The sequence below is a fragment of the Colossoma macropomum genome, unplaced genomic scaffold, assembly GCF_904425465.1.
Source record: "Colossoma macropomum unplaced genomic scaffold, Colossoma_macropomum, whole genome shotgun sequence".
NCBI lineage: Eukaryota > Metazoa > Chordata > Actinopteri > Characiformes > Serrasalmidae > Colossoma > Colossoma macropomum.
This window is the reverse complement of record NW_023494793.1, coordinates 32,166,246-32,310,424: the sequence shown is the minus strand read 5'-3', so window position 1 is coordinate 32,310,424 and position 144,179 is coordinate 32,166,246. Positions and strand designations below refer to the sequence as shown.

Sequence of the window (144,179 nt, the reverse complement as noted above, 5' to 3'; positions counted from 1 at the left end):
GTTATGAAAAGGTAGAAATGTATTGTTTTTGTGGAAAAAAAGTGTTTAGAGTACACAATTGGACCTTTCAAACCATTGTTGTACCTTTGAGGTACATTTATGTTGTTTGTACCTGATGAACAAAAATGTACCTGCATAGTGCCTTTTTCTGACAGTGTGACATTGCAGAAAACAGGCTGTTTTTGCAGTTTAGTTTCCATATATGGACTGTGTGGACTGGGGAGTGAATAATATGTTTTGAAACTTAGAAACGGTGTTAACAGACTACATCAAAGGAAAGTACAAATTTGTACTTTCCTGAATATTTTCAAATGATGATAGGCTACTTTTAAATTATGTTTACATTTGTGAGGAAATATACATTTTGCTCAGTTATATATTAATCATTCACATTTAGTTTCTATTTCCTTTTATGTAATTTCTAGTGCTATCAAATGATTAAATCAATTAGTTGTGATTATTTGCATTATTTTGTGTAGTTAATTGTGATTAACTACTCAGTGAATTTTTAAGGTCTGAATACTTAACTGTTTTTTTAATAGTTCTGTGGGCAGTTTGAACTGATTCAGTAGCATGGTCCACATACAGTGAATGGTTTTATCTCCTTTGCAGCTATAGTCCTGCCACTTTCATGATGCCAGGTTATGTCTTGTTTTGAGGGTAACTGTAGCTTTTGCTGTTGCTTTTGTTAGTTTGCTGCTCATTGATTTATCCATAGGGTTCCTGCATGCTGGACAGTGCTTCTCAATTTTCATATTCTATTTGTCAGTTTTATACAAGGAAGGAGTTTAGTTTGGTTCAGATTACCCTCAACATAGGGACAATTGTTCTGGAAAGGCACATTGCTGGTGAAATGTTTTGGCGCTACACTTTCAAAATAAGGTACTAAACTGTAACTGGGCAGGTACCTTTAGTTAATAAATACCATTTTCCTTTGAAATTATGTTTTCAATTTATTAACACTTTAATTTGACAGCACTAATAATTTCATCTAGTTACGCTAACAACAGCATCTTTACTGCTCTGCGATTGGTCACACCTCTGACTTATCTGAGATTTAGCATCTTATTTTATAACAAGAGTGCATCAAAAAGGAAAGAATAGCTTCTAATAAACTTCAGTTCCTGTGCTGACACATGCTGGATGTTTTCACCTGGTACTTTTACTTCTACTTGAGTTATTATTTCACCAAAGTAACAATATGTGAATATGGATGGGTTTAGGTATAACAACAACAACAACAACAATTATAATAATAATATATTTACTAACACCTTTCATTCTACTACTTTCTGCTGATTTGCTGTATATGCACTTTACAAACACAAATACAAATACTTGTATTTTTTATATCCCGATATTTTTATATATTCTTCTTCCCTTTTTTATATTCTTGTCTTATTTTTATTGTATATTCTGTTTTTTATGGCAATGGACATTTGTATAAGCAATTTACCGCATGTTATGCTATGTATGGCTGTGAATGTGACCCCTAAAGTTTGATTTGTTTTGATTCGTTTAGGGTGCTCTGCTCAGCTCTGGTTATGATTCACACAAAAGCTTTTCTAAACTTTCCCTCACTTCAAAAGTCACCAACTAGTTTTGACCCTGCACTCAGGAAAGGACAAAGCCAAGCAGAAATGTGCGGACTGAGCAGTGAAATTAAGGAGCTCTCCATATGGTGGGGCAGCCAGATGTGTTCCTTTCCACTCCTCAGTGCAGAACGCAGCCGCCGTCTCCTGCACGGGACATTTGGCACTGTGAGCCTCCCATAACTCATACGAGGAGCACTCCAATAACAAGGGCAGCTAGGGGACGGAGATTTCAACGCACCAGCCAGCCTGAAATGCATAATGTATGGCATCGCAGAAGAATGCGAGATGAGCCTCCCCTGGCCTGGGGGGCCAAGATTATAGGCAGAAAGATGGAAGGGAAAGATTGCATTAACCGGTGGAAAAATCTAAGCTACTACTGCTAGAGTTTTGCATCTTGTAGAATTCTAGTGGTTATTAAGTGAAATTATACTATACTATAGTCATAATTGTAACTGAGTAATCTACCAATTATTTTGTAGATGAATCAAGCAGTGAGTTTTAAACAAAAGTTTTAACTTTAATAAAAATAGACTTAATAAACTTTTATTTCAAAATACTAAAGATTCCAAAATACTTTATTGTGAAATTATTATGTCATTTATTTATAGTACTATAAACTGTTTTTTTTTACCTAAAAGTACTAAAATTAGAAACATATACTAACAACAATAAAAATACAAGTAACAGTACTACAATAAATGGTGATTATGTTAATATGTTCTTTTAGCCATTTTCAAAATCTTTAATTTGAATTTTTCTTTAATCAATTAACAAATCCATATGATGATGGGATGGGGGTGGGGAAGGTCATCGCAGAAAAATCAAGAACCCAACATGTTCCTCTGACTAGCTACTTTATACAATACTATACACAAGAATTAGAGAACACCTTTAATTTATCTAATTTCCAGTGAGAATGCCCATGAAGCATGTTATTCATTTTTCAGGAGATATTTCTGAGAAGAAAAGTTATAATATAATCCCTTTGCACAAGGAAAGTCAAAGGAAAATAATAAACAAATACAGAAGCCCACTAAGACCTGGTAGACCACCAAAACTGTCAGTATCAGACAAGCGGTACTTTCAAATAAACAAAATAAATTTCATCTTTGTTGATGGGAGGTAGGAGAAAGAAGGAGACAGGAGAAAATCAAACACTACACTTTGAAAAAATCCGCAGTTGTTTCTGTCCGTCCTTCCACTGTGAGAAGACGACTCAACACTATGAGTCTAAAAGGATGTACAGCTGTCAAGAAGCTGTTACTGAGAAAAGGAAATAGACAAAAAACAAGAAAACTTAACAAAGAAGCTGCTGATGTTCTCAGAACAGTGGACTGGCCACCCTAGAGTCCAGACCTCAACATCACTGAATGTGTTTAGGATTACTTGGATTGTGAGAAGCGGAAAATGCAACCAACTTCTAAGATTGAACTTTGGAGGTGTGGAAAAATATTCCTGCAGATTTCTTTGAAATACTGAAAGCAAGTTTCCTGAAATTAATGGAAGCTGTAATAAAAGCAGTATATATAAAGGCAGTATATATGTATGCACACTCACTGAGCACTTTAGAAACACTATACTAATACTGGGTAGGGCGTCCTTTTGCTCTCAAAACATAATTCTATAAGGCAGTTTAGGTGCCATGTCAGGTGCATGTTCATGCTCAGCACCTGTTCTACCACATCTCAAAGTTAGTTCTGTTGGATTCAGAGCAGTTGACTGAAAAGACCAATGAAGAACACTGAACTCATTGTCATGTTCATCAAACCAGTTTGCGATTACTTTTGCTTTGTGACATGATGCATTAATCATGCTGGAAGTAGCCATTTGAAGGTGGGTAAATAGCAGCCATGAAGGAACGCTTATGGTCAGCAACAATGTGCACTGCACTGCTGCCATGTCATTGGCTGATTAGATAGTTGCATGAATGAGTAGGTGTACAGGTGTTCCTAATAAAGTGCTCAGTGTGTGTCAGTGTGTGTGCTCAGTGTGTGTGTGTGCTCATGGTTGCTCAAAGACTCATGGTACATTTTTATCTGACAGCATGTAGGAAGAGGGTGACATAGTAGATGTGCGTCGTATTTTTCCTCCAGTCAAGAAATACAATACGTCATTTGAGACGGGTTTGAGACACATGGAAATGCCAAGTATAAAGGTCTATACAACTTGGCCATTTACAATCAAATCAGTGCAGACAGATGTTAATACCAAGTGTGAACAGGGCCTAGGAGAGACACATGCAATTGAATCGATTAAATTTTTAATCAAGTTATCAAGTAGGAGCAATCATGCCAGCCCATCATTACACAGAATAAAAGATAAAAGCTACTTAGGATGTTCTCTATCTCAAGCAATTTTAGACAACAAGGAGTAAAATATCCATTAGATACTTGATTCATACTTTAGTTGCGCATCATTATTTTTGCTTCATTGGCTATTGCGAAAAGAGTGAGAATTCTGGCATTTTTACAGCACAGCCTTTTTAAAATAAAGCCTTTTATTTCCAGAAAGCACTCAACTGAAGCATGCAAATGATTTTTTTAATCTTACATAACTTATTGCATTGTTGAATTTATTATCATCACTATCTAATTGTATTCATATTACTCCCTCGGTTATGATTCCCTGGCCTGTATGCAGGCTTTTCCATGCCTCCTCATTCCTTCATTAGCTCTGCCTCATGAGCAGGGCCACTCCAATCAGTCAAACATCACTTGGTCTGCTCATATAGATGATTTAAGGTGGAATTCCTTCATAATTTGCATGCATTGTTTCACTCTCTGCATTACCCAGACTACGACTACTCCAGAGAAACTTAAAAAGACACCTCATTAGCATAATGTTATATAATGTTCTTTTACATCCCACACACCACATGTAGCGAGCTTCCATATATCGTCTGTAATGACATTTGTTGGGGGGGAAAGTTCTCTCCTCTGACAAGAAGGCTGGCAAAAAACATATATGAGTCTCACAGATCATCAAAAAAAGCTATTAACAGCAAAAAAGACACAGCACAAACTGAAGTGAGACAGAAATTGTCAGCTACTTTCTGTGCAGTGTCTTCCCATGAGAATATAACTATCTATTCCTGAGCTGACAGTTTCTGTTGGAGTTTCGGCTTCTCTTTTAATGGACGTTGTCTGAGGGAGAGCACCATTAGTGGGAGTCGAATGAAAATACTAGAACTGTAATGGTATAGAATTGGAGTTCCAGTCCTTTTGCAAACACATGCCTCAACCAGATGACACATGTCAACACATTTATCACACACCCTCCCTTTGCTCCAGATGAATGCTTTCAGTGCTGTAACTGCTCCGGAAATGCTTTGTGGTTGTGAAATGCTGGCTGAGTGGGTGCGTGGATGACTAAGAGAAAGTGAACACACGTCAGCATGTACCTAGCTGATTCATTTTCTCTCTCGTTTTTGGTGTCACCCCCGTAGCAGACTAAGCACATGCAGAGAGAATTTTCACACTGTCACCGCTCCATCAGATCTGTAACACACCTGAAACCATACTGCAGCTAATGCCAATTTGGTTACCTACTGCTTATGTGCAGTTCTTTCATTTGAGTCTATTTTAGTCTTGAAGGAGGCCTTTTTTCCTCGAGATCACACGCATAGACACACTGTCCCCCATGCTAGCCAGAAACTATGAGACACGGCAAGAGTAAATGTAGGGTATTGTGGTGTGAAAATCCCCCCTTAAACAAAATGTGTTTTCTTTTGGTACTAAAATGTTGTGAGGATCCAAAGTTAACATGCTGAATTAACGCCTCTGTTTTTTTGCACCCCATTAATGCATTTTCTTTTTTTTTTCTTCTGGTTTCCTAGTCCTTCAAACTATCCATAGTTCCGCCCTGAAGCCTAGCTGCTTGAATGCTGTTGCTATGTCTCTGTGACTCTATCCCTCTCAAATGCAGATTTTAAATAGCAAGTTCCATTGCTCAGTTATTAATAGCTACTGCAATGCTGTGAATTTATCACCAATGTAATTGGAGTCCAAAACATCATTTACAAGCAAAAGACACTGGTGATGCCAGTAATATCAATGGTATCAGTGATGTTAGAACCAGAGGACTATGCTGGCCAGTGCTAGCGGGAGACCTATAGGTAAAACAACGAGAAAATTATAAACTGTGTTCATGCTATTTTCATGTTCACTCTGCATTCACATGATTTTATATTCAGATCCAAGTTGAATAACTGAAGGTAATAAAAACATTCTGATGAAGCTTATTTTGTCCACTCATCTAGCTATAACAAAATACACTGCTTTTTGAAAAAAAAAACTTATTTAGGGTCAATAATAAATGCAAATGCAATCAGTCGTGATTAACTACACATGATAATCATGATTATTTTGATTGTTTGACAGCCCTACTTATATGTATTGTAAATTGATGGAATGATGCAGTCCGTATCAAAAGAATAGATAAGGGAAATTGGTTTTGATTTAAAACCAAGAAATCATTACGAGGATGAGGTTATGGTGTAAAAAGCTCCATATCATAAAACAAAGAGATTAGAGTATATTTAGAGTATTTAGACCCTTTCCAACTTGACACCATGGATCCATTGTGATCTCTAATTCCATATAGCTAATAGGCTTTGCTACTTCTTGTTAGTTAAATAATTAAATTAATAAAATGATTTACATTGTTGCTGATCCCAATAAAACTTCCAAAGGTGCTAACGTTATCTAACTAGCTAGCTAGCAGAACCTTTAACACTGTTTACTAGCAAGCTTTTACATGTTGCTTGTCTGATTGGCTTGCTAGATATGTCAGTAAACTGTGAGAAATCTCAGCTATTACCTGTCAACAAACTGAATGAGAAAACTTGTGCTAGCTATACATAGCTGAACTGCTAGTTAGCTAGCTTGCAGGAGGTGCTTAGCTCAGTGGTTCTCAAACTTTTATGGTGAAAGGCCCATAGTACATAGTAGGTACCACTGTGTGCCCCTTTCCCCCCTTATTAATTTTAATTGATGGACTATCAGAAGCTTGTTTTCTCCACAGCTATTGCTGACCTACAAGAGATGTGGCACTTTTTTATGACTACAGATAACACAACAAGTGAGTACGGGATGGAGTTTTAATAATGTTTAGTAAAATCTACCATTTTTAAACAAGTTACATATTGCCGGTAAAGCAGATTTAATAAACTGACAAAATAAAAAATTAAGTTGAGATACAATCCCCCCCCCACACACACACACACTCTTAACGCCTCCTGTGGCCAATAAGGCCCCAGTTTGAGAGATGCTGGTTTAGGTCCTATATCTAGGAAGCCTTTTACCACAAATTCTAGACATTTCATCACTTTGAACACACTTGAACATATTATTCAAGGCTTTTTTTTAAAGCAATGTATAATCATTTCAAGACTTGCGGAGATAAATGTAAATTTATTCAATGAATATATGGACCAGCAATTTTTTTGTAGTGCGTAAGATGAAGCAAGAATTTTTCTGGGAGAAAATAAAATCGAATGAGTCTTTCACCGCAGGATAAAAGCCCCATGGTACCCTAACTTTGCCTATTATCCCCTTCAGGCCTTATAAACATCATGTTCTGTGTTCCAAGAGGAACCTGACCACTTAACCCCTTAAATGGCCAGGACCCACCAGTGGGCCCAAAGTTTTATTACACAAGAATAGCTCAACCAGTTTGCATTGAAGTCCCTGTAGTTCCTGAATAATAAGCCTGGGATTTTAAGGGGTTAACCCATACCCCGTAACACATTCTTTATAGGCTAAAGATACAACTAAGCTCACCTCAAATCCTGTCTCACCGTTTAGGTCTATAACAAAGATCATATACTCATCTGTAATACACACAATAACAGATATTAAAGATATTTTCAAAAGCAGAGACAAGCTACAGATCAGCTGAGACTTCTGAAAGCTTCTGCTCTCAGTTCAGCTCAGATTTGTTTTTTTTTTTTATAGTACACATCACAGGAGAGTCTTTAAGTAGAGGGAAATGGAGGGAAAATCAAAACTAGCTGAAAACAGTAAGTGAGCGTTAGACCTGTTCTTTACAGTATTTGAATGTTCTAATTAAGCTCTTTTTAGGCCTTCTGTCTTAAACTGTTAAACTGGTATTTCTCTATTAATTTCTCTTTTCTAAAGCTGAATATGAAAGTTAGGTACAGAAAAGTGTAAAATGCAGTAAATTAATTCTCCTGAAGCTAATTTGTTCAGTAAGGCAGAGGCTAAAAGTTTTCGCTTGGCCTCTCTGTGCGTCTCTTCGTCAGGTGAGATGAGAGCAGTCTTCCCATTTAGAGCCAGCCGTTCTACCATATTTCCTTACAAAGCGTTTTCATCCTCTGATTAATAGACCAGAGAAGAAAAAAATCAGTTTTAATTAGAGAAGAAAATCTATTATCAGCTCCTCAGGATAATTTGCTCCAACTGTGAAAGCTATTACGAGTAACAGGGGTGTGAGGGTGCAACTGTGGTTACCTACGATGCCAGGCTGTATTTTAATTAGTTGTTGTTTTACCAATCGCAAAGAGGGACCTGTCTTTTTTTTCATGGTCTGTGATTCCAAATGCTTTAAATGGGAAAACTGTCCTCTTAAATACGCATCCATATCAAAACACAAACAATGTAATGGAGGGCATGGAGTATTAATACTGGGCTGTTCAGTTTGAGCAAGACGAGCATGTAATTAGAGAGGATTTTTGAGAGTATGGTGCTCTTCTCTGAGTATATGAGTGTGCATGTGTATGTGTGTGTGTGTGAACTGCACTGTGGAGTTTGTGTGTAATGAAGACAATTTGCCCAGAAACAGATGGCGGCTGTTGATGCTCTCGTTGACAGGTAGCATGTTGTCAGCGCTTGGTGTTGTTATCATACAGAGAACAGCAGCTTTGAGTCTTAATTGGGACCCAGAAGGATTTTGCCTCAGAGCTGGGCGTTGAGAGAGAGAGAGAGAAAGAGAGAGAGAGAGAGAGAGAGAGAGAGAGAGAGAGATGGAGGCTCAAACAGGAGACAAGCCAGAGTCTGTATTAAAGCGAAACACACATCAAAAAACTCACCAGCTGGCCTAACGCATTCCTGAAAAGAGGAGAGGACAGAAACGAAGAGTTTTTTTTTTTCCTTTCCCTCCTCTCCCTCTCGAGTGCTGTGTGCACACATGAGGAGCCAGCAATGTGGAGATAAAAATAGATGGTGTGTATGTTTTTATTTATATATTTATTTACCGTGCAGTGGCACTGCATGACTAATGCCACATCAAAGTTCTCCCCAACTAATACCCAAAACCTCTCAATCTGCATGTGAATATTAAGAACACTTCTTGGCTGCTTTTCCTGCTCTTTTGCCTGGAGATACCTCGTGGAGGTAGAGGCTGTAATGGAGATGGAGCGATGAGGTGGTAGCACTTCAGAGAGCCTTGAGGAGAGCACTCCAGTCTCTCTCCATTACGGAGAACCTCATCGCCCATTCCTCATGTTCATTACACCCATTGGCATGGAGAGACGTAGCATTGAGCTGAACGTCCATGAGTGATGTGGACCACATGTATAAGCTCTTCTGGAAGAGCTCAGAAATATATTGCGGTGTCAAAACCTGTCAAATACTGTGCTTAACCTCAATAATCATTTTCGTGTGTATGTATTTACAGGAGGAGATATATACATATATGTACATACATATAATTGTTAATATTTTTCCAAGTAATATATATATATATATATATATATATATATATATATATACATATATATACATTACTTATAATTATGGTGTTAGCATATCAGGCTTATGTATGGTATCTCTCACATTAATTTGCAAATTGCAAAGTATGAACCAGGCATTTTTCCCTTTTTGCCTGTTATGTGGTGATACTTATACTCTTACTGTATGTATCTGGTAGTTTTAACATTAGTGCTGTACACAGTACTGTGCAAAAGTCTGAAATCCTCCTTTCAAGTCAAAAAGACCATTAATTACAAGTTATTCATTTTTCATCAACAGGAAAAAAAAAGCAGAGAACACATCTTTAACAGAACATAGATGCCCCAACAACTAAATATAATATCACATTTTTCAGTATTTAGTCTGTCTGCCCTTTGCCTTTATCACAGCTTCTGTTCTTTCTTTGAAAGAAATCTGCAGGGATATGTTTCCACACCTTCAAAGTTCAGTTTTAGAAGCTGGTTGCACTTTCTACTTGTCACAACTAATCTCAAACACCTTCCGTGATGTTAAGGTCTGGGCTCTGGGGTGGCCAGTCCCTTGTTTTGAGAACACCAGCAGCTTCTTTATAGGTCTTCTCAGCAGTGTGCTTGCTGTAGAATTATTTTCTTCCCAAATTAAATGTTTTCCAAAAGGTATTGCAATATACATTTTTTTTGTAATTATCAGGCTTAAACCCGCAGTAAGTAGGACTGAATAGAGTCTGAACTTGAAAATTTGAATGAGTACAACATCCAGGTCCCCAGGCGCTCCAGCCCTGCCTCCAAAGGCCCCACTCACCACACCCATAATGATTTGGTTGCATCAGATTCCTGCAAATGGCATTAGGAGCACTAGGTGGAGCCAGAGGAACCAGCTTTTTTTCACAGATTATCTGTCTCATGTACCACCACCAGAACATAGTGACAGTTTCAGCAAATATGCAAGTTATTTTTATACGGATTACCTACTGCTGTTCTAATGATGCTTTCAATAAAAAAAAAAATCACCAACTTCAGATGTTGTCACACATTCCCACTTAACTGATTCTCCACCATGCATGACTGATGGTTGTAGATAAGGTTCAAAAAGTCTTTCACTGCTTCTATGTACATATTAACTTCATTTACTCCCAAAAAGCTCAAATTCAAACTCCTTAGTTCATAAAAACTCACTCCACATCTCGCATGTCCACTGCAAATTTTAGTCCTTTTTTGTTCATTTTAAAATTCCTTCAGTTGCAGCTTCTTGCCAGCTACACATCGTTTGAAACCCATAATGTTATTGTCTTCTTACAGTGGAATGACAGACAAAAGCTGCTGTGGATTTTTTTCAGAACTGAAGTAAGAGTGGAGCTTGATTTTCTCCTATGTCTCAAAGAGGAGATCTGTTTATCTGATGGTGACAGTTTTGGTGGTCTGGTAGGTCTTGTGTGGTTGTTAGAAGTCCCATTTTCTCCATATCTTTTAAGTATCTTCTTTTAAGAGGCTTTTATATAATTTTTTATTTAAATATCTCATCACTGTCTAAACAAAACATTGTTTCTCCAAAATGACAACATTATTAACTTGTAAAGTAAGTTTTTGTAAAAATATTTTTTTCCCCAGGTAATTTTGAACCATTTGATTGGCCTGTTTATCATGAAATATCTCATGAAAGAGTTTTCAAATTATGCAATTTAAAAGTGAAAAACAACAAAAATGGAAATACAAGGTTTTTGCACAGCAGTGTTGATATGTTTCTTGCTTTTTTTTATAAGACTGACAAATTATGTCTGTTTTGATTGGAAATTGAATAAACAAACGTGTGGTTTGTTCACAGACTTTTGCACTGTACTGTACTTGCAAAATATGTGCCCAGATATTATGTGTTGTTCTACATATTTACATGTTAAATACTAAATATCTACCATACTGTAAAATGAAGTGTTACCAGTTACTTTGCCTCTATAGTCCCCTCAGGCCATATGAACATCATATTGTAGGGTTCCTTAAGAAGTCAATCAGCATGGCTCACTTCAGTATGATAAACAATCAGCCCACTTTTTTTGTAAAAGCCCATAACACATGCATTCATGGGCCAAAGAGTCTCTCACATTTCAAGCACTGTTAGGCGCTCAGAGAGTTCCAGGAGTGATATGTGGATCATATCTGTTACCTCTGAAAGAGTTCAGAAACACCTTACATTGTCAAAGCCTGTCAAATACAGCGTGTTTAAGAGGGAATTGCAATGTTTTGAAGGTCTCGATTGGCCTTCATTAAATTTTTAACTATAACATGAAGGTTAGCTTGTATAAGGTTTAATCCATGTACATTGCCCTTGGACAAGGCCTGTGTACAAGGCAGCTCAGAATAAAAGCATAAGTGTGAGGCCATGTAAGACCAAGAGGAAACTTCTTCCTGGATATTGGCTGTGGTTTAGCATCAGGGTCAGTCTGGCCACTGAGCAGTTTGGTGGATCAGCTTGTAATGTGTAAATACACATAAAGAAGTAAACCCAGTAAATCTTTTATATATCTAAAGTAATTGCGCTCAACACAGTATTTCGTTTTACAACAATGTGATACCACCCGAAATCAAGCACAATGTCAAATCAACCGCAGTCAAAAACCTCTATTAGTGGAGAGCAGCCTCTCCAGTAGTGGACTGGGCCAAATTGAAAATCACGTCAAGTGGTTATCGCAATTCAGAGTGGAACACAGACAGTCAGAATGATAAGAGCCAGCATCTAGCTAGAACAAGCATGAGAATGTTTATAAAAGAGAGGCCGTGCTGAGACACCAAGTGTGGAAAACAAAAAGTCCTTGAAGCCAAAGCAGCGATGTGCACAAAACCCAACAAATACTTTTTATTTGAAAGTCAACTGAAGCTACCAAAAGAGCTAGCAAAGTAACAATAATAGCATTATCAATAAAGCCAAAGAGGATTGGACTGCTAATGATGGTCAGAAACAGTCAGATCAAAGGCCTTGAGGTTGAGAGAGAAGCAGTCTATTAGGTGGAGACCACAGGCGCTGTGCGAATCACCACAAGCACTTTCTAGTCTGTACTACTGGGAAATCTGCAGCCGCTTGGTCCAATTTTAAAAGCAGCCATGTCCTAGCTTGTGTAGACTGTGACTCTGAATGTGCATACTGTAAACAGACATTGCCACCCACTTGTAACTTCTAACTTAAGCACAGCATTGTGCCAAAATCAGAGATCAGGCTTCATGTTTTGAATTTTCTATAAAAGTAGCCAATAAATAACAAGTTATTCATTTTTCAGCCAAAAGCAGAAAACATATGTTTAACAGAAAAACCTCATCTACTAAATATAATATCATTTTTTTAGTATTTTGTGTTTCCGCCCTTGATTCTTTTCAGAAGACTTGCTTTCAGTTTTTCAAAGAAATCTGCAGGGATTTGTTTCATTGGCAAATTTTCTTATTCCTTTACTCAGTAATGGCTTCTTCACAGCTACACATCCTTTCAGGCCTGTAGTGTTGAGTTCTCACATTGGAAGGATGGACAGAAATACCTGTGGATTTTTCAGATTTGAAGCAGGCATGGAGCTTAATTTTGCTGTGTTTTTATATATGAAAGCTTTACTGTTTATCTGATGGTGGTCCTGGAAAATTAATACCTTGTACTTAAAGGCTGTTTTGACTGGAATATGAAATAAATGAAGGGTGGTCCCTGACTGGGTGGCTGAGGGTGGCTCAGAACTGTATGTTTTGCCAGACAGAGAGCTAATTGATTTTCTTTAAGAAAATTGCAACACAAATCAGCCTTATGAACAGTGAACTAAACCTTGGTGATAAAGTATGAATTATGATTTGAAATGTGGCTGGCACAGACAAGAAATAGAAGTCTGTCACTGTTAAGGTCAGTGAATGGTAACTGAACGTGGCTAATGGGGGTCAGGACTGGCTGAGGTCATTCAGTATTAACCCTGTTGACCTCACAGTGCCACCATATGAGAGAACTTATGAGTGAGGACACTCAGTGAACTCTTCATAGCTGCGTAATGATGGCCATACGCCCAATCTAGCAACTAGGGACAAGGGCAGAAAACTTAGGAAAGCAAGGGAAAAAGCAAGCAAGCACCAGTTTTGCTGAATTATTATTATTTTTTCCCTTATAAGACTGTTGATATTAGTCATTGGTATTCATGTTATGACAGATTTTCCTTCTGGGTATGGCATTATGGTAGGCGTTCTTGGGAAAACAACATATCTCTGCTCTTTTGCTCTAGACTGCTGACAGACACATACTGTTTTTGAGCTTGTTTCATTTTGTGATCTCTCACTCCTAAAGGTGCAATGCCTAATGCTAAAATAAACAAGAAATCAACACCAAGACAAAGCTGTGGCACTGGAATTTGAGGCAACAATCATATTCATAGACACAATTCCTCATGGATGTGTTTGTAATGGGTAATATAACTAAATGGACAATGTTGAACACTTTGATGCTATTCGTACTAAAACAACCAGCACTGAAATTCTTTTATAATGTGAATTTAGAGCCAGTTTGTGACTTGGTGGTGGACGTCCCTTGTTTATCTTAATGCAGAAGGGAACAAAATAGCGTTATTTTGTAAATAAAGTCATGTTAGTTCTCCTCCATGAATGTATTAGTCATGTAACTTTTGCTAAGTGGTTTACTCCAAAACAACCTTATGAGTTTTGTGCCCTTAACGCCTCTCTTCTCCATTTACAAGCCATCATGACTAAACTGCTCTGCTGATCCATCATCCCTAAACACTGAGTGCGCTGCAATCTGCGGCAGTCCTCCCTGCTCCCCATCGCTCCGCAGGACTTAACTTTTGCCTTTGCCGAGGGCGCATCCTGCTAAATAAATCCATTTACCAACGGAAGACACCATGCTGAAGTGGCCACGTCTTTCTCGCAAACTTCCCGCTGGTATCAAGCCAAATAAGCAAAGGCATCGCATGACCTTATTATTGAGAGGGGGAGAAAAAAAGGGCTGTTTTCTGTTTGTTTTGCAGGCCATATGGCTCCATTAGTGGTGTAATGACCCTGAGTCCCCTGGAGCGCTCTGCGCTGCCCCCAGTGGCCACTCATCCTCACGGACTGCTGATGGTCTTTTTTCCACGCTCCAATTAGCAGCCGCGAAAACGCTCGTTCGCTCTTTAGAAGATCATTTGTGTCAGCGTGCGTACGTGTGTCCGTCTGCCCGCATACCTGTTGACTTCCATTTGAACGGCGCTCTCGCAGTGTAGTGTTTTGGCCTCAGCTTGTTATGCATCTGGGAAACTTCACCAATGGAGTAGGGTATATTTAAGTGAGTTTTAATGCATGTAATAGGTATTAGTGATGCTGTATTACTGCGGCCTTAAGGATTCGGAAAGGACACTTCTGACTCTGTAACAACCTCTCCAACCTCTTCAAGTGATTACAGCATGGCCACCAAACATAATCTGAAGTTAATCATTAATTAATTAGCGCATGTTTGATGAGGCCACATTACAGCAGTAATATATTCTGCTTGCCGTCGGCATTCTGGGAAGGTCAGTTCTGAAGCCTTGAAAGGTATATTTATAAAAATAAAAAAAGCTCAGGATTACTTTAGACAGGAACTGAGTGCATGCTAGAAAATGCATTTGGTTAAAAAAAAGGAAAGGATAGGCTCTGGTAGTTAAGTAGGAAAACATTTCTTTCAGAGCTGTAAGCTAAGCTAGTGTGTATATGTGTGCGCTGTATATGTGTGTGAATGTGTGTGTGAGTGTGACTCACCTGTGGGTTTGCTTTGTAAAGAGTCCTCTCTGGCACTCAGGTGTCGACTGCAGGTTAATGACTGGAAAGCCATGCACTCAAGAGTATAGCCTTAATGCCTGTTATTATAAAAGATCTCTCCACCAACTCGTGGAAAGTCAAACCAAACTTCTCATTAACAACTCCACAAAGCTGCCAATCTCTCAGCCTACTATTGTTAGGTGAACTTCAAAAAGCACAAAGGAGTTTATATTATAAAAAGAACTACTTTTTTTCACCACACAATGCATAAAAGAGTGCATTTTCGAGCCCGGTATTTCCATTAATTGAATCCTTGAATTGTAAATCATGAGTGACATTAATTTCCCATTGTTTTTAATACAAGAAAAGGAAAGTATAAAAACAAGTTAATATTTCATGCAGAGAATGAGCTATCAGTGATTTAAATGAAATAATCTGTGCCAAATGCAAGACAGCATAATTAAATCAGATATGATTTGAATATCATCTAAAGGGTTCCTTTTGTAATGAAGGCATAGGCAAAATTGTCAAACACTTGTAATTGCTGTAAATTAAGGACTTTGTTCAGGAATATATTACAGGAATTGAGGCGGTCAAAGACTAATGAAATTCATTCAAAACGAAAACCTTCACATTCTATTCTCACTTGGCTTAAAAGCTTAGTCATATGCTGCGTTAAAATAACACATTCTCTTCTGAGAGTTTAGAGGTGGTCGTGGTGTACACGGTTATTATTGTTTATAAGATGATTGATACAGTAGCAAATAATTAAATCATGTCTGTTACATGAATTTAAGCCGTGTTACATATATGCAATATTTACTTGCTTGCCCTTGATGTCAGCTTTACCTCATTTATTTCTTCCATTCATAAATTCAGCTGTTATAGCCTCTACCATGCAAAACTAAACATAGGGATGTATTTTGTCTTCAGTTACCAAATCCTTACATCATTTGATTACATCTTAAATGTTCAGGGTATTCTATTGAATTCTACTGAATTCTATGAGCTTAATTTTAGTTTCTGCAGTCAAAACTGTGTTAACTAGAGATGTTAATTTTACTTATAAATGTTATGGCAGGTGTTTCCATGCAACTGTGTTAAGAAGCTGCTAAGATACTTGATTGAGTAATGTGGACTCATAAATGTCACAGTCAGTGAATGCTATTTAATTGGACTGATAATTGTTATTGGTTACTCTTACATTCAATTTAATATGGTTATGTTCATGGTTATGTTCAAGTTGTTACACCCAGCTGTTGTAGAACCATGCTCAGCAGAAGGGAACATGGTAACTCACTCTTACAGCTAACAGCAATGATGCTAGGCAGTTAACCAAAGAGTAGAAGATGATAAAAAGAATGGTTCTTTAAGAGTTCTTTTGTAAAGGCAATGGTTCATAGAACCATGTGCATGCTTAAATGGTTCTTTGCATGGTGAAATCTTACTTCAGATGGATGGAGAATGTGTTGTATATTATTTAAATTGTTCTATTTAGCACCAAAAAGAGTTCTTCTATTGTTACAAGCTTGACATAAGTATATATGTAGAACCTTATGGCATATATAGACGGTTCTATAGTGCATGTTCTGGGTGATGTTTTTAATGATTCAGGTCTTCGGATATTCCAAGACTTACATGCATTTTATAGCATACCAGGTTTTTCGTTTTTTCTCTATCTTTGCCTTTGCTCTGCCATTAGGGCATACAGTGTTTCTTGGTGTCTCCACTTTAACCTTACACCCATTACATAAACTATTTTCAAATAGCACAGGGAACCAAAGCTTGTGTATCCAAAGTTTATCTTACTATGCTACGTGCTACCTTTAGGTCTACAAACTATATGGGAAAAAGAGCTCAGGGTCAGATCAGTTGACAAACTGTGTGGAATAACATCACTTTGGCCTCTAAAAATCCTATTCAACAGCTAATTCATTATAATTTTATACACAGATCCTATTTAACTCCCTGCAGACGCTACCATATGTGCCTTACTCCATCTCCTCTTTGTATTTTTTGTCCAGATAGTAGATTACATATGTACTGGGAGTGTTTGAATGTGTGTAAGTTAAACTATTCCAAATACAGAAAAATTCCAAACAGAATTCCAAACTTTGCCTCTAAAGGATAACTCTAAATTTAACTTAAATCGTGCTGAAAAGCGAAGCTGGTTGGCTGGTCTCACAGCCACCAAAAATATTAGCTTTACACTGGCAACTTCATATGTTCTCTGTGCTGGCGGCAATGGATCCTCACCTTTGTGCATAATATTAAAATGGAACATTCACCTGCAAGGGTCCATGGTGCTAGCTGGAGGACCTTGAACACTTTGGAAAGTGCAGCTAAGAGGATTGGTAACTTATTGTGAAACGTTTCATTTGTAGCAGCCTTATTGTATTATTACAGCTGGTGTTATATTCACTATACTGTATTGGTTTGTTCTGTATCATTTGATGTATCAAAGGGACTTTTTTCTTAATCAACGATAAATTAATGGGTGCCGTGTGGGTGGTGAATGGTGGGGAGGGGGGCTGGGTGCTCAATTTTGTTACTACTTTGTATTGTCTACTGTATTTGATATTACTTTGGAGCTTTATCTTAAAAATAAAAACATTTGATCACAAAAGGAGGTTCGATATAGAACCATATACAATATCAAGTAAATCAAGTAAATCTGACAGCTCACTGTATTTCATTGAACTGACTTAGTTTAACGCATTTGTTACCTTCAACGAGAGACAACAGATTAACACCAACAACAGAGTAATTAAATTTTTTTGCATAATGCTGGCTTTACACAGTGAAGCTTTCATGCAACTTTAGTTGCTCGAAACCTACATGAAACTAAATTGCACTTGAGTTGCATAATGTCTGACCTGCAACTCATCTGAAACTCAGTTGCAACAGTTGCAGGCAGCTCAACTATGTGAAACAAGTAAAAGAAAGTAAAATTAAAAATGATTTGTTGTGCGGTTGAAAATCAGACCACCCCCTCCTTCATTTTGTCAGTTTCCTGAGCCATGACAGCAAATATGAGTCTCTCATATCTAATGTTTCTGTAACCAGCTGCATTACCTTGCCAGATAATGCTAACAGCTGTTTAAACGGATGCTTGTGCCAGTGTTTATTCTTCTTTAGCCTGCTGTTGTCGTGATTTACGTAGCTATATTCATTTTCTCCTCTCTCAATGCACCCTTACATTACACAGAGCTCAGAATTATTTAGGATCCAAAGGATGAAAATGATTACAGAAGAGGAGACTGAGAGGCGCTCCTCGATGAACTTATTGTGCTTCTAGGACAGGATGAGGATGAGTAGACTATAACCATAATGGCTTCTTAAACATTAGTTTTCAAAGGGTTAATGTGCACAAACCAGATAAAAAAGTCAAATATATAGTAAAGAACCCTATACATAAAAATAAATAAAACAGATATATAGATTTAGAATAAAAGAATGGTAATGACAGCTGGAAAAAAATGCAAATATGATAAAATGCTGCAAATATGTAAATTACACCTTGTGGACGACTTTCTAGCGAGAATAATATGGTGCGTCAAAAAACAGAAGTTGCTGATTTAGTAACTAGTGGTTAGAACTAGTGGACTAATTGAATTTAATTGTTTTTGAATTGCCTTGCTGCATAGCAGGCAGCTCACAACATGCAGCTAATTTCACCGTGTAAAGCCAGCCTAAGGCTGCAGTGATTTCAGCACAGTATCGATAACAATACAGTACTGAAAAAAATGAATGATCAATACAGTGTATTGAAATGTAAAACTGTATTGTCTATATTTCCCTCTGTCTCATCCAAGGGTCTCCCACTTGCTGTCTCACATGGAAGCTATTGTCAGGGATCAGAACTAGGCATCTGGATCCATCCAATGTGTTGTCTTAGATACTTTTTTGCACTGAATGTCACTGGATCCTTTGATTTACGAGGTTGTTAAGGAGTCTAATTGTGAACATTGCTATATCCATGCTAGCAAGCTACCAGTCCTGTGGGCTGAAATGACATCACATGAAAGTAAGTCTACTATTAAACTTCAACACTATTATATTATACTATAATAACACCAGCTACTCCGAATGTACTTTACTACTGCCAAAGCTTCTTAACAACCACGCTTGACGAAGCTTGCTTATTTCTTTAGGGTATTTTTATGTGGTTGTTTTATGTCAATTCAGTGCACAACACTATTAGCAATGTAGCAATATTCATATTTCAACACCTTAACAGCCTCATAATAGCACAGGGCAGAATGGAGGCAATTTGCCTTAGAGAAATCTGGCTTAGACCTGAAGTCATGACACCAACTACAGAATGATGACCCAACATCAACAGACTCTTAGAACTTTTTTGAGTGTCAAAGGCAAAGTCAGAGTGTAAGGAGGTGTTTTAACATGCAGAAGATCAGACAGATAAGTTCCATGTTCCTGAATAAACCACCTCAGCATCTTAATAGACTTGAATATACAAGCAGCTAAGCTCATTTTCAAAACTATGCTATTTAAAACATAAAAAACAGTATATGTTTCAGTTAATTAATAAGCCTGTCATATCCATGTTCTAGATTGATCAATTATAATTTTCATCCTGATACTTGCATCTGTCTTGTATTCATGCACTCCCGTAGAGGGAAAAAGCTTGTTGATTAGAATTATATTGGTTTAATTAAGTGATATTGAAGTGCATGTAATGATACCCAAGTTTCTTTTGCTGAGGTTTATGAACAGTTTAATGTGAAAGCTAATGTTAATGAAGTTAATAAAGAAAGCAGTTACAATAACTGTGAATATTTCTAATGATAGGGAGAATGATAGTTTAGCATGTTTGTAATATAATAGTAATTTGGAGTGTTCAAGCGAGGTCAGAATGTTTTGCATATTGAGTAACTATTTAGCAGCACAGTCTTTAACACTAATAATCAGTGTGAAACACTTATCATGTAATGGTTCAGGTGGTGTGATCATTACACTCCTAGTGTTAACCCATTTAAGCCCGGTAGCAGCTTCTGTTGACACAATTGAAACCCCTCTTTTCTCTTTTATACAGCTTTTTTAAACATTCATGCATGAAAGAATACAGTTTTACAAAGGAATTGAATTGATTTTGGGACTATAAATATTGAAGCAGGATCGTGTTAATTATGTCACTGGTAGTATAGCAGTGTGCATAAAATCACAGGGAGGAATTTGGCTATAAATGGGTTAAGTATAATGTTCCTGTGCAAAGCCTTTAAATGCACGTTTGCGCCCTTCAGTGTGCTGGTCCTTAGAAGTCCTGCTAGTAGAGTAATTACTGCATATGTGAAGTTGAGTTGATAAGGCACAGAGAGGCAGCGTAATGCAGTTACAGTGGGCCCTTAATCGAGGTAATGGGAGGTTGATTGGGGTGCTTTGTTAGGCCATGGCGAGTGTGTGTGATGACCTGTGATTATCCAGGCAGTGTGTTGACTGGAAGGAGACCCCCTACCCAGCAGCGGCAGGCAGGGAAGCCCACCACATCATTACAGTGAGTTGTTTTGTCATGAAGGTAGAGCTAGGCTCTCATTAGAGCCAGTAGCTGTTCACAGCTCTCTTATGGCACGTTGATCAACCCCCCACCTCCCCTCTCTCCTGCCCACTCCATGAACTGCTGATCTGCGTGAGCTCTATAGCTCAGAGTGCAGCCCTTTGCTTCCTCTCTCTCTCTCTCTCTTTCTCACACACATAACCCTCCACTACCACTTTTTTTGTTCCAAATCTGTATCATTTGCAGTCTGCCCTGCAGCTTGCAACACTTGAGCTGATTTTAAGCACTGTTTGTCCTTGACTTAACCTCTCCCAGTCACTCAGATTCATGTCTCTTTCTTCTCCCAGGCCTATTCAGCTCACCCCCCCCCCTCTACCCCCCCCACCACCACCCCGCTACCCTACAGAGTCCGTCTGGGCACCAGACACCAGTCTGCCAGACAGATGCCTTCAGCATCATTAAGGTGTTCACGACGTCAGCCATCAATCAGAAGAACTGGGCACTGCTGTGCTCTCCACAGTTAGACTCAACAAACCTAGACCCGACTCCATCGCACATCAGGGCTCTGCCAGCTTCCACTTCCCAATGACACAAACTGCCATGTCAGACTGTCAGTCAAACAAACTTCCCACCACGAGAACATCCCATGCCCAGTTATGATGAGGCCGAATTTTTGTCCAGAAGGTAACAAATAAAATATGTTTCTTAATTCTTAATTCACTGTGCATTACATTCTGATGGCTCCTGTCCTGCCACTTCATCAGTTGTAGTACATTATCCATCAAGCATTAAAAGTGCAATACTTGCTTTTCCCATTGTAAACACTCTGCTTACTGTTAATGTGGCTAGTGCACTAGGGAGCTACTCAATTTGAGATACAACTCTAAAATACTGTAGAATTCAGGTTGATCAGGTGAGAATTCAAGCTTTACAAGATGACAGTTTTTTAAAAATATTTGTTTATGTTTATTTTGTATACATACGAAAGGCCACACTGTTAAGATTGTATCTAGTTTTTCTGCCATGTAATCGAACCAGACAGAAACCCTTCAACAAGGCCCAATGATTTCCAGGAACTATCAGATTTTTGTTCTCTATATCTGGATAGATACCGCCAAGCAAGCTCTCCATTTGTTAGGCCTTCTGGACCTGAATTGAAGGCCTTACATGTTAAAATATCTACATGTATAATTAGGGAATGATAATGGAACTAACCAATCACATTTTGAGTTACAATGATGAGGACAAATTCATGTGAAAAAACATTACCGACTTCAAATATGAACCATAGTCTAACCAGATTTCAGTTGTCAGTCAAATGTCAGCATAATGGCCAAGTTTTACGCTAACATACTATTAGAAGTCCCATAGGGGCCTAGTACTTAGCATTATCATTAGGGTGGGTTTTTCTTGTATTTTGATGATGTTTTGATATTTATGGTTAGATCTGAAGGCCTAGCTAACAGTCAAGGTTTACCACTGAGTGGGAGAAAGTTTGTTGATGTTTCTAAAACTGCCTAGTTTAGAACAGCTAAAACATCTACCTCAGTAGCATTGCATTTTAAACTGGAAACTGTAGTGAATCTGAATTCCATCCTAAATTTAAGCATCATTTAAAGCGTGGCTATGAAAGAACACATCTGTGGGTGAAGAATGGATAGGTCAGTTGCAGAAGGCCAGTGGTTTTGAAGCTAGATGGTCTGAGTGTGGATTTTGAGCACAGGCTTAAGGCTCAGTATGGCTCCTGATTAGGTGATCCTGCAGGGCCCCTTCTGGTGGCCTCCTGTAGGGCCTGCTAGCACGCTGGGGCAGCAGGGAGGGCCCGTCCCCCCTGACAGGCGCCCAGGCCTGGTCCGGCTCTGGCCCAGTGATGGAGAGTGGCCGGCCAGCTGCTGTTTCATGCTAGATTAGCCCTCCTGTGGTCAATTTGCTTTTCCTAATGTCAGCTCCCCTCTGCTGTCGCCTAGCAACTGCCGCTGCAGCCAAGAGGCCCAGCCATGCATACAGAATTCCACCTGCCGGTTGTGAGGGAAGGGGTGTGTGCGTGTGTGTGTGTGTGTGTAAAACAGGGGGATGCTGCGCTTGTGTGAACTGCCTCCAAATGATCCAAATGCCTGCCTTCTACAGGAATACCAAGGTAGCCTTCCAAAAAAAAAAGTGTAGAAAGAAAGAAAAGAAGAAAAGAAAGAAAAAGAAGTCACGTCCCTCTCCTTTCTCGAAGCGCACGCTTCTTTGTGGCTGCACTCTCCCCTGTGCTCTCGCTCTCCGTCTCCAAGTCTCTTATGAAGTGGCCTGCTGTATATGTTAGAGAGTAAGGCGATATATCTCTCCTGGATGTATGTGTGTGCCGTTGTGCTGAGCGCTGTGCGCGCGCAGGGAGAGGAGGAAAGGAGCGGCGCTTGATTACATTTGCAAGGCATGAGCAGGAGTGAAGGTCAGTGAATCAGATAGCAGCTCGATAACGGAGCGCTCGCAGCAGAGTCGCCTGACGCCTCTCTGAATGCAAAGGAAGCGTTTTCCTTTTGTGGCGGCGTTTAGAAAACGCCAGGCGTGTCGATTCGGACTCAGCCCCCAATCTCACACTGCCCGCAATTCTCCATGATTCAGCAGAGGGGTCACTTTGTTGCTAAGCAAATCATGGCAGCGTAGAGTGCAAAAAAGCAATACCTACTAAATGACAGCAAAAGCGTGTAATAAAAAATGAGAGTGCTGAAAATCTTTATGCTTCCAGTGTTCTAAAAACAAGTCAAATGAATCCATAATCCATAAATCCATGTCAGAGGGCCCATATAATGGAAACAACATATTCTAGTATTTTTTTTAATAAAAGAGTTTGATGTAGTATACGAAACTGTAAAAAATGTCATTCGCTTTCCCCAGTCCATACAGGTCATATGTGGAAACTATGTCGCAGCCCATTTTGAATTTACTGTTTTTTGATGTCACAAAAACCAACATATTTACATATGCCTATTCAGCCTACAGCAGTTTAGCTAATGTGCTGTTTTTGGTGCATAGACCTACACAAATGGCTTAAGTGGCCTGCAGAGGCGAAAAAAGTAAAGTGCATATATCATGGAGAACCTCGTCTCCTTGATTTTTTGATATTAAAGGGTTTGATGAGGTACACAAACACTGTATCTTTTATATGGTCCATATATGTAAACTAAGCTGCCAAAAAGGCTGTTTTAAATTTATTGTTTTTTTTATGATGTCACAAAAAAACACCACATTTACGCATATCCACTTATTCAGCCTACAACACTTTAGCCCTGCCCATTCACACTGATAATATAAGGAGTGTTTCAGCCCAGGCTGCTTTTTTTGAATGAGGCACAATACAGGGCAGCCCATCAGAACAGAGGTCATATACGTATATCAGTCTTAAAGGCCCAATAACAAAACAGCCTGTTCAGTTCATCGGTTAGATACATGGCTATTTTGATTATGACTGTTTTTGGCAAATAAAATCACACAGACCTCATAAACTGAATCCAGGGGAAAAAATTAAATACAAGAAAATTGTAGGATATGGGCCATTTTATAATACAAGAAAAGTGTAGCATGGGGGTCCTTTGTTTCACATTATGGTTCCAGTGTTCTAGAACCAGGGTGGCATTCTTAAATTCTCAGCCCATATCAGGATTCTGTGAAGTGCTTTCGGAGAGGTCAACATCTGAACTCTCTCTTAAGCCGCTTGTTCAATTTGATTATAATTGACCCGTGCACTGAGAGGCTGAGGAGGGCCGCTCTTGTGGAAAGGTAACGAGGGCTGATTGTAAATACTGCATTAGCAGAGCAGTTCACAGCCGTGGCCCTCTTCACCCAGCCTTGGCCAGGAGTGCTTTAAAAGCACTGCAGCCCCAGTATGCTGGCCTGTGGAGCTGGCCGAGGGCCTGACCGCTGCCTCGCACCACCACTCTCTCTCTCACGCTTTATCAGCACGAGTGGCTCGTTCACATCGCACCGCTGGCCTGATCATTTAAAATAGCCTCCACTTCAGACGCCACCCACCGCAGCAATTAGATCCATCCAGAGAGAGTCCGCGCTATACCGCTAACAGAGTCCTGGTGCAACTGAACATGTGCAGTGAATTTAGTCCCCTGCAATTACTCAGTCCGACCTGAAGGCTGCAGTAATGGTGAAAGCAGAAGGTGCTTACTACAGGTACACTGATTTCCATATTGCATGGAGAAACAGTGCCACAGCACAGCAGAGTGAATCTAATAACCACAGAATCGTGACAAGGAGAGATTTACAACCTTGTTCTATTGTGCATGGTGTGTGCAGCTAATCAGTATATGGCTCTGCTGAATCCTGCAGTGAAAGTGTACCAAATCTAGACAGTGTTACAGAAATTTAGACTAGAGATTAGCAGGCATAAAGCAATGTCAGTCAAACGTTTTGACACACCTGACTGCAGGGCTGGTGTGGGACTTGTTTTCAGACCGGGAGTGTGCAGACCAGCCCACCATAAACTCTAAATGTATTTTTCCTGCCACACACACACTTACACTTATTTATCATTCATAGGCCAAAGCTTTTTATCTTAAATATGACATTATCATGACAAGCAATATGCTACAAACTAATGCTAGCCAGGTCAGTTAAAGTCAACGATTCTGACTGCCCACCTGCTCGGATAGGTCCTCATCCTCGAAAAGTATCTTTTCGATTCTTGTCTTCCTTGTTTTTTTGCAGTTTTTACCACTACTATCCATCTTCACATGATTCCTGTATGAAAACTGCTACAAAGATATTGCAGAAAAGTAATGAACTGTTGTATCAGCCAGTACGAGATTCACATGATCATGCTGAATTTGATTCACTAATCTCTTAAGGCTGATGTTAACTTCTTGTTCGAATTTCTGTTCCCTCTTAAATAGTGCAGCAGTTACATGCCTGTACAGGCATCTGAATCTAGCTGCTACATCATTTAAGCTGGAACGGGAAATAAGAATAAGAAGCTTCTTACCTCTTCAGCAATGTATGCTTTTCACAACACTAAAACATTTTGATCCAAAAGCTTATGCATAAATGCTTGAAATTTGTTTTCTAAGACTAATATAACATTCATGGCATTTGGCAGATGCTCTTATTCAGAGCAACTTTCAGTTTAATCATGTTACTAAGGTAGGAAAATGTAGCATTAGGAATCCTAGATACTTTTATTACTATAGCGTGTTGTGTTTGCCCAGGCAGATCATGGAACCATGGGTCCCCACATGGGGGAACAGTGATGTTACCCACTGTGCTATACCTACAGTAGGAGTCAAAAGTTTGGAATCCTTTGGCTCAAAGAATTTTTTCAATTAAACACAAAATATAAATTGCAAATAAAAGTATTAAATGGTTTTGTTATGATGCTACTACTCTACAATTTCACAGATTTAAAGCTTTACATCTGAAGTAGTGGTAGAGTGGATTTTCTTGGATTTAAATCCTGAATAAGGTTTGGGTTTTGAAGTTTTATTATCAAATATTTGGTATTACCAGTGTTGTAGACTATGAAGGATTTAATTTCATCAGTATTATCAAATATGAATTATGTATGAGCATGTATTCCTTGTTATATGTTATCCCTTCTATATGATTTTATAGGTTAAACATCCAGCATATGTTTTTTTGCTCTTTCTCTTTACATTCCTGCCACTCCTTAAAGAGGAATTCAAAGTGGCTGCATAATTAAGTTGCTAAGATATAAACAAAGGCATTCAGAGTAGTTTGATTTGAATTGCTTAATTGTAGAGAAGCTTACAAACTCAGATTTCTTTATAGTGGTGGTGATAGGAACCAGGGGTCATGATGTTGACAAACAAGTATAGCCATTTTATTTACTATCCAAAACAACCGGTGAACCTACATGCGTCTTCTGAATTTTAATTTTTAATACTGATGATGGTAAAAAAGTGGTAAATCTGAAAAAATACATTTTCTTGAGGACTGTTTTGCCTTACAAAATGGATGTAAGAGAATACAATTTAGGCCAAAAACTTTTCATAAGCATCATAACACAGTGTCTAAGACACCATTCAGCGCTTTCATAACCATTTTGTGCTAACTTCCTGTGATGTAGTTAAAGTCTTGGTTCTGGTTACTGTCACCACCTCTATGAACAATCCTGGCTCTGTACAGTTCTCTAGAACTAAGCATTTCACAATAAACCACTCCGAATAACTTTGTTTGCATCCTGATGATTGAATTATGCAGAAATCTCACAAACAATCCTATATTTTTAGTGTGGCCTTTTATAGCAGCTATGCACAGCAAGTACCACCACATGCATTTGAAGTGCAATTATTATGTCACAAAAACAACAGTAGGGGCATGTGGTCGCCACGCTTAAAGCTTTGAGTATGTTTTTTGCTGCTGGCCGTGAGCTACTAGAAGCATGAACACAATATTCAAACTATGATCAACGTTGCTGCTGTATGGCCATGCTGGTATAAAAAAAAGCTTGCTATTTAATCAAAGGTGATCAGGGAACAGGACTGGGCGGCTACTAAACTAGTTGACAACATAGATCAGAACAAGTTTGATTAAGATATGTGTTGTACAACTAAATATTAATTGAATGTGTTAATGTGTTCATATTGTGTAATCCAGGGGTGGAAAACTGCAGTCCTGGAGGGCTTGGGTTCGGCAAGGTTTGGTGATATTCCTGCTCTTAACATGTCAAATAAACCCTGCAATTACCTGATGAGTTAAATCAGGTGTGTTTAAGCAGGAAAATCACCAAACTGTGCTAGTCTCCAGCTCTTCACTGGAGTTTGCCACCCCTGGTGTAATGGATTACAACTAAATAAAGAAAAAATAAGTGCTGTCATTATTTTCTTATTTTTCTGTTGTTTGCTTATGCAATATCTAAAAATGTGCACATACACACTCACTTATTTATTAAAAACAATTGTGTTTTGTTAAATGAAAGAACAGAATTGAAGGAAGAGTATAACGGAAAATGTAAGATATGGTCCTTAAGTTTAGGACTTATTTCACTTCACAAAATATTTGGTAGATCATGAGAAAAATGCTACCTCTCCATGAGGGCACAATAAGGTTAGGGAACCCCTGCTTTAACTCAAGTAGAAATATAAACAGAAAACTTCTACTTTTACTTTTTACAGGGTACTCAGATGTTGAAAATTCTTTCTGAGAGAAGCAGCCCAACCGACAAACTGCCTAGGTGAGAAATGCGAGTGTGTGTTTGCGTGCAGCAGGAGTGTGTGTGTGTGTGTGCATGCGTGTGTTTGATAAGAGGTGAACGTGAGGTGAGGTGGTGTTGACCCAGAAAGGAAGTGATGCGTACAGGACAGACAGCCATGACAGCAGGAGAAAACAGAATTCTCACCAGGTGAGAGAGTGTGTGCCCGTCCCCTCCCAACTGGCCTGCTGTTTGTACGGAGGTGTGTGTGTGTGTGTGCACGCTTGTGTGTGTGCGTGTGTGCGTATGTGAATGTGTGATAGATGCATTCTTTTGTGTATGTGAGGTTGTATGTATGCCTGTTTCTACACCTGCATGGTCTTATATAAAAGTGAAAGGTCTATCAGTGACCTTACTGTCTTTACCTGTGTGAAATCCATTCTAATCCTAAGAAAAATAAGCATCTACTCATTTCCATTATACTCTCCTACTCTGATCCCTAAAAATAAACCACCTTTTGCTGCAGAGTGGTTGTTGGTCTTCTATTTGCCTATTTCTAATTAGCTAATATGGCAAAATAGTGGTTGTGATTTGACAGGCATTTTCTAGGATTAGGGGGAAACTATTATTATTATTATTATTATTATTGTTGTTGTTATCATTATACAACAACAACAATAATAATAATAATACATAGGCCTGTCTTGTTTTATTGTCTTATTGTTACATAATTATCTGATAATTATTTTAATTGCAGTCGTTTTCAAAGGTTTTACTATCATATGTTTGTCACGGACCAAATGTGAATTGGATGAATTGTCTTCAGTTATTGAGACACATTTTAAGACTGATGAAAATAACAAAAGTTCTACCTTCCGACTGGGTTCTGTAACAGCTTCAGAGGCCAGTGATGAGTAATGTTTGTGTATATGAGCTTGATTTGTGTTTGTTGTCAGAGGGCTGCTACTAGAATAGACACTTATAAAGCAGGACAACTAATCAACCAGTTTGCCCATTTTAAGCTTATACTTTAATATTTACATGCAATCAAAACAAAGCAATTAAGTTGTTGAAGAAATGTTTTCCCACTTACCCCAGATGTAGTCAATCAGCCAAGACATGTTTGGTGTCCAAATTTTGCGTCTTTAGCTATGAGGCTAATGTTACTAACAAACACTAGAAGTCAGTAGTCACCCAAATCTTTTCCCCAAATACATACACAAAACATCTTTCAAGCTGCTCAACCCACAAGGTCTTCATTAAGGCTGTCAATGTGGTTTCAGGCACAGTGCAATGAAAAAAAAACATTCACGGTGTAGCCAAATACCGCAGTCATCCATTTTAGACAACAGTTTTGGGCCAAATTCCAACTCCCCTGCAGAATTCCCTTCCCCTTTACTTGCATGCATGTCACACATGCCTATGGACACTAGGTTATATTTGTTACAGTTATTTTTATTATTTAAATATATTGTGGCATTGGTGCAGAAGAAGACTTTATTGAACAGGCACTTCATCGGTGAGTCTTTAAAATGACTAGAAATGCCCAGCCCAGTGCTGCACCAACACAAAAAACTGCAAGGGGAAAACATGGGAGGACATGACTTACGAGGAGGGTACACACTTGTAACCACTGGTTACACTACAAAGCCCACCCTCTGCTGACACAATTACTCTAACAAACACAACTACACCTCAAAACAATGACCACAACAACTACTACTACAACAGTCCTTTCTTACCCAGGGGGTGTGGGGAATCCCGAGAGACACTTTGATGGCCTCACTTCCTAAGCTCCTCACAGGTGCGCGGCCCATATCGGACACCACAGTATGTCTTCTGTTAGAAAATGTAATATTTACAGTTATTTATAAAAAAAGTGCTAAAAAATTGCAAAAAGAAATTGCACACGCAATCTGCAGTATCCATATGTCTGTATAACAGTGACAGGCATTTGAATTTGGGTATAACAATACTTGTCCAAAGTGGCTTCCCATAGTGTTCAACTACACACGCTAAACCACTGACAAGTCTGCACTGCCTCAGTGAAGACCTGGATGCGGTTTGAATGAGCTGAGAGAGGTTTTAGGGATATATTTATGGTAATGATTTGGGTGACTATTGACTTTTAGTGTTTGTTAGCAACATTAGCCTTGTAGCTCCAGCACTAAACTAAAGGAGCCAAATTTGGAGACTGTAATGAAAACAGACCTGTCTCATCATCTGAACATTATGGAACACCACACTCAAGAATTGATAATATAATATAAGTAAATAAGAAAATTCAGAGAGAAGAAATTGAGGAAGAGAATCTTTCTTTCCAATAAGAATAGGCCACTTTCATTGTTGATGACCACCAGCCTTATACAGCATGTGGCACAACTGGGATTCGAGGTCAATGCTTTATTTAATCATCACCCCTGGGTTGCACTTGGATGTTGTTGCCTGCAGCAACATTAGACAGCTGACGCCATATTTGGCCCTCACCAACAGGTTGCCCATTTATAGTACTCTGTGTTGACAGGCATGAAAACCACAATCCAGAAGAGCACATGACTCTGTGTGTGTGTGTGTTACTATATGTGTATGTGTGTGTCCTCTCTCATATCATTCATACAGGACATTTCTGACCGGCATGTTCTGCCATCTGAAACAAAAATATCACATGGCATTGCTTGTTTTTAAAAAAATTCCCTTGAACCATAAACTAAATCTTATAAATAGAGCATGCTTCTGGTAAATAGCCTAAAATAAAAGCATGCTTGTGCACAGACAGAGGCTCAGCTTGAACATGAACATGAATAAAAGTATTTTAATTTTTATCAATAGAGATGAAATTCAAACATGGTGTTGGGTTTTTCCCAAAGCAGCCAAAAATACTAACTTCACTGCCTAAGCAGGGAATTGAACCTCCAGCATACTAGGCTACTAACATTATCCACTATGATGTCTAATGGCTAAAAATCATGGAGTTGCAGCTCTATTTATTCTTAAAGAGATTATAGGTGCTTTATTGGTGTGATTTCCAGCACTGTGGTCAGCCCCCCCGCCATCTTGCTAGCTGTTGTACTGAAAAATTAGAGGCTAATAATTAATAACAATAACTACCCCAAGCTGTCCAAATTATATAAAAGTATCACTTGCTAATTGTATATTGTGGCTAATTATGACTAATTATTGCTGATGATTGGATGCTCCTTTGGGGTTATAATAAATTACAATCTAAACTTCAAACAACCACCTCAGCATTCTCTCTCAAGGGGTCGGTGTTCAAGATCCAATAGTTGTTTTGTCCAACTACAAGCCAAAACAAAGGGCATAATATTAACACTACACTACACTAAAAAAAGAAAAATACTATTATCCTTAAGCTTTTTCTCCTTATCTTCTCTTTTTTCCCATATTTGGCTCCAGATGTAAACATTCTTTTTTGAAACATGATTAAACATTTGCTTTTTTACTCTTTCACTTGAACGTTTTAGACAACATAATGGTACAGTAAAAACCCAGAGGTTGTTAGGGCCCTCCCTGTGCTAAGCTGCTGCTTATGTCTCTTATTAGGTCGAGCCAGCGCAGGCTGTGGTGATGCACACATCTGTGACAGACCAGGGTTACGGAGGAGAAATCTCCATAGGTGCCAGTACTGCACCAGAGAGGGCGCCAAAGAGTGTTGAAGCTCATGGAACCTAAGAACACCTCAAGCGCTTCTCCCAGGCACGCTCAGCTGAGTCTTGCTGAAACAGATCTTGAAGAATGTCTATATGAAACACAATTATTATACACACCAACCAAAAGGGCATTTAAACATTCTGAGGACAAAAGGGCAGGGGCTCAAGCGCCTCTGGGTCTTTCTGTAGACATGGCTGCATAGAAGAAATGGCACATTATACCTTTAAGGTTTGTTAGACCTTAAATCATCTTTCAAAATATGCACTCAAACAAGAGCCTCATCAGCAATTCAGATTCTCCTCCAAGCTACAGAGCTACCTATTACAACCTTCCTTTAAAGTTCGGCATGCTTCAACAAAGCTGGTTAAGTCAAATGTAGGACAAGCTAATGCCGCATAGAAATCAGAACCTAAATTGGGTCGTTTTGACTTTGATATTTACTTATTAATTCCAGTTTGATCATAGGCGTCTCAGGGATCTCTTTTATTGAGCAGCAGCAGGCTACCATCAGTTGTCAAGGGCCAGCAGTCCTCCAATGTGTGCAAAGTCTATGATCACTTTTTTCCAGCCATAGAATATTGTCAACCAGCTTGTTGAGCTTGGCTGAGACAACTAAGCAGTTGACTTTGCCACATGACCATGCAGATGTGCATCATTGCTTAATGATGGAGATAGGGACCCCCTTGTCTTTTTTAATGAGAACGTGGCCCATTACATTCTCAGGCAAACCACCTACAGGCAGCACATGGTGCAGCTGGAATTCAAACCCGAATCCCTGCAGCAGAGCCCAGCTCTGTGTTGCTAAGAAGTGTTTTTGCCAGGAGTTGATTGGCATCCAAGTTTCTTGAGTTGATGAACTATTTGTATAATGGGTAGCATAGACCATGCCAGTGAAAAGCAGGTCTATGGCTGACGATTGTGCCAGTGGGCTCACAAAGTATAGTGACTGGCTTTGTGGGACAGAAGACTGAAGACCTGCCTGTTGGTCCAGCCTCAGTGTGTGTGTGTATTTGGAATGCAGAGCGAGGATTCTGGGGCCTTTGAATGAAGTTTTGGCTCGGAGACTTCACTGTCATCTGTGACAGATGGTGGAAAACAGCAAGTGCTGAGGAGAGATATTCAAATCTGATCTTGGAGAACCTGAAGAAGATTCCTGGCGAGAGAGCGGGAGAGAGGGAAGAGAGAGAGAGTATTTGCAAGATATTGATTTGATTGGCAGAACTAAAAATGGCTGTTCTTTGTTGTGTGCTTGTTTACCATTCTGCTGCTATACACACCGTATCTCCATGATAGCTTCATAGAAAAATTTTATTTTAAAATTTCCTTTACATTTAGTTAAGATGTTGCCAGCACCTCGGTGTAGAAATAGATGTCTCTGAAAAAATTGAACACATAGGAAATGTAGATACTGGAGGCATTCAGGCTCCAAAAGGTAACAGCTATTTCTTATCTGAACTGCTACTTTCTTTTTAGGGCTGGCGTGTATGAGAAAAACAGGCAGTGAAAGAGAAAGATACAATGAAGTCAATGATAAAGCATAATAAAGGCGAGAGAGAGAGTGTGAGAGAGAGATAGTGAGTATGTATAGAGTGAGTGCCAGTGGAGGAGCAGTGTTGGCACTGAAGAATAGGGCAAACGGAGCACATCCACTCCATCTGTGTGCACGCACACCCAGGCAGACCTGACTGGGCCCAGGTCCCCTCTCCCACGCCTCCCAGCACTGACAGAATGCACTGCCGGGCCAGATGGGGCATGGTTTGGGGCGGACAAAGCCGCACCTTGTTAAATTTGCAAATGTTTCACTCATTTCTCTAACAAGTTCTGCACTGTGCATTTTTTTGTTTCGACTGCATGGCCCATATGTAAGTTAAGGAACCAAAAAAAGTCATTATATTTAATGTGACCTTTTTAAGTTCTCTTTATCCCCCAGATTTGAACATGCTGCTGCTTCTGTGCCTCCTCTGATTCTCAGACTTTTAAGGACAATTCCATTGACTTTTCAAAACTTCTGCATAGTTCAATCATTGAAATGTAAACAGTCATTCATCATTCATTCAGTCAAGTTTATTGGTAAACTTACCAGCTTGGATTTCTTTACAGTGATGGTGATAGGAACCAGGCATTGGATGTCTACAACACAAATATAGACGTTTTATTTACTATCCATAACCACCAGTGAACCTACAGGTATCTTTTAAGTTTTATATTTAATGCTGTTAATGGTAAAGTAGTGGTAAATCTAAAAAAGAAGTTTTCTTTGTGTACGCTTTTGCCTTATTACACCTTTCATGTACCTCTCTGACAGTAATTAGTTTATGTATGTTTGTAAAAACAAAACATACCTTTACCATAACCATTTTATGTAATAACTTTCTGTGAGCTAACTTTGAGGCAATAAACTCTGAAAAATTTTGATTTGGTTAGTTTCTCCAGAATAGCACATTTCACATCAAACCATTCTGAATAACTTTGTTTACATCCTAACGACTGAATTATGCAAAGATTAAAAATAAATCAGTTGATTTGCCCTTTAAGACTAATATATGTTAATGGCCTCTGTTTTGTGCCTGATTTAAAAAGCATGATGTGCTGATACACTAAACTTTAGTGTGAATGTGTAGGGTTAAACTGCTGTGGGCTGAAGGGGGGGATAAATGTAAATGTGTTGGTTATTTCTGACATGAAAACAATGAACACAAAAAAAAACTGGCTGTTTTTGCAGCTTAATTTTCCAACTATGGACTGTATGGCCTAAATATGTGTGACTAAGTTGTTGGTTAGTCTAAGAAACTAGTCCAAACCAAAACATTTGTAAGAGCTGTATAAAAGACTAGTAAATTCATACTTCTGCTTACATGCATGTCAGCATTGTCAGCTTTACAAGGGTAAATGCCTATTTCATCACATCTCAGTATATCCATATATACATTTCTCATCATTTAACAAACATCTGCATTCCTTTTTCTCATTCTGCTTCAATGTTTAATTATGTCTATTTTTGAGAAAATGTCTGATGTGAGATATCTGATATGGACAGAAGTATGTGAACACCCCTCCTATTATTGAGTTCAGGTGTTTCAGCCACGCTGTTGCTAACAAGTATATAAAATCAAGCACATAGCCAATCTCCATAAACAAACATTGGCAGTAGAATGGGTCATACTGAAGAGCTCAGTGATGTGGCACTGTCATAACATGCCACATTTGCCACAAGTCAGTGAAATTTCTGCCCCACTAGATTTGCCCCAGTCAACTGTAAGTGCTATTACTGTGAAATGTAAATAGGAGCAGCAACAACTCAGCCATACAAACTCACAGAGCAGTGCTGCTGAGTGCTGAGATGTGAAGAATTGCCTTTGTTCTTATGTTCCAAGAGTTCCAAACTGCCTCTGGAAGCAACTTCAGTATAATATATGTGCCTCAGAAGCTGCATGAAATGGGTTTCCCCAGCTGCACACCAGCCTAAGATCATTATGCTCAATGCCAAGCGTCAGCTGGAGTGGTGTAAAACATGCTGCCACTGGATTCTCGAGCAGTGGAAACAGGTTCTCTAGAGAGATGAATCATGCTCAGTTCTCAGATGTCAGGAGAACACTACCTACCGGACTGCATAGCACCAACAGTAAAGTTTGGTGGAGGAGGGTCTCAGACTGTTTTTTAGGGTTTGGGCTAGGCCCTTTAGTTCAGTAAAAGACAATGTTAATGCTACAGCATACAAAGATATTTTAGATAACTTAGATAACTGCACAGGGCCCTGACTTCAAACCCACTAAACATCTTTGTTCCTCTTTGTGGATTGTGAGCCGGGCCTTCTTACCCAAGATCAGCATCTTAAATATGCTCTTTTGACTGAAAGGGTACAAATTCACACAGACACACTCCAAAATATTATAAAATATTCATGCTCATGTTTTTGGAATGGGATATCCAACATCCTGAAGGAGTGATGGTCAGGTGTCCACAAACATTTGGCCATATATGATGTTTGCTCTCCACAAAAGTCTAAACTCTTTTACCTTTTGTGACTCATGTTTGTTTTGGTGTCAAAACATCTGCTTCACTACCGAAAAAGCCAAAAAAGTTGCAGAAGCTACTTGTGTGAACCCATGGAGCGATCTAAGTGCTTACATGTTGAAATCTATCTGTAATAGTCTGGCTAATATTAGCCTGGACATCATGTTTTAATAAAAGTTAGCTTAGGTTAGTCCTACTATCACAGTCAAACCATCCTGTTTACATGATTACATCTTAGATTATCAGTCTTAAGCTAATATCGAACCATTGATGAGCATGTAAAAGTAGTTATTAAAAGCTTTTTTTTGTAACCAAAAGTGCTTCTACAGTGGAATTGCTCCACAGAATCATTTTGGAGGAAGAAGCTGAGAAAACAACAGGCAAAGTCATTACTGCCATTTTGAAACCTGAACATTGGATTTTGATGATGGGCATTGTTGACATTTCCAAACTATGTCATAACAGCAGGGCAGCAGCAATGTCACCTGTTCCAGTACTTATTGATTGGCCTTTAGAAAAAGAACTTTTAAATATTTCCACTGCGGAGGCATAACATCTCCCTCGATATTTCATGAGCTGATATTAAAGCTCATAATGACTGACATAAAATATGTTAATCTCTGAAGTAACAGAATGTCAGATGTGGGATGCGATTCTGAGTTACATAATAGCGTATGACATATGGCAACACAACAGATGTTTTTGGAAGACGGCGCTGAAGTGGTGGAAGCATACTTTTAGATATTTTTAATTCTGTTAACACTACACAGTGTTTTGTGTCCTAATTTGTGTCCTAATTGTATAATGTGGTTACCCAACAATGTTCCCGAAGACGTCCTGTAGAGTTTAGTTTCACAACAGTGTTAACTCGCCTTCCTCTAATATTCACAAACATCTGAAGACCTTCAATCTTAAAGGTGCCACAAAGGGTTCTTTGGAGGGATGTCCTAGAACAGTGGTCCTTACCCCAGTCCTCAGTGCCCTCTGGCCTGTCCACTGAGTAATGTAGTGCAGTATAGGGATGAATTATGTAAATGGTAATATACAGTATATGGAACCTAAATCTGTCCATCTTATTAATACATATCCTCCTGCAAATATGTGCATATATGTAATCAAAAAGCTCAGCTACAAAGAACTTATACTATTTCTAATTTGGCACACTTTCTTGCATGTGAAAGAGAGAAGTGATAAGAACATCTTGAACCATCGCCAAAACCTTACAAAATGGATTAGAACCTGAAGAAAACTGCTTTGGTAGAGAGTTATTACATACACACATGCACACATACAGACACACATACATGCAGTACAGTGCAAAAGTCTTTTACACCCAAGCGCATTATTTAAAACCAATCATCTTGGCAGTAAGTGTGTTTTTGCTTATAAAAAAAACCATATAATATTAATGCAAATAAACATAAATACAGTAAAAAGTAACAATAAATTCTTGTTTTCAAAAAAAGGGAGTTGATCTTAAGAGCTAGTTTGAAGAACAAAGTTTGTTTCCAGATTTCTCCTCAATGCCCCCAGCCATCACATACATTTGTGAAAGCACTCTTAGTCTAAGCAGGTATTGGATGATAACTACAATCAGTACTGGGCTGCACTGAGGAGATGTTTGGGAATAGTTAAATAAAAAACATACACAAAATCACTGTTTTTCTGAGCAAATACACACTTACTGACCAGCTTTTTAAATCTCTTTTTTTTTCAGGTGCCTAAAAATTGTACACAGTACTGTACACACATATGTCACCTGCATACCACTTTAAGATGTCTAACAGCATGCTAGTTGTGTGATAGAGATTTGATCCTGGAATTATCCAGGTCCACACTTCAAGTCTCATAATCACATAACTTTACTAGGGTCAGAGTAGTTACCAAATACTTAATAGTAGCTACTGAAAAATTAGCCTAAAATGACCCATATCCTACATATTTCTTGCATTTAACCTCCACCCCTACCCAAGACCACTTAAAATCTTTGTGTGGTTTTATTTAGCAAAAATGATCTGACCTCTGACCTCTGCTCTGATTGGGTGCCCTACATTGCACCTCATTTAAAAAACAGTTCAGTCTGAGACACTCCTTCTAACTTCACTGTGAATGGGCAGAATAAATGTGAATAAACTGCTGCAGGCTGAATGGACAGATATATAATTCATAGTTTATTTATTTGACATGGACATAACTGTAGCACTGGAGCTGCAGCATACAATTATGCACAAGCACCAAATGCACTGTTTGTAGTGTTTATAGCGAAACACTACTTTACAACACCTTTTTAAACGTAAAAAAATAAAGAGATACAATACAGGTACAAATACAAGTGTGTCAATACAAGAATACAGTGTGAGAACAATATTGTTTCTCTTTTAGCCATGATTTAACACCTCTAACACAGGTTGCGTTTTCAACTCAGTGGGTAAACAGTTCCAAATTGTTGCTCCTTTAACAGAGAAGGCTGATTGTCCAAATGAGGTTTTGCACTTTGCGCTACGATAATTACCGTTCGTTGAGGCCCGTGTGCTGACTCTGCTGTAGTGATGTGGTCTTGAAACATATTCACTACGCAGGGGGGAGCATGACCATGTCATATTTCTCCAAGATGTGCCAGTGGTTTTTTGTCCAGATTTTTTTATTATCTGGTTATGTAGGGATGTGATGGGTTTTAAAGTTGTTTGTGAGGCTTGTGACCGGAAGTGATGCAATATGATAGATGTGAGAATATCATATCATGAAGCAGCTGATTTTTGATTTAACTTTTTTTGCAGATATTAGTCTCTATTTCAGATGTGAATCTAAAATGATTCTTGACGTTGTCGACATCACTGATGACTTTAATTTTTTTATTACCTTTGAAGTTTCATTTTCGTGTCATTTACGTATAGAAAAACAGATTGAAACAGTTTTTTTTTACATTCAGTGTTAAGTGAGAGGTTTACGTTAATGCATTGTTTTTTTGTGAACCACAGCAGTCATATGCAAACGTTGGGACACCCCTGGTCAAATTACACTCTTCTGCACATTTTGATGCACAATTACTGTTTGTTTGCTGAACAAATTGGAAAAAGAAAAAACAGAAAATGTTCAAAAGTAATGGCACATTCTATATATGGTTTTATTATTTTTTTCCCTTATATGTTAAACTCAGAAAATAAACAGAAATTGTGCATCAAAATTTGCAGAAAAATGCATTATTTAAGTGTGTCCACTGTAGAGGATGTGTTAACTTTTTCATTTTCACTTCAACAAAACATGTCATTTGACCAGGGGTGTTCAAACTTTTGCATACGACTGTATATGGACTGTAAAGATGGAGGAGTCAACAGGACATTTTGAAAGTTTTTTAAACTCAGTGGTTACACAGTACATCAAGACTAGGGTTTAAAGGGTTAACACTCTAGGACTTAGCATAGACTTATGCAGAATACTGAAATTTGTAAGAATGTATGGCAGTAGTTCAATAGTATATCTGATCCAGCCCATGCCAGGGTTATTATAGTTTTGAAATTTCCATTAGTTTTAATTTTTATTTCATTTTTCTTTTTGGTTTTTGATTTCTGTTTAGTTTCATAAAGATTTAAGGGTGCATTTATTTTCTGAAAAGTAAGTTTTAGTTTAGGCTTTATTTCGTTGCAGTTTAAGGTTTAGTTTTAACATTATGATGAATGCTGTGATAGTAGGTATTTGATAAGGGTAGAATAAAATTCATACAACAGTAGCCTGAGCTCGGCTGGGCTCCAGCTTTCCTTAAAGACGGCTAAACACAGAAAAGTTCCACTTCTGAACTTTCATTTGAACACTGGAAGTTTTTATTATAGTTTTGATATCATGTTTTTGAAATTTGTGATTTGTTTTAGTGATAGTTTAAGTGAATTATATAATAACCCTGGCCCATGCCGGGCTTGATAACTAGCTGATAAGTTGGATCAGTGAGTTAAGGCAGGAAGAGCTGAATCTGTGCAGGCCAGTGGGTCCCCAGGACTGGAGCTGAGAAGCACTGATGTATGGAAACACAACTCTTAAAGTGTGGTCTGCTCTTGGTTAGCTGACAGCTGGTTGGAAGGGAATTTTAAAGGAGGTTGGGGGACAGAGTGACTCATGTTGTCACATCTCTCCCTTTATGAGCCTCTCACCTCATTAAGTCTCTAACAGTGTGGAGAGGCTCGGACAGACTGGAGGACTTTATCACACCACTGATCTCCCCCATCGTCCTCTCGCCCTTCAATCTCTCCTCACCCCCCGCACTCATCACATACTGAGGAAATGACTTCAGCCGCTAGTATCATTTACTTTTTCATTACTTTTTCATATTAATGAGACTTAATATCTTGGTAGGGGTGTTATAAATTAGCACACTCTTAAAAATAAAGATGCCATAAAGGGTTCTTTTGAGGGACCAAAGAACATTTGAATGGATAGTTCTTTAAAGAACCTCCACATACTATAAAGGTTCTGTATATCAATTATATTATATTGTACCGGACCACTTAGGAATAGTGTTTCTTCGATCAGTGGTGTGCGTGTATGTGTGTATTACATTACAAATAATATTGTCAGCAAGACAATTTAAGTGAAATGTAGAATCTCTGGAATATCTGAAGATTTTTTCATTATTTGACATGTTATTAATAACACCATGCACTTGAGATGGATGCATTTCTCATAACTTTTGTTTATTGTGTTTCATTTTGAAACTTTGTTTATTTCCAAGTTTTAAGTAAGCAAAAATTTTCATTCTGGTCTCACTTTTGGACCCCACTGTATAGTTGTATGCTAAGTCTTATGCAAAAGTTTGAACACCCCCTGTCAAGTTACATTTTGGTGATTTTCTAAGTGAAAATATGTTAAGCCAGACTTAAATAAGTAATTTATTATTTTCTGAGTTGAACAACATTGGGAAAAAATTAAAACTTGAAATATAAAATGCACCATAACTTGCACACAGGTTATCTGTTGAGGATGTGTTAATTTATTTTGACTCAGAAAATCAACAAAACTTAATTTGACCAGGGGTGCCCAAACTGTTGCATATGACTCTGCATATACATCATATGTCTCAAGTAAACAGATGTTTATTAAGATACATACATGTATAATTTGTGGAAAAGATCACTGTGTATCTTTAAACCTGAGAGCTCTGTGGTGTGTGAAATAATTCTCCAGTAGAAATGCAGGGGGCACTATGCTCACACTCTTGGTGTCTCCACGCTCAAACGGACAGCCGTGCATGATTGACTAAGGGAAGCATATTAATGTGATAATACAGTAGACATTTCGGTGCCTTCTTTGATTCTGACCCACACAGAGAGTAATGACCTTGGCATTTATACTCATTTTGATAAGTCATCAAATTCATATCAAAAGGAGTAGCTCAAGTGACATTTAGTTCCTCCGGGGTTGCAAGGAAAAGAAGTCTTCCATGAATACCTAAAAGGTCTAGATCTTCAAGTCGGTCAATTAAACGTAAGGCCAATTCAGCGGCTACTCGAGTAAAGTGGCAGAGCTTTAGTCGGGCTAAAACCTCAAAAACACCAGATGAGACCACACAGCTTTCAACACCTCATTTTATTGTCCCAACATTCAAAAGTACAAATAATTCAAACACAACAGTTTATGAAAAAGAAAAAAACATTTACAGCAAGATTTTTTTCATATTTTGTTTCCAGTTTCAGAAATGACCTAAACTAGCAAGGATAACATGAAGTCATTCATCGCAGTAATTTGATTAATAATAAGAATAAGGATAATAAGAATAATAGTAATCATAATAACAATAATCAATAATTGATAGTTAAGTAATAACATAAGTAGGAGAGACCAGCTTGGTCCAGTGAACATTTTTTCATCTTTTTTGTCTTTAAAGATTTATAGATTCTCAGATAGTAAACAAACACATCTTCAGGAGAAAATGAAAAATGACAAGAGCCTTGTTCCTCACTTGGCCTTCCCTCCTACACTACTGGCTGTTGGTTTCCTATTGGCAGGCTGCCACTATAAGGCGCTACAAGGGGAGAAAGTGAGCCACAGCGATTTGGGCACGTACCGTGGAGGCATGGCCCCATGTTCCACACACCCTCACCCCCCACCCCACGTGCCCCAAACACACACACACACACAAACACACATGCACACATGCACACACACGCTCTCAGTCACGCTCAGACTCGCGGAGGGTGATGTCATGAGCGAAGAGGAGGAAGTGATGTAGGAAATTAGTTCGTACATCAGAACAACATTCTACTGGGGTCGTTGCATAATTCAAACTGCCACCTGCGGTGGGGTTCGAGGAGGGCTGTGCTACCGCCCAGCAGACGGAGCAGAGGATGGACGGACGGCGGAGGTGCAGCTGAAGAGGTGGACGAGTGCGTATGAGTGCGTGTATCTAAGCAGTTAAAGATCTCCAACATTCACAGCAGGTCTATCTCAACGTGAGCTGATTCCCTACTCTCAAAGAGCCATTCACTAAATTTACCTCTCAAAATAGACTATATCTTAGAAAATATATAATGGGTGTCATCTATCAAATATCATCTTCTATAGCTATTTTATTTCAACCAGTACAATCAGCGTCAATGCTTTTTGGAGTTGTGTGATGTCACATATGCAAATGGTAGAATTTGTCGAAATCAAGGTAAAATGGTTACACTGAGTTCGCCACTGATAGGTCCAATGCAATGAGTCATACTAAAACAATGGACAAACAGTATAATAATCAAATCGAGGCAGCTGAGCCTAAAATGTTGGATGCCATAAAAATCCATGAGAAATTATGTCTCAGACCCACATTTTTGCATAAAGTTGGATCACAAAGCAACGGTAGTGTGTGGAGGGAGGGCGGGAAGCGGCTTTTAAAACTACACAAACTTATCACAGGTTATATTGAACCAGAACAACTGTTATAACATTCTATTAAGACTAAACTTTATTGAAAAAGATTTAAAGATTTATGTTTAACAAGACAAGAAAAAAGCAATAGCAAATTTAACTATCGACTAGGTTATGCATAGCGAGTAACTGTTTCTAGTAATAAGGGAAGAGCCTCACCAACCCTCTTGACATTTTTTTAGTTTTTGACTTTTAAACTTTTTTATATTGTAATTTTGATATATTGGTACAAAGCACAAACGTACTAAAATTTCTCAGTGCACAGGACTAATGGAAGAGCGTCTCCCCTAGTCGTTTGTTCCCTTTAGCTCAGAAACACCCCCCTCCCTGTACCAGAATCACACGAAAACACAGACAACATAACAACAAACAAACAAACAAATAAATAAATAAATAATCAAGATAAATAAATAATTTAATCAATGAAAACAATCAGTCGATCAATAAATAAATAAATAAATACATATTTTCAAGAAGCTTTTTTGTCCGGTTTCTTTTGCCGCGGCGGTAAACGTAAAAAAATAAACAAATAAATAAACGGAAAAAAGAAAAAAATCGAATCCAATTTTTCTTTTTTTTTTTTCACAAGCGACATGACAACATATTAAACAGGATTCCTCACGAGTTTTCTAAGTAACTGAACCATCACTTCATAAAGTTTTCATATGAAAAAAGACAAGCTTGAACAGAAAACAGTGACAACTCATAGATATAGATATCGTAAAACAAATGTAGACTATATATCATCTATTTGTACACAACAAAGAAAGACACATTTGTAATAGATCCTTTGAGGAAACAAATACTAGACTAACAAAACTAGCTAATTATCATTGAATTTTGACAAACGCTGTACACTCAGCAAGTAACCTATATGTCAGCAAGCCAAAGAAAACTCGTTAAGTGATTCTTACAAGGCCCGAATTTTGCTCATCTGGCTTTCTCGGCACAGAATTCTCTGGACCAGATGGGGGCCAACAATTAAAAGAAACAAAATGAAAACAGCAGCTCAATTTAATGCCAACACCGAAGTTTCGTTTTTTTTTCTCTAAATAACACACAGAACAACAAACTTGGATATTTAAGATATGTGAACCATGTAATATAGCACCTACGGTTGATCGCTAAAGGAAGTACATCTCAAATGCAATATCACCAAATCAGAGTGAAAGGAACTTATGCTTCCTACATGGAGAAGTGTATATGTATGCATTACCGATATCCCAAAGACTGATGATGGAAAGAAAATGAGTGGACAATGTGTGGCCTTTCTTTGGGCTCTTGACTACGAGGATGCGTTAGGCCTGGGAAGACCCCTATCCCTCTCCTATTGGGTATCGCTGTTGAACAATTACGTGCTATGAAAAATTACCTGCCTGAATTTGCATCTCTTGATAAAACCATCCGTCTACAAAACCATTGCCAATCTGGTTCTCCCCAAAAAACAAACAACCTTTGATCCTAAAAAGTACCACGGCAGAACGAACAAGACAAGGTGGCACCTGACCCCTCCCCCCAACCCCTAATTAGCCAGTCAAAATATTTTTCTCTTTTTTTTCAAATCCAGATTCTTGTAAAAATTCTTCAATAATTATTATTTTAATCATTATTTATAAAAATAGATCTTCTTTCTCTTTATTTTTTCATTTTTTCTAAACGCATTTTCAAGCAAAGAGATTTTCTCTTTGGCAACAGTGTGTGTGTGTGTGTCTGTCTTTTTTTTTTTTCGTCAACAGGAATGCTAACCCATCCCTTCCCTCTCCCTGTCTCCCGATCCCTCGTGAGGAAAGACATGTGTTCTGTTTGCAGTACAAAACAAAACAATGTTAGAAATTTCTTCTGCATTAGAGAAAAGGGATGGCATCATCCCTGTCAATTTACTTGGGGGGTTTAATAATATACACCAAAACAAATGAATGAATGATCACCGACTGTATTTTTAAAAAGAGCCCCCTCCCATTCTCTTCCCAGGGAGGCGTTATACTAACGACAGTGGATCCGGATTTCAAAAGAGAACAAAAGGAAAACCTGAATCAAGACCAAGAGAGTTCAATCTAAAGAAGGACATTCTCTTCTTTGAAATAAGGGCGGACTGGTTTTGCTACTGTTTTACAGAGAGAAGAGAAAACAAAGAAACAACCACAAGAACTCAAAGGATATACAACAGAATGCCTGTACCACTTACAGGTCTTCCAAATCATTAATATTTTCCGTTTTTCAATTTTTCTAATACTTAGGCAACATTGGCTTATAGGTCCAAAGGTATATTATAAGCCATATCCAGTTCTCTTTAGTTGGTTTGTTGGTTGGTTGTGTTCCTGTTTGGAGTAGGCTAGCTGTGTGGGCTGAGGTGGGTGTTTGTTAGTAGTGGTGTTTTTTTTACGGGGCTACACGAGAGTGGGGAGGGAGTTCAGGACTTGTGGGTCTTGTTGGTCTTGAAGGACACCTGCAATACGCGGTCGCCCAGCCGGTACCCATTCAGACTAGCGATGGCCATGGCCGCTTCATCGTAGTTTGTCATGGTGACAAAACCGAACCCCTTGCACTTGTTGGTGTTGAAGTCGCGGATCACTTTGACGTTGTTGACGGCGCCGAATGGCCCAAAGAGCTGCCACAGGACGCTCTCGTCTGAGTCTGGAGACAGGTTGTAGACGAAGATGCACCAGCCCGTGCCGGTGTGTCCGGGAATATTCATCCCTACTAGACTGGTCATGCTATCTATGGTGATGGGAGAGAACCTGAAAACAACAAGAGACAGAGAGAGAGACAGAGAGGGGTGTGGAGAGAAGGAGAGGGAGAAAGAGAGAGAGCTGTGTTTTAGAGAACTTGTTTTCGCAGTGTGGATGCAAACATCACTGGAAAGAAAGAGCCAGATGAGTGACCCTAGCTTTTCGCACCAGCTTAACACGTGAAGCTGCAGAACATCAGTGGCACATTAGAACATCACATTAGCTCTACAGTCTGCACCAACTCACCTACACTCCAACCTAATTGTGTGAGCTGTCTCTGACAGGGACCGGCCTCTCTGCAGCGTTAGCGTCTTTTGAATCTATTGCTCTTGATTTAAGATGATTTGAAGTTTCTGTTCAATATCTGCTCGGTGCTGAAAGGAAGGCGCCTGGTGGTTTTTTGTATGCAGTCTGAAAAGGCTGCACTGTAGACTGCGGGAGGGCTGCATGAAAATGCCATTCGCACAGGCGCCCGAGACACAGCGCTCCTTTCTTTCTTTCACTGTCTTCCTGAGTGGATCTATTGGAGAAACTAAATTGCAGGAACTCGTCACATTAATACCTCTCGAATTCATGGGAGATTTAGAATGCAACTGAGTAAATCTGCTCTCGTTCCTCTTGTAATCTTGCCTTTTTCTCCCCCACTCGCTTTTCTTTCTCTTGATACAGAGATTTGAATGCTCAGTTGACTTCAGTTAATTGCCTTTCCGCTTAAAGGAAATTTCCACTTTAAATAAAAGGTAAATTGGATAAAAGGTTCATTTCATATGCCAGTTCTTCAGGAATGACTATAGGCATTATTGGGGGGTGCTTTAATTGAGATTTCCGCTTTGCTGCAGACGAGACGGCTCTGGCGAAGCTGTTGTTAGTAGTGAGCAAAAGGGTCGTGCGAGTGTGCGTGTTTGTGTGCGGGGCGCAGGGTGGGGTATCGAGGGGGGAAAGCAGTAAGCAGGGGGTGGAAAATGGAAGCGGTGCTTTCGAGCTTGCCTGGCGTGGGGAACAGAGTGTATTCCACCCACACCCTCAGTGGCTCCGCAGTGTATGACTGTGATCGATAACGCTGCGCGGACCACAGGGCCGGCCAATTCCCTGCTTCTTGTTTTGCCAAGAATTACTCAGACGTTTCATCTGCGCTTTAGCTGCCGCGTCCTGGCAAAAGTCGACGCGTCTGTCTTTCCTACCCCCCACCCCCTCCGCTCCCCACCGTCTTTTGTGCCGCGTCGACCGCGTCTCATTATGCAAACGAGGAGTATAATTGCACATCGGCTCACTTTACGTTCGCTGACAAGCAACCATCTCATAACTTCAATTACGGCGTGTTTCTGTGTAAATAATGAATCCGGCACCATTACTCATCTTTGAGAAGAAGGGTGCGGGGAGAGAGAGGAAAAAATGGCTGCATGGTAATTTGGATGCCAGTCATCTGCGCGAGTGCGTGAGGGCCAGCGTAGCTTTAACGCACGCACTGGAGGAAAAGGCTCCTGTCGATTCGAGCAGAGGCCGCACGCGCGCTCCTGTCTGCTCGTCGTTTCGACCGAAGGGAAAACAGTTGGACAAAGGAGTTGCATAGCAACAAGCAGCTGACCTGCAGCCAGCCCACTGCCGTATACTGTCCACCTTCGCCCGTCGCCGCTCACTTCTTCCTTTGTTAATTACCTTTCACCACGTGCTCCGTAGTACACAAAGCATCCACCCTCCACCCCACCTCTTGCTTCCCTCTCGAGGAAGACCTGCTTGTGTGATTTGTGCGCACGGCCCTCTCCGCCACTTTGACAGCTAATCGCAGTCGGAGTAAATAATGAGAGCACTTTTGTCTCGCCGTTGTTGTTTCAGATGCTCTCTGCCTTGTTTGCATATCTTGCTTCATTGTCTAGGTTCATCGGATTCACCTCGTGGCTTCTGTAATTTGTAACTTCTATTTTCTCTTCCCTTCCCAAATGTAATGTCTGGATACGCTGAACATATTAGCTAGCTAGGTAGAGATCAGTGAAGCTGAAACCTGCCACATTTTACTTTCTGGATTTTCAAAAGGCAGTCAGTGTTGGTTTTCTAAAGAAAGTGAGAATATGTGGAAGAAACCTTGGACGTTTTGTGCTGTAAAAAGTAATGCCTTGAATTTACTTGATTGAAATGTGTACATCATTTCAGCATTAATAAAATATACCAGGGTTGGGCTCTAAGAGAATCCATGTTTGAACAGGCAGTGTCCAGAATAAAGTTACCTTTTACATTTTTAGGAGAACACTTCTAGAATGCTTACTCACTGAATTAAAATACATATATAATCTTTTAAAAAAACATCATCAGTGCTTGTTTATTAACTAAACTTAAAATTAGTGCATTGTGCATGAAGATGTATTCTAAAGAAGAACTTCAAAAACAGTATGTTTGCCAACACTGAAGTTCCTGCTAAAGCCTGAGTAGACAGATAAATCAACGTGATTATCAGTTATTAATCTGTGTTACTGAGCTCTGCTAAAGCCTGAGCAGACTGATAAATCAACATGATGATCAGTTATTAATCTGTTACTGAGCTCTGCTAAAGCCTGAGCAGACTGATAAATCAACATGATGATCAGTTATTAATCTGTTACTGAGCTCTGCTAAAGCCTGAGTATACTAATAAATCAACATGATGATCAGTTATTAATCTCAGTGTTACTGAGTTCTGCTAAAGCCTGAGTAGACTGATAAATCAACGAGATGATCAGTTATTAATCTCAGTGTTACTGAGCTTTGCTAAAGCCTGAGTAGATTGATAAATCAACAAGATGATCAGTTTTTAATTTGTGTTGCTGAGCTTTACTTAAGACTGAGTAGACTGATAAATCAAGGTGATCAGTTATTATAAAACTGCCAACCAGGAACAATGAGGAACAGTGGAAATTAAATAAAAAATACAACTGAATACATTTAGGACAGCGTATTCAGTATTCATCCATCACTAATTTTTCACTGTATTCTGCCCAACACTGTATATTACATCAGCACAATTTTGGCTTTCAGTTTTACTCACTTTTGGCAATAACTGTGTTAAAAAAAAGTTACACATTTGAAACAAGTAAGTTCAGTGATTTACTAGTTATTTTACTAGTTACTGACTAGGTATTCAAGCCAAGAAAAGAAATGATTGCACTGCATCAGTTTGACATCTTCCATCACTTTGCTACTAAAAAAGATGCTAAAATATGCAACAAAATGTCAGAAGCTCTATCACATAGACAAAAGACATCATTTCACTACTCTTCCACAAGGGCACAAAAGCAAACAGCACATGAGCAAAACCCAGGTGTTCAGAGGTTGCACTACCTGCAGTGAAACACAACGTTTCCTGCAGGGATCCAGGTAAACTCTCACCCCTCCTCCGCCTCACTCTTACCCTCCTCATCCAAAAATAGGACAGAGCATTTAAGGTGCAGTGGTAGGAGTTTATGGTAAAATAGCATGAATCATTTAATGAGACTCACTGGCCAACACTGGTCCCTGAAGCATTTTTGTTGTTTCTAACAGCTTTTCAGTTCCTACCCCCAGCCATATGTCTAATATTGCTATGAAAATAAAAGGAAGAAGCAGCCAGATTGTGACTGCAGTAACACCTAAGTCATTTTGGTGGGTTTTAGACCTGCAATTGGGTGTCCAGAGGCTTACAGGACTTCAAAACGGTGATGAATTGGATCATAGCAGTATGACTATAAAGATCCTAGGCGGAGTCTGGGCTCGAGCCCCTGAATCCTATGGCAGCCACACCTCCATACAAGGGCTACACATAATAAAACACAGAAAATACCAAACGTGATACAAAACTCAAAAATCTGCAGTCATCATCATCAAATAATGCATACTCAACACTAGAAAATATGAAGGATAATCTGGCTTTTTAAGCACTAGAGTGGTTGGTGGTTTGAAATCAAGCAGAATCAAGTAAAAAACAATCAAACTTATGCAACGGAAAAAACCTTGAACTGAACGGAATGCAAGTGACTTTTCAGAAAATGAAGAATCAAAAAAACGATAGAAATCATTTTGTCAACATGGACATCTGGCATTCGGTGAAGTTTAATTACCTCTTAACGCCATAGGCCATATTAAGCAAATTGTCCAGCCTGTGAAGAGAAGGAGGGTTCTGGGGTTAATGCCAGGCAGATGGTCTACTCACTCAATGGAACTAATGCTACAGCCCTGCGTCGCTGAAGGAAGACGCCCATCCAGCAATGGGCCATTACACTGTTCAGCCCCATCAGGCATCTCGCAGAGTCAGTCACTAAGCTAGCAAAGTACAAGGCTAGCAGCGGTGCTAACATTAATTTGGAAGGCCAGTCCACCGCCCACCCGGTGCCAAACAGACTCAGTGTCATTGCTAATGTAGCCTACGGCCACGCAGAGGAGCAGGAGTCTAGCAGTGTTATGACTTCAGACAGTTTTTGGTTGATATATTGGTGGATGGAGTCTCAGAGTTGAAATTCAATATAATACTGCAATTGAATGATGAACACATTATTTTCTTATCCTGAGTTCTGTCATTGTAATGGCTTTGTATTTGTGACAGATGATTTTCAGACTGATTTGAGGGACTGTGGCACACAGGGAATTCACCAATATCAAACAATTAGCTATCAAAGAATGAATTCATGTCATGTACAGGATCATGTAAAAATGATATGCTGGTGGTATGAATGAAACTGTCTCCAGGGTTCTGCACCTTTTAGTGCAAGCGAAAAGTTCAATAATTTAATATGACATTTGAATGAAGTTTGAGGCAGAATGTAATGGAACATTAAATAGAGGTGTCTCTTGCTCTCGTTCTCTCTCTCTCTTTTTCTCTTTCGCTAGTCTCTTCATTAGCCCTGGTGACCCGCTGGGCCGGTGCATTAAGCTCTCATCCTCATCAGTCACTCTCGTTTTGGGTTCCCGTCTGTTTGGCCACTCCACGACCTCCATCCTTCACATGGCCTGCCCCTGTCTAACGTCTTATTAAGCCTCGTCAAGATGGCCGACAGGGCTAATTAACGCTTTCTCACAATTTAGACCAAACTTTTTCTCACAAATAAACACACCCTCTCATAAACACACACATTCTTGCTGACTCTGTGAGCTCATGAGTTGGTGGCTCTACTCTGTCAACTTGACAAAAAAGGCTCTGCGATGAAACCAAAACCAGGGCATTCAATGTGCCGCATCATTAAGGCGCCAATTAGCCAATTAGCCAGGCAGGTTGCACCGTGGGTAAATGAGTTAATTGGAGAGGGGGCTTTGAGGTGCAAGAGTGGGCTTCTATGTACGAGACATCGGCAGGCCTATCTGAGCCCGGTCTGGCCGCGCCTACGGCTTTTCACACCATCTCCCCAAACAAACATAGCACAATAGCACCTTTGTGTGGCCACGAAATTCATGCAAATGTAAGACATCCTTTTCATTACTATTCAGTTATAATTGTTTGTGATGTATGAGGGATTAATTACTGATTACTATCATTAGCATTACAGTACAGTTATAATTGCCAAGCACGATTCATTTGTGTTAATGCATGATCCGGGGCACCTAGATTGTACAACTGAACAGATTATGTAGAAGAAATAAGTAAATGGTATTTTATCAAGTGGATGAGACTTAACATAACACTACTAATTGCAACTTGCTTTATAATATTTTGACATTAACAGGCTGGATATGTTGTTAGCCAATTGTTAATGGTGACTGGTGACATGGAATTGAGATGAAGGGGTGATGGTGTGTTAATGAAACAGAATCGTCATGGTGACATTGTGAACAACAGAACCCCACTGTCTCTTATAAACAGTCCTTCAGTCCTTTTTTGTCATGTTCATTCTTGTTTTTTTTTTTTTTTTTAAATTACAGGGGGGCAACTCGTTCTGAAAACTATCTAGTATCTTACAAGCTTCAATTGAACTCTACAGTCAACAATGACAAAAGTACAGTTGCTTTTTAATCTCATTTTGCATTTCTGATATTTGAGGAACCACCAATTTGGAATTCTATTGAATTACAGGTTAAATCAGACTCTGTAGACAACATTGTTCTGCTATCATAGTTTCTTTATGGAAGTTGCTGGTTTGCAGCCTGGCTGGCTGGCTTTACCTGAACCTCTGGGCTTGGTGGTGCAGGGGGCCGGGGTAGCGGCGGTTGGGGGACTGGTAGAGCTGGGAGAGGAGGGCCTGGCTGGTCTTCTGGCTGGGGTTGTTGGCAAACTTCACTGTGATGGGTTCTGCTGCTCCGGAGGGCTTCTGTCCATTCAGACCCTTGATGGCCTCCTCTGCTTCTATCCTCTTATCAAAGCGAATGAAGCCCACCCCGCGTGAGCCACCTGCAGGGCCAGCACATCACAAACACAACAGATGTTACATTTACAGGCTTTATCTTATGCTAGCAGGTTGTATTTAACATATCAGTTCAAAATACCCTGCTAAAACACTATTTTTACATGAGCATGTTGTTCTGCTAATCTGACTAAGACAATGTAAACAGCAATGTTTTAGATAGACGACCTTAGTCTTGTGGGGACGAATGTGATCTTGTAACAAGAATATATGTCTGGGGACAACCCTTGCTCCATCTAAAACCTGTCCCAAATTCCTTTATTCTATGTTCTGTTACCTTCTACAATCGATAACACAAGCAAAACAAGCTAGATAGCAAAATGCTATTGTTCGCTAACAGATCTGTTTTTCCCTTACATAACGTAAGATTTGTTTTTACCGCATGTAATGTATTCTCCGCACATGTGACACACATTCAGATAGTATGTGGTGTTTCTGGGAGAACATTACCCAGCCACCCTAAGAAGTCTATGCTCCCACCCACATTTAGCCAAAAATTATCCCCAGGCCCAGGTTGTCCCTAAGCCTCCTTGTTATGAGATCACGTCTGGCTCCATGAGACTAAGTCAACCTAAGGTTAGCATGATTAAGACAAGGCTGGTCCAGGCTGATCAGATTATCTGAGGTACATTTTTGCAGTACCGCATAGGTGATGACAAGAATTATGAATGACAAAAGGCAAAAGAGCTCGCAGATTTGGGGGAAGGCAGAGACATCCCTCAGAAACAGACATCTTGATATGCTTACACGGAAGGCATAATGCTGATATTTTGAAATGGTAGAAAACTCACAAATGTCTTGGTTTGGTGCAGTGTCTTGGGACTAACTAAGAACTTAAGCGGGCTATTGTGTGCATGTAAACGTAGATAGTAGAAACTCACTCTGACTCTCGCTTAGAGACACACACACACATACTGAATCCATTCCCTTTATATGGAGATAGAGCAGCCATACATATGGCTTGATGTCGAAAATGGCGGATGACAGTGATGTGCGGTCCATGTGTGACGGCTGCTATTGCCGGTGTCACATTATGCAAATGAGCCGTGAGCGAACGGCAAGACTTCATTGGCTGCCCCGCATTCCGCCGCTGTCAGGCAGACGTGTAATTTGTTTTCCTTTCTTCACGAGAGGATGGAGATATTGTATAGGGGCACTGCTGCCTGCTGGTGTGGAAATGGAGTGTGTATGTGTGTGTGCCTGTGTGTAGGGGCAGCGATTGTTCTCTCACTTATGTGTGAGTGTATCGTGTCCTGTTCCATCTCAAGCTGTGCGGCTTGCATAAGCTGACGGCCACACGCTACCGCATGGCATGCCGCGCGCCGGTGACATTTCTGTGGTTTCCTAGGCAATGTTTTTGACCGCCACCTGAAAGTAACATTTAAAAGAGCCTGGCTGGCTTGGAGGCCTTTTGTTGGGCTGCTTTTTAATGAGATGGCTCCTACTGCTCCAGGGAGGTGAGCGGGGAGACGACTCGCCTAGAGGACCATTTGCATAATACACTGTGTGTGTATATGTTTATGTGAGTGTGGGTGCGAGAGTAAGGATGTGCGTGTGTGTATTGGCAGCCTGGCATCCACACACATGCATTTTTATATTGTCACTTCAGCTTCCGTCACCGTGCCTCTCGCTCTTATTGACGGTTTCTGTTTCGGGGCTCTATTGCTGCGGCTTACTGTTACTGCTGTCTTACTGTTACTGCTGTCTTACTATTCAAATCAGACTCTTTTGATATATGCAGCTCTCGGAGCAAACATTTGTACACACATCTCTTCAATGCAACAAGCTTTCATTCAGCCTGTCTCTGCATTACACACCCTCTCTCTCTTTCTCTCTCTCCAGCTCTTTTTTTGTCTCTCTTTGCCAGCATCATCCCTGACAGCTTTTCCTTTCTCTCTCCCAGCCTTCCCACAACCTGTTCTCTTTAATTAGTCTGACAGAAAGAAAAGCAGAAATGAAGCAAGCGCATGCATTATTCTGCGCAGTTTACAATGCATGGTCTGCCTCCCCAGTTTCTGCTAAGTGAAACCGAGGTCAACGCAGATTCCTTAGAAAGTAGAACAGACAGAGTAAGACGAGATGACACTTCTCTTTTCTGTCTCTCTCTGTGAAGTTTAACATACTACAAATCCAGAACCAAAAAGATATGACAGGGAGAACTGTAACTAGAAGACCAGCAAAGGCCAGTCTGCGTGAATGCTTAAAGCTTAGAAACCTTAGAAAGCGAAAGCCGTCCCTGTTTTGTTTTATGCCTGTGAATGTGCCACTGTGTTTATGTTTGTGTTTGCATGTAAGTCCATGTGTGAAGAAGGGCGACAGTCAGAAAGCACAGGTCAAAGATCAAGGCCTAGGTCATATGTGAGCATCTGTGCATCACTGCGCTTGTTTATGAGCACTGCTTTACATTCCTCCTTAAACTGGCATGGCAGAAACACTTTCTGATCATAGCACCTAAACAAGAGCTCATACATATTAATATCAAACTTAAAAAGTAGGGATACACTGATATGGGAAATGTGAGTCAATGCTGATATCTGATATGTTTCATGTACATATCTGCCAATACTTACTAATAATTCCAATAACCAGTGTTATTTAAAACATTTGAGTAATAGGACTAGATTAACATCGCAAAAAAAACAAATTCAAAACAGGCTGGCTTTGCAACATAGTTACTGTATATGTAGTTTATTTCAAAAAAGTGTGGAAAGTTAAATTTTCGATCATATGGCCAGATCTACCACATGGGTGGCCTAGGTGGCTGATGGTGGGATTAGATGTTAGGTGAAAGTTTGTTAGCAAAGATAAACTGTGTAAAGTTATGCTGTAACTACATAATAATGTTGAAAATTACATGAAGTTCAATGAGTTAAACATTTGCAGGATGTGTTAGCTAGCTAACAAGCAAATGTGGAGAAGTTACTAATGTTAAGCTTAACCTGATTCTTTTTGAAGAAACAATTTATATTAGGTAACATTGGTAAAGTTAACACTAACCCCATACCCTACTCTTAACTCTTTCATTTTGAAGGTGCAATTTATAGGAGTTAATGTTGTCGAAGCTAACCCTAACCTTAACTGTTTTATTTTGAAAGAGGAATATGTAGGGCGGGCGGCACGGTGGCACAGTGGGTAGCGCTGTCGCCTCACAGCAAGAATGGCCTGGGTTCAATTCCGGCCGGGTGACCAGGGTCGTTTCTGTGTGGAGTTTGCCTGTTCTCCCCGTGTCTGCGTGGGTTTCCTCCGGGTTCTCCGGTTTCCTCCCACAGTCCAAAAACATGCAGTCAGGCTGATTGGACATGCTGAATTGCCCCTAGGTGTGAGTGTGTGACTGTGTATGTCTGTCTGTCTGCCCTGCGATGGACTGGCGACCTGTCCAGGGTGTATCCTGCCTTCCGCCCAATGACAGCTGGGATAGGCTCCAGCACCCCACCGCGACCCAGAAGGATAAGCGGTTTAGATGATGTATGTATGTATGTAATATGCAGGGCTTCACATCATCAGTCTGGGGAGCTGCAGCGAGATACTACTTTGATTTCTACCTTTTTCAAAAAAAAAGCAGCTTCACTGTAAGTGCCAGGCAGGCCGGTGTGTTTTTTCAATTTGAGCAGCTGAGAGCACAGCTCTCAAGCTACTGTAATGGAATCGTGATGAGCCTGAGTTTTGCTCTGTTGGGAATAACGCTGACCACCATCATTACAGCAGCAAATCTAGTGCGCAAAAAAGCCATCAATCACATGCTTGTCAGCTGTGAAAGCTGAAATCAGGAGCTAAGATAAAAGGTTGCTACTCAATAGTTTAAAAAATGCAAATTGAACACCTTAATGGTGGCTGTGCTTTACTGTCCTTTACTGCACTTGCTTCTCCAACATTACCATAATGAGCCAGCCATGACTTTAACGGTCTTAGCTAAACAAAGCCAGCGCCTGGGCTCAAACTGGAGACACAGACACTTTGCAGCTCCTTTCAGCACTTATCACCAGCCAAGCAGAGTTACAGCCACAATGTGCTGGTTAACGGCACTATTCTCCCGGTAATCACCCGGTGCCTTATGTAACTTTTCTACCTGTACTTATCTCAGCGCAGCACGCGCGTCGCGGGAGAAAGGCTGGTTTAATAATAACCCAGACATACAGAGAGCCAGCACACCGCACCACAGCGCAGAGAAAACGGCTACAGCCCACCTGACAAAGCGCTTTCCACTGCCAAGGGAGAGAGAGAGAGAGAGAGAGAGAGAGGAGAAGAAGGGAGACAGAGAGGAGAAAAAAAAGAGGAGAAAAAAAACATATTCCTCTGGGAACAGAGAGAAGATCTGAAGGCTCGGCTGTTAATGAAAGCTTTCTCTCTTCTTTCTGAACTTAAGCGCTTTGCTGCTGTCTCTCATTCACTCACTTTTAAGTGGCTGTGCCAACTGTATGGAACATTTATGAAGCTTGTGTGCTAAACAGATCACTGTAAGGGGAGGGGGAGGTAGTGCGCCCACCTCATGCTCTCGCACGAGCCTAATCGGGCTGAGGAGCGGGAAAGTTTAGCCGCTGTTGCTGCTGCAGATGGCGTTTGAAAAGCCTTGGTTAGTAAGGACTTTGAAGAGGGGAGCCGCACTTTGCTTGCTTCTGCCGCTACGCAGGAACTAATCCATCTGTTAGGCCTTGTGTAATGGAAGGCCAAGGTAGAGTGTTAGTGGGTTTCTCTGTGTGTGTTTATATGTGTTGGTTTTCATACATGTTCAGGAAAAATGGCCAGAAAAAAAGAGTAAACCACAATATCAGTACCAACAAAATGATCCCTACTTTGTATTTTGTAAAAGTGCTTTTTTACAAAAGCTGTATGTTTTAAAACTGTAAGTGTAAAACCATTTATTTTTGGCTCTTACTGAAGTGAGATTAGGGGTTTAGGGATAGGCTTAAAAATTCTTACTACATATAGTTACTTACAGATATACTCCTAAAACTAAAGATTTTTTAAAGGTTCTTGGCATTAAAGTGTTTTTCAAGGAAAGTCCTTTAAATAACCATCTATTAAAAGGTTCTTTAGGGAACCAGTGGTGGTTCTTCCATAGCACTGCTTCAAAGAACCCTTTCTGGTACCTTAAATTTTAAGAGTGGACATAATACTAGAGACGGCACCAATATAATACAAAGTATCTGGATTGGGCTGAAATCAGCAAAAAACGTTGGATTGGATATTGGAGGGAAAAACAGAATGAATCTGATCCAAACAGTATACAATCACATTGTATCATGTAATGCTGTTAGCTGTGTATTTCTTCCTGTAGGGTAGTAAAGTGTTTGAGTAGTTTGAGCATGATAGTCTGAAGCTTAGAAGTTTTTAGAGAAAAAATATCAGATGGATATTGATATAGGCCAATGTTTCTATTACTTTTATACAACAGTTCTGCAAATGTGCAAGTCCTGAACATTGTATCGAATGTGCTTTAATATTTGCAATTCCTTTCAGCTTTTGCAACACTTGCCAGATTAACCTGAATGTCGTTTTGTTCCAGTCAGCCAGTAAATAATTTCACAGCCCATGTTATTTTCTGAATTAAATGTACTACATTCACTTTCTGTGCTAAAGTTGAAACATGGTAATGGTCAGCTGCAGCATAAAGCAAGCGGTTACTTAATTTAATAGTTACTTAATTAAATAGCTAATTTATTATTATAAGCTTCTTAATAAGTCTTTTCTTATATAAGCTAAGAATAACTAAATACATAAATACAATGAAAATGATCTTTGGCAGTGGTAACAAAGAAGAGGAAAAAAGCAAAGGATAGAATGTTTCAGAAGAGGGGAGCAGTGTCAAGGCGACTGATTTTCTCTAAAGAACAGCAGCTTGTAAGAGGCAGCACTCTGGATCAATTGTATTTGCTCTCATTGATGAGAGACACGTATTGACTGCTGTGTGCAAGGCTCAAGAGCTGCTCTGAATATTTAACTATTGATCAAAGCTGTGCACACATCACACTTCACTCTCGTTAATGTTGCAGCTTAAAGTGGCATTGCAGTGGCGTGAGCTAATGCTGCCTCTTTAAGCTTACAGAAGAGTTACAGTGCAGTTGTGCTCTGTCTGTGCTGTTTAAAACAGTCTGTATAGAAAGAACATATACACTTTTGCTCTGGGGGAACTGCGGGTAAAAAAGATTCACACCATCACTGGCACTCTATTATGTAATCTTATAGGAGTGAAAACTGCATTTCTGCAATATGATGCATCAATCTGAAGGTGGAGATTCAGCTGCAACAACTTTGGAATTTTGTAGTCAAGAATAATAATATTCAATAAAGTATGTCCTCGAAATAAATTTTTTGGGCTGTTTTCAAACATAAAAAATGCTGTTGATATAGTTTTTTTCTAGTGACATTAGTACACCCAATGTATTTTTATAATAATTCTGAATCATACCAATATGAAAGAATCAAATTAGATCTTTGTGAAATCTGAGGTTTCATGCAATTGTATATTATGTGTAGATAGCATTATACTGCCCACTTCTGCGGGACCCACCACATTATCTTGTGATGTGGGGCTAATTTTCTGTGCATGAGGAGGCAGTTAATCAGCCCAGTGTGGGCAGAAGTGGGACAACACACACATGTAGAGCTGGGGTGCAAACTCCAGTCCTGGTGGGCCGGTGTCCAGCAAAGTCTGGAGGGTTTCCCTACTGAAACACACTCACTAAACCTGGCAATTAACAGATAAATGTAATCAGGTGTGTTCAAGTAGGTAAATAGCCAAACTATTTTTGAGTAGGTAAATAGCCAAACTGGCCCTCCAGGACCAGAGTTGTGAACCCCTGATGTAGAGGAATCTTGCAAATTAATGAATAGCCTAAATAGACAACAATTACTCAACAATTAGCATATATAATTTATATCTAACAGCAAATTAGAAAAAGTAATAAACTAATTTGAAACTGAAATTCTAAACTAGTTCTACATGATAGCAACCAATCCTGTGAACAATGGTGTAAATCAAGTGAGCTGCTTTCTTGTACACTACAGAAATGGCAGAGCCTTTAGACAGTCAGACGGCAACAGCTGTGGAAATTGCTCTTAATAAAGGTGAATACATGATAATAAGTGACTAACAGCAAGGCTATCATGTGGCAATCATTTTCATTTGTGACAAATGCAGATGAAAACTACCTATTTGGGTCTGCGGGCAAGATTGGTACAAATCATTTAGGTTCTGGGCGGGAATGGGACGAATGGTGCAGATTTTCTGGGGGACCAGGATGAAATCTTACAGAAGGGGAACTACAAACATCTGTCCTGCATAGACCCCTAGACCACTTTTTCTTTTTTAATATAGATACTGATCCAGCATTTTCTGATGATATTGGCCTACTAACATTACCCATTAATGCCAATATACCATCTCTGATGTTCCATAAAACAGACCTACATAAAACAGGATAATGCGGTAACACAGGAGACCTCTTTTTACTTTCTCTGTATTAGGCACATCATCATATTCATAAGAACTTTATTTCTCTCTCTTAGTCAATTTTCAATGTGTCAGGTGTTTCTCCTACTGCATCAACAGTGTGTGAATGATCTATCGGCACCTTGACTTGTTCAGAGGAGAATGCTGAGCACTGAAACTATCCAGTGTGACCCTGCATGATAATTCTTTGACAGGCTTGTGCAGGCCCCTATAGAAATGAAATACATTGTTATGTCCTCAATATATTCCAAATAAATAGAATGTAGATACATAATTCCAATAAATTATTTGTTTGGAGGACAACTGCAAATCTGAAACAAAAGTGTTCTTTAAAGAACCAACGAATAGCAGAAATAGGGGCCTAGACCAGCTGTGAGTTCAAAAAGGGTATATGAAAAGTATACATATTGTATTGGTTTATTGCATTTAATATTTTTCATATTATATAGTTGATTGGAAGTTCTGTCATTTGAAAGTCAGACTTCTCAGTATGGCTTTAATCCTAAAAAACTGGAATACTGCTTAATTTTTGATTATGCTTCAAGCACAAAATCCATGTAGAAATATTTGGCCAGTCCTTGACACTCTACATGATGCATGAGGCGATGCTGCAATTATTGCAATCATTTCTGATTTTTTATTGTTTGTCAAAATTTGTTTGTGCATGTGTTTATATCTGTGTGTTTTTACAAAAAGTGTGATAGTACGGGTCAGCTTAGGCTTCTGCCTAAGCATGATTTTTAGACTGATTGAAATGTGCATTGCTTTGATGAGACCCAAACTAAAGCCTCCTCTTACTGAATGTGATTTGGTTGCATCACTCTTTGCCCAGACCGAGCAAAGGCCTAATTTGTGGGCTTAAGCGTTCGCTCTGTGTTCATGCTATGCACTGCAATGCTCATGTCTCATGTCAGGAGGAAGAACCTAGTTGCTCCTGTATGCCTCACAAGCTTTGTGTACAAGATGTTCTAGGGTCAATGGTGATTCCATGTGCATTCATCCTGTTCATGTTGTGTATGCAGCAGGAATCTTTCTGGGCTGATGCTGGTATTTATGTACATGATGTGTTAATGCCAATGCTGGTACACATACATTCATAAACTGTTAACATTTGGACTAGATCCACCCAGATTAACATTATGGATCAATGTAACATTTATTTATATAGGACTACAAATGCTACAAATTGAATAAAATGTGGACATTTTAGCATAGTAGCTAATAAATTCACCACCACATATCCATTTGAATTATTGGTCAATTCTAAGCATTGATCCAATGTCAAAAAAAGTCTTTAAATTATCAAATCAAATTTGTTGATTTGATTCTGATATTACTGTGCATGCCTAGTTTTCAGTTCAGTGGGTACATTAACCTTAATAACTGAACATTCATTACGCATATAAATGTATTAGTGCATTACATATATGAGCTGAATTTCTGTCCATAAATTGTCTACACTGACCCAGGCATTGACCGCTAGTTAATTATAGAATTATATAAGTGGCATTATGTGGGTGGCATGTTGCTGAAGAATGACTTGTCTAAGCTCTCAGGAATTCAAACTAAGAGCTGAAAGTAGTTCTACAAGTCTGCTCTGACATCAAATCTTGGATTTCTTTCCTATTCTTTTTTTCTGTTTGTTATTTTCCTTACACACACACACGCTTGCACTCTCTGGATGGCACTCAGGGTTTGGCGAGAAATGCTCTGTTTCTCTTTCTGCACTGAGGGCAGGGCAGACATGGCAGCTCTCTACAGCTCAGAGGGAAAAAAACTCTCCTTGTTTCTTAATCACCGGCAACTCAGATTTAATTAGTCATTAAGATTCCTCCTGCGGACCCACCGCCCCGGGGGAGCCTTCACACGGCCGCACAGGGGCCGAGCATGTCAGAAGGGTGTGCGTGTGTGTGTGAGAAGAATATTTGGAAAGGGGGGTTGGGAAAGTTTTTGAAAATGTAAATGTGTACAGTGCGCATAGTATTTATATGTATGCTAGCAAAGGATGTTAAGAGGATGAATAACTGAGGATTTCAGTGGTAAATGTCTGTGTGTGTGTATACAATGCTATGCAAGAGAGTCAGAGACCACCCGTCATTTCTTTAATTTCAAAATGTTAAAATGGCCAATAAGTAAACATTATTCATTTTTCAAGAGTTATTTCTGAGAAGATTAAATGTAAGATATTACACTTGCATATGAGTTTCCAGAACTAGAGTTCAAGAAATGATTAAAAGATGTAGCAGAAAATGGGACTCCTAACAACCATGCAAGATCTGGTAGACCACCAAAACCGTCACCATCAGATATAGTACTTAATATATTTAAAGCAGTTATCTTTGTGAGTGGAGAAAATCAAGCTCCACTCTTGCTTCAGGTCTGAAAAAATCCACAGTGCTGTGTTTCTGTCCGTCCTTCCACTGTTGGAAGAAAACTAAACACTGTGAGTCTGAAAGTATGTGCAGCTTTCAAGAAGCCCTTCATGAGAAAAGGAAATAAACAAAGAAGATGCTGATGTTCTCCCGAACGGGCCACCCCAGAGCACAGACTTCATCATCACTGAATGTGTTTCAGATTACTTGAACTGAGAAAAGCAGAAATACAACCAACTTCTAAGACTGAACTTGGTGTGGAAAAACATCTCTGCAGATTTCTTTGAAAAACAGAAAGCAGGTCTCCTGAAAAGAATGGAAGCTGTATGAAAGGCAAAGTGAGGACACAGTAAATACTGCTATTATATTTGATATTACATTTAGCTGTTGAGGCTTCTGTGTAATCTACCAAATATATGTTTTCTGCTTTTCCTTGCACACAAAAATGAATAACTTGTACTTAATGGCTGTTTTGACTGGACAGGAGTTTTGACTGCACAGGAGTAGACAGATATTTTGCACTGGTCACTCTGGCTCCCAAGCCAATGAAACATATATAACATATATACAGTTAACAAAGTATATATACAAATAATAAAGAAAACAGAAAAAATCTCCAAGGCAAGTGGCCCTTTAGGCAACAGCATCTGCATTTTTGGTGACCAAATAATGAAATATGGCCAGGAGCACCAGGCAATAAGCAATGTTGACCCCTGAATATGTATGATGTGTTTATATGCATGTTAACAAAGAATATTAGTGGGGTGAATATCCAGGGATTTAGGTGCCGAGTGTGTTTGTGTGTGTGAGGGGGATGTTTGGAAATTGGGGTTGGAAGGATTCACAAAAATGTAAATGTGTACAGTGTGTATAGTGTTTATATGAATGTTAACAAAGGACGTTAGCATGGGAATATCTGAGGATTTTGCTGCTAAATGTGTGTGTGTGTGCGTATGCATGTGTATCTTTGTGAATATGAGCACTCACTGTTCCTCAGCGGAGAAAAAAGGAATCGGCACCTTTAGAACATGCAATACTATGTGGCTTACGTGACACTGTCTGCATGGCAAGTAACATTATAAAATATGCAGTTGTTTGAAAAGTATTGTTCTACTGCCTGCGTAAGAAATTCAGTTCCATGACCATTTATATCCTAGCTGATTTATTTATGATGCTGCCAGAAGGTGAGGTAGATGTAGGGAATGTGCTGGCTTGAGAACAGAAAGGGGAAAAAAGACACTTATTCTGTGGCCTGGATTTACACTTATTTGCCACTTGCTAAGGTCATGGGACATTTGTGTGGTCAAACACACATACGTACGTGCACACACACACATATGCATGCATGGTGGCTCATTTGTTGAGTCTTGGCAGATGAGCGTGTGTGTTTAAACAGGCATTCTGCTCCATCAGTGCACATTAGGCAGAACAGTGGTGTGTGCCGCAGGGGAGGAGATCCTATGAAACAGAGCTAACTGAGCTAGTTATGCAATGTAAGCCACGCTGGAGGATTCCGCATTAAAGAAGCAACTCGCAGTTCCCTGTAAGTGTGCGAGTGTAGTCGTATGCAATAGTCTGGATACCTCTCCCACACCTCCAAATACACGTTTTTGTTGATTTTTAAGTGAAAATGAGTCAACACATCCTTTACAGGGAATAAACTTAAATTTCCTGCACAATTTGTTGTTTGTTTACTATGTTTAACATATTGGAAAAAATAAAACAGTGTAAACTGTGCCATGACTTTCCCCAGACCACATTTTATGTTTTATTTTTTTCCAACTATGGTCAAGCCTACAAATAAAGAGTAATTATATATTAAAATGTGCAGTAGGAGAGAATGTACACTTATATTCACTTAGAAAATCAACAAAACATGTCATTTGACCAGAGTGCCCAAACCGTTGTGTACAACTGTATATGTCTGACCAAAACATGCCCCATGACATGAAAGAAAGAAGTAAAAATCCAGTGCACCACGCAAGAGAATGAGATATAGACTACATGGCCAAATATTTGTGGTAGCCTATTTAACTCCTTATTATTATGCTGTTTCTATGCAGTTATTAAATGTAATTCCTATTCAGTAACTACTATACATTATTCAGCTACTAAACAACTAATATGTAAGTTATGTAGTTATGAGAGTGAAGAAGTAAAGTAGGGACACACATACAGCCCTTAGGAGTGGGCAATATGGCAAAATTAACACAGTAAGACATTTTCACAAAATATTTCCCAACATTTAACAAACAGAGGTTTGACAAAAAAGAACCAGCAGTGCCACATTTTAAAAAATACTATCAAAAACTATGAATACAGTGATTTTCATGTAAAGTTCACATACTGCACTGCACCAAATAAAGTTAAACAGGACTAATTACGTTTTTTTTGTAATGAAACATGCAGTTGATAAGTGTTCTTCAAGTGCTGATCCACCATAGGCTCAGAAAATCATACTGACACAATTTATCATTACAACAATAAATATCATCATATTGCCCACCCCTACTGTCCTTGCAGTTGAAGAATTTAATGAAATCACTTTATGATCATTTTGTGTTTCAGTAGTTTTAGTAATTTTAGTAGTTTTCAAGCACTTATGCAATCTATATAATTGACTTACCTTGGCTCTGCCCACAGTTTGTCGCAACTGACAGAAGGTTGGACAAGCTTTTACATACCCCCTTCTTCCTATATAGTGCACTATGTTGGTTATGAAAATCTAGCTTCTTGTCCATGAGTATGGAATGCTATACTGTGTTCTTGTAGGTGTTCAACATTGGGCAGACTGAAAACAATCATGACAAATGTGGCACAGTGCAATTGTTAGGTTAAATGGGATTTTTGCCAATGTTTTGTCCAATTTTGCCCATTCCTACAAAAAAAGGCATTTGTGGGCAGAGCATGGATGGATCAACTGATTGAGTGGCTATGCATTTCTATTTAAACATTTTGTGCATTTGAAGTATGGTGGTAAAAACCACCCCATGGATACCTGTGACCTGGTCGACGAGGATGCGGGAGGTAATGATTCGTCCATACTGGGAAAAGAGCTGCTCCAGCTCTTTCTGGGTCATGGTCTTAGGCAGCCCACTCACGTACAGGTTAGCATCACGGATAGAGGCTGAGCTGGGCCGTGCGTATGACACCTGGGATAACACAAAACACAAATACAGACAAGTCAGAACAATATGCAGCATTTCCTGAATACTACTGTGCTCTGAGCTTTCTTCATATCTCACAAGTCAACAGAGCTAATGGCCTATCAGGGCAATGACTGACACACCTCCTAATATGCGTATGTCAGATTTTGGGATACACAATTATTGTTGGTGATAACAAAAGCATGTTGTAATTTTATATGAATTATTGAGCTCATAGCTCCCTGAAACAAGTGGAGACATTCTGTCTAAAGTGTGGTTTCTAAACTTTTAATTGCAACAAGAGAGAAGAATCTTTTACATTTTTGGCACATGTTGACATTGAAAGAAACAAAAAAAATGTTGTAAGTGTGGATTCAAGCCTGTCAATACAGAATGTAAATCGAACATAAATGTAATTTCTTATGTAACTATGTAGTTAAACATTAATTGTGTAATTAAATTTAAATATGACAGCAAAACAATGACTCTGGACCTTTAAGGGTTAGGATACTAGCATGCTTAGAGAAGAACACTAGAACATGAACCAGCAGGCAATGTTGACTTGCATGTCATTTAGTGATGCTATCTCTAAGAGTCTTCACTGTCCAAATATTGTATAATTTGTAGCCTATAATTCTGTATACTTTATAACCTGTATCTACATTTTGGTGGACTGTATAAAACAGTGACTGAAAAAGTCTACTAAGTTCAATAAAAGTAGTTCACACTAGAGTTTATTTACAGTGCTCCCTAACACACTGAGGTGTGAACATGGTGTTATGGGTAGGAGAGAGAGAGAGAGAGGTTGGCAGTTCTCTGTGATGAATAACACTCTGGAACCTTCTGTTTGTACTAGCAGTGAGAGCCAAACCATCTACAGCTCTGCCTCACCACACACACACACACACACACACACACACACACACACAGCCTCTCTCTCTTTCTCACATACACTAACACAATATGCTCTCACCCTCTTCAACTCATCAAACTCAGTAGCACCCTGGACAGCTCCTCTCACACTAACACACACTGTACTCACTCTCTGCCTCTCTCTCTCCATGTCATTCACTTTCTGACATGCTCTTTTTTTCAAGTTTGTCACTGTATATTACACTCACGCACACAATAGTCACTCACTTACATCAAATACATTCACTCTGAATAAGCCATACTGTGGTAGACGTGGATTTGATTAAAGAAACTTTTTCCTGAAACAAACTCACTATATATCCAAAAGTTTGTAGACACCTGCTCATCCGGCATTTCTTCTAAAATCAGTTAATAAAGAGCGTGTTCCCTCTTTGCACTAGTGAGGTCAGGGACTGAATTACAAATGGCACTCCAACTCATCCCAAAGATACTGTATAGAGCTCCACCACTCCCAAGAACACAGTTCCCCTACTCCACAGCTCAATGCTTGAGGGGGGGCTTTATGCCCCTCTACCCGATGATTGGCAATGGGAATAGAGACCTTAGGCTCTAGGCTGTCTGGATACTTTTGGACACAGTGTACATAAATTTACATTTATACACCAGGACTCAAAGGTCAGAGATCACTAGTGAAAATACTTCTATTTTTTATATTCTTTTTTTATTCACTACAACCTTTTTCATTAAAATTATATTATTAGAATAGCTATTAGAGAGAAAAGCTTCAATGAAAGGCATATGGCAAAGAACTGAACTTTTTGTATAAAGGCCTTAACATGGTCAGTGTCACAAACTAATTTTGAGTAGTAACCTAGAAATTGTGTAAAATTGAGTGCTACTGTACTGTAAGTTACTGTTATTGAAAAAAGATCCACAAATCTTTACCTTTATTGTTGGATATTCTGTGACTTTTTAATAGCAAGCGCAAAAACCAATTCAGACCTGTAAGCACATATTATTGTTCTGTTTAATCAAAATAGCAATAAAACAAGAATGGTGTGTGCCTTATGTTTCTATTTATAGATTTCCTGTTCAAAAAGGTAGCTTGTGAGATGCAAAGCTCTGTTAGCTCATGTTCTTTACATATCAAATAGCAGCACTGAGAAATCCTGTTATTAATGGAGAGCAGTAGAATAAATGACACAAATTGCCACGTTTTTGCATCAGCCTTAAAGAGACAGGGGGCGCTCTGAACTGTGACTGAGCACGACTGACATAAACAAAGCAATTACAGCTTCAGATCATGTTTCATCAGGTTACTGACTACTGAAGTAGTCAAGTAAGTCAATCTAGTCAAGTCAAGTAAGTCAATCTAGAGCTAAGTCAATGAATTTAAAGAGAGAAACCTATGTGCATCCTCCATCTTTACTTCCTACAGTTTTACAAATGATGCACCGTAATGAAACCTACCAAGTCCAAACTCTTTACAGTGGTGGTGACAGGAGCCAGGGGTCACCAGTTCAATTGCCATCCGAAACGATCAGAGTCTCCTGAGTTTTTTTATGTAATGTTGACAAGGGTAAAATAGTGGTAAATCAGGAGGAAAAAAAAGTTTTCTTTGGATATAATTTTGCCTTAACAACACCCTGCATATACCTCTTCACCATGAATAGATTTTAAAAATTATGTTTTAAACTACTATTTCAGGCATCAGACAGCACATTTACAGCCATTTCCTGTAATACATTTCTGTGAGGTAGCTTTTAGAACCATTAAACGCTTTAATGTACGTTTCTCTAGAATGGCACATTTAACATCAAGCCAATCAAAAAGGCTTTGTTTACATTTCAACTATTTAATTATGCATAAAAAGGTGCCAAACGGGGTTCTTTGGAGTGACACCATGAAAGAAAACATTTGGATCCTGAAAGAACCTTTCAATGGATTGTTCTTTGTACCTGGAGACACAGTGTCATTGATGCAAAGCACTTTTCTTAGCATTAAAAGCTATTAGACTGCTGATGTCATCCCATTGTGAAGAATCCTCAGCCTGCTAAACGTGAGTGAGAGTGAGTGAGTGAGTGAGTGAGTGAGTGAGTTACATGCCAGGTCCATGAGATGCTTCACAAAAAAAAAAACTAATTTGTAAATGCAATGAACCTTTTTTAAAGTTTAAAAAACCTCCTTCCAAGAACTGTTTAATAAACTTTTTAAGTGTACAGATATGTAAAGTAACTGATAATGCCTTTAAAATTAAATTATCATATATTATCATATACTATTTTTGAGAAATTTGAGCTGGGTAGCACCATCAGAGACAGACTTTGTCCCCGGCTCCCCACACCCCCACCCCCCAGCTCATTATAGCAGATCAGTCTTAATTCACGATGGAGAGATGGTTCTGTCTCTGTCCTTTAGACATTCGCGTCGATGTAATCCCTTCCCATTAGCGGCGAGAGCAGCCGTTGCCTTCCATGTTTCCATCACTGCTGACATTTGGGCTCCAGAGCCATCAAATGCTGTTACAGTAATACAAACAGTGAGATGAAGACGCAAAGACATTCTGCAGTAATCTCCTGAAATCCAGTTAAAGTGCGAAGGCAAAAGGCACGCAGCCCTGGCATCCTCTTCACCCTGCCTTCTGCTCTTCTTTTCCTTTATTTGATACTTTTTTTTATCCTTCTCTTCTTTTCCTTCCACGTCAAGCAGCTCCAGATGTCGGATCTATCAACACACTGAGAGAAGTGTGTGTGTGTGTGCGTGTTACTCAGAAAGACGTGTGTACATCTAAATGAATATGTGTGTGAGCAGTGTGTGTACATGTGTGGATGATTTTGCGAATGTGTGTGTTTCTCAGCACGTGGCTTTGCTCTTTGCACCCTCGGTGGGATTTTTCCTCTCGCACCTCGATCGGAAGGCAGTGCTAGAGTTGTGCTGTGAAACAGAAAAGTGTCATGAAGGCAGGAAGGTGCAGGTGTGTGCGCGTTTGTGTTTGTGCGTAAGGAACGAGATGCCACCTGTGTGTGTGAGAGTGAAGATCAAGGGTGAGACTCCCACTGTCTCTTTCCTTCGCTCTCTCTCTATTCTCTCCATTTCTCTCTCATCCTCCTGTTTAACCGGGCGAGACAGAATTGTGTGCTGCTTTGATTATCTGCTGTTGTTTTACTGCATAAAGCATGAAGAATGCACACCTTCATTTCAGAATCTGATTTATCTGCTATTATGGAATAAAATGTTATGAGCTAGCAGAGGAAATTTGAGCTAATGCCACTTTCCCTGTTGCTCACTTTAAACTGAGGTATATAGTTTGAACGGCATCTGCTCTTAGCCTACCGTTGGGCAGAATACTTTGAAAAAGTGATGGCTGAATACTAAATACACTGTCTTAAATGTATTCAGTAACATACTGTCTCTCACTGTCACTGGTTCATAGATTTCTTCATGTAATTTTTCTGTTATTATGTTTTAAGGCAAGTTCACTTATTTAAATGAAGTTACAAAATTCTCAACAATATTCAGACTCTTAACGCCTGCTTCAGCCCAATGCTGCTCCCACAATCCCACTCATGATCTGAGCAAACAATTTGTCATATCCTATTAACAAAATCTTCCAAATTTGTGATGCTACAGTCATCCATGGCCAGGAGAACACAGTTTGCCTCGCTCCCTCTGGGTGGGTAGGATGCCCCCCCCTTTCTACCCCATCACTCAGCACAATGCTAGTTTGCGCAGGCGTCTGTTAGCTGATGTAAGAGAACTGGCGGTTGGCACTTTCCTCCAAGAGCGTTCAGCTATCCAATGACGTTGCTTTAGCGGCAGTTGGAAAAGATGCAGTGGCCCTTCACAGGTCTCGGAGGAAGCCTGTGCCGGCCTTCACTCGTGGTATTGTGTGACTGGCGGAGTCCTGACTAGTGGGTGGAATTGGATATGACTAAATTGGGAAGAAAGTTGGGGGAAAAATCTTCCAAATGTGTGTATAATAATAATAGTAATAATAAAAATTATTATTATTATCATTATTATTCATTTCACTGTGGTTACATAAACTTCGATAGTAGAAAAATTAGTGCTTTACACTGGAATATAAGTAACACTAAAAGCATCTATCAAACTTTTATTTTTAATATTTTCTGGAATGCCAACTGAGCTACAGGTGATCCTACAAGTTTGCAGTAAGCCTGCTTCAGCCCAATGGTGGTCTGGACAGGTAATAACATTTCAACAGATCAGTAAGATATACTGGAGCTAGGCCATTCATCTGCAGCAAATGCTCTGATTTTGGACAAGCTTTACAGAACATTGGCAGAAATCCCATTCAGGTTAATAAATGTAGTTCACTAATCCGGTAATTTTCCTTGAATTTTTTTGAGTTTCCAGTTTAAAATGCAACACTACTGAGCTGAACTATGTAGTTGTAACAAATCAAAATGACAACTAATTTGCATTCATGCTAGTATTAGCTCAATTACACACCCCCAAAAAAACAAACCTGGTCTATCCAAACAGTAGCAATGTTTTAACCCACCTCTCAAATTCAATGCAAGTGTATAACTAAATTGTTGCAGAAAAAGAGTTCCTATCAGCTACGTGCAAGAGGAAAAAACTGTATGTGTCACACCTGTTAAGAAATATGGGTTTCCAGAGAAATCTCTAAGGCTAAACAGTGTTCCATTGCTGTTTTGTTTCATTTCATGGCTGTAAGATTGCAAAGACAGAATGCATTTGCAATTATAATGGCTGTGGAAATGTCCATTAATTTGTGGCAGGCATGTCTGTTTACTGTCTAATATCAGTGTTTTCTACTTTAATGAGATAGGTATATTTAAGTTTCTTCATAAGTCCACTGGTATCTGCTACCTTCTGTCATTTTTCATAACTATGGAAAACAAAATCACCTGATTAATTATATGACTTTACTTTGTTTACATTACTTTACTGTGTGCACAAATGTTTAAGTGAATTTTGGAAATTTTGTTCAGTATGTATTGTTTACATCAAGGATTTTTTAATAACTAAAATAGGTACAAAAACAAATGGATGGAAACATCACTACAGAGGCTACAAAATTGGAGGATACTAAAATTTCTCAGGAAGTTGAACAGGATTTTTTCACTTCTGTGGGCGGAGCTAGGACTGTTCAATTATGATCCAAACTGATCTCATGAACTACAGGATTCTTATTGAATTATTAGTTGTCAGACTTATTAGTTTTATTCACTTACTACTATAAATATCTGGTAACTGATATCAAACTAATACATACATATCTAGGATTATGAGTATAGACCCCTGGGGTTAAAGGGGCTAATCAGACAGTTTCAAACTGCTGATAATTGGTTATGTTTCAATATTAGTGTATTCAGTTAACAAAGTGCTAACTGCCTAGCAGAGTTAGTGTTTCAGTTTCTACAGTCATGTTTTGGTTGTAGACAGTTGGCAGTCAGAATGATTTCTGTCACATCTTACTGAGCAATAATCTATACTTGAAACAACATTGCCTTCAGGATGTTATGTAACAGTTTCTTTACTATTTTTTTCACTATTACGTAAATGTGAAGTGGTAAAACCTGAGGAGTGGACTGGTGTCATTAAGTATTAGCAGTTGCACAACAGCCACCCATCTATGTGAATTTATAAAAGCTTGCTGATGACATCTCTCACCTATACCTGCCCCCGTGTCTCTGAAATACAAACCACACATACGTCCTTAACTGTCTAGTAAGACAGAGCTTACTCTGTTTGTCTCTCTCCATCCTCTCTTCTGTCTTTTTCTATTTCTCCCTCTCTTCTTCTCATTTTCTCCCTCCCTATTTATTCATCTTTCTATTTCTCCCGTTTCTCCCTCTCTCTCCTTTTTTCCTCCCTCTCACATTTATTCATCCTTATCTCTTTCTATTTCCCCCTTTCTCCCTCTCTCTCCTTTTCTTTTCCTGCTTTCCCCCATTTATTAATCTTTCTCTCTTTCAGTTTTTCCCATTCATCCCTTTTTCCTTTTCTTTTCTGCCCCCCCTCTATTTACCATTCTCTCTTTTCCTCCCCTTTCTTTCTCTCTCTCCTTCTCTTTTTCTCCCTGCCTCCACTATCCATCTATATCTTTTTCTATTCCATCTTTCTCTCTCCCTTCCTTCTCTTTTTCTCCCTTCTCCTCATTTCCCTCAGTCTAGTCCTCCTAGTTCTCTCTCTCTCTCTTTCCCACTCTCTATTTCTCTCTCTCTTTTCTTCCCGTCCCCTACTATCCATCTGTATCTTTTTCTATTTCTCCATCTCTCCTTATCTCTCTTTTCCTCTTTCCCATGCTCTATCTCTCTCTCTACCCCGCATTGAGCTGTAAGACACAGATGTCTGTTGCTGTTAGCTGGCCTGTCTTCATTGCTGTGCTTCTCTAGATATCCTCCGAGGCTGGGGAGGCCTGTGGCTCACAGCGTGTGTTTCACACACGAGCGTGATGACCTTCAAACACACTTATTAAAGGAGTAGTAAGAGCGGATTTCATTCCCCTCTCTCTCCCTCGCTCCGTATTAGTGGAGGAGAAGGCTCATTGAGGCGGCCGGCGTTAGCGTAAAGAAAAGGTTTCACACAGTGAAGGAGAGGAGAGAGAGACTAAGGGCTGATCAAAGAGGGGAGATGGAAGAGCCCGCTCCATCGCCTCACGCTGAGATGGATGGAGAAAGGCCGAAAAAAAAAGAGGAGGAGAAAGAGAAAGGCGTTAGAGTACTTGCAGACCGGGTGGATTAGATGGAGTCCTGCTGCGAGAAACGCATTGTGGACCATCTTTGTTTGTTTGTGTTGATTTCCTTGACTGTGTGTGTGTGTGTGTGTGTATGTATGAGAGAGAGTAAGAGAGAGAGAGTCAAATTGATCATGCACGGAGTGTGCATGGGGTGTGTGTGAGGAGTACAGTTCCAGCTGAAGGAGTGTACTTGTGTGTGTGTGTGTGTGTGTGTGTGTGTGTGAGAGAAAGAGTATGTGAGGGAAGTCACGAAAGATGGCTCCTGCTTCATTACCCTCTGGCTGCATACAGAGAAACACTTGAGAGAGAGTGTGTGCGTGTGTGTGTGGGAGCGAGAGGGAGGTTATGAAAGGAAGTAAATATTAGGCTCCAATGAAGTAAGTGTTACAATAAATTCAGGCCTCAGGCCCAAAAACTGCTCTCACTGGTTCCATATCCAGTTTGGAGCTCAGACCCAATAATAGAGTGTGGCTCCGAAAAATATTTCAGCATTTGTGCCATTTTGAATTATGTTCACTGTGTTAGGAAACAAAATGTCAAACCAAGTGACATTTATTTTCAACAGACCATTCCAAGACTGAAATGGTTTAGCAATGTCTTTGCAGACACTTCTGCAGGTTTGCATCCAAAATGCCTTTGTACACTTCTCTGAGTTCACGACTTCATCCATGAACACAAGCTCAATGAGATCTGTTTATAGTACCTGCTTTGCAGTACCCTACGTGCAGTCCGGTTGTATTTTTTGGAGTCTACGATCAGTCTGGTGTTGTGCTAGAAGTTTTTTTCTGAAACAAATATCATTTTGTTAGGAATGTGCTTTTGATAACACAATCATATTGGTATCAGCAGATATTTGCTTAAAAAATATAAACGTCAGACAGATGTTTAAATTTGACCGATATTTCTGGCTGATATTTGATAACTTTTATTGCAGTCCACAAGTAGAGATGGGCAATATGGCAAAAATATAATATTGTGATTCTTGTCACAATATTTATTTTTTCAGACATCTGACCAGTTGGAACAGAGAAAAAAAGAAACAGTAGCGCTACATTTTAAAAATATTATGAAAAACTGTGAGCAAAATGATTTTTATTAAATATTTGGCATACTGTGTTGTACTAAATCCAGTTAAACAGTCTAATTTGCTCCCTTTATGAAACATGTAGTTGGTCAGCCTTCTATGAGTACAGATGATATCCATGATATGTTCAATAAATTTAGGTGACACCGGGCTACTTTGCTGTAATGTCGGTATTTTCCTGTATGTGTAAATGTTATATTTCTATGTAATGCTAATCCAGGTGGATCTAGTCCCAGTTTCTACATTTTATTGTTATTTTATTTAGGCATCTGCATCAGGATCGGTAGATATGTACATATCTGATATGCGCATCGAACCACAATTCCCATGTTGGTGCATCCCTGCATTTTGTTAAATATTTCATGAAGTGACGCAAAGAACCTCATTAATGTTTACCAATAAGTAAGTGGTCAAATACTTTTTGGGGCCTTTGTGAGTTAACGTGTTAGTGGTGTACCTGTTACATACTGCTTGCGTACTGACTGTGCCCACCAAAGGTAGTATGCAGTATGTGACTAACATGAATTTTCCAGTATGCCAAAGAGAGAGAGAGAGAGAGAGAGAGAGCGAGAGAGAGAGCGAGAGATGTGCAGCAGGAAGCTGTGACGATGAGCTAAAAACACACAGAATGACTCATGTCATCTCTGACGAGCTCCAAGCTGAGACTGAAACCAACACCAGAGTCACCACAATCCCACTCACAGAGCCACCTGCTATTGCCACTCTGGAAAACGCCCATTGTTCAGTTCAGCCCTGTTTCAACAACAGTTCTGACAGACACTCTCTCACCCCCAGTCTTTCTCTTTCTTTCTTTCTCTTACTCTCGTATTTTCTCTCTCTCTTTTACTTTCTCTCTCTTCTGTTTTCACTCTCTCTTACTCTCTTTCTCACTCCGTCACTTATTCTTTTTCTTTTTGTTTCATTCTCTCTTGTACCCTCTCTTTCTCTTTGTCTTTCTCTCTCTCTCTCTCTCTTTCTCCTTTTCTTTTTTCTCTTACTCCCTCACACTTTCTCTCCCCATCTCTTCTTTCTTTCTTATTCTTTTCTCACTCACTCTTACTCCCTCACGTCCTCACTCATCTTTCTTTTTTCTCTCTGTCTCTCTCAATTTTGTTCTCTTTTTCTCACTTTTCCTCTTTTTTCTCACTCTCTGCCTATCTTTCTCTCACTTTCTCTCTCCTTTCTTTCTCTTACTCTCTCTGTCTCTTTGCTTTCTCCTTTTTTCTTCCTTTTTCATTTTTCTCTTACTCTTTCACACTCTCCCTACCCCTTCTTTTTCCTCTCTCTTTCTTTCTCCTGCTCTTTCTCACTCAGTCTCACTTGATCTCTTTCTCTCTCTCACTCTCTCTCTGTCCTCTGCACTCTCTCTCTCAAGGCAGCATATCCTCAAAGACTGGGTGCTGTGTATTCCTGTTGGCCTAAGCAGGGGAAATCCAATCTGATTAGATTAGGGTGGATGTAAGTGAGAGGCCAGGGATTATACACCAGATGATGGCACACACAGCCCGATTACGCCGTGACTCAGAATAAAAAAAAATATGAACAGCGGCCAGGATTTACAGTCAAAAGCAGCTGCTTCTAAATTTACATTAAAACATGCTGTTTGGGAAAATGCACAAGGTTACATTTTTCAGCTGAATAAACATAAAGTACCATTGACTCAAACCATTTTGCTTGGAGCGATTCCACATTCTCAGTCTACCTCTCTTCTCTACCCAGTGTTAGTATAAAAAACCACATTTGAGGCGACTACTTAGCATTTTAGCATCATTTCATTATACATTCTATTTTTCCTTTTTCGTGTGACTCCATGATTTGACATTTGGAGATGCATTTGCATATCAATTACACTATTTTCCCTTTTCTCCCTTCAGTCGCTCTCCTATTTCCTTCTGCATCTTAATGAGGCGGATTTCCCCTCCTCTCGCTTTGTGTTGCAGCACCGCCGCCCAGCACGAGTCAATACACACCACATGTGCTAATCAATGCGGCTCCACTGGCAGAAATGGTGACAGGAAACATTCAGTGAATTGACTTGTGCAGTTGTGAGAAATGGCTGATGACTAATTGGGGAGGAAAAGCAAGAGCATATTGCCACCCAAATGAGATATTGTTCCATTACTGCCGTGCCATATCATAACAAAATCAGCAGCAGATTCACACGCCCCCCTAACATACACTTACTGCTGACACACAAACACACACACACACACACACACACACATATATATATATATATATATATATATATATATATATATATATAGTCGCACACATCTACATAGACACAGTCACATCAAAAGCTTGCTTTTTCTTTTTTTTAAACTCTGTTTGAAAACATTGGCTGTCCTTTTCTGTCAAGATTTCCCTCATCAGGCCTCGTGTTTGCCCTAGCCCCACCCCCTTGTCATTGTATGCACCTATGTTTTGTTTGTAATCTTAGCCCTCATCCACTGTTCTTCATTTTGTTTTAGTGTTTATATAGTCTGTCCTTGTTCTCTGCCTTGCCCTGTTTGATTCTACTCGTTTTTTGTGTTTCACTTATCAGTCTGTTAGGTTTGTCCCGGTTCTTCAGTCCTGTTGTCTTCCTTATTTTGCCTTCCTTTGTCGGTTCATGGATTTCCCCTGCTCTGGTCGTTTCTGCCTGCTGTTTGTCTCTTGATAATCAAATCCTATGCCTGATTGTTACATTTACAGTATGTGAGCATTTCAGAAAACTATTTTACATTAACTTACATAAAAGTTATCACAGTTTCTTCTCCTATTAAATGATCATTTCTGAGATGCAAGATATTTGTTTGTTTGCTCAGAAAAATGCTAACAGTAAATACAAATAACATGCAATACAATAAGTAGTTTTTACAACATTTTACAACGTGTCAATATTTTTGTTCAACCTTTTTAAGCCTCCCCTCATGGATGCTCAGTATTAATTGTAGTTATGATTCAGTACCTGCTTTGGCTAATATGTCACCACTCTCCAAAAAATGTTATATATATAACTATATCAGCAAATTAGGAGTTTTGGAGAATTTATATTGATCCATTCATCATGAAATTTTCACACAATGTAAAAGACAGCTGTTGTTTAAGAATGATGTAGAAAAATAAAAACTTCAGAAATAAGAAATAAAAAATAAAAAGATACATGATTTTTTGGACAGCAGCAACATGCTTAATTATTTTAAATCAGGTGTGCTGGTGATGTAACTTAAAACATCTATGTGGTGGCTAGTGTCATCGAGGAGACATCTGGAACGTTTGTTCTTCTAACAAGCTTGCAAGCTATCAGCTAATTTTTCAAAATAAAAAATTCTTGTTACTTTTTGCTATATTTCTGTTTGCTATATATAAATATATATATATATATATATATATATATATATATATATATATATAAAATATGATATATGGTGTACTTACACCTATAATAAAAATAAATGATTTTAAACCAGGTGCTAGGTGCCTGAGACTTTTGCACAGTACTGTACATTGGAACAACAATATATTGGAACTAAACTCTGTAGCTCCTTTTTTACACTATTTGAAATATCCAGCTGCTCTTTACATGGTGTGACCAATAGAAACAGTCCAGAATTACTTGAAATAAAACCTTTTACATTATCTTCATTTAAAAGTTACAAATGTTTTTTTCTTTGTCTTGTAAAGTTACCATTCTGGAGGTTTTACAACAGAGACAATACAATACATATTTGCTTCAGTCTGATTAGTCTACACCTGTCCAGGGTGTATCCTGCCTTCCGCCCAATGACAGCTGGGATAGGCTCCAGCACCCTGCCGCGACCCTGAAGGATAAGCGGTTTAGATGATGTGTGTGTGTGTGTGTGTGTGTGTGTGTGTGTGTGTGTGTGTGATTAGTCTACAGTACCTTGATAGTTTTGGTTTGAAGTCTGAGTCCATTTAACGTGTTGATGGCTTTCTCTGCGTCCTTTGGGTCAATGTAATTGACAAAACCATATCCAAGGCTCTGTCCTGTGAGAGAGAGAGAGAGAGAGAGAGAGAGAGACATTACCACTTTGTGGCATTAGCGTGTGTGAATGGTGCGATTGTGTGTGTGTGTGGGCATTGAGGATAAGTTTCCATTGGAAACCTCTGACAGCGTCTTGGCTTGAATTATTTTGACTGAACATCCTCTCCCTGTCGTGTACGGCTGAGAAGTCTCGGCAGCCGTCAGCAGTTGTTTGACTGGAGCTGAACCCCTGCAGCAGCAGCAGTGGGGTTTGCTAGCAGTGCTCCTCTTCTCCTTATTGCTTTCTTTAAACATCTCGCCACACAAGTGCAGGAAAGCTCCGCAGAGGAGTGCCGCGCTCATCCTCATTAATTGAAACAGACAGTCCTACGTCCACAGCGCACACATAAAGTGAATGGTAAATGCGAAACGGAGCTATACTGGCCCTATTGGCAGAAAAGCACAAATTGAAAGCTGGGGGCCAAATGGGAGAGGCTCTCTTCTCGTTTCGGACAGGAGGTCCACCCTTCCCTCCCTCTCTCTCTTTTTCCTTCTCTTAGTCTCTCTGGATAAGACCAGATCTTTAAGCTGTTCAATAGGAAGCCTTAGTGAAGTGAAAACTGCTGAGGCTGTTTGTACTGAGCTGACAGCCGTGTTCCCCAAGACCCTCTCGGCCAAACAGAAAAACACCGCCTGACAATGAAGCTATTTTAGTTAGTATTTGCACTCGGGCTGGGTATTATATTAGTATTATATTAGTATTAGTGGAATAGTTATTTGCATATTATTGTATTGTGGTTACTACACTCTTTCCGCCTTGCTCTAGTCTTCATAGTGTACATAGTGGATGCTGTGTGTTTGTGTATTAGAGTAATGAACACAAAGAGGACACTGCCCCATGATACAGTGACAAGCCCAGTGAACAGTAAAATGCAAACAAACCAAATTAAATTAACTTAAACAGCTTAATTATAGTACTGTGCAGAGACCACAACTTCAGTTCATTTCTTCAGGTTGAGTTCTGGGGTCTGGAGTGGTCAGTTCATTGTTCTGAGAACACCAGCAGCTTCTTTGTTTCATTTGTTGAAACTTTTCTTTTTTTTTGTTGATTTCCTTTTCTCAGTAACAGCTTCAGGACAGGTACACATCCTTTCAGACCGATATTGTTGAGTTGTTTTCTCACAGTGGAAGGATGGACAGACACACCTGTGGATTTTTTTCCAATGCAAGACGCAAGAGTGGTGCTTGATTTCCTTAGATCTTCTGTCTCTCAAAGATGAAAACTTTAAGCATTGTTTATTTAATGGTGATAGTTTTGGTGGTCTACCGGGTCTTTCACTGTTGTTAGGAGTCCTATTTTTTAACAACTTCCAAAACTCAAAAAAACTTGACTTTCATTTTCTTTGTGCATAATCTTAAATATCTAATGTCCTCAAAATATCTTCTGAAAAACTAATAACTTACATTATGGCCATTTTTTGAAAATTAAATAAATGAAGGTCTCTGATTTTGCACAGTACTGTAACTCTCATAAACTCAACAAATAAATAACACACTTTTTTTTCTTATGTTAAGGCCGCAGACTATTACTTCATGATTGGAAAAATGATTCTTCAACTATGTATTATACATATATATTGTATTGTATTACATTTTAATATTGTATTGTTATTTTCTGTCTAGTGTGCATATATGTAGTGCGGAGTGGAGGGTAGGAAAGGTTAGTATGAATGAAGTGAACTTCTGAGGCGCTTTTATGCAGAGCTTGAAGGATGAGTGAGCTGTGCTGTGGTTAATGATACACGCACACAACACAGCGCTATGCATATCCTTTCCCACTTCCTTGATTGCTCCAGGGCAGTGAGCAACACACACACACACACACACACACACACACACATATATATATATATATATATATATATATGTGTGTGTGTGTCTGTACACATGGCCCCAGCAGCTGATGCCATTTCCACAGCAGAGCTAGGCTGGGGTTATCTGTCACCATTCATTTCAGCTTTTGCCTAGGGGTAAAGGGAAGCCAACTGAGGCAGCAACTACTTCAGTCACAGGAATTCCACCCACCAGCATAACAAACACACACACGCTCAAAAGATTAACGGAGGAGAGCTCAGCAGGAAGCCAGAACCAGGTTCTTCACTTGAGATAAAACACCAGCGCATGTGGCACACACACATGCCCTCACACTCACAGTTGAGGACAGTCCTAATTGTAATATTTGCAGAGTAATAAAAGAACGAGCCTCAGTGTTTTCATCAATAATTTATATTCATGCAAATGTTTTATTAGTTTCTTTGGAGCCCATAAAGGGCAGCAACAGAAAAAAAATTGCCATTATCTAAGACATGAGGGGGGTGGGTTGGGGGCGTCTCAACAAGGTTTGAGCTCTTTATTGTAACATCCAGTTCTGTGCAAAAGTCAGTGACTCCTCTTCATTTATTTAATTTTCAGTCAAAGTGGCCATTAGAAACAAATTATCCATTTTTCAGATATTTCTGAGGAGACCTGATACAAGATAATCCACTTGCATAAGGAAGGGGAAAATCAGAGGACAGTTAGTGGAAAAAAAGTTTCCAAAACATATTTTATATAAGGTACAGCAAAAGTGGGACTCCTAACAACCGTGCAAGACCTGGTAGGCCACCAAAACTGTCACCATCAGATAAACAGCACTTAAAGCTTTCCTCTTTGAGATATAGAAGAAAATCAAGCTCCTGTCTTGCTTTAGATCTGAAAAAAATCTACAGGTGTTTCTGTCCATTTTCCACTGTGAGAAGACCACAAAGATGTAGTTGTCAAGAAGCTGTTACTTGGAAAAAGAAACAGACAAAAAAAAGAAAATTTGCTATTCAAGCGAAGACGCTGCAGGTGTTTTTTACAACAATAAATTGTTCTCCTCAGAGCCTAGACCTCGACAGCACTGAATGTGTTTGGGACTGCTTGGGTCAGGAGAAGCAAAAAGTGCAACCAACTTTTAATACTGAACTTCTGAGGGGTGGAAATTGTTCTTGCAGTTTTCTTTAAAAAACGGAAAGCTCCAAAAAAGAATGGAAGCTGTATTAAAGGCAAAGAGTGAAAATCTGAAATATTTAGTTGTTGAGTGTAATGTTGTGTGTAATTTTCTGTTAAATATGTTATCTGCTTTTTTCCTGATGCTGAAAAATGAATAACTTGTACTTAATGGCTGTTTTGACTGGAAATTAAATAAATGAAGGGTGGTCTCTGACTTACACAGTACTGTAATTGTTTTCATAATAAAAGCAATAAATTGCTTCAAACAAAGCCTAGAGACCAGCAGCGTGAATAAAATGTTACATTTATCCCCCTGCAACAAAATGCAGAGTCAAAACTTCAAAGAAAAGATGGAAATGTCAACTGCCTGAACTCTCTATCTGTCTCTCTCACACACACGCACACACACACATTCACACTGTCTCTTTCTCACGCAAACACACACAGGCGTGGGAGAGAGCCGTGTGCAGATTGTGGGCCAACATAGGCAGGCTTGGCTTCCACTGTCACAACACAAGCTCGCTCAGCATGCACACAGCCCAGCAGGCTAACACACCACGCTGCAGCTTCTATCTTTCTCTCATACACACACACGTAAAACATAAAACACACAACACATGTAAACATATGTACACACACACACATTCCCATAGGCCTACACTACACACTTGCATACATGTAAACAGGTAAGCTAATGTACAGTGCAAGCAGAAAGTGAGTACTCTTCAACATGAACAGTGTGCTAAACTCTAACGTAAATTCATTATTGAAGACGGAAAAAATCACAGAGAATGATTCATTGCTACACAAGCACTCAGGCACCCAAAGGTCTACCTACTCATTCAGTCTTTCATCAGATCTACGGGAGAAATGCACTCATTAATGATACTGTTGTTTAGATTCTGACACCTAACCACGCAGAAACCAGTCCATTCTTATACACACAGTGGACTAACAGAACACACAATATATTAGTTTAATACAAATTGAGTATTAATAACAAGGACCCGATCAAAGCACGAGAACTGTGGAAAGTGGAAAGATAAATTATTTAGGATGCTGCAAAAAATCCTATGGGAAAATAGGCAGTAAACATTTGCAAATGGAATATTAACCCAATGTTATTTAATTAGACTAATGGATACATTAACTTATATATCGTAATTGTCAATTAAAATTGAAAAAAAAAAAAGATGAAATGATACATTGCGCTTTTAATGAGCTTTTAATGAGCATACATCTCCACATTTTCCTTGACTTTCTAATCCCCAGCAGGCTAGCCGCCTAGCCAAATGGGGAAACGTTTGAGAGGCATCTACAAAGACATAAAGTAAAAGAATAATAGCATTTAATGAATATTGGATTTTTTTTTCTTTTTTGGACGGTGAAGGGTTGTGTTTCAGGCAGGGGGTATAGCTGGAGAGTCATCTCTGTGTGAGTGTGTGTTTTTAATCCTAAGGAAGATTATGTGTGCATGTGTTATTGATTCTAATGAAGGTGTGGAAGATCTGTGTTTGTAGGTAAAATACTGATAACTGTTTTCATTAGGTATGACCCCATTAAGTGATATTTCAAACACCTATCCAACTGGTCACTGATGATGATGAGGGGGCAGGGGAAAGGGTAGCATCTCCCCAGATCTTTTTTTTGCTTTGTGCCCCATTAGATAAGCAGAGAAAAGCAGCCTGGAGGTTTTATCAGGGGAACTTCAATGAAAATTGGTAGCTGCTTGGAGCCTCTAGCACCCCAGTGAGGATCTGTCAGTTTGTACGATTAGAAAATTAGTGTGTATCCATTAGGTGTCCTGCGTTGTTTATACACAAAGGCACACAAACACCACTCAAGCTCCTTTTTTCTGAATGTTCTTTGGCACGTTGTTGCTTTCGTAACAAAACATTTCTGTTCAGGTAAATTCACAGAAGAAAGAAAAGACTTTGGTGTTTTCAAAACTGGAGTTCAAAAATGTATAAAAAGTATAGAAAAAAATGGACTCCAAACAACAGTGCAAAACCAGGTAGACCACCGAAACTGTCTCCACCGGATAAACAGTTATTAAAGCTTTCATCTTTGACAGAGAGGAGAAAATCAAGCTCCACTCTTGTTTCAGATCTGTAAGAATCCACAGGTGTTTGTGTCCATGCTCCACTGTGAGAAGACAACTCAACACTATGATGAGTAGCTGTCAAGAACATGAGATCATGAGAGGCAGAAAATGTAACCATGTTCTAAGACTCAGTTTTGAAGGTGCGGAAAATATCCCTGCAGATGTCTATGAAAAACTGAAAGCAAGTCTCCCAAAAACAATGTGTTTTGTTTTTTTCCAGGTGCTTAAAAAAACTTAATGTACTTAGTGGCAATTTTGACTATAAATTTAGTAAATGAAAGGTGGTCTCTTACTGTTGCACAGTACCGTAAATGAAAGTGAAGATTTTATGTTATTTTTGACCATTCATCATGAAATGTTCACACAATGTTCACAGCTGGTGTTTTCCAGTGGTACAAAAATGTGATGTGTTTGATATGTCAGTGATATTAGATACACACCTACAAATACCAGGCTTCTTTCTACTTATCGTGATGTACTCTCTGTCTTCTGTAAGCTGTGCCAAATGTCATATTTGAGAAATGTGAGCATTTCTAGTAGCATGGCAGTATATTCTCAAATTCTTCACACTAGACTGAAAATTTGAATAATTTCAATCCCGGTCTTTGAATGATTTGAATTTTTGAAACATCATTTAAAGGTCCAGTGCTTCCATTGATTGAGAATGAGATGAAAATTGAGTTAAACACTACACTGCCTGCAGCAGTCTCCTCCTTCTCCAACTCTCCGGCAGCCATGTTATGCCTGCAGTTTCACTCAGCCTGTGTTTGAGTCAGGTGGCAGAGCTAAAGCTGAAGCTAGCGTTCGTGTGGGGAGAAAGAGCAGGAAGAACAGCTCTGCACAGAAAACATGACAGTTCTCTGAGCATCTGATGCTAACTCACCTTGATAGCATGAAGCTCCCTGGCTACAAAACAAGGAAATGTGTTTGGTCAGTCTTAAATTTAGTCAGATTTAGGATGTGGAAGGCAAAAAAAAGGGAAAAAAAAAACCTCTTCAATTTGTCAAAACAAATGTATCACCGCTGTTCCCTGCCTGACATTTTGCCCTTGCTGCAACAGCATCTAGGGACAGTACTGCTCCCTGTTGAAGAGAAGCTTCACCTTTTTCAAGTCTTTATGTTCCAGTAACAGCAGTACAGAAAACACAAAAATACAACAAATTCGTTTATGTCTAATCAGAACTCGTATTACTCAATTTGACAGTAAGGTATGACTTGACTTTTCTAATTTGTTCAGTAATCTTCCATCAAAGGAGACCAGGGCTTGAGTGGAGTGTAATTAGATAATGCAGTGTGTTATGATATAAGTCTGCATTATAAATGTTGTTTATCATTAGCTCTAATGGCTTTAATTCAGCCCATTCGTGCTACATAAGCTACATAATTCACTCAAGGCTGGCTAAGTGCTCTCTCAGACAAAAGCTAAAAGCCGCTCACTATATTCTGATTGGATTTTCATTAAAGAGTCGTATTCCTTTGTGTGCCTCTCTTAAACCCAGTGGCTTACCTGGAACTCGCAACACTGCTGGCCTATTGACTAAAAAGCCCATAGGTGCCAACATACAAATGATTCTGGATGCCCATTTAACACAAATGCAAAATTTAGATAAACTGAAGTACTTTGCTTTATACATAGCAATGCTGCTGCAGTATTATGCTGTAGTAACAGCTGTACAGTTCTTGAAATATTATTTATTTTTCACTATGAATAACACAAGGCAAGACCTTAATAACTGGTTTTAATACTAGAGTAGTAGATTTGCTGTTTTTTTAGTTCTAACTGACCTGGTATTGAAATACACATGACAACGTTATAGTGACTTTGGAAACAGACTTTGGAAATGTGTGGGTGTAAATGAAACAGCTCTAAGTTGGCAGATTAGATTTTACTGCAAAGCCTACTTGATCACAGGCAGGAAAAAAAACTGCAGTTGCTCATTTCAGTTCCTCAGGTTATTTTTGATTTTATCTACCAAAACTAGGACATTTCATTTGTCTACCATGCATACAGACCAAGACGCTGTGACAGTCATTTTTTGATTTCAAATTCGCCTTTGAAACTCAATGTTCTACTTCTGGAACAAGCTGAAACGTATTATCATTTGATGGCGTAGCAAGAATGTTCTTAAAATAATTGTTCCTCAATTTTTAAGAAATGGCTCGGAGAAACCTTTAATCGGTATACAACCCTTACGCTATGTTTCTTTAAACTCACATATCTTATTTACAAAAATGTTTCTTTAAACAACCATCCATTAAAAGGATGTTTAGGGATCCAACAGTGGTTCCTCTAAGGCACAACTCTCTTTGGCACCTTCATTTTTAAGAGCGAAGGTGCCCCTAGCTCACCTATTGATTACCTGATGATGTGGTGGATGAAAACTGTGGCACCCTAGGCTCAGCTTTTAGATAACCTTATGGAAAAGAATCTTTATGAAATGATATTCATGATATTTATTAGACTTGTCTCGCTGGGATTTTCAGTGGCTCATAATATCTACTGACAGACTCTGGACTTCAAAAGCTCTTCCCGTTCAGATCAATTTTATCAACCTCCAGCAGTTATGTGCCACATATTGTACACATATCCGAATATACAATGTTCTGCTAGTAAGCAACACGCAGAAAGCTGATGTGAAGCTGTCAGCATTTCTGTCTGGCAGGCTAGCGGAGCAGCTGGAGGACGGAGGAGCCTCCCGCCCCCGGTTCTCCCTCTCCCCACTGAGCTGGAGCCTACGGCGGCTTGGCGTGGAGCCCAAATTGTGTGGGCTGTTTGGAAAGATGTGTGTGCTGAGCAGCCCCTGTGAATCTGGGACACCCCAATGAAACGACGTCAGACCCCCGCACACGAGACGGTGTTGCTGGCAGGCACCCCAAGGGCTTCCTGGAAGCCCACGTGGAGCTGTGATGTGGAGCTTGTGGTTTATGCTAAGCCACCATCCAGTGCTCTTTTATGGCCTGAATATGGCGTAGGTTTTTAAAGCATGTAGTGTTAAATCAGAGCTGTGTGAGAACATGTAGTAGGAGGAGATTCAATTCTTAAATCCAATCGGAAACTCGTATTTCCAATAATCCCTATACCACACAAACACAGCAGCAAAAGTACAATATACGGCCACAATGGAACATATGCCCATTACATAACGTGAAATTGTGCTCTTCATATATACTGAATCCTATTTAATATGTACACAAAAGAACTCTGTACAGACCTCTGAGGTTGTGCATCATTTTGTAGTCGGCAACATGCTCAAATAAGGACTCTCATTAATGACGTTTTTGAAAAAAGCCCCTATTCAACAGAAAAATCTGATATGTTTTGTCCTGTGTACATTCTTCACAAGAATGCCACTGAATTACAAGGTCATTAAGTCAAGTCAAAATATGAATGTTGCTGCATACATTCTACAAGCAAACTAACATCAGCAACCTGTTGTTTAGATGTAAACGATGTCTTTCAGAGTGGTTTGATGTGAAATGGTAAAGTGTAGATAACTTTATCTTTACAGTGGTGGTGATAGGAACAACGAGTCACAATGTCTACAACACAATCCAGCTATTTTATTAACTGTCCAAAATGACCAGTGAACCTACACATGTCTTCTGAGTTTTTATATGTAATGTTGATAATAGTAAAATAGTAGAGAATCTGAAAAAATAAGCTTTTGGGTCACTATTTCGCCTTGCAATTCCCTGCATGTATCTCTCCACCACAAACAAATTTTAAAAAGTACATTTTACGCCAGAGGTTTATCTTGACACTATGAGAAAACAATATTTCAGGCATGAGACAGCGTATTCGTAACCATTTTGTGCAACAACTTTCTGTGTGAGAGCTCTTAGGGTCATTAAACACCTCAGATATCTGGTTTGTATCACCACCTCTATGAACAATTTTGACTCTGTAATGTTGTCTTGAATGGAGCATCTCAGACCACTCTGACTTTATTTACATATTAACCATTTAAATGTGGGGAATTTTTGGTGGAAGTACTGGACTTCTAACTGAATTTTTCTCTTACATGATGGTAAGAACACTTCTATAACTACATACATCAAACAGTTATAACATTAAAACAACCTTGGTTCTACACTCATTGTCCATTTTATCAGCTCCACTTACCATAAAGGTGCACTTTGTAGTTCTACAGTTACAGACTGTAGTCCATCTGCTTCTCTGCATACTTTGTTAACCCACTTTCACCCTGTTTCTCAATGGTTGGGACCCCCGCAGAACCACCTGTTTGTATTATCAGGGTGGTGAATCATTCTCAGCACTGCAGTGACACTGATATGGTTGTGGTGTTTTAGTGTGTGTTGTCCTGGTAGAAGTGGATCAAACACAGCAGTGTTTTTAAACACCTGAGTGTCACTGCTGGACTAAGAAAAGTCCACCAGCCAAAAACATCCAGCCAACAGTGTCCTGTGGGCAGCGTGGTGTGACCACTGATGAAAGACTAGAGGATGACCAACATAAACTGTGCAGCAACAGATGATCTATTGTCTCTGACTTTACATCTATATAGACCATCAAGGTAGATGTGTCAAATAGAGTGAACAGTGAGTGGACACAGAGGTGTTTAAAAACTCCAGCAGCACTGCTGTATCTCATCTACTCATACCAGCGCAACACACCACCACCATGTCAGAATCACTGTAGCGCTGACAATAACCCACCACCCAAACAATACCTGCTCTGTGGTGGTCCTGAGAGAGTCCATTGAAGAACAGGTATGCAGAGAAACAGATAGACTAAAGCCTATAACTGTAGAACTACAAAGTGCACCTATATCGTACGTGGAGCTAATAAAATGGACAATTAATGTAGAAACAAGGAGGTGATTTTAATGCAATGGCTGATCAGTGTAGTATTTCAACATTATTATATAACAACACAAGCAGCTTAACCTGTATCCTCTTACTACCAATGTTATTTGACAAAGCTTGCTGATTTGTATGTGGTATTTCAGTAAGGTTGTTAGTATTATAATGTCAGCTCAATGCACAAAAGTGTTAGCTACTATGTAACATGTATGTAGCAGTTTTCTTGTTTTAAACTACTTAATAGCCTTTTTAAAAGGAGTTAAGTATTCTTTTAGGAAGCACAAAATAACGAATAGTGTCATCAAAGCCACATGCGCTAGACGTATACAGTAATAGAAAATATCTAACCCGTCATCGCATTCGACAGTCATTTGTATTGCTCGGGTGTTGCGGCGTGTTCAGTTAAAAAGATAAATTGTACGATGTTTTAGTTATTCTGTGATGCGCTGGGAAATTCACTTCTTATTTCCCCAGCCAAATGTCAGGTATGGAATGTTGATTTATTCTCTTTGTGGTGTTTGTCGGAGGAAATGAGACGGTGAAGAAAAGTTCATTGTCAGACAATGGAAATTGGCTTCGGATGCTTTTAGCTTGAATAACAATTACCCATTCCCCCACGCTCTCACTACGCTGAAATTGGAATTCATCAAGGCATCACATTAATTGTCTCTCCAGCATTCGAATATTCATGATCTCCACTTTCCGAGCGCCACCCCACGTACTCTTCTGTCGCACCTGTCTGTGTGTATCATCTATCCTTAGAAGCTCTATGTATAGTTCCTTCACTTTAATTTAGTCTACGCTGATTAAAGCGCTTGTGAAATGCTACTACGCTACGACGAGAGGACATTTTCATGTTTTATTTCTCCAGCATCAGACAAACGTTCTGCATGTTTGACACAGAGGTTTTTCACACGTTTTGGAGCTATGCGCCGCTCACCGAGGTGTTTCAAGCCTGACTGTGCTTTAGCAAACATCAAGCTCCATGAATTTTTCATGCCACTACATCTGCTTCCCCCCCCGTTTCGCTCCGTATTGTCAGCGTAATTGCGCGAGCTTCGGCACAGCAGTTGAGTCAGGTGGAGTACCATGCTGGTCTCAAATCAGATGGTGGTACTTTGCACCCGTCTAGTACTGTGAGTGTGCTGCGTACTCTGCGTTCAGATCAGGTGCGTGATGGAGCTGCTGTACCCGTTGGTCCAGGTGCACTGGTCCAAGGTCAGCTGGTGGTCAAGTTAGAGGCACTTTCAGCTAGATCAGTGGTCACCAACCCTGGTTCTGGAGATCTACCTTCCTGCAGAGTGTAGTCCCAGTCACAATCTGTCACACCTGCTCCAGCTAATTAACATGTTTAGAAGCCCCTGATTGGCTGGATCAGATACAATAGTGTTAGGTAAGAAGGAAGCAGCATTTTGCAGCTAAACTCTGCAGGAATGTAGAAAGGAGGGTTGATGACCATTGAGCTAGAGCTTTAATCAGGCTTGAAATATTTAATCTGAATATACTACGACAAAACCAGTGACTGGAGATGCTGAATAAAGCTCTACATTCCTAGTTATAGCACCTGCTCAGTTACCTTTTCAACAACGACAGCCATTGTTAGATCATCCGTAAACAAATAAAAAATAACATGGAAAAATAAACATATAATGTTTGTATTTGTAAACCAAAAGAGGACACAGTATAATTTATCATGATTTAAAACTGATGAAAAGAAAAACAAGTATCTCCAAAATTGTAACTTTACAGGAAAAAGCAAATATGTTCTTAACGTTTAATGTATGTTAATGTAAAGCAAAAGTATGCCGAGTAATTTTGAAGCACTTCTATTGGTCTATTGATCATGAAATTTCCACATAACATAAAAGGCAACTGCTGTGTTCAAATGATGTAGAAAAATAAAAATCGACAAACATGAAGATTTCTGTTTGGACAGCAACATTTGGACATTAAAACAAACGAAAGAAAGAAACAGAAGGGTAGATGTACTGATACAGAATGAAGAACATGCAAATGTAAATGTAGTTCATTGCTTAACTAACTGTAATAAAATACAGAATTGCTGTAGTCTGGAAGACAAATTCCTGACGTGAACAGTGGAGTCCTGTTGGTATTTCAAGTGCTACACTCAGCTTTGAATCATTGTGCTCAGGTCAGCAGCACGACAGATGGCGTGCGAGTGGTTATGTATACCTGAACAAGCGGCCACAGAATGCAGAAGGCTCTTTGATGTCAGCTACATAAGTGTTAAACACAGTCTGAACTGATGGCAGCATCACTTCCTGTGCCAAGCCATTAAACTCCAGCCAAAGGAGTCTGTAGATTAGGCGAGAAAAGGAAAATAATGAAGGGAAGTGGAAGGCATCAAAGAAGGCTGGGGGACAGGGGGTGCGTGTGTGTGCCATTCGATTTTCTTTTCCAAGGGACAGGTAAGAACGCTGGCCTGAGTGAGAGAGAGAAAGGGAGAGAGGGAGGGAGAACGTGCGAGAAGGATGGAGAAAGGAGCAGTTTTTCATTTTTAATCGCACAGTAATTGTTTACCGCTCACAGAACACGAACAGATGACTTTTTTTTTTCCTCCTTCTCAGATGGAAAATCACAGATGCAATCAATTCGTGGCCCTGCATGAGTGTGTTTTCCCTTTTCTGCCTTTTCATTATAAATACAAGAACATTCAAGGTTTTTTTCCTGGGGAAAATGCAGTCAGGAAAGTGGAGAAAACGGTCCATGGAGTTTGGAGATTTGGAGAAGTAACAAGGATCCAATCACCTCTCCTCCTCTCGCCGGACTGGCTCCCAATCAGTCGCTTCCATTGTCTCAATGCCGATAGCCAGAAGCGAATAGTCTTTCTAAATGTATTCCATTAAAAGTTTTTTATTCGAGATGCTGCCGAGCCCATAAGAACATCACTAGGCTCTCCCCACGGCCTGTGTGTTTAGCCCTTATATTAGCAGCGAGCCGAGAGGAGCTGAGGCGGCAGCATTGGCAGAGGATGTGTGCATTTTTGACTAGGGGGATTTTCAGCTTGATTCAGGCCTTTAAAAACAAAGACTTTGCACTAAGTTAGCAGCACAGCCATCTGTTTTGGTCGTTGCCTCAAACAAATCCTCACTGTAATGACTTTTAAAATGCTTTCCCCACCCTCGAAGCTGGAAAGAAATAGCTTCCGCTGACGGAATTTACACAGATGAGGATAAATATTGACCCTATCAGCTAAGCCATGCGACTTACAAAACTAAAACTAATTTCTTTTTGCTTTTTTTGCTAAGCAGAGATAAAAAATTAAAGAAAACATTTTTGCCAGTTGATGGAGCATGGGTGTGTGGCCCCTGTGCGTGTATCTCTGCATTAAATAAAAGATTAAGCCTCAGGTCTCTGGCGTATTGCACGCACAGCGGCGAGGCGAGAGGAGCTGTGTGTGTGTGTGTGTGTGTGTGCATGCCAGAGGAGATGGGTAAACAATCTGCGGTGGCACTTCAGTGGGCAGCAGTCAGCCAGGCCTGTCAGGGAGCGAGAGCGCTAGCCTCGGCTAACGCTAACTCATCTGCCTGGCGTCTCATCAAAGCTGACAGGAGCGAGGGAAAGAGGAAGAAAGGGGAAGAAGAGGCCTGTCTGTTACGGAGCAAAGGCCTGCCTGTTCTCACCTTGTCGAGGGAGCCGTCGCTGCTGCTTTTGAACTGCTTTGTAAAAGGTTTTCTCGCATACGTCGAAGTGCTTTGAAAAACAGGGCGGAGTGACTTCACGCTGACATCCGTAGCCTGTAGATGAAAGCCCGGCACTGTGCTCGGGAAGATTGATCTGGTCAAATATTATGACATCGAGCCTCAGACGCCATCCGTGCTCTAATACTGCAACTCTCTCTCTCTCTCTCTCTCTCTACTATACCTGCGACTGTAGCTAATGATGGTAGCAGGCTGAGCACACAGCCTCCTGGCACTCCTCTCTGTTTCTCAAAGAACAGGGAGTGCTTAGTTAGTCTAAAATTCTGAACTAGGAAATTGCACCCATGGGAAGGGAGCCACAGATACGTAGAAATGTGGGGGGGTAGAAGAGTATTTATAAAGCTCTATTCTCTCCTGAGCCAGTTTGGAGACCCCAGTGGAGATGAGCACAAACCACGGATCTGAGAACAGACTGCCTCATGCACACAAGTCTCTAACCGCACACTGTCCCTTAATCCTTCACAGAAACTCATTACCTCAGTACTAATAACCTCTATAGTATGTACCATACAAGCAAGTTTCTCTTTCATTTGATAAAGTGATGTTTAATAAACTACCTCAGTATTGTTCATATAAAGTCCTGAAGGGCCACAACATTAATATTCTCACTCTGACTTCTCTCCGACATCTGTATGTGGTTTTGATGCTGCGTGACAAACTGTTATCTATAAAAATGGACATAGATACGTTGCAAGCCAAAAACAGCCAAAGCTATTTTAAACAATGGGATTTTTATCTGTACTTTCAAGTCATACAGTGTCAGAACCCACATAAAGGAGTCTGTTTGAAATATCTTAGCGTCCCAGTTTGAGGCAAGTGTGCAATGACTTAGGTTTGCGATTTGCACAATGCTAACTAGAAGCTAAATTAGCCTCATAGCTCCAGTTTAAAACAAAAGAAACAAACTTTCAACACATTTCAACATATCTTGGCTGTTCAGCTGCATTCGGAAGTGGGTAATACATTTACTCAGTTACACACCTAAGTAAAATTTTCAGGCCATTATACTTTTACTTGTACTCAAGTAACTTTGTGAAGACAGCTGTCTACTTTTTACAAAATTAGTCATTAACTTTTAGACACTAATTCCTTTTTGGTAATTAATTCCAATGTGTTACAGTGGTGACTGCATATATACTGCTTTGCCTTTGCTCACACCTCTGACTTTTGAGGTTTATCATTTTACTTTAGAAAAAAGAATCTCAAAAAGAGAACTGAGCATAACTAACTGCAGTTTCTAAGCCAATAGATGCTGGATGTGTTCTATTGCACTTCTATAAGTTACGTAGTACTTAAGTAGTTGTCTGACTTGATACTTCCTTTGATTTTTACTCAAGGTGTTTTTTGGAAAGGCCCTGTTACTTGGGTCAGTATTTCACAGAAGTAACAGTACAGTTTCTTGAGTCTGTGTTTAGGCTACTCTGCCCACCTATGACTACATTTAGAATAGGAAAAAAAACTCAGATTTTTAAAATGTTTTTGAAATATTAAACAGTGTTTTTAATGGTGTGGATGTCTAGTACTGTTGAGTTGAAGAAAAGTGTACTCTGAAATTTGATCTTGAACAGGATGCCATCTATAGTTATTACTCCAGCATGGCAGGACCTACTGATGATGTCCTTGCTCGACCATCTGACTCCTTGGCAACAACATCAATGACCCACGACCTGTGGTCAAGAGCCAGTGCAGCGACTCTCTCTCTTACAGTGTCCTTTCTCACTGGGCTTCGTGACCACCACCCCCCCTCAAATCTCCCTCCCTCTCTTTGTTTAAAAACCAGCGGCTTTAGGCTCGGCCCTGCTCTAATGAGATTATCCAGAGCAAAGTGTCACTAAGTAGGATATAAAATGGAAGCCATTATCTGGCATTATCTGCTAGCAGCCTCCCCATCCATCTGTGTGCCACCCACATAGCCACTAGTGTGGGATTAGGGCTGTGATTAGCAGGGGAGTGCTGCTTAAACACCTCAGTGTCCCTTCTCCCTCTCTCTCTCTCTCTTTGGGCTCTAACTTGCTTCTCCTTCTCCATAATGAGCAGAAGGAAGCCCCAAGATCAAGAAGTACTGCCACAGGACCATATTAAAACAGGCCAGAACCTGGCCTGGCCTCCTGATCACTTCTCCTCAGCCTTTCCTTGGCCTGCTTTGTGAGGGAACATCATGAGGCCTTCCACTCATCCCTCAATTTTCACACCCACCTGGAGACTTTGTGTGGGATTTGATTACTTTTATTTCAGTAAGGTAGTGGAAATGAGCTGAAGATGTCATGATGAGTGCATAAGGTAGGGGGTTGCTATATGTGCACGTTTTTTTCCCACTCTTTAACCTCTATTCACATCCTTCAACAAATCATTTTACCTACGTAATAATAATAGGTGAGCTATCCATACTATGCCCACGAATACATTCTTTTGTAGCTACTGCTGCATGGTTAGACAAGATTTACAGAAAGCTGGAAATGATTCTGTTCAGCCTAACAGTGGAAAACTTTTTTTTTTGCAAAATACCTACAGTTAAGAGTACCTTATACAATCAAATCATGTACTATTAACTGCATATGAAGGGACTTACTTCTAGCTAGCTAGCTCTTTTAGTTATTTTGGTGAGTTGAGTTAATGTTATCATAAAATAAATGTTTATGCTTTTGCTGCTTCCTTCCTCACTGGTTTTGATTAGCTACAACAACATAGCCCAGCTTAACTGGACACTTCACATTATGTAGTGAGTCTAAACACGGTGCTCATCTTTTGCAACCCTCTTCTCTCAGTACCTGTGATCTTGTCGCGGACCAGCTTGCAGGACTCGATTTCTCCAATGCTACCGAAGAGGCTGCGGAACTCCTCCTGGGTCATGTTCTGGGGCAGGTAGTTGACGATGAGGTTGGTCTTGCTGTCATCATTGGAGCCGCTGGTCTGCATGGGCGAGGGGCAGCTGCGACTGTTGCTCGAGGGACCATTGGCTGTGGCCGGATTCGGCCCATTCGTCACCTGAGGCTCCATGTTGCTGATTATCTGCGAAGAGCACGAGCAAGAAAAACAAAACTGAAGGAAACAGCTTCTCTCTTATTATTACAGATACATTCTTAAACAATAAGGTATTTGCTAATCTTGGGATCTAGAGATTTAAACAATAACATCATTTCTAGTCATGAGATCTAGGCTTTAAAGACATAGATTAAGCCTAGTCTTTGACTAAATTGCACTGTCATTGTGGATTATCCATTGACAGTGCTTTTTAGTGCAGGACCAGGCTTAGTCCGGATATAAACACCTAAGTACACCCCAAGCCACTGCATAAGAAATTTATCAAATAAATTAATTTACATTTATGTATTTTGTCTACTAACACTTATCAGATCTGTATTACCATTAACAGCACCATTTTAATTATCAAATGATTATTAAATCTAACTTCATTTAATAAAATACAGCAGAATGGCTGGGAGTTCCTGAGCACTTGAACTTGTTCTTCACATCAATGGTACAGCTTTTCACTGACAAGCACAACAGATAATACACAGTTAAAGAGCCCATATCCTACATAAACAATTTTTCTTGGATTTTATTTTTTCCCTAAGTTTACACTTAGTTTATGTTTCGGAAGCTATCATGCCTCTTTTACATGAACATTGTCCAATCTCTCTTTATCTCTTGTTTCTGCTACTGTGCCTTGAAAAGTGATATATGTAAATGAGTTCTGTTGGGATGTCACAAAAACAATAAACTCAGAATCAGAATCGGCTTAGTTTCCGTATGTGGACTATATGAACTAGATTGTGTTCACATACTACATGAAACTTTTTTTAAATGGAAATTCAGTTTTCCATTATATGGGCCCTTTAACACTACATATGGTACAGCCATGGGGAAAAATGCACTATTCTCTTTGGTTTTCTTTCTGTATAGGTGATTATTTGTGAGTTTGGCTTTGTGTTTTGAAGCTTGTCTTGGTGTGACAGTGAGCCCCTCGTTCTGATCTGCTGTCAGAGTGACCTGTTTGGCGGGCGTTTAGCGGTGCGCTTTCAGAGCAGGTGTTTGAATGCTTCGTGTTGGCCCTGAGGGAGACACAGCTGAAGAAGCTTTGCTTGTCTGCCTCCAAACGCTTTATTTTAAGATCCCTTTTGCTCTGCCACTAAATGTATGCAGCTATTAGCATAAAGGGTGTGGGTGCAAGGGTGTGTGTATGTGTTTAATTTCATCACTCAACTCTTTTTAGTGGGGGTAGGTGGCTATGGTAATGTCAACTTCTTATTGCTTAAGGTTTCTAACTCTGTGTGTGGTGTCTGTGTGTGTGTGTGTGTGTGTGTGTGTGTGTGTGTGTGTGTGTGTGTGTGTGTTTTAAGGCTGTCCTCAGGGTTGCTTCCTTTAAAAGCTGCTCTCCTGTCAGATGTACTCAGGGGAAGAAACAACAAAAATATGAGGCGTTGGAAAACTTTGAAGGCTTCACTTTAGCTTTTGCTCCTTTTCATACCAAAGATTCTGACCCTGGAAGACAGCATTACACACTGTATGCACACAGAACCTTGATGACTTTCTCATCGTGCGCAGGGTTTCGAAGTGACGGGTTTTTAGGAACTGGCCACGGGGACTCACAGGGGCAGCCGTCACTGTCAAAACATTTTAGTCGCTGCTAAAATGCATTTTTCTTTTTTAAATTCCCCTCTAAAGAAACAAATATGAATCAAAACCGGCTGAACTTGACCTGATTGTGACTAGTTGCAAGCAGGGCTGTTACCCAACCATGGTTAATATTCAGCTCTGCCTCTCCGACTGGCTGTGGTGTAATTCATATCGAGATCTAGAGCGAAGAGATGGAGGGGGAGACCCTAATGTTTCCTGCCGATGGATTCAAGAGTGGCAAATAATAGAGCGGAGAGGGGAAAGCTGAGATCTAAGCCAAAATACAGCCGCTGATATTTTTAGCTGTTCAAAAAATATTCTGTGTCTGTACTCTGAGGCTTGGTCCTCTCTTATCAAAGTCGGCATATTTAGAAAGGTTAACCAAATTAAAGCATCTGGAAAATTGTTTTCCTTTTGGTCTAACGCTAGGCCGGAGTTTGCATATTGACTATTTCTGATAACAGAATGAACAGAAAGTTAATTTTTACATTGTGAAGGTATAACCACATTAATTTAAAGGGCTCATATTCTATCATATTTTATCGCCCTTTATGCCTTATTAAATTAAACAGGCAAAATAAACAAGCAAAACAGGGAATTAAACAGGCTGTTTTTGTTACTGTGGACTTAAGACCGATATATGTAAGTGATCTCTGTCCTGTATTGTAGCTCATTCAAAAAGCAGTCTGGGCTGAAACATTCCTTATAATTTAACCTTGAAGCGGCATGGCTAAACTACTGTAGGCCTACTTGGGGGATTTACTGCTTGCAGCTTAGTTTCCGTATATAGACTGGGAGCGAAAGACATTTTGCAACAATGTTTACATACAACATCAAACTTTTTTATTTTTTATTAACAAAGGAGAATTTAATTCTCCATGATTTGGTGCCTTTAAAGTGACAAATTCTACTACTATTTTAATACTACTGTATACATCCCTCAGCTAAGACTAAAGATTCTTAGCTGAAAACTAATTGCAGGCAGGATATGTGGGAGACTTTACAGTCTCTCATTTGAGACTTGCATTATATTGATTTTTTTCTTTTGTCTCCAGTTTTCTGTCTCTGCACTCACACTCACAATTTCCAATATGACAAAATGATGCCTGCAGCCCAGAGGACGCCCATCTGCAAAGCTCTGCGGATGCACATGTAAATTACGCTTTTGACAGTATGCACAGCATAGTGAGACGGAGACACACAAAGGGGTAGTCACCATTTCAGCACGACTGGATTGCTATGCGTGTGTGTGTGGATGTGTGTGTGTTTGGGTGGGCATTATTAAGCCTGTTTACATCTCCTGCTGTGTACCATTCTGTCAGAAAAAAATACTTCCAACCCGACAGAATGTGAGCTTTAAATATTCAAATCCTCAAAACAGACCTGGCTGCTCATGTCACAATTGCCAATTAAACTCTTCTCCTCCCACCCACTCTCCTTTACTACCCACTCCAGAAATGCCTCTATTGTCCTCCAGCGCTTTAACTACTCTCCATCTTCTACTATGCCCCAGGGTGCTGAGGAGGGCAGTGTTTCTACCATAGGATCTGCTGGTGCTGACAGTGACCCTGCGCTGCTGGTCTGTGATCAGCTTTACATTTACTCTAATAAAGGATAGAGCAGCCTACTGCTATGACAGGGCATTGACTCTGTCTTATGCAAACTTATATTTAAACTAAGGGCCGGTATTGACCAATACTGAGATTAATTGTCTAATTGTCACCTGCAAATTTGTCAGTTTCTTAATCTCAAATAAACAGCAAAAACTTACAGCATTCAATAATATAAATAATGTAGCACAGGGGGTGGAACATCCTGTATTGCCCTAATAGACATTAAATAGTGGTGATTAGTCTGTAAAAAGCCTTATCATAAATCACTAAATACTCAAATCTGTTTCACAGGAAAAGCCACTGTATTTTATCATAGTGTTTTCACAAATAGCAATGAAACTGCAAGCAATAAATATCAGCTAATATTATAGGCCAACTGACGTATTGGTCAGGTCCTACTTTAAACATGGCTGGGGGAAATTGTGGTAACACTTTCTTGAAGCGCAGCTTTTATGAGGTTACACAACACCTACATAAGCCTTTCATGAAAACTGACACAAACCTACAGTCGCATGCAAAAGACTAAATATACCTGATCAAATTACACTGCTGAGTGAAAATAAGTTAACACATCTTCTACAGGAAACAAAAGTTAAATAAAGCACTTTTCTACAAATTATAGTGCACAATTTCTATAATTTCTATTTATGCTGAGTTTAACATATTGGGAAAAAAAAAACACATTTATTAAGGCTTACTCCAACAAGCATCAGTTGTCATAACACTGGCTGAGAGGAAATGACATAAATGAACAAAAGTAGCCTTTGCGACTACTGCTGCTTGTTAGAATAAGCCTTTATAAAAGTTTCTACAGGTTTATGTCAGTTTGCCATTAAAGGTTTATGTAAGTGTCATGTGGCCTTACGAATGCTGCCCTTAAGTAAAGTGCTGCTGAAATTTTAAGCCTCTGTATAGGGTAAGCTAAATGGGCATCATTAATATGTGCACTGTTTAGGATAAGCTAAAAAAGGTCAGCGATAGAATATGCACTGTGCATAAGGTAAACTGTCTCGATTGGGAGAACATACAGTACACACAGCCTCAGCATAGAGGTCAGGATATAGTGTTCTCTGAGGCAGTCAGGCTCTCTCTAGGCAGGCCTGGCTGGGTCTGGCGCAGGCAGAGTGAGAGAGGAAAGCAGGCAGAGAGAGACAGGCAGGCTAAGCCATCACAGAGGGCTCGGTGTCAGCCTGAGGACAGACATCAGCTTCTCTCTGATTCAGCTGAACAGCAGCCCCAGATTACACTCCTTTATTTCCTCAAACGCAATGGCAGATCTGCCGACTGTTTCTGAATGCTGCGCCGCTCCGCTCAGGCTGTGTGTGTGCGCGTGTGTGTATGTGTGTATGCCTGAGTGTGTGCGAGTGGGAAGGAAGTGGCTCTGCCACTCTGCCTTACATAAGTGCCTTAGAGAATGTCAGGATGGGGATAAAAATACAGGTTCAACCAGTCTAATGTCCCTGAGTCAAGCAGATCCAGAGGTGTGTGTGTTTGTGTGTGAGTGTGCGTGTGTGTGTGATGCGTTTCAGTGAGTGTCTGTGCTACCTGCCATTTAAACAGTGCACTATAATGGCCTTATTAGCGGTGATGCTGAAATGTCAGGCTCTATTCTAATATGTGTTTTCACTGGTTATGCTCTCCGGTCATTAGAATAGCCTGAGGGCGGTGCCTGTCTCGGTGGAAGTGTGATCTTATTTATGTGCCCTACGTCAGCAAAATCTAGGAAGAAACAAAATATGGCTCTAGAAAATGAGGCACAGGTAGAAATTAAGGAGATGGCTACATCAGTACGTTTTTAAAATGTGCTAGCTTTATGAATCTTCGCATCCTTAATGGCAAGGCCTCAAACCTAACAAGCTAGCTAGCGCTGCTAGCATTCATGAGAAGAGCAAACAAATTTATGACATTACATAAAAGCTGTCAAAATCCGCGATGTAAGCCATGAGCACAAAGGCACCTTTGACCCTCCAAGCCCCGGGCCGCAGTGCGCACGGCCTTTATCTACCCCAGCGTATGGGAGGCAGCAGGGCAGCAGCAGTTATGGTGGTAAAAATGGCAGTAAGTGGGTGGCAGTCTCCTTACCATCTTTGGCTGTGTCAGCAGTCCTTTGTCAGCCCAGCCCTGGAGCTGCGGCAAGTCTGCCTGACGCCACTGAGTCTCTGTCGATCCCTACAGGAGTGGGGGGGCAGGGTCAATATTCAGACAGGCCTATTTTCTCTTATACCAATCCACTCTACACAGCCAGCCCTGACGGTCTCCAGGCACACTAAAACACACAGGCGGCTTTTCGTTTTGGACCTTGGAAGAAATTTAGTCGGCGCCTCCTCCGTAATGAAGTATGTGTGGGGATGATTTGATTCAATGTGAGCTGAAATTTGGCTCGATTCAATTCAATTTTGATCCATATCAGGGTCTCTTAAAGTGGCTGTAGTCACAAGGCGGCTTTATGGAATGTTTTATGGCAATCTAGGTATTTTATTCTCTGCTATATTCTTTATATTAGAAAACTGCTAGATGCTATGTGCTAAAAATGATACTAGGTCTTTTTGATATGCTAAATGTTGCGTTAGCAAGGAACACCTCTTTAAAAAAAGACAACAGAATGAATCTTCCCTGCAACCCCCAGGTTCGCGAGGCAGATCTTTTGCTTGAGACCAACCAAGCCGGGGATGCCGCAAATCACAGCCGAAGCCGTGAAGCCGGCAGCGAAAACAGCCAATTTAGGAGGAGAGGAGGACTCTGAACCTAACCTTTCCCTCAGATGGAAGGGACAGAGAAGGTGTGTAATGGGAGCCATCCAGAGCTCGATGATGGAGGATACACTTCAGCATCAGAGAAAAAGAAGGGGAGGGAGGGGAGGAAGCCATGTCATCAGCACATCCTTTAAGCGTTAGCATGGATGCTAGGGCATTTTAGGCGCGGGAGAAAAATGGACTGTCGGCTAAAGTGGGGATGGGAGAGGAAAGGAAAAGACACTGGGGGAGGTGGGGAGTGGTGGTGGGAGCGGCTGCTTCGCTAACAGCTAACAGCTATTGCTGCAGTGCTCTAGGGGCAGGGGGCAGTAATTTGAAATAGAGAATAGAGTCCAGCTCAAAGGGCATTTGGAATCTTTTTTTTTGTCGTGCCACCTTGGTTTTAGCTTTAGTGAGGACCGCAGGGTATGACATCACATTCTTATTGCTATGGTAATGAAACATAGTGCACATTCATCTTTCAAAGTAATTTAAAGAGAATTCATAGTACGTTGCTCTCTGGTCAGGCCTCTACCACAGATTATCAGCATGAACCAAATGCATAGCTACTGATAACACGTGCAGAATGATTCTTCAAGGTGAGAATATAGGGATGACACAGCCAACTGATGCACCAGATTTGGGCGCATCATTCACAGTTTCTAAAAAGCAATCAGTCACTCTGGTTTCTAGCAGAAGGACAGATTAATGTCCTTAGATAACAGGAGGGAGAGGACAGACTATAAATGAATTCATTCTCTGTTTTCACTGACCTTTTCTCCAAGCTTCTATGACTCAAACTGTGAAATATGAGACAATGGTGGAATACTTCTTTTTGTTCTAGCTGACTGTCTCAGCTCTCTCTAGCTATCTCTAGAACAGAGCCTGTGAAACATCTGCTATTGTCCACCATGATTATGCCACAGAAACAAACATGCATACATATTAATGCATAGGTGTTTAACATAATTGCTTACCGAGACTCTTTTCACTTACAGCCCCTTTTGCTCTGGCTTAGCAGCACTGTACAAAACCCATTTCCTTATCACTTCTCTACAATGTGATTTCAATCCAAGATAACATTAACCCACATTCCTTTTTCACACAGTTTTAAATTTACATCAAGAAAATACATAGACTTTTGTGAACACTACAAACTGGACAATAGTCTTAAATTTACATTAAGGAAATACATAGGCTTTTGTGAATATTACAAGCTGGACAATTCACTGTGGAAAGAAATGCAGGCTAATATTGTTTCACAGTTGGAGCTAGCATATTGCAGGGAAGTGATAAGGAGAAAGGCTGCTTGCAGTTCTGCTCAAGCCTCACAGAATGGAATATAATTTTGTGAAAAAAGGGCTCGGTAAGCAATAATTGTACACCATCTTAAGGCGTGCATTGCTAAAATGGAAGCTTGCAGTTTTGAAATGAAACCAACTTGCATTGTAGCTCTATGAACAGACTTGCATTTGCAGTAAAACTACCTAATCATCAAAATGAATGTCGGGGACAAACAACTCGGTCTTGATAGAAAGTGTGTGATAAACAGCAATTTGCTTGAAGAAGAATGGATCTGTTCTTTATGTGCATTATGGGAAACATATGCATTTGAGTGGGCAAATTAGAATATGAGTAATGACAGATGCAGCAGAAACATTGCTGAAGATTTTGATGGCAGTATAGGAGATCATTCTTAAACATGCTCTCTCTCTCTCTCTCTCTCTCTCTCTCTCTCACACACACACACACACACACATACACGCTTGCATACATATATACTCATACAACTGCCAGTGAAACGTTATTCATATTATCAATACCAGTATTACAAATAGCAGTACTCTTTGCACTTCATGTCACATATATGGTAAACCAAGATGGTGCAGGCCTATTCAAGTGAATGAGGTGAAAAGGGGTACAGTTCCTGTCTGCTTAAGTCTTGCATCAACCGCTTCACCCCTGCCCCCGTCTCCCGGAGCAACAGCAGCAACCTGTGCAAAAACACTGGGGCTGATCAAACTCGAGACAAAACTGTTTTTTCTTAAAATCAGCTCATCGGAAAATGCTTGTTTCGGTTTAAAATAATCACAAGATCCTAACGATTATAAAAATGCCCACAACTTCCCTGTAATCTTAAAATGGGGAAAAATAATCACTTAAGTTTGGTGACATGGGCAGAATTTCCTGCTTGTGCGATGGGGCTTGGGTTTCTGTTGTCTGCTTAAGGGGGGAAGGAGTCCCCTCGCCCCCCCCATTCGTCAAAACTACGTGACTGCATTCCCGGAAATATTTTAACGTGTTGGCTCTCAGCATCATGCATCATCTCTGGTAAAATGCAGCATCTCTTGCTCTCTGTACAGAATCATGCTTTACTCCCCCTGCTGGTGCGGTTCACAATAAACCAAACACCACCAACACAAGTATAACTAACCAAGCCTATTCTTCTCTAACCTAGCAGATCCTAATCTAATCCAATTTAACCCCAACTAACCTGACTGACCCGTCACAGTCACCAAGCTTGTATCTGAACAAGTTCTGCCACAAAATGGACGATCAGTAAAACACACCATAATTTGTGTGTGTGTGTTGTACGTTTGAAGTGAGATCGTCCATCACAAAATGGAGGCTCACCTGGAGCACCTCCTTATGTTTGGAGTATCCTGCAGTCTTATAATTCTGTCTCTTCTGTTCTGGCACTCTGAGCTCCAGAGAGCCTGGCCCAATGAACCAGCACAAAAGCAGGACGAGAACAATATTTATGAACAGGCTGAGAATTGGCCTTTTTCCTTGTAGACTTGTGCGTGCACTCCAATTTATTTGTGCTGGCAGACAAGCGGAATGCTGTGAATTTAACTCGCCTTTTCTTTTCCAATACTTTGACAGCATTGTACAAGTGGAATATGAAACTGTTATTTCAAAGTCACATTACACTGATGGTGTAGATAACTCTGTATGGCAATTTCAAAATGGAAATTGCAGAAATATCATCAATTGTTTAAAATCACATGTAATAATATAAAGAAATAATTACAACTGAAGTGTTTCATTCCAAAATGCTGTATATCCATGGGTAATAATGTTGGATATAACACGTTTTTTAAAACGAATAAAAGCCAATGCGTAATGAAAAGTATGAGGAATAAAGGTGGCATTATGTGTCTAAAACCCTCTATCAACAATGTATATCATGAAAAAAAATCTTAAAAGTGGTCTTTAATGCCTTTTGCAAACCCTTTAGTTATATAATATACACTAAAGTTATGCTTTTGGATCATTTACATGCTCTGCCATGCCAATATTAGTTTTACCTATTATGTTTTTCTTACTACAGGATGACTGACATAGCTAACAATGTGGTAATCTATGACATTTAAGATAATTTAAGATAATTGTAATGATTTTAGTTGGTAATTGTTTCAAATAATGACCATTGGGTTAATAATATATAACTAGAACATATTATTGTTCCAGTTATTTTTATTATTATTAATACAAATTGAGAAATTGAGCTGAGGGTACATCTCTTTTCAGCATTATCCAAGGTTACAGGTTTGTCCCTAGAAACCACGCCCAGATACACTGTGCATGCATGCTGAAATGCCAGAGGGGACCCAAGCTGTCAAAACTCATTCAGATATGAGTCTTTATACATTTCTTGTATCTTAACAACAGGTCAGTTTGGTTCTGTGTGTGTATTGATTTTTTAGTTTTTAATCTCTGCGTTTTGCGCCTGCATCTGGGACGCCTCCCCCCCGGCTACAGAGCGGCCCTGGGTCAGACAGATGCTTCGGCAAATCAATCCCGGCAGTAATGTGGGACGGCATGCGCTGAGTCTGCCCAGCTCCACCGCCATCGATCCGCATCTACTTTAGCAAATGGGTTTCTTCTTCTCCTCCCTCACTTCTTCTCTCTCACTTTCTCCCTCTCTTTTCTTGAGTGTCTCTGAACATCAAATGTTTCAGCATAAAAGCAGTTTTTCATTTAACTTCTCTCAACACTTTTCTCTTTTTTTGCATCCAAACATTCTTCTTTCTTTCTCCTACTACTTCCATATTCCTCCCTTTCTCTCTCTCACTCTCTCTTTCACACCCTGATGTGATGGCTGCCAAGGGTGTAACAATGTCAATATAATAAAGAAAAAACAAAACAATGATTGTTCAAAACAGTGTATGGAAATGTTTAAAGATTGCCGACACTCCCCTCAGTCTCTTCTGATCGGAAAAATAAACATTTAAAAAGTTTGACAAAATGCTTGTTTTGAGGGTCTTTCTTCGGCATGTTTCATAGAAACCACTGTGAGTGATCAACACTAGGCTTCTAGCTACATTCTGTCAGAGTAAAGTAGGCAGGGAGGGGAAGGGGCATATGCTGTTTACACACCGACGCTCAGATGACTAGGCTTTTTTTTTTAATTGAAGTCATTTAGAAATTTTAGGAGTTGCAATTTCTGGAGCTTATTTTGGTTTCAGAAATCATACAGAAACTTGACATCAGAGTTGGAAGTCATACTGAAATATACGTGTATTGTTACACTCATCATAGCTACATGTCTGCTACAAGCTACATGTTAGAGGCTCCTGGAGTGTCAAGCCCTGATCGCATTATCCTTTACATTACTGCAGGTCTCAATAGGCTGCGGCAGGATTGCTGTGCATCTTGCTGAGCGATGATTCCTTTTCTTGGCCTCTGTGTCTTTGAAGCTCAAGTTTTGCTATCAGATAATTTCAGAGGAATCTGACCTTTCTTTCTGGTGGATCCCACCCCATATGGATTATTCAGGTGACCGAATTATGGCACATCTTCAGAACAACAAGACTGAATATACACTGAATATACAGGTTTCCTGATGTACGGTGAAAGGCAATACAAACAGTGGAAGAACGGAATGTTTCTGGAGTAGTTATATTGGTCAATATATATATTTGTATATATATATTATATATATATATTATATATATATATATATATATATATATATATATGTATATTGGTGAGTATATTGAATATATAGAATATGGTGTCATTTTTCAAATGCAAAAATAAACTTGTGTGAAAAGCAAAGTAGGAACACTTTCATAAAAGATGGATCATTGGTAAAGAGAAGGGAATGGGGAGGTGAGGCTCAGGGTGGAGGTGCCGGTGGAGTGTGGGGAGAAAAGAGTAGGAAAAGAGAGGGTGTGTGTAAAGGCTGGTAGCGTCAGTGGCACTGTGTTTTTCTCTAGGCTATTGCTCTGGAGAAACACCTGCGTCCCTCTGCTCTGCCCACTCTCTATAGCATGGTCCACTCATCAGCTGCCCCTCTCTTTCTCTCTCTCTCATTCTCTCTCCCTGTGCGTGGGATCTTCTTGGCCTTAAATTAACCTTTCTTGCAGCTCCTCTGCAGAAGCGAATTAGCACCCAACATGACAACACGGCATGTGGTGGCGAGGTTTTCACCATGTTTTCAAACAGCAGTAACAAGCCACCGTAATCCTATTTAGATATACATGCTTTAAATGTATTACAATATTTCATCACGGCAATGATGACTAATCTAAGAAATAAACTGTGATGTAACCAAAAACCGCAGAGCTTTTATTTCATAAATTAGATCAAGTGACCTATCCTTGCTTTGCCCACAAACGCTTTCTTACGTAGTTGCTGTGGGGTCGTACAAGCTTTATAGAACGTTGACAGAAATCCTGTTTAAGTTAATTTACTATCGTACTAATATTAGCTTGATTACACAACAACATGAAACACATATACAAAATATGTATAAAAAAAAACAAAACAAAAAGCTGCTACAAATAACACATTTGTGAGTGGAGATTATAGCTGGAGAACGGTTTTATTATTTTATATGTTCACTTTTCAACAGGAGACTTTCTGACTTCCTTTCGCTGCTCTGCTCTGCTCTGCTGGACAACATCCCCAACGGGGGTGGAAAAGCCCTGAGATCTGAGTTCTGCCCCAGTCCTGTCCAGGCCACCAGAGGACGCCTGGCTACATTTGGACATTGGCTGCTTCCCAGCTCTGTGCCAAGGCAAGCAGAAAATTGGTGAGCATCTTGATTCTGGGATGACACTTGAATTTGTGTGGCTCCAGTGCCCAGCTCTCTCTGCTCTGGCTCCCAGCTGAAATGTGAGAGAGTCTGGCCTAATGCCTAGCCAGCCACAAGGCATAGGGCTCCTGTCCTTCAGCATGCAGGGGGGGATGCAGCCTGCTAGGCCCAGCCACACACACATCCTTGTTTTTATACAATCTTAGGACATGAGTTCATACATATGTCGAAAAAATATGTACTACATAGAACTGTATGTAGTACCTATACATACTGATGTCCCATTTGTTCAAGTATATGTAACGGTAATATGGCCCATCTATATATTTGTAATACACAATACATATGGGATATTTTCAATACATATTACATATTATGTAAGAGTTTTCTAAGCCTAACCCTCAACCTGACCGTAAACCTCAGTAAAAGAAAAGCAATGGTTTTATTCTTACAGTAAAACAATATGAGCCATCTAGCATTTCTTAAAAAGCACTGATCATTTTGATATTGTAGGTTATGCTTATATTTCTTGGTTTTCCAACAATGTACATTTTTGTCCTGAAAATGTACAAAAACACAACCGCACTGCTTTCGACTGTGACTACAAATACATATTCCCTGAAACACATACATGCACACACTCAATGACAACACATCATCCATAAGCCTTAACCCTAGTTGCCCATATCTCCATTAATGCTGCATGTATTTCTGATGCTGCAGAGAAAGACTCATTAGAGGAGATGTTGTGCTACTTCTGAATCAAAACACATATAATAGCTGAAAATTCAGAGGATGTGAAGCTATTTCTGTTCGTGGCCCAGCGTTATTAGGAAAACATGGTTCATGTGCAGGGTGATGATCAAAGAGACAGAAAGTAGTGTATGAAGTAGTGTGTGTGTGTGTGTGTGTGTGTGTGTGTGTGTGTGTGTTAACATGTGTTTACTGCCAACCAGACTCAGTCTGATTGTCAGTGACAGACTGATGGATAGTAATCAAGTAATCCACTGATAATATTGACAATTAATTTAGTAGGGGCCAACCAATAAAGACAGATTTAAGTAACTGCAAACCATACATAACATTTCCATGATTTCAAAATACTTTGTTGTAAAATGATAATCAAGGAAAGCTTTAAAATATTTTATCAGATAAATTACAAAATGAAGATAAATACTACAAGGCAAAAATGCATTTAAATTGTTATATCTATCAGGGTCTGTTTCTTGCTGTAACAGAGACCAGTAGAAGAATTTAAAATATGTGTTCATATCATCTATTTTAAACAATTACATTTTTGAACAAAGCAATCAAGATTTAATCATGACAAACCTAATGGATACTCTGTTCATGCCCTCTCTTACATCCCTTTGTTTTACATATGCTTTCTCTCTTTACATAGAGTAAATCACACACACATTCACACATACTTACACACACTCACACACCGAGTCTCTCAGGGCTGTGTAGCAGCCTCTATGTTAAAGTAAAGGTGACCTTGCTGCAAGAACTCAGGGAAATCTGCTTTCCTGGGTCTGCCTTTAGCACAAGGTTAGGAGATCGCTGTGCTTTAGTTTCGTTCTGCGCATGCAGTTCGCTGGGCTGTAGCTACAGCATTTGTGTATGTGTGTGTGGAGGGATTAAATTTTGTCTGTGCGTGCACTTGGCTGAGCTGTGTCAGCTCCAGGTGCTGTGTTGACATGGCTGCAGGTAGCTGGCAGGTAGCAGAATGCTGGTGCACCTGTGCAGCTTCTCTCTGTCACGCTCCACTTGCTCATCCCACCCCCACCCCCCCAACACACACCACCTAACTAGCTTCATCTCACCCACTTCAGTGCAACTGCCTCTAACGGCAGAGCATATCATCTCTGCCATGAAAAAACACTGTATCTCTGAAATCCACTGTGAAATAGATGCAATGTGGTTGCCTTAAAATTTTTAGTTGATTGAACTTAGAAGTTAACAGAATGCAAAACACAGACTACTGTTATGTTAACTTACTATTAGAACTTCATATACAATAAACTGTCAAGGCAACTGGGTTAGGAGAAGGAGAAAGAAATGAATATCAAATCTATGTTAATGTAATGACATACAATATTCACACGTTAGATAGCAAATTAGTTAACATTAGAAAACCATGATCTTCAACCATAACCATAATAAATGAAAAATAACTTAAGCCTTATGGTTAACAGCCTCACTTATGAACTCTTTGAATTAACCACTGACACTCTGTGTTTATTTATTAACTTTACTTATTAAAAATAAAGGGGCCAAGAAGGGTTATATGCACGATGCCATAGAAGAACCACTTTTGGTTCTCAAAAAAAACTTTACTGGGTGGTTCTTTTGATAATGTGTAAAACAGATGTGTGAGTGCAAAGAACCTTTTAGAAGGTTCTTCCACAAAAAAGAACTTCCACAAGGTGCTAGGAAGAACCCTTAAACTGCTATAGAACCTTTGCATTATGTGAAGGTTTTTATACCTTTTAATTGTTCTTCACAAACACACTCCTCTTTTCAAACATGTTTTTGCAGGTGTTCATTACTTAGTTAACATTTAAACAAGGATCAGTTAATACAAGTGTTCCTTGCATTGTTTACACTCATGATTTGCTGAAGTTCAGGGTTTGTTAATGCAGATGTTCACTATTTAGTTAACATTGTTAGAACATTATGTTAGTCAAGGGAACCTTAATGTTAAGCGCTATTAGATAAAAAATTTGGTAAAGTTTTGATGTGACAGCGATAATATGTAGCATTTCAGCTGCTGACATTTAAGCACGAAGTTAGATTTAAGATGGATTTTTGTTAGAAAGCAGGGATTTGTGAAGTAGTAAATTGAGGATGAATGCCTTTTGTTATGAATGGCAAAATGTCTCACCCTGTATTTTCCTTTTAATTATTCTCTCTTTTTAAGCCATTAAGATAATATTTGTTCATTACAGCAAGGTATTAAAAGCTGTACAAAGAGCCTGCAAGGAAGGGGGTGGGAGGCTGGGGATAGAGAAAAAAAAGCTGCCTGCAGCCTCATGTTCCTGGGCGGATGAGGGGTCCTAAACACTCAAACACACACACACACACACACACACACACACACACACACACACACACACACACACACAGGCCCTGTGCTGCTGAAGTCGAGTTAATCCAATCTCAGCCTCCTCATCTTCCTGCAGCTGCTCCTCACTTCTCCACTACCCAGTCTTTTCCTTCATTAACACTATTTTCTCTCACTCTGCTTTCTTCCTCTCTCTCTTCCACCCACACTCCTTTCCTCCTTTACCACTCCTTCTTTCTCATCCGCTTCCACTTCTCCTTCAGTTCTCCATTAATTTTCCTATCCACTTAATACAAATTAACCAACAAAAAACATTTATTTTTACTTTCACTTTCTGCTTGTCATATCCCGTATTCCCAAATACTCTCAACTGTATTAGTAATCAAGTGATCTTCCAATTATTTTGATGAGGCCAAGCAATAAAAATGGCTGAACTGAACAATAACAAAATATGAATAGCCTTTCAAAGATTCCAAAATACTTTACTGAAAAAAAAAAGATAAAAACACAATTTTTTACACACACACACACACACAAACATATATATATATATATATATATATATATATATATATACATTGCTGTTGTCGGAAGAAAACCTCGTATCTCCATCTTTGATGTTTTTTAGTTTTTGACATAATTTGCAAATACCTGTTACCCTTTACGTTGTGTGTCAATTTCATGCAGAATGGACCAAAAGTAACGGCCCAAAATGCCTTAGAAAAAAGTCTGGTTCCATTGACTTACATTAAAAGTAAAGTAGGTTTTCTCCTTTTCCTATAAAATTTGATATATATATATATATATATATATATATATATATATATATAGTCAACTAATCATTGCTGAGAAGGTACTATAATCCATTCATTTTTTAACAAACTATTCGAGTTTAATCGAATAACCACAACAGTCCTATTCCCAAGTCTTAACTTTCCGTTTGACGCTTTACTTCGCCATCGTGTATATCACCCAATCCTGAGCTGTCACACAAACACACCAAGGGTACATCTCATCGCATGAAGCCAATTCAGCTATCGATTAAAATCTGTGCTGGAGCCCATCAAACAGGCAGAAGAGCAAAGCTCTGCATCTGTTTTCATAAAAGAGCATGGAGGTAATTGATACGAGATTGCCTCAGTAATTAAGTGGAGCAGAATATTTAATATATGGCATCAATTTTAATGTTTAAAGAAAGAGATAGGTGGCAGGACATACTGAGTCTGCTCGTAATCTCATACAGGTCTTCTGTCGGCCCGAGGTTTTTGATTTTTTGTGGGTTTTGTGCTGTTGAAAAATATGCTAATGTTAATTCCCATACATTTTATACTAGACCTCACTCTCAACCTCTGGCCTAGCCTGTCATTGCTTCTCAAGAAGTACCGCATCAGACACATCCTTAGTTAAAAGCTGACATTTACACAAGCAGAAGTAAAACAGAGCTAACTAACAAAGTGGACAGATGCTGCATGAGTCATCATTGGACTGCATGGTACAGATTAACCTGGCTTTGTTGCAACTAATACACATATTTGGTCAAAATAAATAGTTCATCTGCCACAAAATTTCCAGAAGCACTATGCTGTAGCTGTTGCGGCTACTGAGTAAACACGTTTGCCATTCCATGCACATTCTGAGTGTTCTGTCGTAGGTAAAGGTCTAGTAGGATGGTTATACAACAAATACGATCCCCAAGTACAGCAGGTTTGTTTACTTTTACTAGATATTTGTTTCAATGATTCAAACAGCAGAACTAGCATTTGCTGTAAACTGGCTAACCAGTTCAGTTCACAGTGTCCTATTTTACCCATATATATTTTATATCATATTATCATCATATGTCCTTTCTCATATCCAATCAAAAGGTTGATTATGATTGTGAAATAATTATTAATAATAAAATAAAGGGCATGTATACCAGCCACAAATGGTACAACAGTATAATGTATTCACTGTTAAATAAATTTACATTTACATGGATATTTGCCAACTGCTTCCATTTTTTCAGTTTTAAAGTAAACCAGGGCATTCTAACCTGCTTCTCTATTGAAGATAAAGATAAAAATGGCAGTGTGTACAGTGTGTAGAAAACGTGACATGCCATTGTGTGTAAAAATGAGAGCTGCAAGCAATAATAAAAAACCCCAGCTGAAATAGTGAATGACATAACAGAGATCAATCAATCTACAAAAAAATCTATGTATAAAAGAAAGTTCAGAGCAAAACACTCCTGTCCACAGCTCATCCTATAGGCCGCTAACTGCCTGTTTACTGACTATCTATCTGGTTAAGTTCTATTTAAGTGCAGGATGAAGACTGACGTTCCATTTAATAAAACAACAATGAGAGACGTCTTTGTCTCTGGATTATGGGTCAGAATATGCAGAAGGGTATTGAGGCATAAAGCGGCATCTGCTGCAGCAAGGAGACAAAAAGAACCTAATGGAGTCTCATGGCTGAGGAGATAACTCCCCTGCAGAATCTCAACGAAAGCACTAAATGTGGCATGCATTCAAAATAGCAGATTAATCTTCCACTACTGAGCTACAGTGTAATTGAAAATGCCCACAGGGGACAATCGATGCTCATATAGTATGTGCCAGGAAATATATAGGGTTATCCATGCAGAGCCAATCTGAAACAGAGTTCACCGGAGTAACAAGCTGAGCGCATAAGGATGATGGCCTGTTTTAAACTCTGGTGTGTAAACGAACCGATTAATGTTGGTCACGTTGGTGTTTGTGAGGCTGTACATCTTTCATTAGTGGTGATGTTCAAATACTAGCATGCGGTGAACCTGTTGCATGTAAATAAAAGCAGAAAGCGAGGAAGACATTTTGTTGAATAAATGACGTTTGCTCTGAGATGAGACAGCAACTTCTGCTGAGGGTCTGCTCTCACCCCTAATCAAGCTAACTCCAGCTGACAGCGAGATAACAATATCTACAGCCACAGAAGATCTTCAGGGGCAAGACTTCACGCAATACAATTCCTTCGTGAAATGCCAACAGTGGTATCTATGGTTACTATTTTGATCAAGATGCTACCATTTGCCCTTTCTCTGTCAGGTTGCATTGTGGCGTTACAGACTGGTGACCCTTAGTCTCCATGAACTTTGACCCCAAACCACTGATGTTCGAAGAGCAGAAGCAACTTTGACATTTATACCCACTGTTCCCTTCTGTTCTCATTTCAATCCTCCTTTTACTCTCTTCTTTTTGTTGCTTTCTTTTTCGCTCCCTGAGCCACTGAGAATATTTCTCTTCACCTTTCTTTCGAAGTGCATATATTGATATCACGACAAGGCTTGCAAAGGAAAAAAAGGGAAAAAGGGCGATATTTTTTTCCATTGTAGTCACTGCCATATTAGCACTTCTATTTTGCTGTTTTATGCTTTGTGTTATGTTTTAAAGTATAATTCATACTGAATTATATATCATAAATGAAAATCACACCAAATCTGCATTGTTATGCCCCTGGTGTGCAAGCATGCTGTAAGCATTCATTAACATATGAATACAAAACTTATATTCAGGCACTCCTTATTTTTATTTTATCAAAAAAGTGTCATATCTAAACACCACCTAATCACTGAATCAAATTTTTAACCAAGTAATTGCAGACCATTTCTGTTAGTCCATTTACCATGCACTGTTCTTCCAATGTAAAAGATAGCTGGCAATATCAAATGGTGTAAAAATATTGCATTAAAAGTTGAATTAAAAGAGCTTTTGATACGACTCCTATCCTTTGAGTGACCTTGAGATGTCCTTTAGTGCCCTGTGGCTGGTGAGTTTATTGGCTGGTGGTGGGGGGCTTTAGTGTGTGGAGCTGAGCTGGCGATAGCTAGCGGTGAAGGCTCGCCTCCTGCTGCCTCTGCTGCTCCTGTCTTTTCCTGGGGTGCAAAATGTAGATCAGAGAAATGTGCAGTTTGTGCACAGTCTCAGGAGAGGCTGCCATTCAAATCCAAACGTCTGTATGAATACCAAAACACGCAGGCGGAGGGAGTGAGGGAGGGAGAGAGAGAGAGAGAGAGAGTGTATAAGACAGAGAGAGAGCAAGAAAGAAGGAGGACAAGGAGAGTGAGAGAGACAAAGAAAGACAGAGTGAGGGAGACAGATGGATGGAGACGGAGAAAGAGAGCAGAGGAAAGAGAAGAACAGCAGGCAGAAATAAAAGAAAATATTCCTTCCACATGTGTTGTTGATGAACACTGAATGATAATCAGCCTTTACGAATGTTTCCTTTGCCTCCGTTGAGCGCACTGGAATATGTATTTGGAGAGGCAGCAGTAGGTGAGACGTGGAGAACAGAGTCCTTTTTGAAAGCGGGTAGTGTGTTTACTTGTGTGCAGCATGTGCATAGTGTGTGTGTGCGCGTGTGAGCGAGTGTATCCAGCTGATTATCGCCTGTCTGTGCGTGGCACTTTGAATTTGCGCCAGAGGAATTAGGCTCGTGCTTGTGAAGCCTTCTCCCTTAAGAGCACACACTCTCTCTCTCTAACTCCCTCTCTCTCTCTCTCTCTCTCTCGCCTCAGCTATCTGCAGGGAGAATGGAGATGAATAAATGAGAGAAATCACTGTGGAAGCCTATTAAAATTTTAACTAAAACGTTTTGTTGGTATTCATGTATATTTAGCCTTCGCACAAAAAAAGAAGGCTACTTAAAAAAGAAAGCCTATAATTGAGACAATGCTTTGGAGCAGATTTTATTTGAACAGACTTGGCTTATTAACCTTTGCTTACCTAAGATAATTTGCCATCCAAAAGATGTCAAGACTTTCAAAAATACCCCACTTAATTCCATGTCAACACAACTTCAAAAGGTAATAATGTATAAAAACTGTCAAGTTAGCCTTTAGCGTTAAGGATCCCAGTTAAGTTAGCCTTACCTGAAAATAACAATGTGAAACAAAGTACAAAACCTGTTTAAAAATCTGTTTACAGACTAAACAATATATAGAGTACAATAGGTTCATCTTCTATATATGTTGCCTTTTGTAATCAAGTAGTGAAATCTCAGCTTCTTTTTCTTCCAAAATTACACTTAGAGGTTTGATTCTGTAATTAATATTTCTATTAATTATATTTAAAAATTAATTAGATAAAATAAGATTAAGTGACTATTTGAACAGACATAGAAAAAAAAGCAGTAGATGTCTGCTGTTTGACTAACAGCACATGATCCAAGTTAGGAGCCACAGATGACATCTTACTGAAACAGCTCTGTGTCACCAGAGAATAAAATCTAACTGACATTGGCATAATTCGGTGTGGGATGTAGACAAAATGCAGTTATGTCTGAGTTCTTCCATGCCTAAATGAATGAGAGTCACTGCACCAAATGCCTAAAATATCCTTATTTTACAGACTGGAAAATAGTTAGATATTGGACTGTTGCTTTTAGGTGCGGTTCTTGACCGCTATTGGAGATGGCGGATGTGTAGGCCTGCATTTAAAGCATCATCTCTTGCCTGTCCTCCCTGGTCAGCCTGTTCTCGCTGGCCACATGTCCAGTCCATGAGCCGATTTGTATCTGCTGTGTCTCTGAGGATCTGATCTCATGTCAGTCATGACGTCTTATAGTCCTTGGCTGTGTATTCAGACTATTGAGCTGGGTACAGCATAACTGAAAGAAAAATGTGCAAGCGTTACATTGTACTGATGTAGTCATGTAATTCAAATTCTTCACTAATAAAATGCACATACCAACTGTTGTGCTTTTAAGAGAGGTGGACATGTTTTATATGTATTGCATGGTCTATTAGAGGTGCAGCTGTGTTATTCTTTCAGGAGGAAGCTTTACAGCGCCACCATCTGAGGCCAACAGGGAACAGCAGTGCAAAGAGGGCGTTTAAAAGCATCAGGCTTCTCTCCTGCAGTGGAACAGTTATGGATGGATGCAGTAGTGACACGCATCCCCCGAGTATATACAGCCACAGGGAAACAACTTTAGCTCCTTTTTCTTCTTTCACCACTCTCTCTTTCTCGCTTTCTTTTTCTTTCTCCCTCCCTCTCTCTCTCTCTTTTCTACCATTCCTCCCTCTCTCTCTCTCTTTTCTACCATTCCTTCACTCTCTGATAGATCAAGTGGTCTCCTGTGTCAGTCCACTGTCATGTGTAGTCACGCTATGTGGAGAGAGGGGTGCAAACTCCTCCACCCAGCCATCACACTTCCTGGGGCTATTTTCTCACCCCTGCTGCTCGGCCCTGAGAGCTCAGCGGTCAGTCTCTCTCTCCCTCGCTCTTGCTCCTTGCTGCCCACCTGCGCCCTGATCCTCTGCCTCTTAATATTCAGTCTAGCCACAGACTTATTAGCATTGATATGCAACCTTGAAGCTGGACAACAAAGGAGAAAAGCCCTGGAGTAGAGTAGCGTGGCTTGCGTACAGGAGGAGGTAAGAGGAGAAAAAAGGGGAGAAGAGGAGAGTAGAGGGAAGGAGAGTAGAGAAGAAGAGGGGAGAGCAGAAGAGAGTAGATAGGAGCAGGAGGAGAAAGTGAGTAGAGGGGAGAAGAGAAAAGTGTAGAAGAGACAAGAAAAGTGTAGACAGGAGAAATGCTCCAGAGGGCAGAAAGTAGATGGACTGTGCTCAGTGGTCAGTGGCCGCTCCTCCTGTGACAGGGCACTGCGGAGGAGGAGGTAGAGGAGGAGGAGGAGTGCTAATCAATTCAGAATTTAAAACATGTAGGAAGTCTCTCTCCCTCTCTTTTCTCTCTATTCACCTCTCTGCCCCCTGAATCCTTCAACATTCACTGATGGACAAGCCCCCTCACTACTCCACTGCATCTCTCTCTCTGTCTCACATACATTCATATCTGAGAAGAAAGACAGTGTACGGTACGACAGGATTCTCTGTTGGGAATTGCTCTCTTTTCAATTAGCATTTTGATTGCATGTTAAAGCCCACACACACAAACAGTCAAACATTTGCCTGAAAAAAATGAATAATGCTGCCCACATTTTGGATGCAAATAGCCAAGCTGTAGAATTCCCTAAGCAGTGGAGGAGGACACCATTTTAAAACCCGCTCAGATGCTGTCTAGTGTTTGACAGTCGTGTGATCCTGTAAAAAAAAATAAAAATGTAAATGCCCGCAAGCAATATTAGCCAGCAATGACTGCCTTTCTGTTTTAATATTGTAGTAGCTGTCAATCACATATTATACAGGACTCACATTTCTGTTTTTGAGTATTTTCTGATTTAGTGTAGTTTTGTCAGCTTTGCCCCCACCCCCCTTCCTCTCTCCCTCTCCCTCTCTCTCCCTCTCTCTCCCTCTCCCTCATGGGGTGAGTTCGTTCCAGGCAGGCACAGTCTCCCACTAGCCTGGTGACAGTCGGGAAAGGCAGCCTCTGAGCCTTTAGTCAACAATGGATGCACACACACGCTCACTCACCCGTACACACACACATACTCACAAAGCATGCAGACTGCAGCCTGCGCTATCATTGCCATTGTAATATTTACACAAACTGTAATACTTGCACAGCAGGTGATTTTCACACATGTTTACACAAAGGAATATGCATGGATTTAAATGTAAAGTGAAACACACATAAGTAAACACATACACGCACTCACTCGCTCTCCCATACTGGGTCACTCCCACTCACACTCATTTACAAACTTACGCTTCAGAATGCTCACTGCCATGCAGTTATGCAATACTCTGCATCTGCATCCAGCATCGCCACCAACCTATTCCTGTATGTTCAAACAAGCACGAAACACCAAAAAATGTGCACATTAGAAATGCTAAACAGGTCTAGATGCGGAATGATCTGTAAATCAATATCGAGGGGGTTGACACACTGTATAGGGGGGAGAAGAAGCAGAACAAAGGCGAGCACTAATCTAAAGGTGTTCATTAAGATTCTGCACACCTCCTTGGTTGTAAAACAGGTTTTAAAACCTGACAACACATACCGCAGCCCTTTATCCGTCATGCCTCTCCTGTCCTTTCCCCTCCTCTCTTCCTCTACCCCTTCTCCTCCTTTCCTCTCCTCTCCTCTTCTTGTTCCACCCTTCTTTCTATTTCTACAAACCAAACGCACCCCCTCGTAGGCGGTTAAAGAGGTGAGGACCATCCGGCTGGATTGAAATTGATGCGGAGGAGAAATGAGACACTTAGAGAGAGAGAAACAGAGGAAGCGGTAGACTCTCTAGTGCAGGCACTGCAGCTGCAAGCGCTGAAATACGGCAAGGGCAACACACGCACACTCACAGACATGCACGCCCCAGACAAAAATCACTGCAGCATCCTTACCATTTTAAACCCATTCCACTCCATTTGTGAGCCAGCGAGCACAGTTCTCTCCCGCAGCTGTGCGAATGTCCCCTCTCTCTCTCTCTCTGAGCTCTCTCCCTCTGTCTCTCGTCCTTCTCCCTCTCCCTGTATGTGTCTCAGCGGTGGTGAGGCAGCGTGCGGCCAGCGAGAGAGAGAGTGGGCATTCCTCCTCGGAGCGCAGCTGCTTGTGAATGCACAGGCTTTGGCATGAGCCAAATGCTGCAGCCCCCCGCTCCCTCCTCATTGGTGAGGTCACCAGCAGCCCCCTCCTCCCCCCTGCGCTCTCACTGGCTGCCTCGGCCGCCCGTCATCTGCACTCCCCCCTGTAAAAAATTAACACCTTCGCTCTGGCAGCCTAGCAGACAGGAGGAGCACTGGTGCTATCTTAGCTAAAGAAAAGCACCACACACACCCCACCCCACCCTTCCTCCCTTCCTTCCATACCAGCAAAAGCAATCAATCGCTGCTGAGGTCCGTGCTTGAGTGAGCGCAATGAGAGATTGCACTTACAGGCACTACGCTGATAGGATGCCTGCACAGCACCGGGTACATAAATTAACCACTAATGCATGCACACTAAAAGCACTAAAACGCAGGCACTGATTTCAGCAGGATGTTTTTTTTTGCCTCCCCCCGCCCAACTACATTGTAATCTGAAGTAAGCTGTAAGGTCATATAGATGGTTTTCAGGACAATAGTAAATTCTTTAATTAATAAATAACACAAGGCTAGTATTTTCTAGTATTATCACATACCTTATATTAAAATCTACGGATATGTCAAAAAAAGTATATACAGAATAGAAGTGGGTGATACGGCAAAATGTCATTTCATGATACTTTAAGAAGTTTTTACGATACATGATATGTCATGATTTGTTCTGGTGCCTCAGAACAGACAAAGTAAGCCCATGCTTTAAAAATACCATGAAAAACTATTAATTCTATTATTTGTATTCAACATTTTACACACTGTGCTGGAGGAAATCCTGTTAAACTTTACTAATTATGCTCTCTTTGTAATCAAACATGCAGTTCAGTGGTTTTTAAGTACTGACGATATCCACGATAGGCTCGGAAAAGCAAACTGTGACATACTGTGATGTAATTTATCACAATAACGATAAATATTGTCATATTGCCCAGGTTTAATACAGAATAGCATACACTATATGTACTGAAAATACACTGAATAGCAGGTGCATGTGGTTCTTAAATCCAATTCAAAATACAGATGTGAACACAATTAAGCTCTTTAATAAAAAAGTCTTCACTGAAATTGATATTGGTCGTCTTAAGGCGTATTAAATCCTATGTGTGAAAGTACCCCACACTATTCCTATGCACCAGCGTAAACAACACGGTCGCGAGGACCCAAAAATCTGTCCCTCTAGCAAAGTAGTAAAATCACGCGCGCTCTAACGCGAGGACATCACGCCTGCTCTTTAACAAGACAATGCACACACACACCTACACTGCCTCCCTACGCAAAAAGATGCACACCTGAGAGAGCAAGCCTGCACCATATTCTGTCCTCATCCCTCACATGCTCCTGAAGATTCTCACAGAAAACGAGACAGAAAAAACTTTCTGGGGGAAACGGAGCGTCAATAAGCGACATATTCATTTTGTTTGGAAACCATAGTGAGTAAAATATGGTAGCCTACCAGCCACATGTGCTAAAACAAAACAGCTCAGGCCACGTTACTCACCATGACCATTCTTGTTTTCTGAGGTGTGACGAGTGGAAAAACAACCGGCGCCGTCGACACTGGGCTGTTCTCTTCAGGCAGTCTAAACGCTACAGCGAGCTGTGTAGAGAGCGGCGACGACCGTGACAGAGCTGTCGGACAGTCAAACGACACGGTAGCGGGCGGCGGCGTTTCACTTTCCTCTCCTGAACGCGAGAAAGGGGCAGACGAACGAGAAATTAAACTGTTTTTTGCTAAACAAAAACGACAACAAAAATCAACCAAAAAAAATAAAAAGAACGCAGCCTCGCCTGAATCGGTAAAGCTAGTGCGAGCGTACCATTTCCTTCGCACCATTTATGGAGCGCAGCGGCAGTCTCGTGCGAAATCTGATTGGTTGAGCGTGGGCACACAAGGAGTGGCGCGCTCGAGCGGAGGGATGCTCGGCAGCGAGCGTTTTTTTGCCCACCGGTTTTGCGGTCAGCCCCGCCCTTCACTGCTGGGATTGGCTAGTAGTACCTACACCCAAGAAGACCGATGTGTTCCTAGAAGCCCCGCCCTTCTGCTCTTTGATTGGCGGATGCATCGTGAGCGTGGGCCAGTAGCCAACCCCAACGCAAAAGAGCGGGCTTGTCGGAATACGGGTGGAAAACATAAATCAGCGCGTGTCAGTAGGGGACTGACTGTGCGACTGTGGGGGTAAAACCCGAAAAGCTCGAGGCACCGCTGCCGCAGCTGCTCGACGCCCCTCACTGTTTTGTCGCGCGTGGCAGGTGGAACGTTTTCGAAGGGGAGGGCGCGTGCACGAGAGCGTCCCTGCGGCCACGCGGCGACCACGTGCCATAAGGCTACAGTCATCTGAGAGAAAAATCATAATCGGGGTAGAACTATTAGGCACGATGCGCTTTGTTTCGTATAACACTTAGAGTCTGTTTTTAAAAGCACTGAATTTATTAGACTTAAAATTTGTTTTAATGAAGACCTTTTGTTTCAGACATTTTTAGAGTGCATTCAGGCATTGTGAGCCACCAGCCAACAGGGAAAGTCGTACAATTTCAGCTGGGCCCTATAAGTGATATTTTTTTCTGAATGTATACGCCAAATAGGCGAATTCAAATTTAAAAAGCCATTTTCACAGGACGTAAAAATGGCCTTGTCATTCAGGGCCTATATATGACATATATGTCCCAAATGACCTGAGGTCCCAAAACACCCGAATACAGATGCCTGTTTTTCCGTTCCATTCGTCTTGCAGACGTCAAACTGGCTATTTAAGGCAACAATGAAAGTTAAGTGAAAGGAAAAAAACCCGTAAGGCATCCTCATGTGTTCCTCAGTCTTCCCCAGTTTCCCGCTCTCTCCGTTCGAGCCGCGTGTCGCTCTTGTTCGCAGCTGCACGCGACCTGCATCCTTAATGAGGGCGAGCCCATTCAGCGCGCGCTGCTCGCGCTCCTTACAAAAAGTCCCCACTGCCGCCTTACAGGCACAAAGAATGAACATTCTGGATCATTCATTATCAAGTTATTATTACAGTAATACAGTATGTATTATAGGCATAATAAGCACACCGCCTACTGCAGCCGTCGGGTAACTAGTCTGGCGCGCATGCGCAGAAGGCCACGGGGAGTTTTACATGGGGAAAGTAATGGAGGCTGTTTAGAGAAGGACGGGCTTTTAACGGCGGTCTGCTTCCACAGCAGCGCAAACGACAGAGTTGGAGGTGAGTTTGTGAAAAGTCAGTGGGCACATATCCTACGTATCACTTTAATTTGTGTTTTGCCCCCTACTTCTAACATTCGTGTGGGTTCATGCACCAGAAAAAAGTTCGTTTTTACATGACAATTTTCCAACCGCCATTGCACTGTTAAAAACTAACGTGCCTGGTTTTGAGTTCATTGAACGAATAATAGTAAGTTAACAAAACGATAATTTGTGTTTACATTCTGTTAAGTTATTAATTTATTAAAACATTGAATCATTTTTCACAGTGTAGAATTAAACAGGCTGACTGTGCTCACCCTGAAACACTGCTTTTAACTTAAGCATAAACAGGCCAAGTTAAACTGCTGTGGGCTGCACAGATGGATATATGAAAATGGATTGTTGTTTTGTGGTTAAAACAAGGACAGTGAATTCGAAACTGAACATATTTGCAGCTTAGCTTCTGTACATAGACAGTATGGACTGGGGATTGAATTGCATGTTTTGAAATGTGTGAATTATTGTTCAGTGCATAGGTTTAGAGATGTATGGAACACACACACACACACACAAAAAAAACAGAATTAGACCTCCACAAGCTAAAGCTAGAATCTCCAGAATCCTGCTCTTACCACCCTTGTACCTGCTCTGTACCTGCAGAAACAAAGCGTGACGTCCCCTGGTGCTGCTCAGGCAGCTTGATGAGAATGAGTGTTGGCGTGAGGGTCCAGCAGCCGTGTTAAATATGAAACAGATTTCTCAGTGGACTCGCAAGCCTCCCACACGAGGTGACGACCTCAGGAAGCCCAAACTTTGTGTACATCTTCAGCTCAGTGCTGGGTGAGTATGTGTTTTGCATTGTCAAACTGTGTACAGGCTACACCTGCTGTAAATATTAGTATATTAAGAGTTAAATTACTTAAATTACCCATCCTTGTATTGTATCTCATCCTTGTATCTCAACTGCATAACTTACATATTAGTTTTACAGTAGCTACTGAATTATAAGTGATAAGATAAATCACTGTATAATGATAGACCTGTTTTAGCATCCATGTCTAATCCATTAAGCGTACTAGGCAAGCTGTGAAAATATTATGGCTAAATTAGTCTTAAAACTCTGTGTAAACTTTTAATTTTATCTCCGCACGGCTGTTTTAGTGGAGAGGCAGGAATTGTTTTTCTCTCACCCCACATTGCTCGCTAGTAGCTTAACATAACAGTTCACATAGAGAGCCAACAGTGTCCTTATTAATCTGATAACAGAGTTACGGAGCAAATATTCAATAATAACAAAAAAGGTTGATTTACATTCCGCCAGTTGAATTGCCACCAGGTGGCCTCATATCAGGTTTATGCACTTGTACTGCTAATATTGCTGATGTACTTTTATTATTTAGGAAACTTTAGCATGTTGGCTGCTTTCCACAAATGTGAATTAATGTACACTTCAGTGCTTTTTTTGCTAGCTGCAGCATGTCGTGGTGCTACAAAATGCATCACCCTTCATCTGCCTCCCAACAACACATTAATTCTGATCACTCCCAACCAGAGAGAGGGAGAAAGAGAGAGAGAACCTGCTTGTGGTTTCATTCACATGCAGGCTTGATTCAATTATACGAGGGCCCCTCTCATCGCAGCGCAGACAAACTTGAGTTAGTCCATTAACCTCTGTGTGAGTTCACCAATCTGCAGTCTGCCAACCACTGATGGGAGCTATCATAGCGCCTCTCCACTGCCTTCAAACTCTGCAGCGCTGTTAACCCAAAGCAGAGCAAGCACGAGCGCTCTCCACTTCTCAATACGTGCTGAGTAGCCTGCTAATGACTGCTACCGGTGCTCAGCGGCCTGCTGGAGAGAGGAGCAGGCTAGAAATGGACGCTCTGGGCACTGCTCCCCCTCTCCATGATGGAGGGATGGATGGAGGAAAGCTAGTTGTAGTGCATTAGATGGGTAGCCATCCACTCTCCCTCTCTCTGCCTCTCCTCTTCACCTATGACCTCCCTTCGCCAAGCGCCGTGGCTCTTCAGAACAGCACCTGTGAAATATTTATGAGGCGTGAGAGCCTATGCTGAAGTCTCTGACGCTCTCGTTCGAGACGCAAACAAAAGCAGCGAAGAGATTTTCCTGGCATGGGGTGTAACGATACATATATTTTCAGATTTGATTCGATTTTGTTGAATACTTTCTTGATGCTGCTGTGCTCTAATTATATACTACACAAATTGGTTTGTCTCAGCAATTATATTTTATTTCAAAGCAAACAATTGCAAAGTCGCTGGTCCTTGTGCAATATACTGATTTCATATAACAGCTATAAACAATACAAAAATGACAGAATGCCCCCAGATGTTTAGTTTTGATCACTGACCAGTGGTTTCCATGAAAAATGGTCAATGAGAGATGATCTAATGAAGCCAAGAGCGTATTGACAATCATGTTAAATTTAAGCACACAATTTTGAATGTGCATCTTTCAGTTTTTTTCAGTGTTATATTGAAATTGTCTTTGTAGTGACTGGTTTGTTTTGGGTTTAGGTAGCAGCTCATGGCATTGGCCAGGTTTTTGGAGGTTCTAGCTTTGGAGCGGGGAAGCCTGATGTTCTGTATTGTTGCTGTTGTAATAAAACATATCTCCAAAATGGTAACATTGCAATGTGCTCTTAAAGTACGCTCTTAAAATGATTCTTAAAGGGGTTGCTTAGTAAAGTCAGTGGTTCTATATAGAACTGTAAACACAGAAATGGTTTTTCTCCATGATGAAAAACCTGTTGTAAATGAACAAATATAAAGATCCTTTTGAAAAAAATGGTTCTATATAGTACCATAAAAGGGTTATGAAATTGTTACAAGTCCTACTGAGAGTGTAGCAGGAAAAAAGTTATTAATGTTTAATGTAAGTTAATGCAACACATTTTCATTCCAAGTAAATTTGGACCAATGTGCCACTCGAAGGGTGGTTGCTCATAAAAAGAAAAATTATAAGCGATTTTTGAAGTTTTCATATGACAGTGAAGATCTGGTTCATTGTATAACGGTGTGCAGTGAATGCTAATTTTTTTCTCTCTCATTGAAAAAGTGATGCATTTAAATAATGTGATTTCCACATGAGTGAAACATATTACATGAACAAATTTGTTGTCAAAATTAAGTAAACTGAATTTGTGTTGATGTAATGTGTTGTGTTCATGTGGAAATGATGTACACATCTCAAGCATGTAAATTCAATACATTCAGTGTTTCCCAAACATGTACGAGACTCCTCTATTTTCAAGCCCAGTCTTGTGATAGAAAGCTACAAGGCAGCAACCATTTTCTATTAGACAAGTCATACAAGATTATCCATTCTGATTCATTTCTTTAGATTACTTTTTGATTTCTCCAAATGACAGAATCACTGATTGAATTTCAACAGCATGCATTTGAAGCAGGCGATATGTGAGCCGAAACCGGCGAAGGAAAGCGTCCAGTATGAATCATGCGAGCAGTGCGTTCCTCTCTCTGCGTGTGTTTGACCAGTGGCGGAGTGAGGACAGATGGAGGAAGATGGTCTGAGGGATTAGAATGGCATGCAGTCCATGCTGGAGGCTCCGGCTTCAGTACATGGAGGCTCTGAGAGGGAAGCTGTGACTGGAGTGCTCTCTGCCATCTCCCACAATGGTGAGGGTGTATTTCTGCATGTGTGTGTGTGCACACACATGCTGCACTAATAAATTATGTTCATTTATTGTTCATTCAGTTAAATGCACAGAAACTAATTGAAAGCTTTTTGTCTCCCACTGGCTCATACAGTTTGTTGGCCATTTTGCCCGATTTGCTCTATAATCAGGTATTGCGTGCGTCTGCTGTACAATTCATCCGACCACAAGCTGAACAGTCTTAAAACAGGCCAGCTAATGTAAAGGACATCATTTATCAGCTGTCAAAAAGCCATTAAAGCAGAAGGGGCCTGTGAATTGAGTAATGAGGTAACAATCTGGCTAATTGATTTATTTGCATTCTGTAAAAATGGCCTTTTATGTGCAGCTCCAAACTAGCTGACATTTAAAATATGTTTTCTTTTGTTTTGATGTGAGTTTGGTATTACTAAAGCACTGTTTGAGCTGGATCAGTTTTACCAGTGGAGGTCCAGGAATGTAATTTGTAAGGGATTCGACTAGCCGATTAATGCGGATACAGTCTGTGTAATTTCCTTAAATTACCCCAGATAGTCTGTATTGAAACATCACAGCCTGGACGTAAGATTAAAATGAACCCCTTAAATGGCCAGTTACCACAAGGGACCAAAAGTTTTATTACATACTTCTATAACCTAAGAACAGCTTGCATTAAAGTCCCTGTAGTTACTAAATAATAATCCTTGTATGTAATAAGCCTGGGATTAAGGGGTTAAGTGGGTCCAACCAACAAAAAGGAACTCCCAGTAAAGTGGGCTCATTCAACTCATTCAACAAATGCCACTCAGCAAAGCAGAAAATCCACTGCCCTGTTAGAGGTACTTTCAAAATATTACAATTTTCTTCACCTTCTAATTATACCCATAGCAAAATGTTTTAGATTACAGTAGTATGTTTTGAACTTGATGATAAAGGAACTTTATTCTTGTTTCCTCGTCACCAAAAACAGACGTGCCATTGTCTTTTACCAGGGTTGTTACTAGATTACTCTGAGGTTGATTCCAACAGGACTACTGCTTATATGGGAATTCCGGGGCGATGCCGATATCCGATATTTTTCATGTATGTATCACTAGCAAGGCTGATGCAGATACCTAAATATACATAAAAAGGGACTCTATCTACCTGGTTTAGCACTACTTAAATACAACATTTATTTCTGTAGGTTTACAAATGTAGTAAAATAAATAAAATGTAGAGCCCAGCTTCACATTAACGTTCTGCTCTTCCAGAGTACAACAAAATGTCATTAAATATCATTTAAAATATTAGTCAAATCTAAACATTTATCTGTGTCTGTTTTTTTAAAGCAATTATCTGCCAATACCAGTATAATTCCAACATCATTGTGCATTCCTAGTATTATTACTGAAGGAGCTACGAGTTTGGTGACTCATAGAAGGCACTTTTCTCTAGATTTATTGTTTAACAGACTTGTTAAAATTACGGATAATGCAGATTCCTGCTGGATTAAACTCATAGGTCTTGTCTTGATCACTCAAATTACAGCACCTCCCCAAGTAAGATTGATCCAGCTCAAATTCTGCTAAAGATGGAAAACAAAATGCTACTTTCTTGTTTCATAAGAGAACATTATCTATTTTTAGTTCATATAAGAAGGGCCTGTTTTGATCTGCTGTTTGAGCCATGGCTGAACGTGTAAAATGTCATTTAGTGATTGTCCACCCGCACAGTCAGACATAGAAACACACACACACACACACACATGCACATTGGCAACCACACAGCATGGCCACCTCTCTCTCTCTCTCTCTCTCTCTCTCTCTCTCTCTATCTCTCTCTCTCTCTTTCTCTCTCTCTCTCTGCTCTTTTGTTTCTGGAGTACCTCTGATTCTCACCAGCCACTGAGCTCCAATTAAAGCATCCCAGCGCACACACACACAGACACACACAGACATACGCACACACACTTACACATATACACACATACACACTTCTGGCCCCTGCCTCCTCTCACACTGCCTCATTTCAGCCCTCAATCTGACTAATTACATTGAACCCTGCCTGCCCCATCCTGCCCAGTCCACACACACACACAAACACACAAACACACACACACACACACACACACACACACACACCGTAATCGCTTTCTCAACTGGCAGTTTCTATCAATTCATTGACTCTTGTTTACAGTTGTATTTTAAGCCACAACACTATTTGCACTGGCCAAATTCCACATACGTTTGGACACTAGGACACAGGAGGGTGTTTTGAGCTGGAGGTGCTGATATTTTAAGCAGCATGTACATGACAACATGAATGCCACGTGTTTTCCCCTTTTAAAAAAAATTAGTTGTTTAGGTATTTTACATCAAACAGAATATATCATATCATTCTTTAACGTGGTGAGAGGTGATAATACACCTTTACACATATAACTTAGATAACAACCCCTAATGCACGCCATACTTAGTCTGCTCGCTCTCATGCTGGACAAACTTTATGCAAATGAGTTGAGCAATCAGATTGTTGAACCAATTGTGTCAGGCTCATAGTCAAGCTACATGCTGAAGATTCAATACCCAAACGCTCATCCAGAGGGAGATTATCGCAATGGCTGAAAAAATGGATGGGAGCGGAAGATAATTACTGTGGCAGAAAAATGTAAGTTTTACAACATTAGGCTGCTTTGGAGTTCAGGGCTAGCCAACAACACCTTTGCACAAGGCTATTGCATTAACTTAAATAGTGCAAGGCTATTGCAAATTTCCAAAATAAATAAATAAAACAAAATAAAAATGTGAACTCCATCCTGCAACAAGCACACATAGTTCTTTGCTATACTGAAGATATTCTAAGTAATTTTAAGTGATTATTTTTAGCTCTTGCGGTTAAACAGTTCTGAAATCTGGGGGTGCCGCAGCCTCCTCAGCACCCCTAGTTCCCGCGTCTCTGTTTGGACACGTGTCATTTGTGTATGGAGATTGCCCAGATTTCTCTAGCGCTTCTAATGAGAGTTGCGCTATATTTCAGAAACCTCTCGCTGGAGGGTGACATGCTGAAACATGCGAGAGACATGGTGATAATTGTTTCAACTCGGTGAAATCGCTCCTGTAAGTGCATACCTTTCCTCTCAATTTTCACCCTCAGTCATCGCAGGTTTATTTTAAGATGGCAAAGTGTAGACTCCTCGCAAGGTGTCAACTCGATTGTGTTAAAGCCGCCTCTCTCTTTAGAAGCTTCTTTTAAACCTCTCCAAAAATGTCCTTGGTCTGTCACAGAGAATTTTCAAGTTTTGTTAAACTTCTCTGTAGAAAGTGAAACAGTGTGTAATCACAGATATGTATATTTATGATGCTCTTGCCTTGTTTTAATGTATATATAGCCTCAGTGATAAGTGAAAAAAACAACATTTATCTCATATTTAAGGTAGAATTTCAGTGAATAGATTTTCATAATGTGTGTATATACATATACTTCTAACGTGTAATGCTGTATGTATAATATCTAATTAGTGGTGTATATGTGCAATGGTTATTTAGCCAAAAGACAACTAAATCATTTAAAGTCTCTCACCTCCATTAAGACAGTAGATTTTTATATACAATTAGTGAATTATAAGCATAGTAATTGAATCATTGTAAAAAATACTGAAGAATCATAATCTCTGACATTTTCAGTTTGACCTTTTTTTTATTTAAAGACAAACCATTGAGAGCCTTCCTCACATTTTCAAGGCTATTGACTGGAGAGCAAGTCTTAGAAAGAGGAGTGATATTTGGAGTGATATTTTGGAGTACTTGTGGAGCAAGTTGGAGCTGAGTGCCTCTCTCAAGGGCAGAACAGCAGGTTTTAAAGTGAGGGAAAAGACCTTAGAGCCTGCATCCTCTCCAGGACAAGGCCACCTTCCTATTATATCCATGATATGAAACAGCAGTCCTAATGTTGCTAATCAGTGGACCCAACCACTGAGCCACCTGCCGTTTCTCTCCTGGTGCTGTTTTGTAAACACGGACTCTCTCTCACCTCGGCCCCATGCGGCCGCTGGTGTCTTTTATGATGATGAGTCTTAACCGTATTGGATGTGTCAGGGCCCACCTGCTGGCCTGGCCCTGCTCTGACTGCTCTGCATCCAGGGAGGCTCCCTTCTTAGTCCGTCCAGGCCAAGAGTAGGCTGGACTTAGCTATTCCACTGCAGCCATTTCTTCTTTTATAAGAATAAAAGATGTGCACAATGCAACAGTAATGCAGTTACCTGATTTAGTAGCGCACACCTTATTTTATGAACGACAGACATCATACATAATATCAGCCTTGTACTAACCTTGACAAAATTCCTTACTAGATGGCCTCTTTCATACACTGTTCATTTCATCACTGTCATATCAAAACCATGTAACTCCATTTTGTTTGGCTTTTATTTCTTAACATTATTTGAAAATGTCAGCTGCCCTTTATGCAGTGTAAAAATTTCATGATGAATGGACCAATAGAAATGGTTCAAAATAACTTGTAATAAAAGCTCATTACTTAAACTACATTAAAAGTTAAGAATGTTTTTACTTTCTCCTGGAAAGTTAACATTTCAGAAATATGAGATTTTGCTTTGAAAGGGGCAATATACTGTTTTATATTATGAAAATAAAAAAAAGCCACTTCAACCCACAACTCATAAAGCCATTTCGAGCTTTAATGTCTGACTGACACGCACCTTAATTCTCATTTCACTGCCCAAGATGACAGTACATGTTTTATTGGTTGTGAAAAAGTCCCTTCTTTCTTCCAGAGGACACAAGTGTGAGGCAGCTCCAAACTCCAACTCCATAACTGTCACCTCCTCGCTGAGGACCCTCAACCCCGCAGCAATTTATCATGACAGCTTTAGTGCGGGGCTGCAGTGTGTATGGGGCTGCTGAACCTGGCCTCAGCCTGCACCAATCGCGCGCTCCTCAGATGTGACATGAGTTTGTCTGCAGAAAAGCATTACTTTCTGCAGCACAGCAATGCAAAGATATCAGTAGTAGTTGGTGGTGCTGGTACAAAGACTTAATATTAATATTGGCAATTTTTTGATTGGCATCATATTTTTTTTTTGTAGTTTTTTCTTTTTTTGTTATGTAAAAGATTTCGCTATATGTATTTTTGTACATCCACACAATGTAAAAGCCAGCCAAAAAATACATGTGTGTGCAAACTAGCAGATTACTGTTTTATTCTGATGAAGTTGGGGTTGAGTTTCACCCCCTGTTACTCCTTGAGCTCTAAGATTCTCCTCTCAGTTTACAGGTGAGGTGATAGTGAGTGATATGTCTAACTTTTTTTCTATTCATTATCATGCTGTATGGCATGCGTGGCAGGTAGCTAAGCGCTGGCTGCTGGTTGGTTGAGTGGGGGCATTGGGCCACTTGGCTGTTGGATGGCCTTTGTCTCGTTTGATCCCAGTCGGTGGCTCTACAGTGCAACGAGGAAGACCACGGTGGTCCATCTGGCCAAGGCTTTAATCAGTGCTTCCCTTCAGAGGAGGAGGGAGCTCACACTTGTGCCCTAACCAGCCTTAGAGTGGCAGCTATTAGTGCTACTGCAGGCATAGTGCACTAAGGTACTGGAAAGTTTCATTTGTTGAACTAGATTGAATATGCCTAGCCTTTAATGTCTATATGGAATAGTTATTGCTGCTGTGATGTACTTAATAGATGCAATGTAGTTTTGGGTTTTTTTTCCATGCAAGACACTGACAGTACAGGAATTAATTATTTTTGTATGGTACACAGTAATAGTATGCTCTGTCCTTTCGCCACATCATTCTGATCTCCAGGGTGAAATTGAACGGAAATCCATGCTGTGTCTGCCTCTTTTTTCCCTCTCCCCTGTCTCCTGCCCATCTCTCCTTGTTTGTACATCCTCTGTCACTCTGTCACCTTGTCATTTGGAGCTCAGGGAAAAGCAGCATCAGTATTTCTCCACCACCCAACCTATCCCTGTTCTTGCTGTCTCCATCCCAAAATTCATAGCACCAGAAAGAAAGAGGGAGAGACAGACAGAGAAAGACAGAGAGTCACTGTAGATCTAGAAGGAATGCCTTGAGGATTAATTATCATTCGTAACTCCGTTCTTTGCCCCAGCCTCAAATGGAGGTTATTTCGTTGAGCTGCTATTGATGTTTTGGACAGGCTTCTATGGTGGAGCGTTTAGAGCTGAATGCTGCTGTTAGAGAGAATGCATTATTAATGCGAGGAGAGAGCTAGCAGGGACTAAAGGCTCCTCGGGGCTGTGAGGAGGACGATTACGGTCTCACAGGAAGCAACACCACGCCTCGGAGGTCTTCCTCAGCTTCCCCAGCATGCCAGGCATCCATCATTTATTCACGACAGCAGCCGCGTCCAACCCCCCCTGAACAATTAGCCGATCAATAAAACGTATGGGCTCAGAATCTATCAATTTGGGGGAAGCAGCGTCATTTGTCAACGTGTCAGCTCATGGGTGCAGCCTATCGTTCAGACGCTGGGCACATTTATCACTTTACCACCAGCCTCTGAATCATAGCAACTGTGCAAATCCAGCTGTAAGATGGCCGTCTGATTCTGAACGATGATTAGCTTCCAAGAGCAGCTGTAGCACTCTCATGTATGCAACTTCAGCAGTTTTATTTAGAATGAATGCTTTGTGAGATACAAGAGTTTCAAAAATTTAAAGGAATACTCAGTCACTACCTGCTGCATCTGTAGAATACAATTGATTTGTTCAGGCCATAATTTTGACACTTTTACTGTATTTTGTAAAGGAATGAAAACCTGTTGACTCAAAACTTGATTAGAATTCAAGGCAATGAGCAGATTCTGAAATACCTTCCCATTCACTTCTATTTTGTGTGCTCTGAAGGGGAATCCCACTGACTTTTCAAACTTTCCTCATTATTCAGTCATTGAGATATAAGCATTCAGAGTGGTTCGATGAGAAATGGTTCACTGTGGAGAAATTTACAGACTCAGATTTCTTTACAGGATAGGAACCAGGGGTTGCGATGTCTATAGCACAAATCTAGCCATTTTATTTGCTATCCAAAACCACCATGTACGACCACCATGTACACCTCCTCCATAAGTGAGGGTATTCAAAAATATATGTTTTAAAAAGATATGGTCAAAACTGTCATAAGACAGTGTCTCAAACAATAGGCAGTGTATTCACAAACATGTGGCAGTGTATTCACGAACAAGTGTTCGTCTGGTTCCAGTCACCACCACTGAACAATTCTGACTCAGGAAGTTTCTTTAGAATGGAACGTTTCACATCAAACCACTCTGAATGACTTTGTTTAAATAATAACCATTTAATTCTGAAGAAGTTTTTAAAAAGTCTCCTGGGACAGACAAGCATGTGTTGTCCTTAGTGAGGAATATATGTTGTCCAAAGCGATCATGGTCAGAAGGGCAAAAGTCAGCTAATCTTGGTTGAGTTTGGGTAATGAGAGACCGAGATTGATGAATGAGAGTCTGCTTTTCTATACGCTGCAGCCCTTTTGCAGCTTCGCTCCAATTAGCCAAAAAAAAATGCTAATTACAGTACTTAGCCAGACTAGGGTAAAATGGCTAGTAGGCATTCACACACTTTTCCCCATTTCGAGTTCAATATTTCTCATTCTAAACCACTCTTTTAGCAGACCTGAAATAATTGTAAAATAGGTAAGAGACAATAAATAATGTAATCATTGTAATTTCGCTACATTATCTGCAAGATAATATCACAGCGGGGACACTGGAGTAATTGTGAATAGTAACTGCGTTAAGAAAATAAAAACCTGAATTTCAATGTCATTTGTGCTTTCTGTGCTGACCTGTTGGCACTACAAAAACAGTTATTTTTAAGGTGGTTTCCTTTGTTTACTTTTTCTTTTTTTTTAAAACAAAAAAGCTTGTTTTTGTGGAAGTGCTTCTCCGATCACAAAGCTTTCACTGTTGACCGATTTCACCTTTCTGATCTCTAGTTTCACCACAGCTTTCATGGCTTAAAATACTAGATGAATAATAGACCTTTAGCGCATGTGTGTGTTTGTGTGTGTGGAAAGAGGGATGAGCGGTAGCTTTTCTTTCTGAGCCATCACTGCCCTCCTGCTGCTGCTGAAATCACAGGCTTTTTACTTCCAGGTCAAGGTACCTGCATCCACCACGCTGACCCCTCTCTCAGCCGTCGCTCCCTTTGTTTTCTTTTCAAAGAGAGGGAGAGAGAAAAAAGGCATTCTGATTCAAAGCTTTCTTTCATGGCTTCAGACAAACTCCCCTTTCGTGCTGATCAACAGCAAGCAAAATTACGGACAGCGCGACGAGAGCACAAACAGTGGAAATATTAAAGCCAGTCAGTTGGCTCCAGCTCCAGTTTGCCAGGCTGATTGCTCCTAGGCTGACTGGTGGTCTGGTGGCTGGTTTGTGGCTGTTGATTCCCGGAGGGAAGGGGACAGTGGTTCTTGTCTGCGTGGGCGGGGTGGCGGAGGGGCCACATGCCACCTGCCTTCCCCAGGCGAGTGGAGCTGAAGCCGGGCTGAGGCTGGGCTGGAGCAGGCCGGTCTGCTTCTATCTCTGCCTGGCTGGAGACACCTGCTCCCCGCCTCAGCAGAGACAACCCCCAGAGCTCCGGCTCAGCTGCACTCTGCGTGTGTATGTGTGAGACTGAGCAAGCCCTGCAGACGTGCACATGTACACACACACTCACACACACATGCCAGGGGTTTACAGCTCTGACCTCAACGATTCGGTTCCATTATCATTTTTTTGGAAATTATCTGTCATGATATTGCTTCAGCTGGATTTGACTATTTTGGTGCAATTCGTAATTATTACACTCAATTTTATTCAGATTAAAATACTCAGTACACAAACGTGACTGAGTATTAGTGATTATGCGTTAATACATTAATGACGACATATATACAGTATTGTGCGAAAGTCTTATTTAAAACCATTTGTCTTGACAATAAGCGTGTTTTTGCTTGTTAATACGCATCAGTAGAATAAATGCAAATGAACAGAATTACATCAGAAAGTAGCAAAAATGTATGCATTTCATTCCACAATGCTGTATATGACACTTCAGACTGTCTGTAGTTTCAACCTAAAGCCCAGCTGCTCACGTTTTCACATTATTGACTCTGCAGATTAAAGGAAAATCAGTAACGTTGGCAATGGAGGACATGTAGTCACTGTTGCTCTCACTGGAAATTGGTCATGAAAAATGAAAACTGTGTTCCCTCTGTGGAAATCCTATGATTTTCATGTTCAAGTTCGTGTGAACCCTGCATTGTCATTTAATTGTTATAAAAATGTTATTGAATGTTATTAAAATGTTGTTAAATTATTTAAAGGAAGTAATACATCCTGATGAAGCTTGTTTTGTCCACTCATAATGCACTACTTTTTAATTGACAAAAAAAAATCTTTTGGGTTAAATTTCAGGAAATGGAGCAAATGTGATTAATTGATTAATCGATTAACAACAATGAGCCATGTGACTACTCACAATGAATTATTTTAATTACAGCCCTAATAATATATAATTTAAGCAATAAAAATGTATGCCAAAGTAACATTTTCTCTGTCAAACCAATATTTCCATTTTGAAATAAAAAAATGGCTGCATAGTTTATTGATTATTATTTTCATTGATTTTAGTATTGATGCAGTAGAGCTCGGTGCATTTTTACACCCCAGCACACGCACAATTACTTTGAAAGCAAGCTTATGTCCTATTGTGCTTATTTCTGTTCTGTATGGAGGAATTTCATGTTTCTTTTTCTTTCCACTCCAACAGAAGACAGAGCCCTGCCTGTGTGCTCTTCTCCAGCAGCCTCTCAGTGCTCCAGAGGTTGACTGCCTGTTGTTCAGCATAATTGGAAAAGAAACGAGGATGAAAAGCTGACGGACCGCATTGTCTCAGGTGATGCCACTGATACGATCTTGAGAAGGACAAAACATCTCATTAGATCCTTACTCTGCACTTCGTCATGAGCTGACAAGGCCTCCATGTGTCAGTAATTACTGGACATTTTGAAGTGCTTTTTTGTTTCCAACCTTCATTTACAAACATTGCATCAATGGCAGGAAATGCCTAATACTTAACTGCAGCAAGAGAGCAATTTGAGGTAAAGGAAGCACTGTGATTTTTTGTTTTTCAAAAATATTGTAATTGTAGTCCAGTCCCTCTGAATTTGCCGTCTCAAAATAGACCGCTATAATTAAGACCAAAATCCTTCTCTTTAGCCTATTCATCAGTAACGCTTAAATTGTATTTGGAAGCAGGTCTATATGATGTTTGGCTTCAAGCTGTAAATAATAGGGGCTTCTTTAATGCTATTTTACGCTTCTGGATTCCCTGTTCCTCTGCCTGCAATGTTCACACTTGTATGTACGTGTGCGGTGCAGTGCAGTCTGAGTACTGTGAGGCGGTGGGTGCTTCTGTAAGTCTGTACGTAGGTGTGCGTGGGTGTGCATGTGTGGTAGTGACCACTAGTTGACCTACAGGTTTAGTAGCTGTTTCTCACACCTTTCATTCAAAAATGGAGGTGCATTCTGTCAAACAGGGTTAGCCCCAGCCACAGGTCATGGAGCGTAACTTCTAGCCCATGGTCAAGAGGGCTATAGCAGTTTCACACTGACCAGAGCATAGCAGTGTCTGTTTTTCATGCCTAAAAGACTACTAGTGGATGAAGCCTAGTAATTTGCAACTGTTTTGTCAGAATGCATTTAGAATTAAAATATTGAAATATATTTTGAAAATCTGCATATTGACTTGCAGAGGTGAATGCTAATTATTACGCCATCCTATAACATCAGGGCAGAGGAGGAGAAAAAAGTGTTCGTATTTTCGTGTAGGAAGTTGATCTGTTGCAATCTACTGCTATTGTGCAGAGGCTTTCGCAGCTGATGAGTCTGCTTCACTGGCTGCTTTTCCACTCTACACACATATGTGCAGATACACAGAAACACACGCACGCACACCCATTCCAGGCTTTGTGCGCAGTAGAATGCCGCACCTGTTCTTGGATCAGTGGGCCTGGGGTTGAGCAGCACAAATGAACTAATTTCCTGGGCTACATTAAGCAGAGAAACAGTGCAATCACGGCAGGAGGAGCCGGCCGGCCCGGCAGATGGGCCGAGCTAATCACTGTTGTGAAATAGAGCTGACCCTGCCTATCTCGAGCGCTGCCAACAGACATTTGCCAATCGCTCCACAATTCCCTCTCCTCTCCCCCACCTCTCCGTTTGCTTCTCTGCTCCTTTAAATGAGTTTAGGGGAAATCATAACCTCCTCAAAATGGCTGAAATGAAGTTAGGGGGGGAAAAAAACACCATGTTTGGTGAGACGGAACAGCTGTAAAAGAGCACTGAATGTGAGCGAGCGAGCGTGTGGGTGGGCGTCTGTGGGCGTCTGTGTGTGCTTGTGTAAATGAATGCTGCGTTTCTCATCAGAAAGTCACTTTTTCAATTTTGCAAACCTGCATGCAATTTGTTTTGTATCAGTAGCGATGCCCGGCCAATCAACCGCTGCACTGGCAATGCCTTTGGCTCTGCGTTTTCATTTCTCATTATTGGCTCTTTCCGCTATTTCTGAATTATTTGCCTTTCTGTGTTGAACGTCTAACAGTTCTGAGAATCAAGCTATGCCCAATGTAGCACAGCGTGTGGGGCACTGCTGATGTGTCACATTCTCCTCATGCAAAAAAGAAAACCTCTATATTTGTTCCTCCTGATCGGACACCGCTTCAGCGTTTGCCAGCTTTTCCAAGTAGTCGCTAGAGTGCTTGGCACAAGCTAGGATGGCAAGGACATCGAGCGTGTTCTAACGCGGTGGCCATTAGCTGGTGCAGCAATGAACTGCTTTTTGCTCAAATGCTGTATATTAATGGTAGCTAAATCTGTGACTTCATTACCATTATCTAGTGGTGATTTATTGATTTCTTCAGTGCTATATTCATTCTAATAATTACTTTCAGCTCTGCATTTTAACATTGGTTGACGTCTGTAGAAAATAGAGCGGGTTCATTAATTTCACAGTTTATTACCTATAGTTGGGCTATATTTCAAAATAAGTAGCAGAGGTTTATGTAACAGTCATGTACATACAGTGTATGTATGCATTTGAACAAAATGGCCATATATATATTCTGAATATTGTGAATATGTCCTTCTGCATGCACTCTGTCCGCAACCAGATGTATGTGGGAAAACTGATGAAAATATGTGTCTGCTTCACATAGTACACTCCCAGATAGCCTCTTACCTCCTGCTTCGCACTGTTCTAATGTATGCAAATGATCTGGCGTACTTAATGAAGGTGCCATTAATCACTGTAACGATGGTCTGTTTTAACCTGGTTAATTACAATCTGAAACATGTTTAAATATTCGCCAAGAAACGCCAGTTGAGTATGCAGATTCTTTTTTTATGAGCTACGAGTCAGTATGGAACAGCACCATAAGGTTGAGTTTATTCTACACCAACAAAGTACAGATTCTACCTGTGGTCTGAAACAGAATCATTCGATTACATACATAATATCATATATTAAGGAGTGCATAGGATTTGGGGGTTATGTAACAGTATTATCTCTAAGGATCATTTTATATTTGGTTTGATTTTCATTTCTTAAATTGCTAATATGTTCTCAAAGACTGCAGTATATGTGTAATCATTCAAGAAGTAGAAAGTGAATCTTTCTTTTCAGGCATTTCCAGAGTGAAGGGGGAAAAAGGTTGATCATTCTCTCGATTTTACTAATATATGAAATTGATGGTGCCATAAATGGTTGCCCTTTCCAGCTAAATGAGAAATCATAAACCTGTGGCTAGAACAAGAGTTTTTTTGTGCCAGGGACCCAGGCGCAAATGAAATTGTTCTCGGTGATGATTAGTTTGTTTGTGGATTTGTGTACAGCTTTTTTCAGAACTTGAATAATCTTCAAGTTCATAATTTCTGTGTTTATCAAACATAACGTAGTAATCACCCACACACACCTCATGAGGATTTGCAAGTAAGGATTTCAGTAACTGCTGTCGCTGGTAAACACTGCTTAGCTATTTCTTAAACCAAACACACGTCATGCCATCGCAGTGTGTCAGAGTGTGTGTGAGCGAGTGTGTGTTGGCAAAGCAGCCTCAGTGCTGTCAGTAGCACTGTGTTTTGTGTGAGAAAGGGCTCGGGCTCCAGGCAGGCATGCTGATCCTGTTTTGTGGGGAAACGGAACGAGAGCCCATCACAGATTAGACACCCACAGCTTCGTGTCGATTTAATGCACCAAGTCAGGGATTTACTTCGAACCGACCGGCGCCGACTCTACCAGCCTGCCAGGGCTTTCCCGCACTGCCTGCTTCTCTCTCTCTCTCTTTCTCTCTCTCTCTCTCTCTTTTTCTCTCTCTCTCTCTCTCTTCCTCACCTAAATCAGCTCCTCATACCAGCAATGCCACGTCAACCCGCTGTCTTATTATGAAACAGACTGAAAATGGCAGCACTGACAGCTAAGTTCAAGCACAATGCTTGTGCATTTGCTGAAAATGAAACCTACACATTTTATTTGCTGCGGTACTGTAACTTAATATGCATGTAATACATATTATGTAGTATTAGGTAGCTGTAAACTTAAAGCATCTGCCCATTAGCTTTTATTATAAGTGCGTTTTTTTGTTATTTTACTAAGTACAGGTAAACGTGTCGAAATTATAGTCCATAGTAATGGATCGTACACTACAGAGGCAGAAAATATTCTTTTAACCTCTTTTCATTTGCAAAAAATAAATGAAGAAGAGTCATACCACCATATAGTAGCCCATATGCTTTTTAAGGGCAATACAGGTGAGTCTGTAATGCCTTCTCCACACAACCGTAATTGCAGATATGGGTACCTGAGCTTGCGCACAATAAAATCACGAAACGTTGTCCCACACTGCAGCATGCCAAAATACCTTCACTTCACCCAAACAGCTTCACACTAAAAGGGTCTAGTGCACCAAGGGAAAAAAAGTTAAGAAATTCAAGGTCACAGTCTAACACAATCCAAATGCACTTATATCTCACCTATAAGCAACCTTTTGCTATGCCCAAAATGAGTAGACACACTACAGTACAAACACAAACACGCACGCACATGCACACAAACAGACTTTCAATTTCAAGCATCACCACACACAAGGTGCAAACACATACCCGGCAAAACATACACAAACAAGTCAATATTCTCTCTCATTCACTTACTCACTCACTCACTCACTCACTCTCTCTTTCTGTCTTTGCTTAGAGTGTTAGTGCTAGAAATAGTAGGCGGACTTGTCATCACACAAGAAAGCATGAAAACAGTTGCTAATTCAAGCCTCAGGGCCACAGTCATTTGCCTAAATTGAGTAACTATTATGCTATTATACTACTTCCTCTTGTTTGTTTTAACCGTATTCTGCTCTCATTTCTCATTTTCTCTGACACAATAGCGTATCTGTCTATCCTCTTACCCCCAGTGACCTGGCCCCCGACTGCTGGCTGGATGGATCGTGGGGCAAAAGCAGGGAGCCCATGCCCGGGACGGAGCCTTCAGCCTGGGCTAGTGCCGAATACTGGGAGTACCTTACCATCATCTTCAGATACTGCCCGTAAGGTGCGCGATCACACAAAGGACAAAGACAAAAGAAGAAACAAGAAAAAAAGGGGGAAAAGAGGAAAAGAATAGAATGGTAAAAAGAGAGGGAGCACAAAGACAGAAAAAGATAGACCATAGGGAAGAGGAGAGAGAGAGAGAGAGAGGTGGACAGCTACAGTGATAGACAGCCGTGTGCTCGTGTACTAGCACGTTCGTACACACACACGCACGCACAGTCATGCACACACACACACACACACACACACACACACACTGTAAGCCCCATATGGGCGAGTTATCAAGCAAGCTCAGCAGTTAGAGCCATCTTGCTTTGAGTAAATGAGAAAATGAAATGATTGTGTGGCGGAGAGACGGCGGGTTTAAGCCTATCCTCCATTTACAGTGAACCCGCCGTTCCAACAGCCCTGGAAACTAACCCGGCTACACACACTCCCTGAGACCCTGTGCAATGAAGCTAGCCCCCTACACAGCTGCCACATCTATAAGCATGGACACGTTTGTACAACACAGACACACGTTTAACGTCACACACTCAACGGAATGGTTGGCAGCACACGCACGCAATCAAACGCATTCGCGCTCACACGCACTGAAAGCGGGGTGAAAAAGAATAGATAATCAAATCCTACGTCTTTACCTCATTGCTCAACAAAGCGGCGTTCAGTGTTCGGCTGATTTCGAACATCTTGTTTCTTGTTGCGATTGTTTTCTCTCTCTTTTTTTTTTTGGTTGTCTCTTGTCCCTTTTCGCCTCTCGTTCACTCACTCTTGCGGCCGTCCGTCAGTGGAAGTCTCCCTTCTCTCTCTTTTTTCTCTCTACCGGAAATGGGAATTGGTCCCGACAAAGGAAAGGAGGAAAAAAAGAAAGGAAAAAAAGAAAACAGGTTAAAAAAAAGAAGAAAAAACAGAGGGTAAAAAAAATCCGCTAAAACGTGTTGTTTTGCGCTGCGGATGTATTTTGTCCGCCCTCGCGCCCTGTTTTTTCTCTTTTTTTCTTCTTTTTTGCGGTGCACCTCTTGTTAAATGTGGCGCTCGTGCCCTGGCTCTCGGCACACGACTGAAGAGTCAATATTTTTTCTTTTTTTTTTATCTCCCCAGAGTCAGCACATTAAAACAAGCAGCCGGGCTGGCGGGCTTCTTTTCCTTATCTGTCCCCCGCACACTCACTCTCACAATGCGCTCCGATCCGCACACTGCTCTCTAGCAGATTACTCCGTCCCAAAACATAGCTCTTAGTTTAAACTCCTCTCTCTCTCTTTCTCTACCTCTCCCTCGACCCTTTCTCTCTCTTCCTCTCCCTCCCTCCCAGACTCTCTCTCTCTTTCTCCCTCCCTCCTCTCTCTCTCCCTCGCTCTCTCCCTCGCTCTCTCTCTCGCTCCCTCTCTCTCACGATCACGCTCTCCTGCAGCTACAGTTCGCAGTGTTACCACAAGGTGGGTAGACTGTTCTAACAGACGTGACACAGGCACATCTGCCTCACGCCACTGCCTTCTTCCATTGCTCAGAGCTCCTGCTGCATAGAGAGAGCACCGAAGATGCTCGCCGGGCTCTGTTTCTGCCTCTGTGTCTTGCTTCGGCCACGTTTGATGTGCACAAGAGAGCTGAGCTGCTTTACGCAGCACTGCCATTAACCGCCTCCCTGACCAGTCGAGTCGTTGCTGCAACGAACACTTAGGTTTAGCTGTGCTGCGAAATTACATCTGAAGACTTTTTCTTTGGTGCTGTATGTGCTGTATGTAGTCCTTTGTCTACTACATTCTGATGCTCGGGAGGTGTAACAGAATGTACAAGCACAAGGCCCAGTTTCATATGTTCTTCAACAAACAAAAGGTTTCGCTCACAACTCTGGGCTGTGTTGAGTCATATGACGATGGCAGATTCTGATCAGGAACTGCAAGTGGCAGGTCAGTTTTCATTAAAGCAACAACAGGGGCTTTCACACAACAATAACAAGGCTTTAACGTGATCCCTGCTCAAATGTCCAGTATGTACAATCATCACCTTCTCTCTTACTAATCTTAGAGCTGGCCTTGGCCATTTCTTTGCTCGAGCCTTCACCTGAGCAACCGGAATAAGATATCTGACTGGGTCAATTATGAAATGTATGCAGTACATTAGAAACAATGTAAATATTGGTAGAGGGACCGTAGAAATAAAATTACATTACAAAGTCAATTACATAAAGCTATAGTGAAACTGAAAGCCCATTTCCCTTACAGAGAAGTATATTAGACTAAACAAGTTTTTATTTTTGGATATGCAGTGTTTTATGGATGCACAGAATCATATCAATATTGTCAGATAACTGCTTGGCAAAAACAAAATAAACAAATAAACAAGAAAACAAGTATCTGAAAAAATGGCAGCTTCACAAGTTAGTTCATGTAAATTTTATTTTCAAGCAATTTTGGAGCATTTCCATTTCTGTTTTCACACAACATAAATGGCAGTTGCTGGACAGTGATGATTAATTGTCTGCAATTAATTTTTTTTGAATTGATAAACCCTACACAAATAACTGATATATTTCCCTATAATGCTATTCCAGGTAGATATAGTCCCAATTTGACACATTATACATACACACACACAAAATAGTCATACAAAATTAAATTATTTTGGTACACAAAACTAAATGTTATACATATATATATATATATATATATATATATATATATATATATATATATATATATATATTTATATAATATTTATATGTATATATATATATATATATATATATATATATATATGTATTATATAATGTTGGCAGGGTTTGTATATTTTGCTGTTTACATGTTAGGAACCTCACTGGTATGAAGATTTTGCGTTAACTATATGGAGTCTGTTACACTTTGCTTTTACTGTTTTTTATTCTTCGTCTGATATTTATTTTGAGCGATATTTTTATTGCTGGCCTTGATGATGCTTGTTATTGGACTGGGAAAAAGAAATAATAACCGCCTTTTGATGTGATTTGGTCATTCTCCCAAAATATGTATGACAAACTCTGAGGTCATGTTGTAGTCACAGATGTCTTCCTACCAGCAAATGACAAAGTAGCGCTATGATCTAATACTGAGCAATTACTAAGCAGTTACTTGCGATATTTGATAAAGTGGAGCATAAGAAGATATAGAAAATGTAAATAGTTTTGGCATCTCCACGAAATTGTCATAAACAAGATTTATATCTTTATAAGGCAGCTAAAACAGAAAAGAACTGCATTAATGCCAGGGTGAGCAGCTATTTCATGATGACTCTCTGTTGTTGATTAATTTTTTTGCAAAAATCTAATACCTGTTAAGAATGAAGAACAAGGTATTATGCAGATTGTTGTAATACGAAGAATAAATTCAGATGGCACTTAAATGACAACAAAATAGAGGCATGATGGTAGCAAAAAGGAATTTTAAGCTTTTCTGTGGACACAGCTCAGTGTGGTATAACATCTTGGTGGATCATGGATGTGGACCACAGAGAGAGTGGGTATGGGTGCGGTAGGATGGGTGAATTTCTTTCTGCGGATAGTACAGTATGCTCTGGTCTCCATGCCACAGGAGAGGCAAGTGTCCAGTTAATAGCAGCCTATTGACACCGGCCCATCTGTTAGGGTGGACAGCAGCCAATGGCGAGCGAGTGAGAGAGAGAAAGAGCACCCTGCCATGTTTCTCTAATGGAACTGATCTTTTTTTATTTCAGTGTGCCTGAGCATGCATGCATGCATGTGTACGCTTATACATGGGTGGGTGTGTGTGTGCTAGGATGGGTTGTCACTTGAATCATGGAGTCTGCTGGTTGATTCCAGTGTCAGCTGCCTCTCATCCCCCATCTTCTGTCCGCTCGTGTCCCAGGAGGCTTCTGATTGCTGTCGCCATAGTGACTCTATGTGCCTTCCTAAAGCCCGCTCAAAGCCTGCCACATCTCCTGTGGGTCTGCCTTCTCGACGCATGACCTCCCATTCACTAAGAGGCTGTATTCATGCTGTCCCAACATGGTCCGGTTAAAAAGGGTTTCCCTGTACACCACCGAAAACATGGTGCTCCCAGAGGACACACGCACAACATGCACGCAAAATAATATGAACTTTCTTTTCTGATGTTTCAATACATGTTGCACGGAAAAAGGCAGAATCTTGCTATAAGCATTTAGCAGCTTTTTGCTAGCATCAAATATCAGTGGAACAGACAGTTGAATGGAGTATTACAGTGGACTGAAACTTATTTTGATGTGGAAAAAATGTTATGTCTCTGGAGAACCAATTAAAAATGTGGTGAGGATCAAGAAGTGGACTGTACTATGGTTGTGTTCTGTGTGATTGATGTGTTGATTAAATCATCTGTTCGGCGATGACAGGAACAGCACAGTGAAGAGAGGAGGAGGATGAGGAAGATTGTACTCCTGCAGGCACGTCATAATTGTCAAAGGAATACCCACAGAGATTCAGCAAGCCCCGAAACACTCTGTGGTTGAGGAAATAGGCCGGTATATGCTGGCAGCTTGCTTGCGCATTCAGTGGAAAAAAAAAAAAAAACAAGAACAAAAGAGGCAAGAATTACGAACAATCCATATTTCTCTTAGCCTATACATTTCAGCAAGCCCAGCGAATGCATGGCACAGATGCATGGAACTCGCTAATTGGTGGTAGAGAATGACACACCACCAAAGACAGCTATTCAATTTTCAATTTTAAGGAGATATCGGCCAGCACAATTTCTCATCACTTAAAAAATAATCAGTCCACACTGGCTGCTCCACTGTCTGTAGTTTGCCATCAAATATGATCAAAGAGGGTAGAAAAAAATCATTGCCAATTTTGCCTTATTAAAGAAGACTCCCCTCCCCAGCCATCCTTGTCTGTGTCTAGCACCCAAAGCTTATAACCTGGAAATTAGTAGGAGAGAGTCTGTATGCTTGTGCCTGCCTGAAACAGTCATATGGTCATTCATTTGAAGGCTAATCAAAAAGCGGCACTATTAATAGAAAATGAATAGGGCCTGGCTTGTGCTTGATGGCATAGACTGTCCTCCAATTGTCCAGGAATTCACACGTTTTAATCAGCACACATATAATTGAGAAGAGACAGACAGTATCGGTCATGAGGGACATTGCAATTTCGAAACCTGAAACACTTGAAAGGAACAGTTGATGATGGCAATTTCTGCGGCCTGCTTTTCCCCTTACAATGTGTCAGGGAAAATGTTAAAAGAAAAGTATCTGGAAGTAGCTGTGATTTCTTTTTTACTTTCTTTTCCAGAAGTTTGTTTTATACCAAAATTGATTAATTCTGTAAAGAAGACAAAATTGTTTACAAAATTTTATACAATGAACATAAAAAGAAATCTTAATGCACTGAAGATAAAAGTGGGAATGGGGGTGTATGAACTATAGGCTCAGTGCCAGCCCTACCTAATAAGCGACATAAGCAGCTGCTTAGGGCCCCAACGCCACCAGGAGGCCACCTGATTACTTCTGTCTTTTTATTATTGTATAAGATGCTCGAGTGAGGGAAAAGAAATCAACTGGTTGA

The 144,179-nt window shown here is 40.1% G+C and overlaps 1 protein-coding gene across 5 annotated transcripts; it reads right to left on the bottom strand.

Annotated features, from left to right (window-relative positions):
• Positions 1 to 40,915: 40,915 nt before the first annotated feature.
• elavl4 (ELAV like neuron-specific RNA binding protein 4) lies at positions 40,916 to 139,961 on the bottom strand. 5 transcript variants are annotated; one of them, XM_036579199.1, is made up of 8 exons: positions 139,288 to 139,961; positions 98,939 to 99,025; positions 93,395 to 93,635; positions 76,863 to 76,966; positions 64,139 to 64,292; positions 51,080 to 51,305; positions 49,048 to 49,086; positions 40,916 to 44,992 (listed from the first exon to the last, which is right to left on the bottom strand). In XM_036579199.1, the coding sequence occupies exons 1-8, from the start codon at positions 139,333 to 139,335 to the stop codon at positions 44,665 to 44,667; spliced, it is 1,227 nt and encodes a 408-aa protein (XP_036435092.1). In that variant the 5' UTR covers positions 139,336 to 139,961; the 3' UTR covers positions 40,916 to 44,664. The 5 variants fall into 5 exon arrangements, with proteins under 5 accessions (XP_036435092.1, XP_036435094.1, XP_036435093.1 ...); XM_036579201.1 differs by lacking the exon at positions 139,288 to 139,961 and adding an exon at positions 118,697 to 118,959; XM_036579200.1 differs by lacking the exon at positions 139,288 to 139,961 and adding an exon at positions 116,965 to 117,160.
• Between the last annotated feature and the right edge of the window lie 4,218 nt (positions 139,962 to 144,179).

Coding starts and splice junctions, on each gene's coding strand:
- elavl4 (XM_036579199.1), bottom strand. CDS start 139,335: ATGTTCGAAATCAGCCGAACACTGAACGCCGCTTTGTTGAGCAATGAG. Junction 76,967..93,394: donor GGTCCGCGACAAGATCACAG/GTACTGAGAGAA, acceptor TCTCTCTCACAG/GACAGAGCCTTGGATATGGT. Junction 64,293..76,862: donor TTCAAACCAAAACTATCAAG/GTACTGTAGACT, acceptor GTGTTATCCCAG/GTGTCATACGCACGGCCCAG.